Source organism: Pleurodeles waltl, chromosome 3_1, assembly GCF_031143425.1.
Source record: "Pleurodeles waltl isolate 20211129_DDA chromosome 3_1, aPleWal1.hap1.20221129, whole genome shotgun sequence".
Lineage (NCBI taxonomy): Eukaryota > Metazoa > Chordata > Amphibia > Caudata > Salamandridae > Pleurodeles > Pleurodeles waltl.
This window is the reverse complement of record NC_090440.1, coordinates 885,728,961-885,873,139: the sequence shown is the minus strand read 5'-3', so window position 1 is coordinate 885,873,139 and position 144,179 is coordinate 885,728,961.

The following is a 144,179-nucleotide window of genomic DNA, read 5'->3' as shown; positions in this document are numbered from 1 at the left end:
GGTGGTTGTTTCTGTGGTGGCTGTGGTGGGCACAGTAGGCCCACCCTCTGGGAAGGCTCGCCATGCCCCAGAGGCACGTTCATGGCAACATCGCCGGGCCATCCTCCGGAACCCCGACTCCACCAGTAGGATGTGCTGGTATCGCATGGCCCGACGCTGAACTTCACGGACCTAGTCTGGAGTCATGTTAGATGCTGTGAAGACAAATGCAGATATGCCACATTAGTAACTGCATTGTGTGAAACAGCCCAGCAAGTTAATCAGACAATACATCTACTGTACTTCTAACAGCTCATATCATGATACAGAGCATAGAATGTGCCTGAGGAAGTACATGGCAGGCCAGACAACAAAGGTCACATCACACAAAGCACATTCATAACCCACAAGATGGGTAACAACTGGCCTTGACTTGCAATCTGAGTTCTGACAGTTAACATCTGAGAATCATGCTGCATATCCTCCACCAAGAGCTGGGCTACAAATGTCAGTGTACGGAAAGTAAAACTAAAGCCACGTGGTCTGCAAGTTGTAACTGGACTTTCCAGTATGGTACCAAGTGCCAAACCTGAGTGTGTATACTACTATGCAACCAAACCGTCACTTCTTCACAGGTATGTGTAACATACTGGTAGCATCAATACTAGGTACCCCATTCACAAACCCATGGCCGTGTTTGAGGGGGGGCGGTGGATACACAACTATAATTTGCCAACAACATGTTCACCGAGGAGTGTATAGGCTAATCCACACATGTTTGTCTCTACAGACACATCACAGGTAAGGTCTATCTACATTTTGGAGTCAGCAAACCAGAGAGCACTCATAGGGTCAGACATGTCAGGAAAATCAGAACTTAGTACACAACATATACTTCCAGTGAGGCCTGACTTACATCAGACACAGAGTTGCTAGAACACCCATGATCATGAATTGCATGCACACCTAGGCCATTACACTCAGGTTCCACAGACTTGATGCACTACATGTGGAAGTACATGATGCTAGGAGGTTCTACCTACTGTTTCAAAATTACGTAGGTAAATAGTGAAGCAGATGTCTATTGCAAAGCTATTAGCTCCACCAATCTTAGAGAATGTGGGTCTGACAGGCTGACTAAATAGGGGCTGACTTCCATTGCGACTCTTGGTGATACAAGTGTCAGACATGACTATCCCCTGTACTCACAGTGGGGCCTACAGGGATGTACTACAATCCCTACATGATACCACTGGATACGCATTGGCTAACTCGAAACATGTGAAAACTGCATTCCCACTCATGGAACAAGTGAAAAACTTGCCCACAGCATCACACCTTGCTATGTGTCCAACTCACACAAGTCCATAACCAGCAAACACAACACATAACAGACATTTCAACACTTACTGTAGTGGTCGGGGTCCTCAAATGTCGCCACCTCTCCCACAGTATAGGGCGCCGGTCCACCTGTAAGGTATGGAAGGAAGAAATGTGCTCAAAATCTGTGCACAGTGCAACATTTTCAGTATCATTTACAATGTGTAGACTGAATAAGGAAAGGGCAGCCATTCAGACATGATGGTACTGCATCTGATATTTCACGGCCAACTTGTACATAGCATGGGTCTCCTCTGACAGTTACACACATATCTGCACACATACATTGGTCCTAACTATCATGTGATTGAAAACTTGCCCCATAATTGGTGAGCACTAAAAAATATGGAGTGTAATTGTCTTATCATGTGCATCCAAGAGAAACATCCAACGCCTGGTTACTTGAGGACTGCATTACCAGTCAAACATGCCTTGTGGCCATGACACATTTAGTGCACATAGGCCCAATGTACAGAGGGAAGGGCATGGACTCCTGTAAGCCATCCTGTTGTTACAGTATAGTCAATTGATGTGGCCCAGCTATGGTGATTTGCACCAACCATGGAGATGTAAACATGTGCAGACACTTGGACTGCCATCCATATTTGGATTGTGGCTCAAACGATTCCAACAAACATCTTACGATGTTAGCTGAGGGCACCTTGCACCTTTACACGATGTATTCAATTCATGAACTGACATTTATCCTAAAAGATTTAGAAACACAATAATCCCACACATTCATAGTACTTCTGTGAACGCTTTCCTTCCACACTCACCAGACTCACATGAGACCGATGTTTGAGCCACTTTGCTATTATAAATTGTTGTGAAGGCAGCACTCATTTTCAGCATCATGTAGTGATTCTAAAGTCAGTCTAGCAATTGCGTCAACATAGTTGGCCTAAATGTTGGTACATCTGTACTTCTCTGTCAATAATACCCTATATAGACATGATTGGCTCCTATTTTGTTAGCTGTGCTGACAGAAAGGCCGCACCAATTTCCTTCATGGTAAAGTTACCTGTAAGTTTGCTGACCCCTTGCTACCTGACAGCTAGCAATTGTGATCCTTGCCATAGTGCATCAATGATCCCCTTATATGTCCCCAAAATTACACAGTCATCAAGTTAGCTGGCAGACATTGCACTAATCCACTGATGTCACTACAGAGCTTTCATTTGTGCACAATAACAATAGTCGTACTCACCAACAGTGCCACCAATCATGATTCCCAGGTGGTCCAAGAGATCCTGCTCCCTGGTGATGAGGTCAGCCCACTGGTGCTTCAGCTGGTGGTCACTCCTCTGGCTGGCATACACACGCTGCAGGTGCTGCAGCACCTTTCCCCACCGGATTCTGCGAGCCTTTGTCGGGTAGCCCTGTATGACCCTGCCCCCTGCCTAGATCATGAGCGGCAAGAAATGTGTCACCAGCCAGATGAAGCCCCCCAACTCCTCTTCCCCCATCCTGCCAAGACGTGGCCTACCAGACATACTTCTAATTGAAGATAAGGAATTGGGGTAAAAGAAATAGAAAGGGGAAATGGGTGAAAGTAGGGGTAAAAAGACAGAAAAAAAGTAAACCTAAACACTAAAAGAGCCCAACTATCCGCAAACTAACACTACCCACAACAGACTCCCACAAACAAGAAATACACAAGATAAATGGACAAATGGAGACAAAACACAGTACTACAGTATACACAAACAAAATTTATTTCACAAAAGGACTTTACAGATAGCACACAGGACAAAAACAGCACAACATCTCTGGACAACACTCTCTACACAGCCACACAGTCTAGAAGGATCATAGACTGCAAAGTGAAAGTGAAAGTACACCCACTGTACATGATCTGTAAACAGAATATCCTATTACATCACTTCCTGTATGAAAAGTCCCGCCTTTTTCGCGTTATGCGTCATTTTTTGTTGCACAAAACTGCATTTGCGTCATTTTTTTTGACGCACAGACGTGAATATTAACCCACATCCACATAATGATACATGGACTGTACAAATATCTGGATGCTGGCTATATTTCACTCCTGTGCGTCCCAAAAAATGACGCAAATACAGTTTTGGTAAACAAAAAATGACGCACACTGCTACGGACTTCAAAATTACAGTGCATTAACTGGTTTGGGGCATTTTTACTTGTTTTTTGGTTATTTTACATTTGGAACACATCAGAGATTGGCTAATTGAAGACAGTATGGTGTTGATGGTGTATGTTCACACGTGTGACATCATACTGCAGCGGAACATCATCCACTACACCCTTCACAGTATATTTACAGTTGGCTGACGTCATAGATGGTCATAAGTGTGGCCTACATTTATGTGTGGCACAAATTGTGCATGTTTGCCATAAGGAGAGGATAGCAATGTGATGCACAAATGTACAATACCTATTTGCCTTTGGCTCAAAGTGTGTGCTTTGACAACTAATTTGTTGGTTGACCAGGTGTGTGTGTACATCACATGAAGCATTATTGTACATTTAGTTTTATGAATGTGACGTCCATGTGTCCAACCCTAAGATGCAAGTAAAAATTGGAATGAGCAAGGGCATGTGTTAGTCATACATGTGACAAAATCCGCAAAGTATACTTCCAAGTTTTAGAGTCACATAGACACAACATGTGACATAGCATGCACCAGATGGATGGCAGACACATGTTCATGTCAAAGGTCCACAATTTCTACATCCTATGTCCTAGAGTATTGGTAAGAGCTTCCTAGGCACTAGTTGATGAATCCCACAGTGAGTCATACACATGCATTGAGGAAGTGGGTACCATGTTGTTTGCACAGACAGGCAAGGGTCAATCTCATATGTATGATGACACCACAGTTGAGGCCATAGAAGTGAGCCCCAACTATCAAGTGGCTGTGGTGGACCAGCATACAAGACAGCACGTGTCCACATATTTCCAGTGATCAATTGCACATAGGTGTCTTGTTCATGTGTGTGGTCCAATGATGATCCTGTAGATTTTTTGGGATGGAATTTGTCACAGTTCGAACCAGGACTCATCATGAGTCAGTGGAAGTTATTCCTGTAACTACTGAGTATCCTTTGTTGATCAACAGGAGTAAAGTAGATGTGGACATGTGAACCAAAATGTGGATGGTCCCACCCTGTCACTAAAGACGTGTAATGAGACAGTCAACAGGGCAACCTTGGTGTGCTGAGTGAGATAATGTCTTAATAGTCATGTTCCGGCAGGTGTCATTACAACATTTGTACACAGGTTGGCCTCTGCACTTCCCACTGCATCTGGGAACATCATAGCCTCTGTGCTGTTTATTCTTGCAGCTATTCACCACACACGGCCCATCACTATGTTGTGCGCACTGTGATGCTGTGTGTGAACTGTCATGGTTCTGACATTTGTGTATTAGTCATGTACATTATCAGAGGTTGCTGGTTGTGCTGAAAGCCCCGTACCCAATCCCTGCCTATGACCCTGGGACACTGTCACACTTTGTCATTCATGCATAAATGCAACCCAGAAAAGGGATGGGCCATGATTTTTGCATTTCCAAGAGGATTTAACTCAAATGGTACAGTTAAAAGGCAGATGATGCTATACAATGTATTTGTGTATGCATGGTAGAAGCCCATGCCCAATGCCCCCTGATGAAAGGCAGGTTTGCTAACGCAAGTGTGGTACATATGTAGACACAGGGATACTTTAGTGTGACGCACAGACAGATGCCAGTCAGGCTGACAGAATGCAAGATGATTCAGGAGCCAGCTACTGGACAAGTTACATAATCAGTGGTCTGATTGAGACTGTTTGGAGGACAAACTAGACAGTTGACATGTCAATCTGTGTATGTCCTGTGTTTTTGAAGGTGACAAATGAACCCAAGGGCTGTGCTACACGGCTTAATTACTATCAATGGTTGACAATGTATTTGACATAATGGCAACTCCTATGCTGTTCCAGGCATCATCAGGGGCAGTGCTTTTTGTAATGGGTGGTGTGCATGGAGGTGATCACAGGTGTGGGCTGCATCTGTTTCTCACCAGTCCTGTAGGTAAGACTTGCATTCTAAGGGCCAACAGACATTTTCACAAGGGGAAGCAATCTACATGTGCTAACAGGGCTTTGAAACTAGAAGACAGTGTATAAATTGACCTGACGTCCATGCAGTCAGATGTTCTTTGACAATGGCATACCATAGGAAAGGGTGTAGCACACTGGTTTGCTAATGTTGGTCTGTGTTTGTATAGGAGGTATTATCAGGGTACACATCTTATTATTCCAGGGACCTCTTCCGACAGGTGGGTTGTGACCAGGTGCATGGGTGTGTAATGAGTTAGGAAATGGGCTGACATGTACATGGAATGTCATGTGCACAATGCATGTCATATGTGTGGCACTTGTGCAGTCTATGTTCTGCTTCTATGGAACTCTAGTCACAGATATTCCTTGCAAATATTGGATGCAGTTGGACTAACTGCTGTCAAGGGTCTTGTCAGACATTCCTGTTAGTGATGTCAAAGCACATTGACTGCCTCATGTATGAGGCTTGTTTTCCCCTTATTGAGTGATGGTGTCATAGTTGTGTGCCATATGCTGCGTTGGACCTTGCTTTCAACATGTATGTGTGAAATAGTTGTGGTCCTCTGCTATAGGCCTTCAAAGGAGATATGTACATGATATATGTCATTAGGAGTGTGTGTGTATGTGACCATTGTATGTTAGGCATCACATAAGCTCTGGGATGTTCCGTGTCCTACTCAGTATCTCAGCAATGCTCCATGAGGCAACACTCTTATTCTGATAATTAGAGATGAAGGTGTGTAAAAAGGAATAGCCAGACCATGATATGGTGATTATAATAGGTGTTTATTTAAATTCGTTAACTAAAGTGGTGAAGGTGATCATATTCAGAAGAAATTATTTACAATCTGTTGCCGCCTGCGTATACCAGCAGCTGTGTTCTGTAGTTCCCCCTCCTGTTGCAGGCCATCATCCTTCTCTTCCTCCTCTTCAGGCAGGTGTGGCTCTGGTTCCAGGAGGGGAATGTTTCTTCTGATACAAATGTTGTGCAATATTGCACATGTGAGGATGATCCTACAGACCATCTCGGGGGAATATAGGAGGCTACCACCAGTGATGTCGAGGCAGCGGAACCTTGACTTGAGGATGCCGAAGGTCCGCTCGACAATGCTGCGTGTCCTCCTATGGGCCTCGTTGTATGCACCCTCTGCAGCTGTACTCGGGTTGCCAAATGGTGTCATAATCCATGGCTGGATGCCATAACCCTGATCAGCTGCAAGAGAAAATGAATGGGATCATGTTGATGTAGCTGGCACTATTGAAAAGACCTTTAATGGCAGTAGTTGTCTTGTGTTGTCTGTGACTCTTTTGTGTACTAATGTGACATCCTCTGCTTGTAGGCTATACCATCTGCATTGTGTTGTTTCCTTGGCTGAACAAGTGTTTGTCTGCTAACCGTTTGTCCGCAATATGTTTTGGGATTTTCAGTACAGTGTGCCCTCCCTAGCATTGTGACTTGTGATACAGGTGTCTGTGTGTCTTCACTGGGGGTGAGATGATAGTTCCATGCACAGTTAAAATTGAAAGTGTTGTTAACACGTTAATATGAAAGTACCCTGGACATCCCATACCTTGACACTTATGCAATGTATTAATGTAGAGGTCATTGGGACACTTACAATTTGCAAGGTGACATTTAGACAACCACACTCATTGACGTCTTCACATTAGGCTGTACAGTAAATTCTGATGTGTGACATGTTCAATGGTGACTTAAGAAACATAGCTAGCGATGTCAGGACCTCAGTGTGTTCCTGTTGACATGTTGCTGTTGTGGTGTATGTGTTGTGTGTCCTAGAGGGTTGCTGTGCAGTGTGTATATAAGTAGGTTTTTGTACTTACCATCAAGTAGTCCATTGCCATACCGTCCATCCTGGAAGTGTTCATTGATGATGCAGTGACGGAAGATGTATGAGTCATGTACACTCCCAGGATATTTAGCCACGATGTTGGTGATCAATCCTTGGTGATCGACTATGGCCTGCACGTTGATGGAATATGTGTGCTTCCTGTTGCGGTAGAGGTGTTCACTTGCAGCAGGTGGCACAAGCCGTACATGTGTGCAGTCGATTGCACCAAGGACGTGTGGGAAGCCACTGATTGCGTAGAACCCCTGTTTAGTTTCCTGCTGCTTCTGCAGTGTGTTAGGGAAGCAGATGTGGCGGGTGTCAGTCGAATGATGGCATCCAGTACTTTGGGCAAAAAGGCAGAGAATGATGGTTGTGATATTCCGCCAACCAGGGCACCAGTTGTTTGGAAAGAGCCACTTGCCAGCATGTGAAGTACGGCAAGCAGCTTTGTTTCTGTTGGTATGGTGCGGGGTGTCACCAAAGTGGGGGCCAACTGCTGTTCAATGTTTCGCAGCAGCTGCTGAATGGCCTGCCAGTTCAACCGGTACCTCGGTATGATGTCGTGTTCCATGAGGCCCTGAAGGGTTGTTCTTGAGCGGAATATCCTCTCCTGCCTTCTCCGCTGCCTTTGGGGTCCCTGCTGGTGTTGTAGTAGCTGCTGTTGTTGCTGCTGGGCGTACATGCTGGATTAGAATCACCTCCATGGCTCCCTGTTGCTGCTCTGCTGCTCTGCTGTTTGTTCTGTGTGTTCTGATTAAATACAGGTGTGTTTGCCCCATTTTAACGCCTGCCCTGACCCATTTGTGATGCAAATCGGGCTGTGCGTCATTTTCTGGCTCCGCCTCCCGGCCGTGCGTCATTTTTGCCCGAAAGCATAAATACGACGCATGGCCCTTTAAGACATTTTTGGGACGGGAACGCCTACCTTGCATATGATTAACTCAAGGCGGGTTGCCGCATCCAAAAAATTACGCACACAGCTGAATTTTGCCGTCCGAGGGGTCAGACGTCAAAGTTTAAATACGGGGCAACGTTTGCGCTGATTGTGGGGCCAAATATTTTGACGCACAATCGGCGCAGAAGGAGTATAAATATGCCCCTTAATTGCATTTGATGACATACGCCAACTTAACCTTGTAAAAAGACAACCAATTTTGAAAACGTTTCTTTCATACTAAAAGAAGAAATTCCCCAGGAAGAATTTCCAATTTAAACATTTGGTTAAACTTTGAGTACAAAGAATTAGTAAAAAATATGCAGCAGGTGTTTGATATGGAATATGGAGAAATGTTGCAAGACATTAGAGTAGGAGTTCTTACAAAACAGGGGAAATGTGCTTTAGAAAATCACTCAGTCAAGACTCCATGTCCATCTGCCATAACTGCACCAGAACTAATGTTCAATTTCATCAAAGAAGAGAAATCTATAGTTTGCTTATTAACAAGACTTCAAGAGTGCTTAAACTTTAATGGAAAATTACTACAACTAAAGAAACAAGAAATTTTGGAAATTAGAGCAATTGATAAAATGGAACATCAAAGAGTCACAATATTACTGACAGATAAACTACAAGCAAAGATAGATTCTTTGGAAAAATAAGTATAGAAAACAGAAGGACTAGAAAAGCATTTCCATTTTGATAAAAACTGTCAAGTTATTTTACAACACAATTTAAATGTTGAGGAAAACTTAGTAAATTGTGCAATGGGTAAAGTTATTGATTTAATTAACTTTCCAAATAGAGATGAGATAAAATATTTTGCTATAAAATTTGATCAGTTAGGTGATGGTAAGAAGATTGGCTGGTTTGTTGCATACTTTTTGCTTGTAAAAGACTCATACATTCAATGACAACTGCTCCCTGTCTCTTTAGCATATGCAGTAACCATCCATAAATCACAAGGTTTAAGTGTAGATGCAGCTTTGGATAATATTGGAAGTTCTATATTCAGAGAAGGAATGTAAAATGTAGCATTGTTACAGATTAGAATTTTGTCTGGCTTGTTTTTAATTGACTTTGATGAGAGCATAGTTATTGCTGACTTAAACTGTCTACGGGAGTATAATCGGTTAAGAAGTCTTTGTGCTCCTCACTTAAGCCAGTACCATGTTATGAGAAACAGATACTCTGTCCAAAGTGGAAAATCACAGAAACGTCTATAGCCCCTTAAGAAAACAAAGGACAAAATGACAACACAGAAAGTGCTAAAAAGAGAAAACTACAGTACAATAGTAGATTACCAGTTGGAAAACAGTTCAACTGCTATGCAAATGTTATTCTCAATGTCCTGTTCCATTTACCCCATGTAGTGGACCCAATTGAACAGAAATTAGGTAAGAGAATGTGTTCTGCACTATTTCATTTGCTGCAACATAAGTGACAGAATTGTAATACATTCTGCTTCAGGAATCAGAGACCTTTTAGATATGTACATGGTCAATTATGTTTACTCTCAACAATCAGAGGTGCATAGGAAATTATTATGGTCATGTGTGGAGTCTTACAAGAAGAAGAAGCAAATACTGATGATCTATTTGGACTCAATTACAAATGGAACCATTATTGTGAAGACTGCTCTTTTACATCTAGCTCTTAAATTAATTCTGAATGATTCCTTTTTTAATATTACCAGATTCTAAAAAGGTGCCTTTTGAGAAATTGTGCAGAAATACTAACCAAAATAAGGTGTGCCTAAATTGCAGATTTGACCTTATCTCCAGATTGTTTCTACAAAGAACAGGAAAATAGCTGATAGTAATGCTACAACATTGCAGACCAGCTTGTTCTAAAGTGGACACTCAAATTACAAACTTCAAAGCTGGACAAATATGATTCTCAGGAAGAACTTTTACTACTTTGGCTATCATCTTTCACAAAGGAGTTAATTCAACTTCTGGACATTACACTGAATATCTAAAGAGTGAAACTGGATGGCCAGAATGCAATGACATCAACGTAAAACGACCAAAAACAAACTTACATTCAAACTACCAAACTCAATTCTTCTCTTTCTACACCCAAAGTTTTAAGGAGGAATTCTGCTTAAAAAAGTGGTGAATGGTGTTTCCTCTCTGTGATTCATCACTTTTTTAGACATTAATCAGCCTATTAAGAATAATGTTTTTAAAAAAGATCTTCAAGAAGCAATAGTATTTTTGATGTTCCAGAGACGAGTTAATATAAACACTGAATATACTACTCTCTATTTAAAGTGTGAAACTGGGTGGTCATATTACAGCAGCCTTAAGTTGAAACCAAGAAACGCTCAAAAATTGACCCCTTTTGTTTGTCCAAGCAAACTTGTATGTCATAATTGAAAACAATTAGTGCTGTGTGGATTTTGTTTCACATAGATCTTCAGCAGTTTATACATCATTTGGTCTACCAAGGATGATGTTTTCTAAACAGTCTCTAAAATTGAAGAGTAGTTCACATTTATTTCAAAATTTTTACCAGATAATATATGAGAACGTTTTTTAAATATATATGTTTAGGTTACTATAGTATCTCTGAAAAATCCACAAATCATTGAATTGTAGTGAGTGTAATGCATAGTAACGCTTATTTGTAGTGATCTGCATGTTTGGGTCTTTTTTTTTTTTTACTATCCATTGATTGTTTTTCCCTACTGTTGAAAGATGATGCTTTATGCAAACCACTGCTTACAGTTAAGATGTATAAAAGCTGAGAACAATGAAATGGTACTTATATTACAGTGTAATATACTATAGTAGTATAAATAATGACTATTGTGATATTTGTGTACCTACGATGATTAAATAGTGACATATGTTTATGTCTTTATTTTTATACAACAGTGACTGCAGTTGAACGGTTTTAGATATGTCAAAACACTTTTCATAGCAAAGACAAATAAGTCAGAAGTGCACTCACTTAGCCCCCAACACAGGCACTCATACACTCAGTCAACTACTGACATGCTCACTAAGTACTCATTCACTCATACATGTGCTCATACACTCAACCCACTTAAACATGCACTCACGTAGTCAATCACTGAGAGAGCCCTAACATACCTAACATACTCACTCACTTACCCATACACCACTGATGCTCTCAGTTAATCACTTATATATCACTCATACACTCAGTCACACACCCATACACACACTAGTGTACTCAATCACTCATACACCACTCAATCACTCAGTCAGTCACCCATACATGCACTCAGTCAATCACCTATACACCACTCATGCACTCAGGCAATCACCCATACACCAGTCATACACTCACTTACCTATACATGCACTCATGCAGTCAATCACTCAGCCATACATGCAATCATCTAGTCTAACAATAATGTATGTATTATTCTTGCACTTAGTCACCCATACATCCACTCATGTACCCACTCACTTATACAGACATTCATGCAGCTAATCACTCACCCATACATACACTCACACACTCAGATACTCACCTATACATGTAGTCATACACTCAGTCAATCACCTATACACTACTTATGCACTTACATACTCACAAATACACATAGGTATGCACTCATTTGAGCACCCATACAACACTCATGCACTCAGTCAATCACCCATATATCACTCATAGACTCACTCACACACTGATACACTTCTGAACTCACTCACATACCCATACATGCAGTCACATGCTCTGTCAATCACACATACATGCATTTATGCACTCGGTCTATCACCTATACATCACTCATTCACTCACTCATTTGCCCATATATGCACTCACACACTCAGTCACTGAGCTATTTATGTTCTCATGTGCCTACTCTGTCACCTTTAGACACATTCATGGACATACTTAGTCACCCACCCATTTGCTAATGTATAGATTTACTCATACACTCAGTCAGTCACTCATACACTACTCATGCACTTACGTACTCACTCATATACACACTCATGCACTCAGTTAATCACTCATACATCACTCACACAGTTACTCACTCACACACTATGCATGAACTCACTGAATCACTCATACACCACTCATACACTCACTCACACACCCATACACACATTGATACACTCAGTCAATGACCAATACAGCACTTGTTCACTTACTCGCTTCCCATCCATGAACTGATGCACTCAATTACTCACCCATACACTCACTCATACACTGTTTCAGTCAACCATATACCACTTATGCACTCACTCGCTCATCCATACAAGCACTCGTGATCTTACTCACTTATCTATACAGCCATTCATCCACCCACTCATTCACCCATACATACACTCTTGCACCCACTCATTCATACACATACTCATGTAATCAGTTACTCAGCCATACAACACTCATGCACTCACTCACTTACCGATACATCACTCATAAACTTACTCATCCACCCATACACACACTGATACACTCAGGCAATCAACCATGTAACACTCATGCAGTCACTCCACATCCATACATCCCCTCACATGTTCAGTCAATCACTTATATTTGCATTTATGCACTCACTCACTTATCCATACATGTACGTATGCAAAAAGTCAATCACCCATGCACCATGCATGCACTCATGCACCACTCACACATCAATTCATTCACCTCTACACCACTCACACACACATTTACTCACCCATACTGTAATCATGCACTCACTGCCTCATTCATGCACACACTCATGCAAAAAGTCAATCACCCACACACAACTATTTCACTCATTCAGTCACCCATACATTACTCATACACTTAGTTACTCACCTGTACACTACTCATGTACTCAATCACCCATACACTACTGGCAGAACCAATCAGACATCCATACATGCAATTATGCCCTCAGTCAATCACCCATACACCACTCATGCACTCACTCAGTCACCCATACACAAGTCATAAGCTCACTCATTCATACATGCACCTATACACTCAATCTCCCTTACACCACTCACACATTCACTCACTTAACCAAACATACACTCAGTCACTCACCTATACACAATCATGCACTCACTGACTCATGCATACATATACTTAAGCACTCACTCAATCACCCAAACTTGACTCATATATTCATTCAGTCACTGATACAACACTCATGTACTCAATAGCCCATACACCACTCACACATGCATTCACTCAGACATATTTATCCACTCACTCAGTCAAACATACACTCCTCATACATCCATTCACTCACCTATACACCACTCATGCACTCACACAATACATGCCATCATGCACTCAGGCAATCACCCATACAGCACTCATTCACTTGCCCATACATGCACTCATGCTCTGAATCAATCACCCATATAAATGCTCATACACTCTCTCATTTATCTATACACTACTCTTGCACTTACTCACTCCCTCACACACCCATTCACTCATCTACCCACTCACATACCCATTGAGACATTCATGCAGACACTCACTCATCCATACATGTACTTATGCACTCACCTATACATGTACTTATAGACTGAGTCAATCACCAAAACACTACTCATGCACTTCCATACTCACTCATACACACAGCCATGCACCCAGTTAATCACCCATACACCACTCACACACTCACTCACACAGACAGCACACATGCATTCACTCAACTGCTCAAACACCACTCATACACTCCTTAACACACCCATACACACACTGATGCACTCAGTCAATCACCCATACAAGCACTCATGCACTCAGTGATTCAGCCAAACAGCACTCATGCACTCACTCACTTGCTCATACATGAATTCAATCACTCATGCATACATGCACTCATATACTCTTTCAGTCACCAATGCACCACTCATGCACTCACTTAGTCACACGTACATGCACTCATGCAGTCAGTCAATCATCCATACATACAATTATACAATCACACACAGACACACACTTATATATATAGATAGATCTATCTGTTTATCTATCTATCTATCTATCTATCTATCTATCTATCTATCTATCTATCTATCTATCTATCTATCTATCTATCTATCTATCTATCTATCTATCTATCTATCTATCTATCTATCTCTACAGTGACGCACTCAATAGCTGGTGCTCGTGCTAGGAGGGGGGACCAAACCCCTCATGAAATGAACAACCCAAAGAAGGTTTGCACAGCACTCCATGAACTCTTGAGATTTTTTATGTATTCAACAGGTTGCAACTGCACTGACGTGTTTCAACCAAACTGGTCTTTTTCACAGTTAGTGAGTCCTGTCACTATGTTTCCCTTTTATATTGAAAGTCACAATCGCCCATTATGAGGCATTATGGGACCTATAGTATACAATTAAAAAGCATCATAAAACAAATAGAATTTAAAAGAAATTAAATGCAAATTTCTTAATAATCAAATCAATATAAGAACACAGTTTGTTTAAACTTCCCTGGTACATTCATTGAGCCCTATTTATCATTGAAAACCTTTTTTTATAATAGTTTCAAACTCATATCTTAGAAATCACAATTTTCAGGTATAGTGCCACAACTCCAAATTACAATGTCTATTATCACAATGTTATTTGATATGCCCTTGTATGTCCAGTTCATATGATCTCACACTCCTAATTTAAGAATTCTTAATAAGGCTATACTTTGATGCTTCAATCAAGTAATTTACAAATGAACATAAAGCTCCTCATCGTAATTTAATCCAGAAGGAATCTTAGGCCCTCATTTTAACCTCAGCAGTCTTTTGGCAAGACCGCCAAGGTACCGCCATGCTGAAGACCACCAGTGCAGGCGGTTTTCCGCACAACGTATTATGACTGCTGGCAGCCCTCCGCCCTTTTTCGGACAGAGAGCTGCCAGCAGCCATACAGGCGGTCGGCGGAGAAGTGGAGGCTGCTTCACCTCCACCGCCACGTTATCAGAACACTGCCAACCGAATCACTTTCCATGATTCGGTGTTGCAGTGTTCTGGTGACTGGGAGCTGGCGGCGGAGCAGCCCCCATGGATCCCGTTCCCTCCTGGAGGATCACTGGACCAGGTAAAGTGATAGTCCGTTAGGGGAGGAGGATGGGGGGGTTTTCTGGTTTGTGTGCATGCATGGGGGTGTGCGTGTGAGTGTGTAGAGGGGGTGTGTGAGTGCGTGTATGCATGAAGGGGGTGTGTTGTGTGTTTGGAAAATATGTGCGTGTCTGTATGTTTGTATGTCTGTGTGTATGTGCACGTGTATGTCTGTGAGTATGTGTGCGTGTATGTCTGTGTGTATGTCTGTTGGAATGTCTGTATGTGTGCGGGTATGTGTAGTTGTAGTGTATGTGTGCATGTAGGGGGGTGTGTGTCAATGTTGTGGGGGTGGGGAGGGGGTCCTGCCACCTTTGTGGGGTTGTAGGGGGGTAGGAGGTGTGGGGGGAGGACTCGGGTGGGGGATGAGGGTGGGGGAGACCCCTATCAGTGCCAGGGAAGGAATTCCATGGCGGTATGCGGGCCGTGATACCGCCGGCGGTATAGTGACAGCCGCTGGTCTGGAGACCGAAGTCTCCAGCCCAGCGGTCGTTACTACCCTGGCGGTCGGAGTGGAGAAGTGGCGGTTTAGCATGGCAGTCACCGCCATGCTTGTAATGCCATTTTCTTTTCCGCCGGCCTGTTGGCGGTATTACCATCAGTTCTCCACCGACCACCAGGGTTGTAATGAGGGCCATAGTCTGTAATTGAATAATGTATTTTGATTTGAGTTGGCTCAGTTTTTTGTCCTATCCCCACCACCCTCATGATCCAACGAATTGTCTATGGCATAATACCTCAGTGTTATCCAACTATTTGTCTCATGTGTTCATAAGTGCTTAGCCTCTGCATAGGTCATGTGTGATGCTGTAATGTGCTCCAGAATCCTCTTTTTCAGCATACCTATATATCTAACACCACAATGGCATTCAATCACATATATTGTACATTTGGTTTCACATGTTATCCTGTGTTTGATGTAAATTTCTGTATTATTGTTTCCTAAAAATGTTTTGGTAGATCATCCAATTTTGTAGGCTTTACAGTTATTGCATTTTTTATGAAACCTTTTTGTTGTTCAATAAGCCAATTATTCACTGGTTTCTGAGATAAATGGCTTTAAACCAATATATCCTTTAAAGAAGGCGCTTATGATATGTCACTAATGGTTGTTTCCAATTTTAGGCCCATTGTCTGGATCTTTAGAAATCAGATTCCAATCTTTTTATAGAATCTTCTTTATTGTCCCCCTTTCTTTACATATATATAAGTCATCACTACTCTCAAAGAATTCTCTTCCTTTATTTTCTCATTCTTCACTCTTAGAATTAGTGCATCATTGTGGCTTATGGCCTTCATTGTTTCCATGTTTTTGTTGAGAGTAGTCTGTTCATAGCCTCTCAGTCTGAATCTTTGCTTTGTGTCTTTGAATTTGATTTACGCATCCTCATCATTTGAGCAATTTTTACGCATTCTTAATAATTCACCATATGGTATACTGGTGAGCAATGCTTTCAGATGGAAACTTTCTCCATGCAGTATTCTGTTCCTAGATGTTTCTTTACGATAAAGTGTTGTTTCTATTTGGCCATTGTGAACGTAAACTGTAAGATCCAAAAACTGTATTCTCTCCCGGCTTGCTTCACATGTGAATTGTAATCATATGTTATCAGAGTTTAGAATGGAGAAGTATATAATGAACTCATCTTGTGTCCCATGCCATATTATAAATAAATCAACTATGTATCTTACCCACAATGCATTTTTTTCTAAGTAAGATTTATTGTCTTGAGCCCATGCTATTTTCCTCTCCCACCAACCCATTACTAGTTTGGCATAGTTTGGACTTAGAGAAATGCCCATCGTTGTATACCAGACTTGATGAAAGATTTCTTAATTGAAAATAAAAATATTATTTTTCAAATGAAGTTCTATTTTAGAAAGCAGCATTTTGGTATGCTATAGTTCTCCAATGCTCCGTTGTCTTAAAAAATATTCACATGCTGCTAGTCCAACTTCATGATTTATTGATATGTACAAGGATACTACAATAATAGTTACTACAAGATATTCGTTGTTCCAGTTGGTGTTTGTAAAAATCCTTTGGAAGCCTCCAGCGTTTTTGATATATGAACTCAATGTCATTACAATGGGTGCCAAATAATGATCCACATAGTCAGATATTTTTTCAAAAAATGACTCACATGCTGAGACAATTGGCCTCCCCAAAGGATTAATCATTTATTTGTATATTTTAGGAAGAAAGTAGATTATAGGGATTGTCGGTTTTTTAATTTTCAAAAATGTGTATTCATTGTCATTCAGTAGAAGGTTTTGATGCCAATTTTGCAATTTAAAATTTACTAAATAAATCCTTTGGTTGATTGGATTTGTGTCTAATATTTTGTAATTACTTTCATTAATCAATTGTCCATATGCTTCTTTCATGTAATCCTGTGTGTTGAGAACTACTATGTTGCCTCCCTTATCTGCCGTTTTGATCTTCATGTTGTCATTTGCTGCCAAATATTTTAATGCCACACGTTCCTCTAAGGTAATGGTTTCCAACCTTTTGACTCCCAAGGACCCCCAGTGAATCATTACTGGAAGCCAGTTACCCCCAAGCAATTAGTACAATTTGTTGGGCTATGGTTCCCAATCTTTTGACTCCCAAGGACTCCTAGTGAGTCAGGACAGGAAGCCAGTAACCCCCAAGCAAATTGTACAATTGGTAGAGTATTAGCCAAGACACAATATTTTGTTGTGTGCTATAGCCCTGGTAGTTATTGGTAATATTATTCACCTAAGGCCAGTATTCAGGAATCTACACTAATAGAAAGATACTCAACTTCACAAAATAACATTTAGAAAGGATGTTAAGTGCTTGGCAGCAGGTGAGAAGTTACTGAAAGGTCCCATTGCATTTCCGTTTTCAACTCATTAATGTAAGTAGCCTTATTTTCACTCTCCATACCTGCTGGTTTTTTTTGTTTTTTTGCTGTGGTCTTATAGACATGGAAGGCCCAGTGGGTAGTCCTACATTCATAGATGCTAAGATACCCCACGTAACCTGTGACATCTTTGTAACCTGCATCACATTGTATTCTCATACTTGTAGTCATGCACTGATAGGTGCCATATATCACCAAACCGTGTCTGCTGCCTTTTGCTAATCTTGACTGTTTGACAAAGGCCAAAACCTTTTGATTGTTTTATAGCCTTCCATTCAGGTCTAACGGCGCTACACATCTGCCAGATATGTTTCTTTAAGCTTGCACCACTTTGCATTGTGGGACTTAGAGTCCTACTATTCCTGCAAACATGGATTGGCCCTTATCTTGTGTACCATCTCAGCTAACTGTGGCCTTTCAGCCAGCAGCACTTTGTACTCTGACATGCAACCCAACAAATATAATGACTTTTTAAATTGCTAGGGTGGAACATGTCTGCTGTGGGCATTTATGTTCCATGCAGTTGCAGTGTTAACATCATAATAAAAAAGACAAAAGCTAGAAGCAGCAATCTGACCAGCTCATCCAGTCCAGGGTATTCTTTTTCATGGTGTTCAATATACCTTTTTCTTACAAATTCAGACCTCCACACACCCCAATTAAGTCAAGTGGCCTGGATAATCTCCTCACTGCTGACATGGTTTAGTTTTAAATCTGAGCTGTGCCCACCCCTTGTTTGCCAGACGTTCACAAGACCTCCCTGTAAAGACTCTTGGTAAGGCTCAAGAACCATTACTCAAGTGAAATGATAATATTATGTTTGCATGCAAATGATTTTCCCTGCAGCAGAGGAGCATCCTGTATGCTCTTGTCGCACATTTCCACTGAGGTTTTAGCGAGGAACTGGCATTCTTTCTGGAGAAGACAAGTTGTCTCAGAGTCTCTTGTGATTTATTTGCCGTCACACATGTATTTATTCGCTTTGCATTGTGGTACTTGTGGTTTTGAATTGTCCTATTGTAAATGCAAAGTAACGAGTGTCAGAAAATAGCGAACTTGAAAGGCAACTCACACCTGACATGCAACAATGTGAGATCGCTAAAGGAGGCCTCTTGTCTTGATTTTCTACAGAGGGTATGATCTATACCAAAATGTACACACATTTTCTCAGCACCTCAGTCAGGCTCCTGGCATGCAATGTTAATAACTGAAAGTGTATATAACACCTATTATCACAGGGCCACTCTTCCAATTCCCTGTGAACAGGTGGACCCGTATCTGCAGGTACAGAAATAGTGCAGACGTGTATAACATAACATGGGGGGGTTTGTTCCATCGGGACCCTGAGAAAGACAAGCCTTAATTTAATGTGCATTCTGTTTGGCGCTCTCACCTGCAAGGAGGGAAAGGTGGATTTTATACGGGCTGATCTTGTAAATTCTTTCTTTGGCATTGTAAAGGAGGCTTAATGCTCTCTGTCAGGAGAAAATAAAGCCAGAAATACAAAAGTATATAGCAGTTAAACCCTGGGGAAATGTCATCTTATACACTTCTACCAACTTTATGTGGTGTAGTGATACATTTGAAAACACTCACATGTTTCTCTCTCTCCAGATGCCTAACTTTTCAGCGGGAGAAGTGCCTGCCTGTCTGCTTAGGCCTTGAGGTGCATGAACGCTGTTCAGTCTCACAGCAACAAGGGGCACAGCTCTTCTGCACAGGAGCATCAAAATGCTCGGGCTGGGCACAAACACAAGGGGACACCAGCGCTGCCGTCGACCACGATGGAGACAGAAAATAAAATAAGGCCAATCATCGTTCAGCTTTTGCATCTAAGGATAAATGGTGATTGGCCTGATTTTATTTTAGTCCCTTCGCCCCTACGCTGTCATTCACAGCTCTTGCATGCTGTGAGGGTGCATGGGCATTTTCGATGAGAGAAGGCACTTGAGACCTACGGATCCCCTAGGAATGTGTCATGGACCCCTGGGGGTCTGCGGACCACAGGTTGGGAACTGCTGCTCTAATTCACCTTAGTGAGTCTGACATTAAGAACATTGACTCAAATCAATCTGAATCCATGGAACTGTGCATTGACCAAATCACAGATATGAAAACTATGTTTGATTTATATCATAATTTGCAAGATGATGAGCTAATAGAAGCAAACATTTTGGAGAGGTTGGAAACTGATACTAATAAACATAAATTTATTAAATTTAAAGAAAAGTCAATTTTTTGCCCAATATTGTCACCAGGCAACAACTTCAGCTTGTCGATTTGGAGAAAATGAGAACATTGAGACATCAGGTTAAAAGAGGGAACTTAACCTTAGAAGAACGTGTGGCATTAAAAAATTTGGCAGGAAATGACAAGATCATTTTCAAACCAGCAGATAAGGGAGGCAACATAGTAGTTCTCAACACACAGGATTACATGAAAGAAGTCTATAGACAATTGAATAATGAAAGTAATTACAAAAAAAATAGACAAAAATCCAATCAACCAAATGTTTATTTAGTAAATTCTGAATTACAAAATGGGCATCAAAAACCTCTAATAAATGACAATGAATATACATTTTTGAAAACTGAAAAACAAACAATCCCTACAATCTACTTTCTTCCTAAAATACATAAATCAATGATTAATCCTCCAGGGAGGCCAATTGTCTCAGCATGTGAGTGGCTTTTTGACTTTGTGGATCATTAGACGGCACCCATTGTAATCACATTGAGTTCTCATATCAAAGACTCGGGAGACTTTCTAAGGATTTTGAAAAATACCAACTGGAACAACTAATATCTTTCAGTAACTATTGCTGTAGTACTCTTGAACACATCAATACATCCTGAAGTGGGACTAGCAGCACGTGAATATTTTTAAAGACAACAGAATATTGAAGAACTAGATCATACCAAAATGCTGCTTTCTATGATAATACTTTGTTTGAAAAACAATATTTTTATTTTCAATCAAGAAATCTTTCATCAAGTGTGTGGTACAGTGATGGGCATTTCTCTATCTCCAAACTATGCCAATCTAATAATGGGTCGATGGGAGAGGGAAATAGCATGGGGTCAAGGCACTAAGGGGGCCATTCCGACCGCCGCCCGCCAAAGTAACCCCGTCGGAAGACCGCTCCGCGGTCAACAGACCGCAACGGTCATTCCGACTTTCCCGCTGGGCCGGCGGGCGACTGCCAGAAGGCCGCCCGCCGGCCCAGCGGGAAAGCCCCTTCATCAATGAAGCCGGCTCCGAATGGAGCCGGCAGAGTTGAAGGGGTGCGACGGGTGCAGTGGCACCCGTCGCGATTTTCAGTGTCTGCAAGGCAGACACTGAAAATCTTAATGGGGCCCTGTTAGGGGGCCGCTGCACTGCCCATGCCAGTGGCATGGGCAGTGCAGGGGCCCCCAGGGGCCCCACGACACCCGTTCCCGCCATCCTGTTCCTGGCGGTAACAACCGACAGGAACAGGATGGTGGGAAGGGGGTCGGAATCCCCATGGCGGCGCTGCAAGCAGCGCCCCCATGGTGGATTCCCTTGGGCAGGGGTAAACCGGCGGGAAACCGCTGGTTGCCCTTTTCTGACCGCGGCTTTACCGCCGCGGTCAGAATTGCCCATGTAGCACCGCCAGCCTGTTGGCGGTGCTACCTCCGGGCTCCACCCTGGCGGTCTATGACCGCCAGGGTCGGAATGAGGCCCTAAATCGTACTAAGAAAAAATTGCATTGTTGGTAAGATGCATAGATGATTTATTTATAATATGGCATGGGACACTAAATGAGTTCATGACGTACTTCTCCATTTTAAACTCTGTTAACATAGGACTACAATTCACATGTGAACCAAGTCAGGAGGGAATAGATTTTTGGGATCTTACAGTTTACATTCACACTGGCCAAATAGAAACAACACCTTATAGTAAAGAAACATCTATGAACTGCATATTGCATGGAGAAACTTTACATCTGAAAGCATTTGTCACCAGTATACGAAATGGTGAATTAGTAACCCTGCTTCTGCAGGCAGGTCGCTCCCCGCTCCGCGCCACCTCCATTCTGTTTTTTCTCTCCCGCTTTCCCCACTGCTGCATCCCCTGCGGATCCTCCCGCCTCCCCCCTCCTTCTCACCGTTTCCTTTGCCCAGTTTTTCCCGCCGATGCGTCCCCTGCGGCCCCTCCCGCCTCCCCCCTACTTCTCACCATTTCCTTTGCCTGGTTTTTCCCGACGCTGCTGCCCCTGCGGCCCCTCCCACCTCCCCCCTCCTTCTCACCGTTTCCTTTGCCTGGTTTTTCCCGCCGCTGCATCCCCTGCAGCCCCACCCCCCAGCCCTCTCATTCGTCAGGGCCTCCCACCTCCCAGCTGCCACTCCCACCCTCCCCTCCTCTTATGGCAGCCACGGCACTGTGGCAGGGAGCAAACCTTGACCCTGCTTCTGCAGGCAGGTCGCTCCCCGCTCCGCCATCCGCGCCACCTCCATTCCATTTTTTCTCTCCCGTTTTCCCCGCCGCTGCGTCCCCTTCCGCCTCCCGCCTCCTTCTCACTGTTTCCTTTGCCTGGTTTTTCCCGCTGCTGCGTCCGCTGCGGGCCCTCCCGCCTCCCCCCTCCGTCTCACTGTTTCCTTTGCATGGTTTTTCCCGCCGCTGGGTCCCCTGCGGCCCCTCCCACCTCCCACCTCCTTCTCACTGTTTCCTTTGCCTGGTTTTTCCCACCGCTGCGTCCCCTGCGGCCCTTACCGCCTCCCCCTCTTCTCACCATTTCCTTTGCCTGTTTTTTCTGGCGCTGCATCCCCTGTGGCCCCACCCCCAGCCCTCTCATTCGTCAGGCCCTCTCGCCTCCCAGCTGCCACTCCCACCCTCCCCTCCTCTTATGGCGGCCGCGCCCAGCGGGCGCGCCAAAGTCAAGCCCGTCTGCGCCCGTCCGTGCCTGGACCGCGCCCAGCGCCAGAACCCCTGACCCCGGCAACAGCCACCCCGTCAGCATTCACTATAACGCAGACACCCTCCGTGCACTCAACACCAGCCAAGACACCACCTGCTTCCAGGCCTCTCCAAAGAGCACGCATGGACCCTTCTCCTGCCACAACTCCTGCTTCACCTACAACAGAGCCCACAAACCTCCTAGGATCAAAACCAACCACCTCCTTTGCATACTCCTCAACACCCGCTCAGCACGCAAGCACGCCATTGAAGTCTGGGACCTGCTCGACTCCACCTCCCCGGACGTGGCCTTTCTAACCGAAACTTGGTGGAATGACTCCTCAGCACCCGACATCGCCATAGCCATCCCGAACGGATACAAAGTCGCTCGCCGAGACCGCACCAACAGAACCGGAGGAGGCATAGCCATCGTCCACAAAGCACCCTCAAAGTCAAAACCACCATGGACGACTCCTTCAGCGGCGCCGAACTCCTTCACTTCCAAGTCCGCACCGACCCCAACACCACGCTCAGAGGAACACTCATCTATAGACCCCCAGGACCCAGGGCACCTTTCAGCAACGCCATCGCCTACCTGGCCAGCACCCATGCACTCACCTCCATGGACTACATCCTCCTCGGGGACCTGAACTTTCACCTCGAAAACAACAATGACACCAACTCCACCACCCTGACCAAAAACCTCGCCAACCTCAGCTTCACACAGCTCGTCAACACACCCACCCGGTCACACCCTTGACCCCATCTTTTCCACAAGCAACCACGTCACCTTCAACCATACCACCGAACTCTACTGGACCGACCACCACTGCATCCATTCACCTTCAAGAAACAGACAGAACACCACCCCACCGAACAACCACCCCTCCGACGATGGGGCAAAGTCACCGAACTTTAACTAACCAACGCCCTAGCCCAGAAACTACCCGTCAACCCCACCAACCCTGACATCGCCGCACACAACCTCAAGCTATGGATCAACGACTGCGCCGACCGCCTTGCTCCACTCAGAAAACCCTCCAACAACCACATCAACTAAAAAGCCACCTGGTTCACTGACAACCTCCAAGCCTCCAAATGCCACTGCCGAAAACTCAAGCAAATATGGCTACTCCAACGCACTCCAGACAACCACACCGCACTCAAGGATACCACACGCAAACACCACCAACTCATCAAGCTAGCAAAAAGATCCTCCTTCAAAACCTGCCTAGAAAACAACGCCCACGACTGCAAAGAACTTTTCAGCATCGTAAAAGAACTCTCCAACCCAAACGCCACCGTCAATGACATCACCCCCTCCCAAGAACTATGCGACGCCCTAGCAACTGCCTTCCACTGAAAAATGATGGACATCCACGACAGCTTCAACTCCCCTCACACTCCGGACGCTCCTACCCCACCCACCACAAACTCCACCCGCTCCAGCCGACTGACCTACTGGACCAGCATCAGCGACGACAAAACCCGCAAGACCATGAACCCCATCCACTCCGGATCACCATCAGACCCCTGCCCACACCACATCTTTAACAAAGCAGAAAAAAGCCATCGCACCACACCTATGGAAAGCCATCAACATCTCCTTCGAAACTGCAAGATTCCCGGAAAGCTTGAAATACGCCGAAATCAACGCCCTTCTCAAGAAACCAAAGGCGGACCCCAAGGACCTAAAAAGCTTCCCACCTATCTCTCTGCTCCCTTTCCTGGCAAAGGTCATTGAGAAAATCGTCAACACTCAGCTCACTCGGTACCTGGAAGACAACAACATCGTCGACCCCTCCCAGTCTGGCTTCAGACGCAACCACAGCACCGAAACCGCCCTCCTCACCACCACAGATGACATCAGAAGGCACCTCGACAATGGAGAAACATCAGCCCTCATCCTCCTAGACCTATCAGCCGCCTTTGACACCGTCTGTCACCACACCCTAAAATCAAGCCTCCACGCAGCAGGAATCCAGGACCAGGCCTTCGAATGGACCGCATCCTTCCTCTCCGCCAGAACCCAAAGAGTCCGCTTCCCTCGTACCAATCCAAAGCCTTCAACATCATCTGCGGCGTACCCCAGGGCTCATCCCTCAGCCCGACGCTGTTCAACATATACATGGACCCCCTTGCACAAGTGGCCCGTCAGCACAACCTCAACATCATCTCCTACGCCGACGACACCTAACTCATCCTCTCCCTCACCAAGGACCCGCACACCGCCAAAACCAACCTCCACGAGGGACTAAAAGCCAACGCCGACTGAATGAGAGACAGCCGGCTAAAACTGAACTCGGACAAAACAGAGGTCTTCATCCTTGGGTGCACCCCCTCCGCCTGGGACAACTCATGGTGGCCGACCACGCTGGGTCCCCCACCGACACCCACTGACAGCGCACGAAACCTCGGCTTCACCCTCGACTCCTCACTCTCCATGTCAAAGCAGGCCAGCACCATCTCCTCCTCCTGCTACAACACCCTCAGCATGCTTCGCAGAGTTTACAAGTGGATCCCAACAGAAACAAGAAAAACAGTAACCCAGGCCCTCATCAGCAGCAGACTCGACTACAGCAACGCCCTCTACACCGGTATCCCATCCAAACTCCTACAACGCCTCCAACGCATCCAAAACGCCTCCGCCCGACTCATCCTCAACATCCCTCGCACCTGCCACATCACCCCCCACCTAAAAGACCTTCACTGGCTCCCCTTCAACAAGAGGATCACCTTCAAGCTCCTCACCCACGCACACAAGGCACTCCACAACACCGGACCAACATACCTGAACAACAGACTCAGCTTCTACACCCCCACCCTACACCCCCACCCGGCATCTCTGCTCCGCAAACCTCGCCCTCACCTCCATCCCCCCGCATCCAGCGCAAATCTTCCAGCAACAGATCATTCTTGTACCTCGCCACCAAGACCTGGAATACCCTCCCGTCGGATCTACAACAGACCCAGGACCTTCTTTCCTTCAGAAAACTCCTCAAGACATGGCTCTTCGAGCAGTAGCAGCACCCTCCCCCCCAGCGCCTTGAAACCCTCACAGGTATGTAGCACGCTTTACAATTGTTTGATTGAGTGAGTAAGAATGTGTAGAAATTGCTCAAATGATGAGGATGCGCAAATCAAAGTCGAAGACATGATGCAAAGATTCATATATGAGAGGATATTGTTGAGTACTGCCAACAAAAGCATGGAAAAAATAAATACAATAAGCCACTATGATGTACTAATTTCAAGAATGAATTAAAAGAAAATAGAAGGAAGAGAATTCTTTAAGAGTAGTGATGACTTATGGTAAACAAAGTGGGACTGTAAAGAAAATCCTACAACAATGGAATCTGATTTCTAAAGATCCAGACATTGGGCATAAAATAGAAAACAAACCATTAGTGACATATTTTAAAGTGCTTTGTTTAAAGGATATATTGGTGAAAGGCCATTTATCCCATAAACCAGTGAACAACTGGCTTATTGAACAACCAAAAGGTTTCATAAAAATGCAATAACTATAAAGCCTGCAAAATTTGAAGAGCTACCAAAACATTTTTAGCAGACAATAATACTGAAATTTATATCAATATATGTGTGAAACCAAATTTATAATATATGTAATTGACTGCCATTGTGGTCTTAGATATGTAGGTAGCACTACTTTTATGCTTAAAAAGAGGATTCTTGAGCACATTAGAGCAATCACACCTAATGATTGGAACTATGCAGTGGCCAAGCACTTATAAACACATGAGACAAATAGTTGGAAAACACTGAGATATTATGCGTTAGACCATGGTCCTCACTATGATCTCATCTGCGCTGACGGTCGACAGAAGACCACCAGCTAGAAGAATCCCCCACCGGCCACATAATGATCTTCTCACTGGGCCGCCGGTTGTCGTGCTGGCACCCGCCAAAAGACCACCAATGGCGGCGGTAACCATACCGCTGTATTATGAGTGCAAAAACCATACCATACGGTACGGACCACCATGGTGAATGATGGCACCCACCAACAACAACTGCACACATGGGACAATACGAAACCCTCACACCTGAGACACATACACACACTTGACACACCCACACACACCACCATAAAACACACACACACACACACACACATCCCAGCATCCTTTGCAATGCGAAATCAATGCCAGCCAACAACTACCGGACATTCACTACACCCACAGACCAGAAACGCATCACACCAAAGTACACACCATTCACATCACATACATTGGCACCCCCTAAGTACCCCTGCTTCACTGACAGGGTGCTCCTGGACCATGGTGGGCAAAATACTCAGGGTCCAGCCACAGCTGTTTGGAGCACAGGTACAGCAGACATCCATTGCACGGAAAATGGATGTATGTCAGAGGATTGTCAATAAGGTCAACACAGTGGGAAACTATCCACGCACAAGGGACGACATAAGGAATAGGTGGAAAAACCTGCGGGGAAGGTACGTCCCATGGCATGACTACATCAAATTTCAGTACAGAAGACTGGCGGTGGTCACCCCCTCCTCCACCCGAATACAGCGACTGGGAGGAGAAAATCTTAGCTATCCTGCACCCGGAGGCCCTCACTGGAATCACTGCAGGACTGGACTCTGGTAAGTCACATATACTCCCCTAACACTTGCCACGTCTGTAATGCATGCGTCACCCTACCCCTGTCACTACCACTAAACACCCCATTCTATGCACATCCCCCAAACAGCCATACCCATATCCTCTGCATGCCCACACCTCTCCAACAACCCTCAAACCATCCCTGTATGGATAATGGCCATCCCCAGCATGTACTGTAGTCTACACTACATTACCCACAATGCACCACCACTACCTCAACTAACAATGCAGGACACCCACTCCTAAGGGCCCCTTCATGCAGATTACTGGGGAAGTATGCAAATTAAACAGGTGGCAAGTTCTTGAAGGGATATGGCAATGACAGGATAGGGTGCAGAAGACAGGAGAATCACAAGCCAATGGTAACTACTATTACATTAGATACATATACCACGTCTATTGTGCAAAGGGACAGTATTGTCAATGCCATAACCCCTATAGCACTTCAACCACACCATCATCCACATGCCACAATGCCCATACATTGCAGGAGTCACAAAACAATATTTGTACTACCATACAGATACCACTGCCCATGCCACCTGGCCGGAGGTGCGAAGAAGTGCCAGTCCACCGGCAGAAGAAGGCCCCAGTGACGACAGTCCAGCTGGATGTCTGGACCCAGATGAATACCCTAGCCCATCCCACAGCCCTGGACACTTACCCCCAGAAGCCCCACCCAGGACACCATTGACTCTCCCACCACTCAGCTACCACCATCAGCTGTAGCCCAACGCCTCCACACCAGTGTCACCAGGCCACTGACTGTCTGCCCACCTGTACAGAGACCGGAGTCACCACCGAACGTCAGGCAGGACAATGAAGGTCCCAGTGCAAGTGGGAGTGGGTGGCCTGTGTTGGGGACACAGGCACAGTGGGCCAGGGCCACTGGGAGGGTATCAGTGGCCAAGGGGGTGGTGGGTCAAGGAGGGACTCTGTTGCCCATGAGGCCATCCCAGAGGTCCTGGGGGCATACCACCACTCCCAGGACAGGAAGGCAGGATGGGCCAGATCCTGGCCACGTTGCAGGAGAACCAGAGGCTGCAGGTGGCACACCAGAAGGAGGCCATGGAGCAATGGAAACAACAGCCCTCAACCTCAGCAGCAGTCAGTGGAATGGGGGCCCTGCCAGATCACACATAGGCCACCAGGACCCCTTCCCCTGTAGCCCACGAGCCCCCTTGCAACCATGGTCGGAGACACAAACATCCCAGTGACACTGTAGCCAAGACCAAGACCACTGCCAGGAAGTGACTCTGCCCTAAACTGTCTCCCTGGTGTGCCACTGAGCCACTTTGTTTACTGTCCACTGACATAATGAATTTACCTCTGGCCGCATGAACACTGCCCCTGTGCTACCATCAGCTGTGGACATTGCACTGAGTGTATTGTTTACCATCTGCCCTCTCCCTTGCACTATACGATCCCTATTGTCTCACTCCTCCAATAAACACTGTTTGAGCACGCTAATATATGTTGTTTTTTTATACAAAATGCATGCTATTGAAAACCATCATTCATAATCAGATATGTGCATGTAAATGTAGAATGTACTGAGAGGAGTAGGCCAAGTTCATGTCACAGCTTTAGCCAGGAGTGTCCACAAACATCACCTCTTCCACCACGATATAGCAATAGCAAAGGGGCAGGCAGCACACCAACACAGCAACTGAAATCCTACCCAGGGTAATCAGATTTACAATGCAACATTTACATGAAACTCATTGGAAGTAGAGCTGAATCAGCTGATTCCTGGAGTCCACATCTTCCCCCTCTCCTTCTCTATCACTATTCTCGATTCCCTGGGATCCCACGGATGGCAGTGCTCCATCCTCCACTTCAAGTAGTGGAACATGTCTCCTGAGGGCCAAATTGTGCAGCATTCAGCAGGCTACTATAATCTGACACACTTTGTTTTGGGAGTAGCTCCAGACATATGCAGGCACCTGAATCTGGCTTTCAGGAGCCCAAAGGTCCTCTCAATCACACTTCTGCTATGACCATGGACATCATTGTACGTGTTTTCCCCTCCTGTCCTGTGATTCCTCACAGGAGTCAGCAGCCACTGCGTGTTAGGATAGCCAGAATCACCTGGGAAGAGGTGAGAAAGATAGCACATGACACATAGTTGTACAATGCCAAACATGTGTTTAGTCAGGTAGGACTGCAAAACTATCACATGCACACTCACCAACTAGCCAGGCTCTGTCTCCCTGTAGTTGTGCCATGATTTATGGGACACTGCTGTTCCTCAAAATGTAGGCATCATGGACTGATCCAGGGAATCTTGCTGCCACCTGTGAGATGTATTGATCTGCAAGACACACCACCTGCACATTTATGGAATGGAAGTTTTTGCGGTTCTGAAACACTTGCTCAGTGGCTCTGGGGGGTATAAGGGAAATATATGTGCCATCAATGTCACCAATCACATGAGGGATGTTGCTAATTGTATAAAATCAGACAACTGTGGTAAAATATGACCTCTGAAGAAATTGTATGTAACTCTGGAGGTGTTGCAACAAGACAGTTAGGACATTTGCCAAGATGTTGCTGAACATTGGTTGTGACACATCGGATGCCAAGCTGACAGTCGCCTTAAAGGAACCAGTAGACAAAAAATGTAGGACAGATAGTAACTGTACTTTTGGATGGCTACCATAGGGGTTTCGTTTGGCAGGCAGTACAGCAGACTCCAATTGGCAACACAGCTCATGAATTGTGGCATGGTTCAGACGATAGCTGATGATAATGTGGTGCTCTTCCATGGTAGCCATGTCAACAAGGGGTCTGAATACTGGTGTAGCCTTCCCTCTCCACATGGGTCGATGCTTATGGTGGAGAAAAGCACAATGATGTGTAGAGGTCAACTGTATACAGGTATCACATACATTCATAAACAACTCTGCACACACATTACTGTAGAATGTTGTGGTCAGCCATTGTACACATTAATGACATGTGGTGAGATTGGTGTGCCACGGACATATACACCTGTAGGCTTGGATGCTACCATGATATTGGACATTGCATGTGTAACTTCACCATTTTGACTCTCGTAGGTATTACTATTCCGCCATAAACACTGTCCCTGCACAGTGAATACACAAGTTCACCTTGTAAAATGTCACCCGCCTCTCCCACATGTGGTGGACAAGTGGAAATTACATCATTCCGCTGGTGTTAGTCGTCATGGCGTTAGGCAGTCAGAACCGCCGTGCAACTCCTCATTGGTTAGCATTGGTGTCTATGGGGAACATGGGCCAATCATGATCAGCGCCGGAGGTGACGATGCACACCACGGCTGTACTCACCGCCATTTTGTGTAGCCCTTGCCACATGACTCCTGTGCCACGAGACGGCCAGTACTCCAAGGCGTGTTCTGCTGTGTCCTAACTTTGGTTGTGGAAATAGCACGTGCTATAGGGGAACGGGCCACAGCCTTCACCCAGAGGAGTTGGGGAAGCTTGCGGACGGGGTCCTACCCCTGTATGCCAAGCTTTATGGATGATCAGGGGACCAGATGAGTGGCACTATAGCATCCTAGGAGTGTGTGCCAATGCAGCGGATGCATGTGTGTGTGACTGTTGGATGTCCCAATGGATAGATGACGTGTGACAGGACGTATGTGTGTAGGGGGATTATTGGGGGTCATTGTTTGAGGTACAGGTAGATGTGGTGTTGTATCCCAAGTATGAATGTGGAAGCTAGATCTACAGTATTTTGTTCTATGTGTCTCCCATGCAGGTTAGCGCCCATCAGAAAAAGGGGATATGGAAAGCCATCCCTAAGGAAGTGCAGACCCTGGGGGTCTACAGCTGGCAGAGCACCCACTATAGGAAGCGGTGGGAGTACCTGAGGCACTGGGCCCGGAAGACCGTAGAGGCCCAGCTGGGGACGGCCTCCCAACGAGGAAGGGGTGCACATCGGACCCTGACCCTCCCTAATGGCCCACATTCTGGCAGTGGCCAATCTGGATTTGAATGGGCGCTTGAAGGCAGCACAGCAGCCACTAGGAAGTGAGGGCCATCACTGTTCTGTTTTTACTTTGTACTGTGTGGCTGGGTGCAATAGGGTGGGTAGCAGGTAGTATCAGAGTCATGGACAGCTGTGGGCATGCAACTGGCCACCTGAGTCACTGGGATTGGGCAGTTATCTGGGTATCAGTGGAAATGTGTCCATTGTACGGGTCCTATGGGTTAGCCTGAGGATCTGATGTACCACCTCATCAATTTGTCACATTGTAGTGGAACTGGATCACTCCCAGAATGCCATGGTCTGCCTGGAAAGTAATGTAGGAACTGGATGGTTATGTGGTTGGCCAATATAGTTTCAGTATGTCAGTGTAGAGTGGGAGCTGGATTTCCTTTCATAAGTATTTACCTGCATAGAGTTGGTAATGGTGAGGGATAGTTTTTGGGATGTGCATGACTGCATTTGTGTCTACATCACATGTGTGCTGTAATTGACAGCCTGCATCCCTTTCTTTTTCCACCCTACCCTCTCTGTCAACTTGTATCCTTGTGTGCATAAGCATCATCAGGCGAAGGAGAAGGGCACCGGTGAGTGGGGATGCTGCAGCCCATGGAACCCAGGAGGCAGAGACCACCGACGCCGAGGGGACCAGTGGGTTGGAGGGCGAGGGGAACACCACTGGGGAGGCGAGTACCACTGCTGGTAGTGACTCTGATACCTCCTCTAATGGCAGCTCCCTGGTGGTGGCGGACCCTTCTGGGACCGCCCAATCTTTGCCATCTTCCACCACCTGAGTTGCCCGTGCCCGCTCATCCAGGAGGGTGGGCTTCTCCTTTGCCCCAGGCACCTCAGCCCCTGCCCCAGTAAGCCCTGCTGCCCTCACTGACAAGGCTATTGACCTCCTGAAATCCATCTCTGTAGGGTAGACAACCATCGTAAATGCCATAGGGGGCTGGCATCCCAGATTCAGCAATACAATGCCTACCTGGAAGGCATTCACGGTGGCATGTCTGGCCTACGAAGATCTTTTCAGGCTCTGGCCTCCTCTTTGCCGGCAGCCAGTGTCCCTGGTCTTTCCGTCCCCCCCTCCCACCAGCTCTTCCCCTTCCAGCACCCCTCTCCCTTCACCCATCCCACGCACACATGCAGACAAGCATACACCCAAGACAACACACAAGAAACTCCATGTGACACAGAAGCAATACACCTCCCATGACAAGCATGCACACACTCCACATACAACTGAAAACATGACAACATCCACTTCCCCCACTGTATCCCCCACCCCCTCCTCCTCCCTGTCTGTCACCTCACCACGCACAGCCACATGCACTGCACCCTCAGGCACTGCTCCGGCCTCATTAGCACAGTCACCACAACAGCAGTCATCCACACATGCACCCCAGACACCACACCTGCACTCACCATGTCAACCTCCACAGACACTTGCAGCACACTCACCACATCAACAGAGACCACCACAACATCTGTCTACATTAGCTGCCTGCCTCTTCCCACTCTTTCTACACCCCCTCCTCCCAATACACACAGACGTTCACACTCATCCAGACAACATTCATCCACCAAACATGAGCTGACTCAGCATGCACATGCATCCACTCGTAGCAAACCTGCACCACCTATAACCACTCACTCAACCTCCACAAACCAAACCTGTCTCCAAAGCCCTTCCACCTGCACCTAAAAAGCTTTACCTTTCCTGTGTTGACCTATTTGAACCCACTGGCCCACTCCGTCTTGTCCCCAAACATTCCTGTGGCCTCCCCAGATCCAGTCCTTCCCCTTCAAGCTCCTCCACAGTCCTCTCTTCCCAGTCCCTTGCCCCTTCCCCAGTCAGTAAGAAAATTTGTTGGAGACCTGATCCCTCTCCCACCTCCGGTCCAAGCCCACTCCCACTCCTTTCAAGGGGAAGCCAAAACACCCACCTACTCTGACTCCTAAGCCTGAGTCCCGCCCTTCCAAACCTGAGGCCCCCATCCCCACCACCCATTCCCCCTACCCCCGAGGTGCCTGCCTGCCCCATTGATGCCCCTGTCCTGTGGAGGCCAAGGTTGTAATAGGAGTGAAGTATGTGCCTTGTTGGCACACTTGAACATTTTCTATGGACTGGCCCATGGCCTTGTTTGTACATAGTTAGTTTATCTTTGCCAAACTCATTTAATATATCTGGCGAACAAGCATGTTGGTGCAATGATATTCCATTGTCCTGCATTTTAATATGGGAGGGTTGTGTACACATGTACGTGCATCCACTTATTTATTTCTCTGCATGTGTCAGGTATGTATAGATCTTTGCTGAATGAATACCTTGTTTGGCCTGTGTTTGTGTGTATGTATGTGTGCGTTTGGGTGTTGCTGGGGAGGGTGTGTGCATGTATGCGTGCTGGTGTGCGTGTATATGGGGGTGATAGTCGTGTATGGGATGTGTGTGGCGTGTGGGTGTGTAATTGTCCCTTTCCCTCCCTTGTGTGCTAGGCGCCTGTACTCACCGTTGCTGTCTTCATCAGCGGTCAAGGTCCTGGAGTTGAATGACGAAGATTAGCGCCTGTAAGATCTCGAGTTCATGCTCCATGTCATCGTCGGCCTCGTCTGTGTCCCTGCGGTGAGTACTTCCTTTTATACTACTCTGTGCCGCCAGGCTTTGTGTGGCAGTGGTTCCTCCCCGGAAATCGTGGCAGTGTGGTGAATCGTAACATGGGGGGCGGGATAGGCTTTTCCACAGGCCTGAAGATGGCCACCTCCGTCGGCGGTGGTCGTACCGCACTGGGGGCACAGGCGGTGAGGTGGCTGTATTGCTCACAGTTCACAGCTGCACTCATAATACGGCAGTCTGCACCGCCACCCTGTCGGCGGTACTCACTGCCGCTGCTGACAGGGCGGTCCAACTCCGCCATACTCATAATGACCACCTAAAATTCCTTCTGGATTAAATTACTATGAGGAGCTTTATGTTCATTTGTAAATTAATTGATTGAAGCATCAAAGTATAGCCTTATTGAGAATTCTTATATTGGGATTGTGAGATCACATGAACTGGACCTTCAAGGGCATAATATATAACATTGTGATAATTGATATTGTAATTTGTAGTTGTGGCACTATACCTGAAAAGTGTGGATTCTAGGATATGAGTTGGAAACTATTATAAAAAAAAGTTTTCAATGATACATATGGATCTATAAATGTACCGGAAAGTTTATACAAACTATGTTTTCATAATGGTTTGACTATGAAGAAATTGGCATTTCATTTCTTTTAAATTCTATTTGTTCTATAATGTGGTTTTAATTGTATACTATAAGTCCCATAATGCCTCATAATGGGCGATTGTGACTTTCAGTATAAAAGGGAAACATAGTGACAGGACTCACTAACTGTGAACAAGACCTATTTGGTTGAAACGCGTTGGTGCAGTTGCAACGTGTTGAATAAATAAATAAAAATCTCAAGAGTTCATCGAGTGCGGGGCAAACATTCTTTGGATTATATATATATATATATATACATATATATATATATATATATATATATATATATATATATATATATATATATATATATATATACATATGTATATTGATATAATATTTTTTTAAGAAAGAAAGGTGGTTTTAAAGAGTACCTTTTTTTATTTTTTTGGAACTTTTTAAAATTCTTTTGTAATTTTCAGAAACATTTGTAAAATCTTTAGGTATTTGTTTTAATAAAATATCAACTTGACCATAACAAGGTCCTTAAACTTTCAGGAAATTGAAGTCAAAATGAAGAAATTTAGGAAAGAAAAGTTAGCATTTGTGGTTTTTTGAAGCATTCTTCATCAGAGTGACTGACTGCTTGCCTGCATTTACTATTTTTTTACAACAAAGGCAGCAGCTCCCCACTCTATCAAATTCTAAAGCAATGCCAGCAAGTTCAGTATCTAACTCTGGTGACACAGCTTCTCCTACAGATGGTCTTGGTTCACTGGAAGGTGACATTTCTCCAACTCTTTCCCCCATTATAGCTCTTACATGCTACCTGTTGCGATACACCTTCAGATGGTAAAGCATGCTTGTTTTTGAGCATGAGTACTTCTTGCTTGATCCCTTTGAAAGTATCTTCTTACATAATATTCATTTCACCAGTTTGGGCACTGTCTTCTTCTTTTCTGAAGAGATTACAAAAACTTTCCAAGCTATTGACTGCTTTTTCTAGAGAGCTTCTTCATCTCAAGGAGATTCTTCATATGGATGTTCCTCAAACAGCTGAGAGGTACTAGATGCAATTTTATAAACCAAAAAAACAAAATAATGAACAATACTTACTAAAAACTCCAGCAGCTTTTGAAGCGCCAAAAACAAGTTCCTCTCTCACTACAGGTCGAAACCAAATGGGAAGATTGGATGTAGGCTTCCCCAAAATATAAGTGAATTGTTTCTTGTCAAACTCCTTTCTTTCAATATCATGTGATGCTCGCAAACAATAACGTGATTGCGACGAGAAACAACATCACGATTAAACTAAAAGAAATACAAATAAAATATTTACAATTAAATCAATCTAAGAATGAATAGTTTCTATACCACTCTAAGTCATTCTAATGTGAAAGGATAGGTAGGAAATGTGTAAGTTATGTTATGTTATGTGTAAGTTGAAAAGTTATTTCAAGTACTATGACTTGCTCCCTAAAGGAACTATAAATCGCGCCAGCAATACAAATTTTTTCTTCAAATATTTGACTGCTAATATTTCATTGATATTTTTCTTGATGTTATAAAAATTGTCATGAGTGCTGTAATATTAGGGGTAATTATCAGCGCATGGCGAAGGCACGAGTTGTAGTTACCTTAGGGCACAAGTTAAAGTTTCTTGAAATAGCTCCAACAATAATTGCTGAATTTCTCTGGTTCTGTGCGTGTACATTCAGAATCTATCTATAACATCCCTGTAACCTTTGTTTTTTTTACATGCATTTCTGGTTTTTTTTAAATATATTTCCTAACTAGTCCCTGTAACTTATGTTTTTTTCAGTGAATTTCTATGTTTTTTAATGCAAAGTAATTTTCATTACTATATGTTAATCCAACCACAACTGTGTCCAGGCCCTGCAGGCAACCCCCTATAACCACCCAACCCTGCACCACACACGGCCTTTAGCCATGTGCAGCGGGGTTGGCTGCAGGGTCTGGCCACTGGCCAGTTCCTGTGGCCAATCGCCCTAACCACCCAACCCTGAACTGTGCACAGCCGTTGGTCGTGTGTGGCAGGAGTTGGCCACAAGGACTGTCTCTCTGGGTGTGATAATAGGTATGAAATGGTGTCTTTGGGTGTGAGTGTGGGTGTGATAGTGTCTGGGTGTGAAAGTGAGCGTGAGAGGGTCTAAGTGTCTGAAAGAGTCGGTATGTGAGCCTGTCTGGGTGTCAGAGTTGGTGTAAGAGGGTGTCCGGGTGTGACAGTAGGGGGTGGGTGTGTAAGTGTCTGTGTGGGACTTTGAGTGTATGCTTGAGTGTCTGAGTCGGTCTGTGAGTGGGTGCCTGAGTCTCTGAGTGGGCTGTGAGTGTGTAAGTGGGTCTGTGAGTGGGTGTGTGAGTGTCTGAGTCGGTCTCTGAGTGGGTGCATGAGTCTCTGAGTGAGTATGTGAGTAAGTGCATGAGTGTCTAAGTGCATCTGTGAGTGGATATTTGAGTGTCTGTGTGGGTGTGTCAGTAGCTGTGTGAGTGACTCTGCCACAAAGGAACCTCACCTGCCCTTTTATCCAACAACAGTCCACAGCTTTGCATGAAATAACTACCGAAATGGAGTTCTTTTGGCCTTTTTGGGTAAATGTCCAGTATGTATTCCCAATTACAGCTGTGTAATGGAGCACAAGGTGTGCTTTTCTGTAACATGATTGTTCCTGTTGCCTGTTTCTCTAGAATTCTGTGATAAGATGAATTTTCCTATATAGAGGCCAATGAGACTACAAAGATGTAAACCACTACCAAACCTGAGTCCTTCCTCTTGTCTATAAGAAGAAAGTTTTTGTTTTGTTTTGTTGAGTAGTCCTCATATTCCTCTACATCAAGAACGCGGGATCAAAATTGTCAGAAAACGCCCAGGGGGCCAATTAGCTGTCCATCATCCTGGGAAAAGGGGGGATGACATGCATATTACTATGATGGACGGAGTGGGGCCAAGCGGGCATAGCTTCCAGGTGATTTGCACATTTGCATACTCTTAGCAAATTAATCTATTTATGTGGGTGTCCCAGCCCCCCATCCCTGCATCCAGCCCCCGCACTGCATCTAGCCCCCTCCACCCCAATGAGCAGCCAAGCCTGCAGCACATGGCTAAAGTATGGTTTGAGCTGCAGGTCCAGGCCCTGCACCCAACCCCCTATAGGCAGCCAACTCCAGGTTATTTGCACATTTGCATTCTCTTAGCAAATTAATCTATTTATGTGGGTGTCCCAGCCCCCCATCCCTGTATCCAGCCGCCCGCCCTGCATCTAGCCCCCTCCACCCCAATGAGCAGCCAAGCCTGCAGCACATGGCTAAAATATGGTTTGCGCTGCAGGTCCAGGCCCTGCACCCAACCCCCTACAGGCAGCCAATTCCCTGTGGTGCTAAGACTTTGACCGTGGCAATCACCACTGTGCAGTTTTGTTTCACACCTGGCTACAATAGGAAGAACATTTTTAGTTTGCTTATAACTATTGTGCCATTTGACAAATCTTCACAAAACTTTCAGATAAAAAGTTCATCCACCTCAGCTTTTTCCTTTAAAGTTTTGGGGTAATCCAACAAGTGGAAGCTGGAAAAAAAGGGGGTCCCAAAACTCAATTTCCCTGTGCAAATCTTATTTTAGGATGCTGTGATCCCACTGGAATCTTATGTGAGCCAGCTATACTCTCCAGCTTCGTGAAAGCCCCACAGGAGTGCATGGGCTATACTGGCTTCCAAGGGATCAGAAAACCAATTTAAAAAGAGAGGGCTGTGGCAAGTTGACCACATATGGGTGGTTGGCTCTTAGATTAGCTCACACGGTGCACAGCAGGGGAATCAAAGGCCATGTGTGGCAAGCAGTTGGCAGAGTTACATATGGTAATAAAATATTACTTTATGGTAAAAAAAATGCCCTACGAAAACCTCAGAAATTCACTGAAAAAGTTAAAGGTGAAAGTGATATTATACTGAGGCAAAGAAATGACGGTTAAAACATAATGGGGGTCATTCTGACTCCCGCGTGCGGCGGAAGCCGCCCGCCTGGCGGGAACTGCCAGAAGACCGTACCGCGGTCAAATGACCGCGGCGGTCATTCTGACTTTCCCGCTGGGCCGGCGGGCGACCGCCAGAAGGCCGCCCGCCGGCCCAGCGGGAAAGCCCCTTCAACAATGAAGCCGGCTCCGAATGGAGCCGGCGGAGTTGAAGGGGTGCGACGGGTGCAGTGGCACCCGTCGCGATTTTCAGTGTCTGCAAAGCAGACACTGAAAATCTTTATGGGGCCCTGTTAGGGGGCCCCTGCACTGCCCATGCCAGTGGAATGGGCAGTGCAGGGGCCCCCAGGGGCCCCACGACACCCGTTCCCGCCATCCTGTTCCTGGCGGTAAGGACCACCAGGAACAGGATGGCGGGAAGGGGGTCGGAATCCCCATGGCGGCGCTGCTTGCAGCGCCGCCATGGAGGATTCCTATGGCCAGGGAAAAACCGGCGGGAAACCGCCGGTTTCCCTTTTCTGACCGGGGCTTTACCGCCGCGATCAGAATTGGCCAGGAAGCACCGCCAGCCTGTTGGTGGTGCTTCCGCGGTCGTTGGCCCTGGCGGTCCATGACCGCCAGGGTCAGAATGACCCCCAATATTTTTAACAAAAAAAACACTATAGCTCATTGCCTCACCATGCACTGTTTATGAACTCACACATTACATCACCCATACATGTTTTATGCCATCTCTTATAACATAAATGGCTTACCTATATATACATGCCTTCACATTATTTTTGTAGTTGATACTCTAGTTAAGAAAATTGAACAGATTGGTTTCAGGCAGTTTGGACAGATGGAGTATGATTTGATACTTCAAATGTTTTTAACTCTTTGTGATATGGCTGTGTGTATACAACAGGCATTATTTAGAATGTATTAGTCATCCAATGAAAAGTCAAATGCTAACCCTGCTTATTAAATATTATACATTTAACGTAACTGTGTAGTTTGGTACCATATTCAATAATTCTGTGACAACTGTACAATATTTGAAACAAGTATACTGTTACAGCACAATAACGCTTAAAGACCAGAATAAATATCCCAGCAACCAGCAGAGAGACATGGGGTCAGTAGTGAACATGGCTCTCCCCTGAGCTCCTCCAGGTATTTTAGCTCTCCTACGGCTTGCCATCTGTCTCTAGCTCCTTCGCAGTTTTCCCCAACAGTGTTTCTAAATGACATCCCTGGCACTGCCCCGCTGTGTACATTAATGCAGCTCTTCAGGCGCAGACAGGATGCTGACACCCCTATGCCACCCGCCATGCCTGAAGCAAAACCCTCCTCTTTTGTTGGCAGCCATAAAATGGGCTCTTATTACTTTTGAACATAATTATTTAGCTTTTATTAACAAGCATGCTGGTTATTTTTATTGATCTGTTGTGTTCGATGTAACACAATTTGTTTTTTCAATCACTGCGAATGGATTCTACCCCTCCTCAAAAACAAGAGAGCGATCTATTTTTTGGTTGACTATGATGTTTGCTTTGCTAATGGTAACACGATGTTAGGAATGTCCAATGCCCTGATTTATTGAACGAATTAAAATTACGCTACACATAATACCGTAGAATAAAACCCGGAGCAGAACATTTGAAGTTGCACAGTCAGTCAGAATGTTTCCTTTTGTGGTCTACAACTACAGCTTTACAGTGGTCTAACGCAAAATCGTGCTCCCTCCCCCTCTTGCAAAATTTAATGCGAGCCCTTGGTTCTCCCATATCTCAACGATATTCATTGCCAATGGGCTGAAATGGGGGCCCACTGAAAGGCTGGGGACCCCTTAAGGGACGCCCCTTCCCCGCAGGACCTGCAGGGGCATGCATTGTACCCATGCCACTATAGGTCCATTTCAGGGAGATTTCCTATGCTTCCAGCTCTCGGTCTCTCCGGTGTGCTCTGAGCCCTTCAGCTCAGATACCACAACACTCCGCCCCTATACTAGGTATGGTTGTGTTCGATTGCTTTTGCCTTTTTAGCTATGGGACCAAGGGAGCTCTGCTCTTTCAGAAGGCAAAATCATCTGCTCTGGGGTTAACATTACAAAATAAACAAACGGACCAGTGTAATTTTTTTTTTTACTTTACAGGAGTTATTTAAAATTACATTTTCCTACAGCAAAGCAGAGGGTGGAGCAGAGAAACTGTACCTGTGACAGTGGTTTATGTGGAGAGAGACAGAGGTGTAATGCAGGTTTAAAGTTGCATTTGTGCCCAGGAGCGTATTTTGATCTTCACTTTTTCCAACATCTATGTTGGCATATCTTGTTAAAATAATGAAATAATCAACATGAAAACTATAGCTCGTGCCCTTGCAAAGCACTGTTTATGACCTCACATATTACATCACCCATACATGATTTATGACATCTTTTATAACATAAATGACTTGCCTATACAGGTGCGGCTCCTCCGCTAGGGCGGAAGAGCGTTGCCCCCCCCTCCAGCAGCAGCAGCTGCAAACCTTTTACCAAAAAACCTCCAGGAGACCTCCAACGCCTACAAGGGAAGCAATATGAGCAGGGTGAGAAAAACGTCCGATTGCTGGCAGCTCATCTCCGTCAGAGAACGGCCGCTCTTGCCATACCAGCCATTTGCGCTTGCAAAGGAGATGTGCTTATGCACCCACAAGAGATAGTCAACAAATTTGCCTCCTTCTACCGGCATCTCTACACGCCAGAGGCAACGTCTAGCCCTGCCCAAATCGAGGCCTCCCTTACCAACATTGACTTACCCTCTCTTTCCGACGAAGGTCGCAACCTTCTGGATGGAGAAATCAGCAGGCTGGAAATTGAGAGAGTCATCTCCAACCTCCCCTATCACAAATCACCCAGGGAGGATGGATTCCCTGTGGAATTCTACAAATAGGCAGGGGGAGAGGTGACTGATGTCCTGCATGGGGCTCTGAGCGAAGCTTGTCGGACGAAGACTCTGGGTGCCATCTCCAATAACACCACAATAGCGATTATACCGAAAACAGGGAGGGACCCCCTACTCTGTTGCAGCTACCGGCCTATATCTCTTTAGAATGGTGATATCAAAATATTAGCTAGTGTTCTAGCAAACCGCTTACGCAAAGTCATACCATCCTTAATACACCACACCCAAGTGGGGTTTGTACTGGGCTGCACCTCCAGAAACCACTTACGCACTCTATGTCACGCTCTGTGGGCGTCCAGGAACATACCAGAAGCCGCACTGGCTCTGTCTCTGGATGCCGAGATGGCGTTCGATCGCATAGAGTGGCCCTATCTATTCGCGACACTGGCGAAGTTTGGTCTGGGTGATCGGTTTATTTCTATGATACATCTGCTCTGTGATCACCCCACGGCACAGGTTAATTGCGGAGGTTTCCTTTCGGGTCCTTTTCTCATTCGCAGAGGGACATGGCAGGGATATCCCCTCTCACCCCTTTTGTTTCTGTTGGCAATGGAACCTCTGGCTGCTGCCATCCGTTCTTCCCCCTTGATAAAGGGCCTCCCTCTACCAAGTGTCACCTCCAAAATATACTTATACGCCGATGATGTCCTTCTAACAGTAACGGACTTGGAGCATTTTCTACCAGCCCTGCTGGAGCTCATCAATGGGTTTTTGCCCCTCTCTGGTTACCGCATAAATTGGGACAAGAGCGACGCTCTCCCCCTTTCGGATGTGTCTACGAAAGCTGTGCTCCTTGGCTTTCCATTTCGATGGACGCCAAGGCCCCTCAAATATTTGGGAGTTTTAGTCAACCAAGGCCTGGTCCATATGGTGGTGGACAATCTGGATCCCCTCACTGCGCGACTGGAACTTAATTTCGAGAAATGGAACCACCTGGGCCTCTCCATGTGTGGCAGGGAACAGGTGGTGCAGATTGTCAGAGTACCTCGCTTCACTTACGTTTTAGGAGTCCTACCCTTGCAAGTGCCTTTATCCACTCTGCGGTCAATTGCCGCACACATTAGAACCTTTGTGTGGGATTCTGCGTGATCACACCTGGCATCAGCGAAGCTAATGGCGCGCCGCTCCCATGGGGGTATGGGGCTTCCTTCGGTGGAACACAACGCACTAGCGCTACACCTGTCACAACTGGCTCATACACTGCCTGGATCGCCGCAGCCACCGCAGTGGGTCGCTGTAGAGAAGATGCTGCTCTCCCATACCGGGGGTCTTGGAGGACTTTACCGTAACGACCTTTTGTCCTCCGGTACAGCAAACCTGATCCTAAAGGCAAAACAAGTGGCCTGGCACAGGCTCACCGCCTGTTTGGGGTACATCCTCTCCTGCACGCCCAGGCCCCTTTATGGAATAACACTGGTTTACGGATAGGCAGGGAGGTGCAGTGGAGCAGAGCTGGTATTCTTGACCTTGCTCAGGTATTGGAGGATGGAGCGCCCAAATCCTTCTCTAAGCTGCAGGAGGAATTTAATCTTCACCCACGGCAGGAGTGGTGATATTTCCAACTCAAGCACTGTTTACAACACTGCGCCAATACGATTCGCTGAGGACTCCAGACCTCACCCGTGGTAAATTATTTAACAACTTGGGGAAGGCACAAAGGGTTTATAGCAGGCCTCTACGAGGTCATTACATGACACCTATACTCACAACCTCTCTTGGACAAGTTACACCTACAAGACCGCCTACATCAGACGTTTGACACTGAAGATTGGTCGAACATTCTGGAGGCCCTTGACAAGGGTTCTCAAGAAGCTCGGTTAAAATTCTGTCTCTGTAAGGTAATCCATGAATGGTATTGGACCCCAGAAAAATTACATAGGACTGGCCTCCTCCTGCTTGCAAAGAGTTGGTGCTGCACAGAGTCACAGTACGATCTGCTCCATATCCTCATTGCCTGTCCGATGGTTCAGCCTTTATGGACAGCTGTGTGTCTCACTCTGGCTGAGTCCATACCGCTTCAGGTACCGCTCTCCCCCTCTCCTATCATATTGCATGACATGGTCTCCCTCCCGGCCTTGCCCAGGCCGCATAGACTTGTGTTACATACAGCACTAGCAACCGCAAAAATCTGTATTCTCCGCCACTGGCTATCTACAACCTCCCCAACACCGAAGGAATGGATTGTGGCAATGACCCGCATAGCCACACATGAAAGAGTCATCTATAACCTGCAGAATCAGGCTGTTGCATTCAACCAGGTGTGGACCCCCCTCCTTGCAGTAAGACCGTTGTGATCTGCCGCCGCCTGTGCCCCCGCTTCTGTTATTGTCGGCCCCCAATCAAAATCAAAGTCCTAGCTGCTATCCCCCTTCCCTCCCCGTACCTCTCACTTTTGCATACAAGCCCCTCATTGTATTGTATTGCACATGCTCCCCTCCCCCCAGTATATCAGTCTTTTCCCTTCTCCCCTCCCCATTACGGCGAAACCCAATCTGACTCTCATCCTGGGAGCTTGATAATACCCACAATACACTCTCACTCTGTCTCTACCTTTCCTCCTCCCTTATCCCCCCTCCTTCCCTCCCCTCTTCTCCCCCCTTTTTTCCTTCCTCCCCTTTCTTTGTATAAGCACCCCCTGCTGTCCTTCCGATATCAGCCCCCCTCCCTTTCTCTCACTCTCCTCCTTTCTCTTCTACCCCTTCTTTTCTCTCTCCCTTCTTTTATATCATCTTTCTCTCTGTTTGTTGGGCTGCTCTGCACTATGCCCAATATAGGCCTTAGTGGACCTTGCACACATCCTTCATTTTGGAAATTTGACCCTGGTCCTGTACTTCCTCTTCTACCGGGCCTCCACATTGCTATATCTTAATGAGCCACAGATGTCACACAGGGTACTAATCTTTACCAGCGAATAGAACACAGCATTGGGTATACAACCCCAGATAGCCTGATCTGTCATGTGAGGGAGGGTGACCCATAAAGGCGTTCAAGAAGGGATGGGCGGTACGAACCCCTTTTGAACTGCGCCTCATTGTAGTGAGGCATGTCCTTACGGCCGCAACGCCATCAGGCCGCCTATGTTTTAATCTCGCCCTTCTTTTTACCTTCCCTCTCCCCCCCACCCTTTTTTCCACCACAGGCCCTTTTTTCCTCCCTCATCTCTATCTCCTTACCCTTTACAACTAGTGTCCTTTTCCAATGCGTAGACGTGTTGTTGACTGTGCCTCGCCTGATTTGCTTTCTATGTGATACATTTTATGTCATCTCCTAAAAGTACAGGGACCCTGATCCCCGTCTGTTTTGTATCACCTTGCAATGTTAATAAAGAATTTCAACACTGAGACACGGGGGTTTCAAAGTATGTTCCCACCATCTGATCTGACCATACTTCAAAATCCACTGAAAAGGCTTCTAGCACTAGGGGTTCGGGCTATCCACAATATTAAGACACATCTTATACAACAACCAGAAATATGGCAATACGTAAATTAGAAAGATTGCAACAAGCTACAGCCTGAAACAGGCATTGAGATTTGCTTCCCGTTACAGAAGAAACACATAGGTGATCTTGAATGCTCTCGACCTGAGCTAGGTGTGCAAACCGGATCCCTCTTACAGATGGGAGGGCATACTACCAAATTCGAAATGCTATCAACCGCTGACATTTTCTTTGTGGCTGGTAACTTTTTGCACTGGTATCCAAAATTAAAAATCCGCAGGTAATTTTATGTACTGTAAAGCTTTTTGCAACTCCATATATTTGAAAAGTTTAACTTTTAATCATCTTTGCACAATGTTACCTGCAGTTGATGTTTTTTCTTTGAGGGAGAATTCTGCAGCCAAAAATAGGTGTTGTTTTTTTCTCTCCTGAAAACATGCTTTCTTTAGGTTGTTCAATTTTTAATTTGTAAATAACTTTGACATTTCTGTGATTTCCCTGATTCAGGTGAGCTTTTAAAACGTCCAAAGTTGGAGAGGAGGAACTCCTGATTTATAATGTATTGTCCCACAATAAAGTGGCTGTAAGATGGCATGGTTGCGCTAGAGACCCAGCAAATAAATTAAAGATCTGCTAGCCAATGGAACATATGAACACCAACAGCTCCTTGGGTAAAAGCAGGGAGCTATAAAACTATAGCCAGTTATAGAATGTCTTTGGGTTGTGATGCATAGACACAAAATAGTTGAAATCGAATCTGTCTCTTGTTAAGTAATACTTAACCTCTTAGCTGCTGGGCCTCCCCCCCCCCCCCCCAGTGCTGAGCCCTTTTTGGCTATTTGGGGTGGTTCGCGCTTAGGCCTTCATAACTTTTTGTCCAATTAAGCTATCCACGCCAAATCTGCGTCCTTTTTTTCCAACATCCTAGGGATTCTAATTGTACCCAGAGTTTGTGGTTTCCCCTGGAGGAGACCAAGAAATTAGCCAAAATACAGTGAAAATTTCGTTTTTTTTAAAAAAAATGGGAAAAAACGGCTGCGGAAGAAGGCTTGTGTTTTTTTCCCTGAAAATGGCTTCAACAAAGGCTTTCTGGTGCTAAAATCACCATCTTTCCACCTTTCAGGAACAGGCAGACTTGAAACAGAAAACCACATTTTTCAACATAAATTTGGCATTTTACTGTGACATACCCCATTTTTAAAATTTTTGATGCTTTCAGCCTCCTTCCAGTTAGTGACAGGAATGGGTGTGAAACCAATGCTGGATCCCAGAAAGCTAAACATTTCTAAAAAGTAGACAACATTCTGAATTCAGCAAGGGGTCATTTGTGTAGATGCTACAAGGTTTTCCTACAGAAAATAACAGCTGAAATAAAAAAAAAATGAAATTGAGCTGAAAACAACAGCCATTTTTCTTTATGTTTTACTCTGTAACTTTTTTCTGCGATGTCAAATTTTTTAAAGCAATATACCGTTACGTCTGCTGGACTCTTCTGGTTGCGGGGATATAGGGCTTGTAGGTTCATCAAGAACCCTAGGTACCCAGAGCCAATAAATGAGCTGCACCCTGCAGTTGGTTTTCATTCTATCCTGGGTATGCAGCAATTCATTTGCTGAAATATGAAGAGTGAAAAATAGGTATCAAGAAAACCTTTGGATTTCCAAAATGGGCTCAAGATAAGGTTTTGAGGAGCAGTGGTTATTTGCACATCTCTGAATTCCGGCGTGCCCATACTAGCATGTGAATTGCAGGGCATTTATCAAATAGACGTCTTTTTTACACACTCTCTTATATTTGGAAGGAAAAAATGTAGAGAAAGATAAGGGGCAATAACACTTGTTTTACTATTCTAGGTTCCCCCAAGACTCCCGATAAAAATGATACCTCACTTGTGTGGGTAGGCCTAGCGCCCGCGACAGGAAATGCCCCAAAACACAACGTGGACACATCCCATTTTTTGACAGAAAACAGAGCTGTTTTTTGCAAAGTGCCTACCTGTAGATTTTGGCCTCTAGCTCAGGGAAACCTACCAAACCGGTGCATTTTTGAAAACTAGAGACCTAGGGGAATCCAGGATGGGGTGACTTGTGGGGCTCTGACCAGGTTCTGTTACCCAGAATCCTTTGCAAACCTCAAAATGTGGCTATAAAAACACGTTTTCCTCACATTTCGGTGACAGAAAGTTCTGGAATCTGAGAGGAGCCACAAATTTACTTCCACCCAGCATTCTCCCGAAGTCTCCCGATAAAAATGATACCTCACTTGTGTGGGTAGGCCTAGCGCCCGCAACCGGAAATGCCCCAAAACACAACGTGACCCATCACATTTTTTCATAGAAAACAGTGCCTACCTGTGGATTTTGGCCTCTAGCTCAGCCGGCACCTGGGGAAACCTAGCAAACCAGTGCATTTTTTAAAACTAGAAATCCAGGGGAATCCAAGATGGGGTGACTTGTGGGGCTCTGACCAGGTTCTGTTACCCAGAATCCTTTGCAAACATCAAAATGTGGCCCAAAAAACTATTTTTCCTCTCATTCCGGTGACAGAAATTTCTGGAATCTGCGAGGAGCCACAAATTTCCTTCCACCAAGCGTTCCCACAAGTCTCCCGATAAAAATGGTACCTCACTTGCGTGGGTAGGCCTGGTGCCCGCTACAGGAATAGATCACACAACGGTCAATGTTGGTCCTTACATGAGGCAGCTGTTGACCCTGGGGTGATCAATTCCTGACGCAGGCACTAGGTGTAGGCATTCAAGTAGGGTAGTGTTTTTATCAGGACAGGTGAGGAATCACTGGGTGGTAGGAATTTTGTGGATCCCAGCATATTCCTGTAGTTTGTGTGACAGAAATGCTAGAAAAATAGAGTTTTTATTCAACATTTCACATTTGCAGGGTATTCTGGGTAAGAAAACTTTAGGGAATCCACACAAGTCACACCTCTGTGGTTTCCCCCGAATGTCTAGTTTCCAGAAATGTTTGGGTTTAGTGTGTTTCTCTATATGGCCGCCGAACCCAGGACCAAAAACACAGGTGCCTGCCTTACAAAAACAGTTTGTTTTGCGATAGATAATTTTGATGTCTCCACAATACGATTTGGGAGGTGGAATTTGGGGCTGAACTAAATTGGGGAGCTCCCAAGAGAGCACTTTCTCTCTCTCTGCTTGCCGCTGCATTCACCTGCTCTCTGGGTTGGGCTAACCCACTATTACCCAGTTGCACAGACTGCTTGCGAAGGGACAGCAGGACTGTCCTCATCACCTCCCTCATAATGTACTGGAAAAGGAGTTATCGAATGGGACTCCTTCGACTGAAAAATCACTCCCAGAGTCTGCGCCATTGTCCTATCCCTCAGATGCTGTCTCAGTATCTAATGTCTCAGTCTCTGATCCTATGTCAGAGCTCTCCTCTATAACCCGAGTGACGGCAGCAGCCATCCATCAAGATGCCATCTCTGCTATTGGCTAAACTGTTGCTCTAAAATACTAGCCTACGTAGACAGTCACAAAATCGATGGTGTGTGTGAGAAACGTGCAACAGTAGAGGCCACCTTACCTGCGCTTCTTCCCTCAATCAGCACGTTCTTTCAAGACACTCAAAAAACACCTTGTCACATACCATTCGTCACAGTCTTTAGCACCTCCTGCGCCCAGTCCAACAATCATTATTGGTGCTCCCACTCCCTCCTCCTCGGATTCCCTCATTACCACCCAGCAAAAGTGCCCTTCATCTCTCCATAGCCGCCCTCCACCCCACACATACATTTCATTTGTATTATAGTGCAGGTAATGGCTGACTTTACTAATGTACTCAGCTATTTACATGAAATACAGATTTGCTCTTTGCAGTAGGCATATAAACCTTCTGCGCTTCTTTATGGCACTAAAACTGCCACTAGACAAGTCTGACCCTTTTGTAGCAGAAACATAATCACAATACTTACTTGACTTTTTTATTGCTGCCTACAAGCTACATTTGAAAAGCGTCAGTTGAAGTATGTGCATTGCTTTGAAGACGCAAGCTGCAACTGCAAGACAACTGGTGGCAAATCTATATATATATATATATATATATATATATATATCACTTTTATATGTGGGTCTGGCTTTCCTGGGGGCCATCGGGGGCCAGTAAACACTTTCAGAAGGCCTCTTAAGAAAGGGGAGACTCTCCCCTTTCTTACGAGGCCTTCCCGAACGTGGGGAAGGCCGTTTCCTGCTCCGATGGGGGAATCCACATACTAACGTCAGCGCACCTCACGGTGCGCTGACGTCACAAAGGGGCGGGTGGGGGGCAGGGGAGACACGGAAGAGCTTCTGTGTCTCCCAGGGATTAAAAAAAAATAATAATAAATCCTCGGGTGCGACGCACCCGAGGATTTATTAACCCCCTCCCTGGTGTCGGCCACTGGTCGTGACCCACACCAGGGAGGTAGTGCGGGAGTCGGCCAGTGGCCGACGCCCGCATTGAAAGGGTTAAGTTCAAAACTAGTGACCGTATCAACAATAATTAAAAAGGTCATATGGGGGAAGAGAGTGAGCACATACTTAGGGCCCAAGCTCTCGTGCTGGTCTTTTGTAATTTTTGACCAAGTAACTAGTAGGATATTTGACTTGAAAAAGAAATGCTCATCAGTGGTCTGTCCAATTGAAGAGAGAGGGATTGCTACTCAGTAGGCTTTTACTAAAAAGGATGTCTATCCAAATTAATATAAGAGAGCCTACTAGGGCTCTGAATCCATGGCATTTCATAATTTCCTGCTTTTGACTCATCCTTACATTTATCTAGTGGATAACAAGATGGAAAGAATTTATGCATCTTATCTCCCTAGGTTGAAGGAACAGACTAGTAATAAATCACTTGTTTATCTGGAATTCTTATCTGTGGAATAGATATACAACCGTTTGGGTCAACATTAAAGTAAAACATCGAATGCATTGCAACACTAAAATCATTGATGCATGTGTGGTAGGCTAAAGGCCTGTGATTAGAATTCAGCTGCTTTTCCTAAGCTTCTCACTGCTGTTTAGCTCAGATAGGTGAAGAAAGGTGTATATGTGTTTATTAATCTAGGATGTTTAGTTTTGTTTTGAAATACAGAGGATGTAAAATATTCAAAATAGAATCTCAGCTCAAATACAACCCATAACTATTCGCTGAATGCACTGGCAATTGATACTTTAGGACCTACTAGCTCATTACAGATGCAGAATATCCTTATTTCATGCTAATGGATCAAGGAGCACTGGCATCCTTGAGGCCTAAAAGTTGATCACAGATCGAGGTTGGGGGGTGCTTATTCCTTCTTGGTGGACCACAACCCGTGAGGCCTTATGCTCTGCTAGTGGACCAGAGTTTATGAGCCTTATATCCTACTAGATTATCACAAATTCCTGTTACTCTGATGGCCTTCTAGCTGATCAAATTTCTTCTGGTGCCATTATGCCTTATGAGAACTATGAAGCGATAAATATCCCATATGTCTTGTAAGCTTGTGCCAAATCCCTTAACTTCAATGCATATTGAATGCTTGTCCTATTCCCAGTGTACAATATGTCGTAGTAACAGGTGCAAGTTTCATGGTGTCTTTGCATTTCAATAACTGGCTCCAGTGCTCTACTGTCTTTTTTCTCATGAACCTGTATAAAAAGGACCTGGCAGCTGAATGTTATACTTTGTGGTTCCATATTGCCAGGCATGGCTGGGCAATAGTAGCTGGTATCAGATACCCTGATACATGAATATTTGAATAAATTATTCCCAGATACTCTGGCACATCTATATCACATTAGCATCTACTACATCCTCCTACCAGCCCAATGTAGTAGTACCTGGTTCAAGATGCCACATTACTAATGGTAGTTTCACTGACAAACATCTCTTGATTTGTCTATTTTGTTCTGTCTTCGGTTCCTTTTGGTGCCTAGATTGGGCACCCATATTTTAGCTATTCGGCCCATGGTCTGTCCCTTTAAGAAGAAAACACATTTTATTTGCTTTTATTAATTTTAGTACATGTTAGCACAACTCACTTTTAGCTTGTGTTTTTTATTTTATCAGCTCTAGGCAGCCATTTTATGCAGTGCCCTACTTTGTCAACAGCTTTGCTGATTTTGACCTTCCTTTTCCAGCCAAGCAGGAGGACTGCCAGCAGAACAACAGGCAGACCATTGCCTTTTTCCAGGTATGGAGTCTGGAGTGCTCATTCCAAAGACTAGTAGGGACAGAAGGGCTAACAGTGCTATGATCTCATATTTGATGCTAGAGTGTAGGTAAGAATTCTCAGACTCATGATTATGTCAGGATGTTGGGATTTTTTATATGTTTTACTCTAATAGTCACAATCATCACTGTTTTATGTTTCATTTTCCTAATAATTGCAGCTAATGCCTTTTATCATAGATTGCAGTTTCTTCAATAAATGTATTGAAACTTATCCTGCATTTCTTTGTCTGCCTTCACATGTGTGTGACTTGTGCAAATGATAGAAAGGGGTAAGATATGCTCCACCACGACTTCCCTGAAGAGTCTGCATATTATGTTTTTAGGCTGCCACAAATCACCTTTACATTTCTAGGTTTTGGTGGGGTGCTGCTAGCTAGCCGAGAAGGTCAGGCAGACAGCTTTCAGTTAGTATGGGACTGAGTGAGTCACCCACACGCAGTGGTGCTGCCACCCTAAACCAAGCAGTCTTGCCCCCAAGGTAAGATAACTACAACCTGGCTCCCAATGTAATGTCTTGAACATGTGCTTAAAATCATGTGTGACCTATGATGTGATCTCCAAAAAGCAATTTGTTCAGAATACCATTGATGCTTTATCGTCCGCAACCTGCATAACTCCAAAAGCCTCTTCAATACTGAGAAAGAAATTGTATATCAATCAATACATTGAATTGTGGCTTACATGTACCCCCTTCCACTGTAGGGGACATCAATATACATTTCAAATGATTATTTAAAAAAATATTGTAGGAGGAGGCTAGCTATAATATATATTTGCTCCTATTGTCATTATGAAATTTCCAGCAATTTCTAAGCTCACTATCTTCCTTTCCTTTTGGGACTCTCTGTAGAGTGCCCAATGCTGGTTCTGCATCATTTCAGATCTTGGGACCTTAAATATTAGAATTTGCTTCACATAGATGTCAAGAAGAGAATCTTCCTGCCTCTGTAAAGCAAGCAGCCATAACATTTTGTAACTTAAAAATAAACTACAGTAGGCAACTGTAGCCCTGTCAAACATGTATTGGCACTCCAGCAGCATATGACACTGTGATGTCAACACCCTCAGTAATGGATGTATCACAGCATGCAGATAGTATAACCATGGGCAACAAAGTGGCATAGCCCATTCTGCCCCCTAAATCAGAAATCTGTCCCAACCTAGGAAAACCTTTTCACACAGAGAAAGCAAGCAACAGCGACCACTGACAGGAGCCCATGTCAAAAGCCAGACCCCTGGCAATCCACTGCCAGGTTAAGGTTCCAATCTGGGACCTTTGGCAGGTCTCATTACCAGCTGTCGGTCTGACAAGGATCCCCTCCCTTGTGTCTGAGGTCTCTCTGGCCTTTTAGGATTTTTAGACTGTGAGGCTACACTTTGAAGTAGTCAATAACCTTCTTCCACTCTCACTCTTGCCATTTCAGGTGTGGTAATCTGAATGTTGCGTCTTAACCAGTGTCTGTAGATTGATAATGAATAGTTTTTCTACAGTTCAGCACTTCCAGGGGGAACCCCCACCAGTTTGCCACACTCAGTTCTTCTCTTGAGGGTAGAAGTTCATTGCCAAGGATGCAGTCAGTAGGCATCTGGGGATTGACAATAACCCCCCTTTGGGCCATCACCCCCCTGCCCCCCAATTCCAGAGATACCAGTGTCATAGAGCAGAAGAAGTTCAGCTCATGGGCCTTAGTTACTGTACATACATGTCCTGGCAGATAGCTTTTCCGCCACCATGATCTGGCTGACACAGGTATCCATCAGAGGAGTGACAGGGACCCCATTCACTGTGATCTGGTGAAATTGGTGACTTCCACTCACAGGGACCACCAGCTTACATTCTGGATCCTCTTACCAAATAAGGGCTACTAGGGCATACTCTGCCGTCTTCTCCTGGGGACAACCTCCCACCAAGGCCGCATTGGCCAGACCTATGAAGTGATCACCTGTGAGTGGTTTCCTGGGACAGCTAAAGTCCCCCTTCCTGTGCGCTGACTGCTGACTCATAATATATGAGCAGGTAAAAGGGCACCCTGTCCTGCCTCTCAGAACACCACACCTTGATGAGCCAAAGGGTTATTGGAAGCCTTTTCTTCAAAACTCTTTTGAGGACCTTTGGGAAACTTCTCTGCTTTATCCTGGACCTCCCATATTTCTGCTGAGAGGAACATGAATCACCCTTCTTGAGATTGCTCCAATGCACCTTTTTAGACACTGTGGTGCCGTTCCAGAGGTCTGCTCCTTTCCCACGCTCTCTGGATACACTGAGCTTAGAATAAATAAGGGGTTGGTGCATCTCTGTGAAACAATTACATTTGTAGCAGTTTCCTAGGTGGAAACACCATTTATTAGACTTAAAAAAATATATCCCAGTGCTTTTCTGTGGAACAGCCAACACCGCTACAGTAAAAATAGCTTAGAGGACATTTTCACTCTAAGGACATGTTTATTATTAAACGTATGCATGTCCTACGTTTAAATACCATACACCCTGCCTTGGTTGGCAAATAAGACATACATAGGACTTTACTATTAATATTTAAAAGGAGGGTTTAGGCATGTCAAAATGGGATATTGTATAAGGTGTAATTCACAGTCAAGCTAAAGGTGATAGGCTTACAGTCATGTATGCATTATCACTTCAGTGGGTGGCACAATGAATGCTACAGCCCACTGATGACTTTTAACTTACTGGCCTGGGTACACTTTGGGGCAGTGTGATAGGAACTTATACATACGTTAAATATGCCAAATAGGGTTATGCCAATGTCATGGTGAAAGAAGGAGCACAAGCACATTGCCACTGGTGACTAGAAGTAAAATAAATTCTAAAGCCAGCACAAATAGGGTTGAGCATAAATAATGCAAAACAAAATCCAGGGTAACCCTTCAGAAAGGGCACATTTTCAACACAGCTGTGTGGAGGATAGATGGACATGAAAATGTTTATGTAACAATGAATGGTTGTGTGATTAGGTTTTCTATGTGTATAGACATTTCATTTATGCCATTTAATAAAATACCCAAAATATAATTCATTTGTATTATTAAATGAAGATTTAATTACTAAAGTTATCACAAAGTAAACAAATTCTTTTGGGGTAAATTTCCTATCACATGTTCACGGGAAAAGGGCAATGAAATCAAATACAAGCAGCAGTTGGTTCATCAGGGTACCTATAAAATCAAGCAAAAAATGTACTCTGAGTTGAATTTTTACCCAAGTGTGCCGTTACAATTAATTATTTAATGTGAAATATATTTTTTTACTTGCAGAAGTGTCATAGAACTTAGAGGGCACTGTATATACATTGAACACTATTTCCTATTCTTAAGAGGCTTTTCAGTTCTTTGTTAATCCCCTAGCATTTTGCGGTACTGTATATACATTGTATGCAATTTTCCTATTCTTAAGTATCTCCTCAGTTTTTTGTTCAGCCCTTAGCATTTTGGATCTAGAAGGCAATCAACATTCATCCATTGACTATGGTGGTCATTCTGACCTCGGCGGTAAAAGGCACCTACCGCCGGTCAGAAATCCTCCATAATCCCGCCGCGGTCGCGGAAACCCGCCACGGTCATTCTGACCCGCAGAAGGCAAACCTCCGAAAATCCGACAGCCACAACAGACCGCCAGACCAGCGGTCGGCGGAAAAGTGGAGGTGACAAAACCTCCACCGTCACGCCAACAGAAATACGCCCATGCCATTACGACCCACGAATCCACGCGGCGGTCTTTCAAACGCGGTATTCCATTGGCGGGACACACCGCCGCGGTCAGAATACACACAAACGAACAAAACTCAGCCACATTGGCCGATTTGAATACCACACACCTGATACACATACACACACCACTCCCACACACACAATACAATATAAAACACACACCCACATCACCCACAAACCCCTACGACAGAAAATTCTGAAAGAAGGCCAGAGCGAGACACCACCATCCACAAACTAGCAGCCACAGCCACTCAACACCATCACCCACACACTATCCACACACAAAACAACACACACCACCACACTCAACACACTTAACTACACATACTCCACCCCACACATCATACACACCACCCCATGGCACCCCAAAGACACCCCCGCTTCACAGACGAAGAACTCAGGGTCATGGTGGAGGAAATAGTTCGAGTAGAGCCCCAGCTGTTCGGCACACAGGTCCAATACACCAGCATTGCCCGGAGGACGGAGCTATGGCAGAGGATTGTCGACAGGGTCAACGCTGTGGGACAGCACCCCAGAAATCGGGAAGACATCAGGAAGCGATGGAACGACCTACGGGGGAAGGTGCGTTCCATGGTATCCAGGCACAACATCGCCGTGCAGAAGACTGGCGGAGGACCCCCACCTCAACCCCCACAATTTACAACATGGGAGGAGGAAGTCTTGAACATCCTGCATCCTGACGGCCTCGCAGGAGTCGGCGGAGGAATGGATACTGGTAAGTTGAAGCTTCAATACTGCTTCCCCCCCACCTGCATGCCAAATCATACCCCAACCCTCACCCCCATCCTCGAACCCCACCCTCACCCCCACCACCATCCTCACCCCCACCCTCACCCCCACCACCATCCTCACCCCCACCACCATCCTCACCCCCACCCCCAGCACACCTATTCCCTGCCAATGTCTCACCATCACAACCCACACATCCCAAAACCTAGGCCTTCATGCGTCCACTAAGCATGGACACCCATCACCAAAGCATGCCCAATGCATATACACATCCCCCCCACAAGCCACCCTCACCAAAGCCCCCACACACAAATGCCAGCACTTGGGGACACGGGAACCCACAGATACACCCATATGCCACACATTGAAACTATAACCATACCTCTATACCCCTGCAGGACCCGACCGTCAACACACCGCCGCGGAGGGCCCAGAATTCTCCACACCCCCCACCCAAGAGGCCGTCAGCGATGACAGCAGCTCTGTCGACCTGGACACCGATGACCAGCCCGGACCATCGGGGACCTCTGGACAGTCGGTTCCCCTCACACAGGCCCAGGCCACTACAGACCCAAACCCCTCTGGGAACACCAGCACAGCTCCCACCCAGCGGGCCCATGCCTCTGTCTCCAGGGCGCGTCAATCTGCGGTGTGTCTACCACTACAGGGCACCCAGGATAACCCACCACCCCAACAACAACAGGGACCTGGGGGCAGTGGTAGTGGGCACACCGGCCAGGGGGCAGAGGCCCAGGGAAACAGGGCAACTCGGAGGGCAGCTGTGCGACAGGGGGGGGACGGGCCCAGGGAACCCACTCTCCACGAGGCCCTCACCACCATCATGGGAGCATACAACCGCTCCCAGGAGACGATGGCGACGGTACTGGCCCGGTTCCAGGAGATCCAGGTACTGCAGGAGGAACACTATCGGGGGTACAGGGAGGACATCAGAGCCCTCACCTCCACCCTGGTTACCATGGTAGGGCTGCTGCAGGAACTCATCAACACCAGGACGGACACTCAACAACACCCAAGGGCCCCTGCCACTAGCCTGGACCAAGAACAGCCAACCACCTCCGCCGGCGCTAGTGGACAGGAGGCCCCCGCACAGCAGCAGCCCACCAGACCCCCACCTCCTGCAGGAGAAGAACCACCCCGCAAGAGGGCCCTGAGATCTCGCAAGAAGACAGAGTAGGATGTCAAGACCCCCGCCAGCGAAGGATACCACCTGATGTCATCCCACTGTCCCACATTGTCACCCTGTCCATCCTTGAACTGCCCATGCTCCATCTCTCCACAGGCCTCTGGACAATGCACCTGTGTGACTGTTACTCTGGACTCTGCCATGGACATTCCTTCACCATAGCCCCCACCCACTTGAAACCACCCATCCCATTTTGAGCACTGAAATAAACACCTATTTTGCACAAAACTATCTGGAGTCTGGCTGTGATTTCAAAATATTGTAATTGACATGACAGTGCAAATATGTCCTTGTACATAGTGAAGTCAACAAACAGCTGCCACAAAGCTGTAGTCCATGGGGAAACGAAGCACAGGACTCGTAGTGGGGACCCAAGATCTGAAATAGGGAGGGAAAAGCCACAACTCAGTCATCATACACTGGGGCAAATAGACAGGCAGCAGAGATGCAGGAGAGTAGTTCACATTTACTAAATTATCTTTGAATTGTTACCTGTGTCCTATTGGAAGTACTGTTCAATGATTCTGTCCCTGTTGTCTGTTTCAGCCCCGTCGTCTTCCTCCTCGTCACTCTCCTCAGGTTCCACCGCAGCCACAACACCACCGTCTCGACCATCCTCCTGCAGGAAAGGCACCTGGCGGCGCAAAGCCAGGTTGTGAAGCATGCAGCAGGCCACGATGATGTGACACACCTTCTTAGGTGAGTACATTAGGGATCCACCTGTCATATGCAGGCACCGAAACCTGGCCTTTAGGAGGCCAAAGGTGCGTTCGATCACCCTCCTAGTACGCCCATGGGCCTCATTGTACCATTCCTCTGCCCTGGTCCGGGGATTCCTTACTGGGGTCAGTAGCCACGACAGGTTGGGGTACCCAGAGTCCCCCAATAGCCATACACGGTGTCTCTCTAGCTGTTCCATCACGTAAGGGATGCTGCTATTCCTCAGGATGTAGGCGTCATGCACTGACCCTGGGAATTTGGCATTTATATGCGAGATGTACTGGTCAGCCAAACACACCACCTGGATGTTCATTGAATGGTAACTTTTTCTGTTCCTGTACACCTGCTCCCTGTCTCTTGGGGGAACCAAAGCCACATGGGTCCCATCAATGGCACCAATGACGTTGGGAATATGTCCAAGGGTGTAGAAATCACCCTTCACTGCAGCCAATTCGCCCACCTCAGGGAAAATGATGTAGCTCCTCACGTATTTCATCAGGGCAGACAACACTCTGGATAACACCTTCGAAAACATGGGCTGAGACATCCCAGAAGCAATTCCCACTGTTGTCTGAAATGAACCACTTGCCAAGAAATGGAGTACTGACATGACCTGCACCAGAGGGGGAATCCCTGTGGGTTGGCGGATGGGGGACATCAGGTCGGGCTCCAGCTGGGCACACAGTTCATGTATAGTGGCACGGTTAAGACGGTAGGTCAGGATAATGTGGCGTTCTTCCATTGTCGACAGGTCCACCAGCGGTCGGTACACGGGAGGATTCATCCGTCTCCTCGCCAAACCCAGCGGACGGTGCCTAGGAAGGACAACATGGAGCACACAGTCAAGCAACCCACAGGTACGTACTCACAGCTAGCACAGTAAACGATTCTCTATGCAGTGAATGGCGTGTCTGAGTGGCTATGCAAGGCCTAGGCCTGTGTGACGCAGTTGAAATTGAGCCATGTGGACCCTCGAAATGGCGGCTGCCTGACCTGTGAAGTGTGACAATGGGATGTGAGGTCAATGCGCTGGCGTGGCACACCGCGGCGGTCGGCGGTCGAAGACCGCGGCGCGAAGCCGCATTGGTTAACATTGAAGCCTATGGGTTTCAGGAGCCAATGGCGAAGGGCGCCGGCGGTGGCGGTACGCACCGCCGCGGTACGCACCGCCGCGGACGTGACCGCCATTTTCTATCTACTTATCCACTTGCGACTTGAACTTTCACAGGAGAGGACCTATACTGCAAGTGTTGCTGTGACCTCGGTCTGGAAGGGACAGTGGCTGCTGCGCCTGGGGAAAGGGCCCCTGCCTTCACTGGAGAGGAGTTGGAGAAACTTGTGGATGGGGTCCTCCCCCAGTATGCGCTACTCTACGGTCCTCCAGACCAACAAGTGAGTTTAATTCAATCTGGATTTGGGGCCACTGTCTGGCTTGGGGGCCTGGCGGGGGGCCTGGCGGGGATGGGGGGCGTTGGGCCTGGCTTGGGGGCCTGGCGGGGGGCCTGGCGGGGATGGGGGGGCATGTTGGGGCTGGCGGGGGGCCTGGCGGGGATGGGGGGGCATGTTGGGGCTGGTGGGGGGCCTGGCGGGGATGGGGGGCATGTTGGGCCTGGTGGGGGGCATGGCGGGGGGCATGGCGGGGATGGGGGGGCATGTTGGGGCTGGCGGGGGGCCTGGCGGGGATGGGGGGGCATGTTGGCGCTGGCGGGGGGCCTGGCGGGGATGGGGGGGCATGTTGGGGCTGGCGGGGGGCCTGGCGGGGATGGGGGGCATGTTGGGCCTGGTGGGGGGCATGGCGGGGGGCCTGGCGGGGATGGGGGGGCATGTTGGGGCTGGCAGGGGGCCTGGCGGGGATGGGGGGCATGTTGGGCCTGGTGGGGGGCATGGCGGGGGGCCTGGCGGGGATGGGGGGCGTTGGGCCACTGGCAACGAAAATGCAGACAAACTTGAACGTGGTATTTCTCCCTCCCTGTACGTGTCACATAGGTCCGCGCCCATGAGAAGATCGGGATTTGGCGTGCCATCGCCAAGGAAGTCCGGACCCTGGGGGTCCACCATCGACGGGGCACCCACTGCCGCAAGAGGTGGGAGGACATCCGCCGCGGGACCAAGAAGACCGCCGAGTCTCTGCTGGGGATGGCCTCCCAACGTAGGCGGGGTGCCTGCCGTCAACTGACCCCCCTGATGTTCCGGATCCTGGCGGTGGCCTACCCTGATTTGGATGGGCGCGTGAGGGCAGCACAGCAGACACAAGGGGGTGAGTACAAGCATTATCTACTCTGTTGTCGCGCAGTGGAGGTGTCTGGGTGGGGGAGGAGGGCTGTGGGTCCCCCTAGGCCAGGGCGATATCTGTAGGCTGGGCACCCCCGTAAGCCCCTGTGTCCCCAGCCACCACCCTCAGTAGTTTGTCAGTACAGCCATCCCTGGGCCGTGTCATCCATGGGTGCAGTTGTCAACTCTAGGCGTGTAGGGCATGTTCCACGGAATGCGTAGCGGACCCCAAGTGCGCAACTTAGTGCAGGGGGCATCTGTGTCTGTCATGTCCGCTAACTGTACCGGAGATCCATGTACTCAATATCCCTTTATTTCTCTCTCCCCCCCCCTTTTTGTTTGTCTTTCTGTGCTTGTGTGCATCAGCATCATCAGGCGGAGGAGAAGTGGCATCGGGGCAGGAGGGAGCTGCATCTCACATGGCCCAGGAGGGCCATGCCACAGAGTCAGACTGGACCAGTGAGACGGAGGGCGAGGGGAGCTCCACAACGGGGACGACTGGACCCTGCAGCGACACGGACACGTCCTCGGAAGGGAGCTCCCTTGCGGGGGTGGCACCATCCGTGCCCCCCGCCATTACAGGTACAGCCGCCACCCAGCGCACCATCTCCGCCCTCCCAGCAGCCCCTCAGCGTTCGCCCCGTGCCCGCTCTGCCAGGAAGCCGGGCATCTCCTTCGCCCCAGGCACCTCAGGCCCTGCCCCTGTTACCCCCGCTGCCCTCAGTGAGGAGGTCATTGACCTCCTCCGAACGCTCATTGTTGGGCAGACTACCCTTTTGAATGCCATCCAGGGGGTGGAGAGGGAGGTTCATCGCAGCAATGCGTACCTGGAGGGCATTCATTCGGGTCAGGCTGCCCATCAGCGATCGTTCCAGGCTCTGGCCTCAGCACTGACGGCAGCCATTGTCCCTGTCTCCTGCCTCCCTCTACTAACTCCCTCCTCCCAGTCTCCTGTTCCTCTGCCTGTCCCACCCACACCATCAGACCAGCCTGCACACACCTCAACACCCAAGAGAAGCTCATCCAAACATAAGCACCACAGATCACGCAGACATTCACACACGCAACATTCCGATGCAGACATGCCAACAGTCACTACCACCTCTGTGACCCCCACCTCCTCGTCTCCCTCCTCCCTCCCTGTGACGTCTACACTCACACCTCCATTCACCTCACCATCAGCCACTGTTTCCATCACCAGCACACCCTCCACTCCAGTCCGCACACGTGCAGTCACCACCCCCACTGCCATTTACACGTCCCCTGTGTCCTCTCCCACTGTGTCTGTCACCCCCTCTTCCACACCACACAAACGCAGCCACCCACCCACCCAACAGCCATCCACCTCACGACAGCCTATCCCTCCTGCACCTGCACCCAAAGACAGCAAACGTGACTCACCTACAACCACATCCTCTCCCTCCACTCCCATTCCCACTGTACCTACCACTCTCCATTGTCCCAAGAAACTCTTCCTCGCCACTGCTAACTTCTTTCCTGACCCTGAGCCCCCCCCTCCGTCTCGTCGGGGTAAGAAGTGCACCTCAGCCACCACCAGCCCTGCAGCCCCCTTGACAAGGGTGCAGGGGTATTGGAGCCCACCAGCCCGCATGTCTGGATCTTCGCCCAGCAGCAAGGGGACAGCCAGCCCACCCCCTGGGAAGAGGAGCAGAAGGCGGAAGGGGCGCCGCAGGAGCCCGGCTTCTACATCCCCCCCGGACACCACCCAGAGACAGTCACCAGCCACAGCTCCAAAGGGAGGAAAGGGCCACAGACTCCTGACTAAGGAGGGCAAGGGCAGCAAGTCGGAGAGGTCAGGCTGCAGGCCTGCTGCCCAGGAGGAGCCCACCACCCCCATAACCGCTGCCCAGGGAGGACCCAGCCCAGCTGGCCAGGAGGGCCCCACCACCCACAGCCCAGGTGGGCATTGAAGGAGCACCATCCCCGCTGCCCAGGAGGGCACCACCAGGCAATGAGCAGTTGGCCATAGACCGGCCGCCGTCTCAAGAACCGCTGAACTGGGCCCCGCCGTCTCAAGCACCGCTGAACTGGGCCCCGCCGTCTCAAGCACCGCTGAACTGGGCCCCGCCGTCTCAAGCACCGCTGAACTGGGCCCCGCCGTCTCAAGCACCGCTGAACTGGGCCCCGCCGTCTCAAGCACCGCTGAACTGGGCCCCGCCGTCTCAAGCACCGCTGAACTGGGCCCCGCCGTCTCAAGAACCGCTGAACTGGGCCCCGCCGTCTCAAGAACCGCTGAACTGGGCCCCGCCGTCTCAAGAACCGCTGAACTGGGCCCCGCCGTCTCAAGCACCGCTCCGCTGGGCCCCGCCGTCTCAAGAACCGCTGAACTGGGCCCCGCCGTCTCAAGCACCGCTGAACTGGGCCCCGCCGTCTCAAGAACCGCTCCGCTGGGCCCCGCCGTCTCAAGCACCGCTGAACTGGGCCCCGCCGTCTCAAGCACCGCTGAACTGGGCCCCGCCGTCTCAAGCACCGCTGAACTGGGCCCTTCAAGGCAAGACCCGCTGAACTGGGCCCTTCAAGGCAAGACCCGCTGAACTGGGCCCTTCAAGGCAAGAAGCGCAGAACTGGGCCCTTCAAGGCAAGAAGCGCTGGCCCTTTGGCAGACGTGGCAGGGCAGGATCTGTCTCGGGCAGGGCTGCAGGATGTCCTCTGGCCAACATGCTCCTCCAGTGGCAGTGGGGTCTGTTATGGACTGTTTGGACTGTGGCTTTGCTCTCCCCAGGATGGCCCAGTGGGCAGGCCACCCACTGTATGGACTGTATGGACTGTGGCTTTGCACTCCCCAGGATGGGCCAGTGGGCAGGCCACCCACTGTATGGACTGTATGGACTGTGGCTTTGCACTCCCCAGGATGGCCCAGTGGGCAGGCCACCCACTGTATGGACTGTATGGACTGTGGCTTTGCACTCCCCAGGATGGCCCAGTGGGCAGGCCACCCACTGTATGGACTGTATGGACTGTGGCTTTGCACTCCCCAGGATGGCCCAGTGGGCAGGCCACCCACTGTATGGACTGTATGGACTGTGGCTTTGCACTCCCCAGGATGGCCCAGTGGGCAGGCCACCCACTGTATGGACTGTATGGACTGTGGCTTTGCACTCCCCAGGATGGCCCAGTGGGCAGGCCACCCACTGTATGGACTGTATGGACTGTGGCTTTGCACTCCCCAGGATGGGCCAGTGGGCAGGCCACCCACTGTATGGACTGTATGGACTGTGGCTTTGCACTCCCCAGGATAGCCCAGTGGGCAGGCCACCCACTGTATGGACTGTATGGACTGTGGCTTTGCACTCCCCAGGATGGGCCAGTGGTCATGGAGTCCCCTCGTGGATCTGGCGTCGTGTACTCAAGTGGCTGAGGTGCCCCCCCTTCCCTTCCCCCTGAGGTGCCTGTCCTATTTTCTTTCTGATGCCCCTGCAGTGTTCTCTCCGTGGAGTTCTTGTCGTGGGACTGGGCCTTGCCCCTTTGCACAGGACCCCTGTGGTCCACGGACAGTGGTTGGACTACATTTAGGAGCTGTATATATTTTGTACATAGTTTATTTATTTATTGGGATTACTGGTGTCCATATTTCAATATATCTGCCCGTTTATGATCTCTTCTTTTGGTCTTTGCATCATTTCGGAGGGGGGGTTTGTGGGTTGTGACAGTGATCTGTGGGAATGCATTGATGTGTGTGTTGTAGTGGGTATGGGTGGGTGGGTGTGTGCCGGTAATCTTTTCCCTCCCCTGTGTCGTAGGTGCAGTACTCACCGATGTCTTCCGCGCCGCCGGGCGTGCTCCTGGTACAGGAGCAGGTATAGGAGTGCGGGGATGACCTGCAACTCGGGTTCCATACTGCCGGAATCTCGCGTGGAGTGCGTAGAGGTGAGCGTTTTCCCGTTCGTAGTCTGTTTCCGCCGTGTTTTTATCGGCGGTGCTCCCGCCCCGGAAAAGGTGGCGGATTGGTGGGTCGTAATAGGGTGGGCGGTACATTGTCTGCCGCCTGGCTGTTGGCGGGGACCGCCGCGCTGTTTGTTTGTTCCGCCGTGGCGGTCGGAGTGTTAATGCGGCGGGCTGTGTTGGCGGTTCCCGCCAGGGTCAGAATTGCATATTTTGGACCGCCGGCCTGTTGGCGGCTTGGCCGCCGCATTATCACCGACCGCCAGGGTCAGAATGAGGGCCTATATTCTTTGATGCACCTCACTGCCCTAAAAGTTGTCCATTTTATGTTGAAAATCAACTAAATTCAGTGCTGTGCTTTGCAAAACAGCTGTAGTTTGAGGGAGGGCAGGCACAGCTATTTATTGTTCTTGTTTTCTGGGATCCAGAGGTTTGCATGTGAGGTCAATGAATATTCTTGAATGAAGGACACCTTGTTTTTATATGTGTGTGTGTAGGTTTGTGTATATAAACTTTTTTTTTCATTTTGCCTCAAATTTGCAGAGGATCCATGAACTCATGGTAAAATAAAGAAAATATTCAGGCTCCTGCACTGTTAAAAAAAACAGACCTTTGGGGTGGGCCAGGGCCCTGGGGAACAGCTAATTACATTATATTGCTGTGTGAGGCATGTGATTTCCCTCCTTGGGTCTCTAAGAGGCCCCAGGGATTTCATCACCGGGGTTACATAAAAAATAAAGGGGAGGGGGCATCTGGCCCAGCTCCCTAAACCTTTAGAGCCCCAGGGACCCCAATCCCCAGGGCCAACACTTTGCAAATGGGGTGGGGGCATACAGCCTCCAATCCAGGGCTATTTGATGGCCCAGGAGACTCCCACATCCCAGGGCTGGCTTAGGGATTGTGACATGTAGTCCCTAACTCCCAGAACACCATCTAGTTCCATGCCCAAGAGCACAGGAGGGGAGAGTGCAATGTGCTCCTATCTTGCAGGAGCACAAAGCACCACCTGCAAGGTGGGAACATAAAACCTTTCCCTTGTCTTGTCTCTTTGGCAGAGAAATACACTGAATTGCTCTCACCCAGTGGGAACAAAACAAAAAACTGCTCCCACAAAGTGGTAGCAATGCCAGTTCCTACTGCACCCGGGATCAGTGCAGGCTGGGGAGCCAGCAGGGTTGCACAGCCCCTGGGCTTTCCCCCACAGCCCCAACAAGGGACCTGGTATGGGGTGCCCCAGGTGTGTACCGAGGCACCCTACTTAAAACAATTAAAAAAATATGATGCTGGCTTCTGCAGGGAGTCAGCAGGGCAATGGGAGCCCTGAGGCCCCCCCTTCAGCCTCCAAAAACATTATGATCTGGGATGCCTTGGATGGGCCCTGAAACACCTATAATATAAACAGCCTGGCATCTCCTGCACAGCTCTATGAAATGGGGCCCCTTACAGGGATCCATTGAGGCCAGGGGGCCTGGGCTCGACCACGTGGCCCCAAGGAAAAAAAAACAGTGGGTGTCCCTTGTAGGACCGGAACACCTGGAAAAATAAAAGGAACTTAAAAAAAGGTGAGTACAAAATGAGTGGCTAGAGCCACTTATTAAAATTCACTGTTCCTACAGAGCCCCATAATGCCCTGCAAGTGTTATCTACAGATTTTTTGTTTTTTAGCTTGGTGATGTCCCTTGAAGGAGTAGGGGCACCACCAGACATTTATTAATGTTATAGGGGGTTGCAGTGAGTACCCGTGGGGTGTTGGTTGTCAGCAAGGGGTTGGAATCAGGGCCCTTCTCCCTCTTTAGCAATTGGCCAGGCCCCAGGGGTATGAGGTCCCTAGGGCTGATATTGGACCATGGAGGAGAGTTGCATGCCCCCTCTCTATTTAAAAGGGTGCTGTGTCCCGGGGGAAGGGGTCCCCAATGCCAATATCAGTCTGGGAATTGGGCTGCATGCCCGCTCACCTTTTACAATATGGCTGGGCAATGGAAGATCAGGTCCCCAGAGCTGAAATCAGCCCATTGTGGGGGGCTGCATGCCACCCTACCCTATAACTACAGTAGTAGGCCCTGAGAGATGGGGTCCCCAAGGCCAAAATAGGGAGGAGGACCACCTGCCTCTACCCTAATCAAATATGCTGGGCCCCAGAGATGGGGTCACAGGGGCTAAAATCAGCCCAGAGAAGGAGACATGTGCCCCTCCTTCACAAAATGTGCAGTGCCATGGGGCAGGAGTCGTTGGGGTCAATATCACCCAGGAAGGCAGGGTTTACATGCTCCTTTCCCATTACATAGTGCTGGGCCCAGGGAGATGTGGTTCAAGAGGCCAAAATTGGCTTGGGGAGGGGCATCCCATGCCCTCTTCCCCTTAAAAGATGCCCCTGGGAATTGGGTCTCCCAGGCCAAAAGCAGCCAAGGAAGGTGGCCCACAGGAAGGCTGATTTTGGGGGAGAGGCAGTGCATGGGGTTGGCTGCAGGCAGAGGGTCGATCGAGGGCCTGACCGCACACCTGATCCTGCAGTCACTCCCCCACTATGTGCTAAAGCAGTTGGATTAATGTATTGTAAATAAATACTACTTTACATTTTAAAAAAATCCTAGAAATTCAGTGGAAAAAACAATGGTCACAGGGACATTATAGTTAGGAAATAGAATAAGAAACCTTAGAAATTCACTAAAAAAACAAAGTTTACTGGTACGTTATAGTTAGGTTCAGATTTTACACACACAAAACCTTAGAATTTCACTAAAACACCCAAGGTTACATGGAAGTTATAGTTTTGTTTAGTGTTACACACACAATACCTTATAAATTCAACAGTGAGTTATAGTTACCTTACTGCATGAGTTTTAGTTTCTTGAGGCTGCTGAATTTCTGTGATGTGTGTGTAAAAATAAAATCTGAACCTTACTATAAAGTCCCTGTAATCGTTGGTTTTCAAGATATTTATATATATATATATATATATATATATATATATATATATATATATATACATATATATATGTTCATGCAGCCCCTGATACATTCACTCACCCACTCACTCACCCATGCAGCAAGTCATGCACCCACTCTCCCTCTAATGCACACACTGACCCACCCATTGATTAATCAATATAGCTACTTACAGACTTACAGATCCATTCACAGTTTCAAAAAGACACTGAAACATCCACACACTTATGCAAAATCCTAGTGATACATCCATCACTCACCTGTACAGCCACTGACTCACTGATAAAGTCACAAACACATGATGACTCTCACCCATACAAGCAAACGCACTCAGTCACCTGTACATCCACTCGCACTCACAGATCTATACAACCACTTAAACTCACTGGATCATGTCATCAGTGATGTCATTTGACATATGATCAGTGATGTCACTGACCATGTCATGAGTGATGTAATATGTGAGGCTATAAGCAGTGTATTACGAATTTCACTGGTTTTGTACGTTTAAAATGTGACTCTAACTATAACGTCCCTGTAACCTATGGCATTTTCAGTTTAAATATATATATATATATATATATATATATATATATATATATATATATATATATATATATATATATATATTCAAAACAAAAATGGTCTAATATATTCCACAAAGCAGTCCACATTGCCGGTATTCCTGGGAGGTTGAACCAACTCCAATTATTTTTAGCTAAAAAAAGAATGGGAAACACTCTGTAGTGGACTATCTGTTTATGAGTGAATAAACAGGTAGTCCGCTACGCAGTGATTCCCATTTCTTTTTTTAGCTAAATGTATATATAGATATCTATCTCTCTCTCTCTCTGTATATATATATCTATATATCTCTATATATATATATATATATATATATATATATATATATATATATATACAAGAAAAACACGAAGGTTACAGGGATGTTTCACTTAAAAAACAGAATATTTTAAAAAACATAGAAATTCACTTAAAAAATCAAAGTTTACAGGGACTTTATAGTTAGGCTCACATTTTAAACGTATGAAACCATAGAAATTCACCACTATTGTTAGAGATCCCTAGGTCTGTGAGTGGATGTGTAAGTGTCTGAGTGAGTATGTGAGTGGGAGAAATTGATTGAAAGAGAGACGGAGAGATAGAGAGAGAGAGAGGGAGAGAGAGAGAGAGGTAGAGAGAGAAAGAAAGTGAGAGAGCTAGAGAGTTTTTTAGGCTTTGATGTATGATATACTTAGAATGAGATACAATAAAATTTAAAACAACAACAAAAAAAATATTTGTAATTTCAATAAAGAAAAAGAGGGGAGGAGTCTGGCTGGATTCTGAATGCTCCTTCACACTGAGACATTGCTTTTTTTTACTTCAATTGTTTTAGCCATTAATTAGTTATTCGGGACTGTGAGGGAGCCCTCATGGGCTTCCCCATGGCTTCTACATGTTTATTTATTTAATATGTATCAAAATGCCCTTTACGGTCTATCTAACACCATGGGGTAAGCCTCAAGGCTTACCTCAAGGAGCCATTGCTTCATCACACAAGGAGCTAGTTTTAACAAGAACTCCCTGCTTGCTGAAGCATTTCATCTCTGCTCCCTGCATGCGAGCAGGGGACAGAGATGAAAGCTCCATTTTTTGAGAGTGGGACCTGCTTTACTGATCCCGCGGTCAAAACATAGAGTGTTTGCTCTGGTTTGGCTGCAGCTTCAAACAGCTTTGTCTCAGCTCAGACCCCCCTTCAATGTAGGCATAGCCCCAGGGAGGTGATGGTCCCCGGGGTTAATGGGGGTCTGAAACAAACCCCCCTTTGTATGGTTTACACTTTGCCCTGGGGAGCTGGTGGACTCCAGAGCAGTGGGGGACCATGTAGTCTGCCCCACACAGAAGATAACAAATGCCCCAGGGAGGTGGTGTTGCCAGGGCTGCAAGGCCTCCCCTGCACAGAAGATAACAAATGTCCTAGGGAGGCCATGATCCTCGGGCTGCAGGGGGGGCACACGGCCCGCACCAAAGATAACAAATGCCCCGTGGAGGTGGTGATCCTCGGGACGGCAGGGGGGCCGCAAGGCCACCTCACACAGAAGATAACAAATGCTCGGGAAAGGTGGTGGTCCCCGGAGCTGTAGTGGAGGCCATCGGTCCTCCCTCACATATGAAAAGCACTTTTGCCCTGGGTGATGGTGTTACCCAGGGTGCGAGGATGCACGCCTCCTGCTCATAATTCATTATACCCTCGGGAACATGATGTCCATGAGGCCTCCCCCACATGATAAAAGATATAGGCAAGAAAATAAATGCCTTTTTATATAAAAGCTAGGTCCTAACTATAACTACTTAGTGGCGACCACTACAAGGTAAGATCTTTCTATATAGGTAAGATGTATATATATATATATATATATATATATATATATATATATATATATATATATATATTTATATATCTTGGTGGTGTCGCCACTAGGTAGTTATATATTAAAAAATCAAAGTGCCCCAGTGATTCTTGTTGCACACTAAATGTTTTGGGGTGACCCATCAGGTGGGGGCCGAGAAAAAGGGGGGGGGGCAAAAAAAGTTGTGTTTCCCATCTTAATTTCCATAGGACCTTCGGAGGCGACCACAGCCTGAACCACTAGACGGAATTACACCAAATTTTGAAGAATGCTAGCTTTTGGTACGCAGATTGTGCTTTCGCCTACTTGGTGTAAATCCATCCTGCAATTTTAGACATATTAAAGGGAAAATACATTTGTGTATCTTGGGCCTCAGATTCTTCATAATGGCTTGTGAAAAGGCAGGGAAAAGCACACTTCTGATTGAGGAAGTGTTGACAGCCATCTTGGGGTTCGACTTCAGCTGAGTCCCACTAAAAAAAAATAAAGTTGGAAAAGGGACAACCTGACCCCTTAGCTCTTAGTTTTTTTCATTGTTTGCCACAAATTCACAAAGTTTACAGGAAAAAAACAAGCGTGCACTTGTTTCTGTGAGGCCCTCAGGTGGGCCAGGTCCTGGGGACATTTACATTTTTGATGCAGGGGGCCCTCGGATCCCCCGGCACCCTGAGGACTGCCACCTCCCCAGGGCTATAAAAAAAGAAACATAGGGGGTCGCCCCCCCCCCAACAGCCCTGGGGACCACCACCTCCCCAGGGCTTTATATCAATGTAATACAGGGGGCGCTTGGCCCCACTGCAGGCCTGGGGACCGCCACCTCCCTGTGATACTGCTGAATTTGTGTGCGGGGTCTGTGTGATCCCGCTGCAGTCCCAGAGGTTGCCACCTCCCTGGGGCACAGGCTCAGATTGTGTGCAGGGAGTGCTCGCCCCCCACAGTCTCACTGACCCCCACCTCCCTCGAGCATTTCTCATAATATATGTGGGGGGGCACATGCCCCCCAGTCCTAGGGACCACCAAGTCCCTAGGGTATTTTTCTAATCATGTGTGGGGCAGCGCTCAGACCCCCAAAGACCCGGAGCTATTTTAGTTGAAGTTGGGAGGCGTGACCCTTCTTGAGACACCAGTAATGGCCCTTGGGATGGCTCCTGTTATTTCTCAGGTTGCCCACCCCTGGGACAAAGCTGCTTGCTGTGCTTTGGTGGCAGCTTTGACTGCAACTTTCTCTCTGTGACAGCAATGCCGGCTCCCAGAGGGGCATTCAGGCTTCCCCCATGGCCATCAACATGGTCACTGGGTGTCCGGGGGCAAATAGGTCACATGGCTGTGCCCCAGGGGATGGGGTCCCTGGGCCGAGATAGGCCCCAGGGGCAAGGTTGGCCTGGGGATGGAGGTCACAGATCCTCCTTCTCTCCCCAAAATTATGGTGATTATTATGACATTGGCGGTCTATTCCGAAGACCGCTGTGGTGACGGCCGCCAACAGACCATCGCAGAGGCAGTAATCCGGTTATGACACACAGTTGACAGAAACCGGCCACAACTACCAGTCTGCCAGACCCAACAAAGGTGAAAAACTGTCAGGCCCACCAGCCACACCGCTATGCCAGCAATACACCGCCCTCCAAATTCTGACCCACGAATCTCCACAGTGGACATTCAACAGCGGTCAGCCATTGGCGATGCATACCGTCGCAGCAGAATTGGGCATCCAACATCACTTCAAGCCAACATTAGCCAGAACAAAAAACCCACACCTCACACATATACACACACCCTACACACCCACCAACAGCACTATAAAACACCCCCACATAACCCACGATCCTTTGCAAACACAAAAAGACTGCTACACCTTGCCAGGCCAATCCCTAAAAGAACTGCTCATGTGGTGTACATCTACCTATACATCCATCACATATTACACACTACACACCCTACCACAACACTAAACACCCTCTGCACCACACACACAACACACAATAGGCATGCCCCCATAAAAGCACCCGTTTCACAGATGAGGAGTTGCAGGTGATGGTGAAGGAAATTGTCAGGGTAGAACTACACCTGTTTGGTGCACAGGTCCCACAGATCTCCATTGCCAGGAAGATGGAGCTATGGTGGAGGATCGTGGACAGGGTGAACTCTGTGGGACAATATCCACACATAAGGAATTACATCTAAAAGAGGTGGAACAACCTACAAGAGAAGGTGTGTTCCATTACATCAAGGCACCAGATCACCATCATAAGAACTAGCGGTGTAACCCCACCTCCTCCCCCACAGTTCACAGCATGGGAGGAGCAAGTCTTGGCAAATCCAGCATCCTGAGGGCCTCACTGGAGGCACTGGATGGCTGGACACTGGTGAGTCACCATTACTAACCTACCTCCACCAATACCTGCATGGCATGCCACCTTCTCACTCTGACTCCCTACACCCCACTCCTTCCCACACTGTGCACCACCCCAATGACCACACTTAAGTGCGTACGCCTGCATGCCCTACCGACTGCAAGCACACCCCTCCCTGCTTCGCATGCACACCCACCAGCAATGCATGGACAGCATGTAGGACTACCAATCCCACAATGCATCACCACACACTACTAAAGGTAGGAGTACAACACCAAACCCATAGGGAAAGGTAGAAATGCAGAAAATGTGATAGACAATGACCCTAATAAATCACCTACATCCCCACAGGTGCCCCAGCCAATGTCAGCAGTGAGGAGGTGCCATAGCATAAGAGTGCTCCACTAGAAGATGCCCTCAGTGATGACACCAACTCTGGATGTCCCGAGATGGATTAACTCCCTGGCTCATCTGAGACCACAGGTCAGTCGGCATCCACATCCCACAGTCAGTCCCTACAGGGCCCCCCTCTGTCTCCAACACCACAGCAGTCACTCAACGTCCCCAGACCCCTGTCCCCAGGACACATCGATCAATAGTGTGCCCACCTGTACAGGGACCTGAGTCGACACCACACAGGCAAGACGATGAAGGTCCTGGTGTAAGTGGGAGTGGGCACACTGTTCAGAGGACACAGACACAGGGGGCGGGGACAGTGGGAGGCCAGCTGTGCACCGGGGGAGGTCAGGACCAGGGAACCGACTGACTAGGAGGCCCTCACACATGTCCTGGGGGCATACCAAAAATCCCAGGACAGGGTGGGTCTGGTGATCAGCATCATGCAGAAAAGTAGAGGCTGCAGGGGGTATACCACGAGGAGGTCATGCAGCAGTTGCAGAGCCTAAATGCCATAATGGCCTCCATTGTAGGGGTGCTGAGTGACATGGCCAACACCATGCAGGAGAACAGAGCACACCAGTGTCCCACTTCCACTAGCCAGTCCACTCACCAGCCATCAACATCTGCTGCAGCTAGTGGACAGGAGTGCCTGCCATAAGACCCACAGGCCACCAGCACCCCTCCCTCTGCAGCAGAAGAACCACCCCGCAAACGTTCCCTGTGACCCAGACAGACACCAGAGACTGTTGCCAAGACCAGGACCACCACCAGGAAATGAGCCCCTCCAGAATGCCCCCCTTGTGTGCCACTGAGTCACCTTGTTCACTTTGGACTGCCATTGCTTCTCTTCCTATGGCCCCATAGACACTGGACCTGTGCTACAAACCAACCGGGCCACTATACTGAAGTTATCCTAAACCACCACCCCACTCCCTTGCACTAATCCCTTCATTATTGTCACTTCAATAAACAACCTTGAACACAATGGGAGTAATAGTGCTTTATCATACAGAAATGTGCAATGTATTGAACAGTGTTATCCTGGACAAATGTCCTGTAATGTGTGAATCCGTCAAACAAATGTGTTTAAACAGTCTGTAGTCATCACATCAGTACACAGTTGTGACCACACCAACATCTGCAAAAGGGAAGGTATAAGTGACAGTCAATTGAAATGTGAAGGCAGCAATTGGCACAACACAGCTGGCACACAGCACTTAACTAAAATGGAGATATGATCAGATCTACAGTCTTACCTGAGTGTCATTGGAAGTACTGCTGTATAATATGTGTCCTGTTGTCCACATCCTCCTCCTCACTTTCTTCAGTGTCCACTGCTGCCACAGGTGCAGTGTCTCCCCCCTCCACCTACTGGTAGGGCACATTGCATCTGAGGGCCAAAATGTGCAGCATGTAGCAGGTCACCACAATCTGGTAGACCTTCCTAGGGGCGTAGCATAGGGACCCACCTTTTAAATGGAGGCACCTGAACCTGGTTTTCAGTGGACCAAATGTCTGTTCTACTACCCTCTTGGTATGGCCATGTCCCTCATTGTACCGATTTTCAGCCCCTGTTCTCGGATTCCCAACAGAGGTCAACAGCCAGGACAGGTTTGGGTAGCCGAAGTCACCTGGAAGAAGTGAGGAACACATATTACCCATGTACAATGGCATGGAGTACAACTCCAGTTGGCATACACTGACATACATTGTGTGAAGACTCAAGTTCACCTATGAGACACACTGTGTGCCTCTGTAGTCATGCCATCACCTTTTGCAGGCTGCTGTTTCTCAATACATAGGCATCATGCACAGATCCAGTAAACTTGGGGCCACATGTACTAAGCATTTTGCACGTCGCAACAGCAAAAAGCACATGGCGATGCACAAACCCAGTTTTGCGATTCAGTAACCTGGTTACCGAATCGCAAAACGGGTTTGTGACTCGCAATTAGGAAGGGGTGTTCCCTTCCTAATTGCGACTCGCAGTGCCTTATAGGATTGTTTTGTGACCGCGAATGCGTCGCAAAACAATCGCAGTTTGCACCCATTTCAAATGGGTGCTAAAACATTTGCAAAAGGGAAGGGGTCCCCATGGACCCCCTTCCCTGTTGTGAATGTGACTGTAAACATTTTTTCAGAGCAGACAGTGGTCATACGGACCACTGCCTGCTCTGTAAAAATGAAACAAAAACGTTTCATTTTTGTTTTTGTAATGCATCTTGTTTTCTTTTAAGAAAAACGGGCTGCATTACAAAAAAAAAGCTGCTTTATTGAGAGGCAGTCACAGACATGGTGGTCTGCTGTCTCCAGCAGGCCACCATCCCTGTGAGGGCCAGCATTCCGACGGGGTCACAAATTGCGACCTACCCCATGAATATTCATGTGGTGGGCATTTGCAACCCCCTTGAGATTCACAAATGGTGTCAAGGACACCATCCTACATTCAGATTTGCGACTCGCAATTTGCGAGTCGCAAATCTGAACCTACGTACATGTGGACCTTGGCATTGACGTGGTAGATGTATTGATCAGCAAGGCACACCATCTGGACATTTATTGAGTGGAAACTCTTCCTATTCCTGTAGACCTGCTCATTTGCCCTGGGAGGGACCAAAACAATATGGGTCCCATCAATGGCCCCAATCACATAGTGTAGAATCCAGTCTTCACATTGGGCAAATCTTCACTCTGGGGGAATGAGATGTAGCTGCTCATGTGTTTGAGCAAGGCAGCCAAAGCCCTTCCAAGCACAATCGAAAACATTGGCTGTGACATTCCTGGAGCCAAGCCCACTGTCCCTTGGAATGTACTACTTGCCACGAAGTGGAACACTGAGAGTACCTGGACTACAGGGTGAATTACTGCAGTGCTAGGGATAGCAGGAATTAGATCTGGCTCCAATTGACCAATTGTGATTGTGGCCCTGTCCAGACGATAGGTCAGTATGATGTGCCTGTCCTCCAGTGTGGCCAAGTCCACTAGGGGTTTGTACACGGGTGTTTGCCTCCTCCTCCTCATCCTCCACAGTGGTTGGTATCTAAGTGGTACAAAATTAAAACGTGCGTGACTACAGTAAGTATTGACACACAATATCACATTACACAGAGCATGTATGTATGTAGAAGACTGGAATTGTCTAGGTGTGTACAATCGAGACCAATGATGCACATAAATGTGTCCAACATGAGTACTAGCATTAGGAAATGGCAACTGTATGCAGTGACAAGTGGAAGTGATCTCACTCTGCTGACGCTTGGCATTGTGGCGGAAGGCGGTCTGCACCACCGTGCAATTCTTCACTGGAGCTCTATGGAGTACAGGAACCAATGATGATCAACGCCGGTGGTGACGGTGTTCACAACCGCAAACATGACCGCTATTTTCTCTGCACCACTTCACTTGATTCCTGACTCTCTACGGTTCATAATCTCCACTGCGTGTGCTGCTGTGATCTGTGTCTGGAGCCTGCAATGGCCAGTGCTACAGAGGAAACGGCCCCAGTCTTCACATCCGAGGAGTTGTAGAAACTTATAGATGGGGTCCTACCCCTGTATGGGCAGTTCTATGGGCCTCCAGACCAACAGGTGAGTACCTCATGGGTACATTGGATGCGACATGGCTACATGAAGATGTATGTGTGTGCTGGCAGTGTGTCTTTTTTTGGGGGGTTGGCTGCATGCAATGTGTATGTAGAGGTACAGGTCATGTGTGTGCTGAATGTGGGTCATATGCAGTATATAAGCCATTTGTGTGACAGAATGGATTGTTGATTTCATGGTGTCCTTCTGTATGTGTCTCCTCTGCAGGTCAGCGCCCATCAAAAGAAAGGGTTGTGGCGTGCCATTGCCACAGACGTGCGGACCCTGGGGGTCCATAGCTGGCAGAGCACCCACTGCAGGAAACAGTGGGAGGACCTGAGATGCTGGGCCCGGAAGACCGTGGAGGCCCAGCTGAGCACGGCCTCCCAACGAGGGAGGGGTGCCTTTCGGAGCCTTACCCCCAATGGCCCGCATACTGGTGGTGGCCAATCCTGAGTTGGATAGGTGCTTGAGGGAGCACAGCAGCCACAAGGGGGTAAGTGCAGACTGTGTGGTATTTTATTTTTTGTTGCCTGGCATGGGGTTTGGGTGCAGGGTTGTAGTCAGTGGATGCTCTAATATGCCGTTTAGCTTTTCCTGTGTGGTCCTGCTTAGCTATTTAGGATGGTATGTATATTTGGTACTGGTAAGTAGCTAGCATACCATGGCAGACAGGGCTTTGTTAGTCCCATTAGGTGTGCAGATGGTAGTGTTTGGGTTATTTACTGCTGTTGTACCCAGGAAATGGTTTGTAGTTGTGATCCATACTGTACAGTGTTAGTCCCAGTGAGTGATTGTGATGTGCATGCCATGTGTGCTGTTGTTGCTGTGATTGACCCTGTGCTCCCTTTCTTTCTCCCCCACCATCTCTCCTTTTCTCATCCTGTCTTTGTGTGCATTAGTATCATCTGGCAAAGGAGCAGGGGCACCGGATAGTGGGGGATCTGCAGCCCACGGGACCCAGGAGGTGGAGTGCAGAGACGCCAAGGGGACCAGTGGGTTGGAGGGCAAGGGGAGCACCACAGGGGAGACAGGAGCGACGACTACAGACCAAGATTCCTCCTCCGGTGGAAGCTTCCTGGTGGAGGTGGACCCCTCTGGCACAACCCCAGCTACAAGATCTTCTTCCACCCCCGTACCAGCACCACCCTCCCAGTAGGCCCCACCCAGTTGCCTGTACCAGCTCAACCAGGAGGGTGGGCTTTGCCCCAGGTATCTCAGGCTCTGCCCCAGTCAGCCCTGCTGTCCTCAGTGAGGAGGCTATTGACCCCCTGAGATCAATCTTTGTAGGGCAGTCAACCATAGTGAATGCCATCCGAGGTCTGGCATCCCAGATGCAGCAATGCAATGCCTACCTGGAGGGCATTCATGGGGTCTTGGCTGCCCTACAGAGATTGTTTCAGGCTCTGGCCTCCTTTCTGATTGCAGCCAGTGTCACTGGTTCTTTCGTCCACCCTCCAACTACCGGTTCCCAGTCCCATAGCCGTCTCCCCCAACCTATCCCAAGCACACAATCTGACAAGCATGCACCCAAAAAAACAGACAGGACTCGCACAGACAAACACAGGCACCACACTTCACTCCACAAGCACACACACAGCCAACTCACAGATGCACATATGACAACAGTCACTGGGGGTGATTCTGATTCTGGCGGGCGGCGGAGGCCGCCCGCCAGAATTCCACCCTCCATTATACCGCTCCGCGGTCAGAAGACCGCAGAGGGTATTATGAGTTTTTCCCTGGGCTGGCGGGCGGTCTCCAAAAGACCGCCCGCCAGCCCAGGGAAAAACTCCCTTCCCACGAGGATGCCGGCTCGTAATCGAGCCGGCGGAGTGGGAAGGTGCGACGGGTGCAGTGGCACCCGTCGCGTATTTCAGTGTCTGCAAGGCAGACACTGAAATACTTTGCGGGGCCCTCTTACGGGGGCCCCTGCCGTGCCCATGCCATTGGCATGGGCACGGCAGGGGCCCCCAGGGGCCCCGCGACCCCCCCTACCGCCATCCTGTTCATGGCGGCTTTCCCGCCATGAACAGGATGGCGGTAGGGGGGGTCAGAATCCCCTCGGCGGCGCAGCGAGCTGCGCCGCCTTGGAGGATTCTTAGGGGCAGCGGAAAACCGGCGGGAGACCGCCGGTTTTCCTGCACTGACCGCGGCCAAAGCGCCGCGGTCAGAATGCCCTGCGGGGCACCGCCGGCCTGTCGGCGGTGCTCCCGCCGACCCTGGCCCCGGCGGTCTAAGACCGCCGGGGTCAGAATCACCCCCACTGCCTCCACTTTCTCCCCCTCCTCCTCCTCCTCCTTCACAGTTACATCAACACTCACACCTGCATGCACTGCATCATTAGTCCTAGATCCTGCCACCTATACAGCCTTGCCCACAGTCACCACAAAAGAAGACACGCAGATATGCACTCCACGCATCACATGCGCAGTCACCACCACCATCACAACCTAATGCAGCACACCCATCTCACTTGCAGACCCCACAACAACATACATACATTCGTCCTGTTTGTCCTCTCCCACCCTGTTTTCCCCCTCCAATAACACATAAACGCTCACAGTCAGACACCCAACAGCCATCCACCTCACACACGCACATCATCCATGCATCTACACCCAAGTCCAGCACACCTACTCCTCCTTTAACCACTCCCTCTACCTCCACTCCCAATCCTCCTCCCACAACCGGCCCCATTGGTCCTAAGAAGCTTTTCCTTTCCTGCCTTGAGCTCTTCCCTCGACCCCCGTCCTGCCCATAAGAGAAAGATCCCTCCCCCATCCCAGTACCTCCAGCTCCCAGTCGACTCCTTTTTCCTCCCTCTAAAACTACACCTGCCACTAAGGGGCACAAGAGTGGCACTCCAGCCCCCAACCCCAAGCCCACTCCTCAGCCCCGTAAACAGAAAGGTAAAGACCCGATCCCTTCAAACCCAGGCCCAAGGACCCACCTCCCAAGAAGAAACCCCCATCACCCCCCATTCCCTGCCCCCTGAGGTGCCTGCCTAACATCATCATAATGCCCCTGCCCCGTGGAGAGACTGGAATGTCAAAGGTGAAGCTGGGCCTTGGATTCTGCCATGTGGCCATTTGTTGACTATGGACTGCCCAATGGCCCTTGCTGTATATTTGTAAATATATATATATATATATATATATATATATATATATATATATTATCAACACAAAAGGATGATGGACGGAGTGCTGAACAATGCAAACACTCACCCTCAGTCACAGATCTGGGTTTAATCCATCGTTCTTTTGCTCACCGTGCCACCCCAGCTTGGACCCAGCCATATGCAAATCAGTCTTGACCCTGTTCCTCATGGGAACAGTCCAGCCCGAACTGCCAAGCCAGGTCCTCACTGGACCGGAAACAAGCATCCTGGGACCAGGTTCATGGGGAACAGGGTCAAGACTGATTTGCATATGGCTGGGTCCAAACTGGAACGGCATGGGCAGCAAATAAACAATGGATTTAGGCCCAGATCTCTGTACGGGGGGTGAATGTTTGACATTGTTCAGCATTCCGTCCATCACTTCTTCTTTTTGCATTTGTCGCCCTTAGTAGGAAGGGTATGCTCAGATGTGGGTCCCGTGCTTCCCATGCCACTGGATTCAAACTAGCCTGGCTGATGAGGGGTGAAACCCCGAAACCGGTCCCAGGATGCTTGTTTCCAGTCCAGGGAAGACCTGGCCTGACAGTTCGGGCTGGACTGTTCCCATGGGGAACAGGGTCAAGACTGATTTGCATATTACTGGATCCAAACTGGAACGGCATGGGCAGCAATTAAATGATGGATTAAGGCCCAGGTCTCTGTACTGGGGTGAATGTTTGACATTATTCAGCATTCCGTCCATCACTTCTTTTTTTACATTTGTTGCCCTTAGTAGGAAGGGTATGCCCAGACGTGGGTTCGTGCTTCCCATGCCACTGGATTCAAGCTAGCCTGGCTGATGAGGGGTGAAACCCCAAACCCGTCCCAGGATGCTTGTTTCCAGTCCAGGGAAGACCTGGCCTGGCAGTTCGGGCTGGACTGTTCCCATGGGGAACAGGGTCAAGACTGATTTGCTTATGGCTGGGTCCAAACTGGAACGCAAAGGCAGCAAAAAAACAATGGATTTAGGCCCAGATTGCTGTACTGGGGGTGAATGTTTGACATTGTTCAGCATTCCGTCCATCACTTCTTCTTTTTGCATTTGTCACCCTTAGTAGGAAGGGTATGCCCAGACGTGGGTCCTGTGCTTCCCATGCCACTGGATTCAAGCTAGCCTGGCTGATAAGGGGTGAAACCCCGAAAGTGGTCCTAGGATGCTTGTTTCCAGTCCAGGGAGACCTGGCCTGGCAGTTCGGGCTGGACTGTTCCCATGGGGAACAGGGTCAAGACTGATTTGCATATGGCTGGGTCCAAACTAAAACAATATGGGCAGCAAAAAAATGATGGATTTAGGCCCAGATCTCTGTACTGGGGGTGAATGTTTGACATTGTTCAGCATTCCGTCCATCACTTCTTCTTTATATATATATATATATATTTTTTTTTTATTTTGTATTTTTCTTCAATTTAGGTTGCTGTTCCCACATGATTACAGTGGATGGACCAGAGGTATGTGTCCTAGCTTTCTTTGCTCCTGGGTTATGTTGCTGTTGATTTACTCTGCAGATTGTTCTTGGTGTGTGGTATGTGTGTTTGGTGTGTGTTGTGCGTGTGGGTGTGCCACTCTCCCTTCCCTCCATTGTGTGCTAGGCGGCTGTACTCACCGTCGTCAGCGGGATTGGTGCTCCTGGACAGTCATTGCGTGGTACAGCATCTGCATGACTTTCAGTTGAGGGTTCCATGGCGCCCGCAGATTCTTATCCCTAGACTGTCTCCTTTTATGTGATGTGTTTCCGCCAAACTTTTGGTAATGGTAGTCCCACCCCAGAAACCTTGGCGGTCTGTTGTGGCATAACATGGCGGGTGGGACATTGTCTTCCGCATGCCTGAAGATGGCTGCCATCGTGGTCAGTGGACAGACCACACTGGCGGTTTGTGTGGTACATTGTCTGTCTATGGGAGGGATCACCGCCATGATCATAATTTGGTGGTCTTCACCGCCAGCCTGGAGACGGTACTACTGCCATCATCAGCGAGATGGTCAGCTGACTGCCAATGTCATAATGAGGGCCTAAATGTTTAGACTGGGCTTTGGGGAATGGGGTCCCTGGGGCCAAGATCGGCTTGGGGGGGAGAGCTGTGCGGCTTCCCAAAGCAAATTAAATGGTTAGGCTGGGGAATGGGATTCCCAGGACCGATATCAGCCTGGGGGGGGGGACCCTTGCCCCCAAAAAAATATATATATTTAGGCTGGGCCCTGTGGATGGTTCCCAAGGGTCAAGATCGACATGGTGAAGGGGGGCCATGCTGGGTTGCGTTGTTATAGGGTTGGGTGCAGGGACTAGCCGCAGGCCAGACCCTGGTGCCAACCCTTGTGGCCGTGCACATCACAGGATTGGGTTATTGTAGGGCCTGTCCACACAGCAGCCTCTGCAGTTAACCGCCACTGTACACAGCCAAAGGATGTGCGCAGTGGTGGTTGGATTAACGTATAGTAATGAAAATCACTTTATGCTAAAAAAAAAAGTGGAAATTCACTGAAAAAATCAAATGTTACAGGGACGTTATAGTTAAAAAATAGAATAAAAAAGACCATAAAAGTTAACTTAAAAAAAACAAAGGTTACAGGGCTGTTATAGTTAGGCTCACATTTTAAACGTACAAAACCAGAGAAATTCACCTGTTATAGTTTTCTCAATTAACTATAAAGTGTACTCTCAGCTAACTTTAACTCGCACCCTCGCCATGCACTAATTACCCCAAAAGTTACAGCAATCATGACACCTTTGATAACATCATTGATAATATCAATGTAATATTTGTATTAAAAAATATTATGAAAAACCTGTGTATAGCTGGGGTGTGAGCTACTGTGTGTCTGATCACTAATCCTTGTATGCTACTTTTGCTGGAAGCTTTGAATGTTATTGCCTGTAGAAGTCCATGTTATTTTTGTTCATTCTTCATGCCACTGGATCGTACCCTCTAGATCATAGCAGTGGTTGTTTTGCCTTGATATTTTCAATTTTGCAAGACTTTCCAAGTCTCCCTTTGGCATTCTGTTAGCCCTGAAGGGAAACCCAGTACTCCTGCTTAATTTCATTGATCTTTGCCTTTCTCCTACTGGGTCCATAGGCTCTAGAGGGACACATAGTACTTTATTTATTTATTTATTTATTTAATCAATTTGGCCAGCCTCCCCCCACTACAATTGGTGTCCATTGGGTCCTGCAGACACACCAGGTGGTATTGTGTAGTTTCCTGAATTTAAGTAATGCCATTTCCAACAAAATAATTATTTAACATGGGTATTTTATTGCTATCGTAGGAAAAGGGGATATTAGTAGGTGGGGGTAATCACCCTCATTTAGTAATACTGACTCAATCAATAATGGATCGAGCTGAGCCTCAGTAAATTAAGCCTTGCTCAACTCTTGGTAGTTTAGCAAACCAACAGTCAGGTTTAACTCAGGAGACAGATATGTGTAAAGCATTTAATACCACCAAAATAGAAAATAAGTAAAAGACACACCATAATACAAATCCAACACAATTTATACAAATAGAGAAAATGATAAACCTCCAATGTAAGGAAACAGAGATATGAAGTTTAAAAAATTAAACCAACCATTGCGCATTGCATAGCCAAAAAGCTTTCATAGGCTCTGCCTACTACTCTCTACTGATGTTTGTTGTTGTATTTCCAAACACAGGTCCAAAACAATATCCATTTTCACAATAAAGTATGGTGTTTCTAATTGGTATTTTCTTCTAGTTACATCATATCCATATGTGTGTGCAAGATGCAAATATGTATTTATTTCCAATGTAGTCATTGAAAGTGATATGTGTCACTTACTTTTCAAACAAATATTGTCTGTGGTGTCAACAGATGACTACAAATACCATGATGCTCTGTTTTTGGATATGAAAAACAACAGTGAAATGTAATGTTGTTCCACTGTCCTTTAATCCATATGTACACGCATTTAAAAAACTAGTGCATTTGACAGTCACCATGTCATGATATAGATTAAAATATCACTTCTTGTGTATCTCAACCATGTTGACACCTGCTCATAGCTACATTGAATTGATGAAAATGCTTACATTATTCGTTGTCTTTTGAGTCCAAGAGATCCTCCAAAAATGTGTTGTGGCATGCTGAATAGAATTAGCAGCCACATACAAGTCAACTTTCACTGCCTATATGATGACCAATTGCAGTTCTATATGCATTATGAATCACTTTGTATCAAATGTATTGCAACCTAATGGGCCTTGGAATTGTCCGGGACTCCAAGTTGCTCACCACTGTGTTGGGTTCAATGTCTGTCGCATGTCACCTACAAATCTGAAATAACACTTTGGCATTTCAGGACATCTCTACAAGGTCAGCACTGTAGTTGTTATCTGTGTAAATCAGTCTGTATGGTAAAATAATGAAAATAACACAAAGGCCTAATCAGTCTATCACTCTCTTTCTAGTTTATAGTTTGGTCCTTTTGCAAACAAAGACACACAACATGCATAAACTATATTTTAATTACATATCCAATGTAACCTTCACAGGTCCAAACACCCGGCCCAGTGCACCACTGTCAGAACTCTGATGCTGCAAGTCAAGATCACCGTGAGCCAGCTGGTCCATCTGGTGTGTCTGGCCAGACAGCTCCAGTGATTCAAACTCAGTCCACACCTACACCTCCCACAATAGCTGCAACAACATCTCAGCGTGAGGACACAACCAATTCTTGGGCACCAAGGACCCACACAACAATCCTGTGCCCCACCAGTCCTGGCTTCTGTTGAGACACCAACAACACAGCCTCATGTTATGCCATGACCCAGTGAGTTGGGCCACACTTCCTCAAGGGCACAGGCTAGGGGGGTAGGGCTCATGCGAGGGAATTTATGGGCCAGCCAAGGGAGGCCACTGAGGTTTCTCTTAGCCAGACCACCATTGACCAAGTCGTGGGATCAGTCCAACATTCCAAAGACATGATGGGCCACGTTATAACTGAGCTCCGGGAAATCAAGGAGGTGCAAAGGAAGCACATCTTAGAACTACAGAACCACAATGAAAAAATGAGCTCCCTGACTGTGGTGCTATTTGACATTTACCGCCATATGTGAAGGGCTTTTCTTGTACCATTTGCCCCTGTCTGTGATCCCTCCACATCTGGGCAAAGTACACCATAGTCAGTCACTAGCAGGGAGGCCCTGCCACGTGAGGAGCCTGCTCCTACCACTCCAGTCCCAGCACCTGTGCCCCCTCCTCCTAGCCAGAGGGGACAGACATCTGGACCTGCAGGAGAAGATGGCAAGACTAACACCACCACCTCCAAGAGACACAGAACCAAATTTCCTCCTTTGTAGTCTGCCATTCAGTCTGTGGACTATTTCATGGACACCTTTACATTTTCTGAGGACAGTTGTATTTTCGACATTTGACTTCAAACTGTTGGTGGCTCTACTACAATGTTTCCATCCACCAGGATACTCTGTTTTTCTGTTTATTTCATCTTTTTATAATGCACATCACTCTTGTTTTTGTGTTATGATAATATGTTTAATTCGCACAGAGTACAAGACTCTTGTTGGATTATTTCTGGCAATTCCTTTGTCATGTCTGTCTTCCACCATCATCTTGCCAAATCTTTGGAACATTCAGTTGGGAAAAAGTTTTGCAACTACAAATAGGTAAAGTGTTAACCAATGTATTCAAAGAAAACAAACTCAACTCAGAATGTATTTGGAACCTACAAATGTTGACAACAGATCCTTGTAGAAGTGGAATCTGAATTGCAAAAAACAGTCCTATATCCAATAGTCAGTGCCATTTAGGGTTATATGCTCCACAACCTCAAACCCACAGAGGAAGGGGAATATGCTATGGGAACAAATTTAATAGGTAAACTAACCCTGATACATTACCTCATTTGGAGCCATACATCCCGCCCTCACGATAGGAATCCTAGATCAATGACACCAATAGTTGACATCATGGCAGTGACAACATTTGAGGCCACATGACCAGTACTGGACAGTGTGGCAGTATTTGGTGCAATGACACATTTACTATTTAGTAGCATGCTGAAAAAAGGTTTAATCACCACAATGAAACACATTACCAGCTACCTCCACTGCCCACAAATTGAAGATTTAACCAATGTGAAGGAAGAACAGTATGCTAGGGCTTTACATATACATGTGGATTGAGCAACGCAAGTGGCAAATATTGCCCGAATGGCAGCATCACATAGAAATTGGGTCAGATACAATCTTCTGAACTTCCATACTATCAGAGTGCAAGTTGTCTCTGAAAAAGATGTGTCCATCCCAAGTGGGTGTCTGTCCCAGGATCAACACAAGTTAACTTTGTACTTCCAAACAGCAACATATCACAGCAAATGTCACAGCTTTGAAAGGTCCAAATGAAGATGACATGGTAAAGGACCCTGAAACAGAATAACAAGGGAAAAATAATTTTACCACATATTAAATTGAACTCAATTGACAAGTGAGGACACACATACTTAGCACAAGCACATTTCATTTATGTCAATTACCACATTGACTCTGATCCACTAACATCTTTGCCTTGGACTTTCCTGCACCGACTATTTTCTAACAAATTACAATAGCAGCTAGATATGTTTCCTAGATCAAAAGTTGGACTGACATTGGAGGTTAAAATTTGTAAAGGTAGCACATGTTGTGGTGTTGGCTCCTTAATTTTTACCACTGTCATCTTCATTGGCCATTTCAACATCCTCACCTGAGGGCTGAGCATGGTTTCCCTCCTCTGAAATTATAGGGATGTCTCTCTTCTCAGGGCAATCTTAAGGAGAATATAGCAGGCAACGTGATTCGACACACCTCATCGGGTGAATGGAGGAAAGCTCCAACAGTCTTGTATAGGCACTTAAGGAGCCCAAAAGCCTACTCCCCTGGCCTCTGTGTTCTTCCATGGGCCTCGTTGAAGCAGACTTCCCCCGTTATTGTAATTCCTCAGTAGTGGCAATAAACATGGTGTGTTAAGATACGCTGAGTCTCAAACACAGAAGCAACACATCAGCAGGTTACTCACATATGTAGCCATTGTCCCTTCCTAAAATAGGATTCAGTCAAAATATCAACAACTCATATTGTACTTACCAACAAGCCAGGCACTCTCTGTTCCAAGTTGTGACATCTGCATGGGTATATTGCTGTTCCATAGTATGAATTAATCATGTGGTGACCCAGGGAACAGGGCACACACACACACTTGAGATGTATAAGTCTGGTAAGCAGCCAACTTACACATTCATGGAATGGAAGTTCCTCCAATTGTGGTAAACCTATTCACTTCTGTATTGTGCCACTAGGCAATATCAATGCCATCTATTGCTCAACCACATGTGGGAGTCCACCCAAAGCATAAAATTATACCTTCATGATGGCCAAATCATGTGGCCATGGGAATTGGGTGTAGCTGTTGATGTTTTTGATCAAGGAAACAAAGATGTCTTGTAACACACCACTGAGTTTTTTCTGGGACATGCCCCAGATACTGGCACAGTGTATTAAAAGTTGCCATTGGCTACAAAATGCAGTACTGCTGTGAGTTTTACTATTGGTGTTATGGCTGTTGGATTCATATTGTGTGGCAGGAGATTAGGCTCCAACTCCTGATACAAATCCAGGATAGTTTGCCTATTTAGATGGTACTGCTTCATGATGTCCCTTTCCTCCATTGTGGCAAGGTCTGGAAAGGGCCAGAACACCTGAGGCCGTCGCTTCTTACCAATGGCTGGGTACAGATGTCTGTATGTATGGAAAAGAAAACATCAGATGAAATAGTCTCACCATGCTTTTAATGTCAAAACACATCTGACTTCCTGGTAACAGAAGAAATGTTGTTGGGTAATACATGTACACGCATTGACATTAAAAAATTTGGAATCAAAATTTTGAATAAAAGCTTTTTTAAATGCTTTTTGTCATTATGCACAAATAATACATTTGAACTGTATTATTTGCACATTTTTTTAATTTAAGTTTTTTTTTAATACTGTCAACAAAGGTACTACTTCCCCCCGCTGCACTTTCATTGTCGAACACAGTCAAGGTTCACATTTTAATGTGTCATATCTTTCAGAGATAAGTGTTTTATCTGACATTTTGAAATGCACTAGCCTCCATTTAGAGTGCTGGTGATGCACTAACAATTGAAAAATGTGTAGCTTCACACCCTAAAATAGCGGCTGTCGCACCTTGCCTTCAGGACATTGGCTACCTGACAGTCATCAGGGGAATTTGACTGTGTAGTAGGTGGTAACCTCTATGACGTGGCCTGCAATAGGCTGTGTGTGATGGCTACACATGAAAACCAATGGCTGTGTCCATGTCCGTCACGGATCGCGTCCGTGTACTTGTATGCCACGTTGTAAAATAGCACTCACTTGCCTTCTAACAATGTAACCATCAAGACCTCATAATTGTTTGCTGCTGTTACTGACCTCTGAGAGCCAGGATGCCAGGCAAAGCAGGTGGCAAGGCCGCTGCCTTCTCCCGTGGGGAGTTGGAGCTCCTTGTCAGGGTGGTTCTGTACCTGTACATCTAACTCTATGGGACACCAGAGAAACAGGTACATGTTTGATTAGGGAATGTCTGACTGAATAACCTCTTCCTTTCTGATTCACAGGTTATTTGGTTCAATTATGGTAATGTGGGTAGGGTTGTGATTGGAGTTGACAGAATTATTTTGACCAATGTCTAAAATGTCTGTGCATGGCAACGTAAAGTCACCTCAAAGTAGAAGCTGGAATGTGTGTCCATGACCACAGGTACAACACCCACCACTACAGCAACACCCCCACACACAACAAGCACACCCCCAGTCAGTGAACCCACCACGACATAATCATAAACCCCCACCACTATCACAGAAACAGCACTCACCCCTACAGCAACACCCACCACCACACATGCATGCACCAGTACACCCACAGACATAACACCAACACATACCACATCCACTACACACACAAACATACTCAACACAAACATCCACACTCATACACCCCACAGACAAGCAGTAAAAGACACAAATCTAAACTTACAGCATGTACACCAGATCCTCAAGCACCCACACATTCAACATTCACATGCACAACAGCCACAGCCACTCCCTCTACCTTCCAAATAAATCCCTCACGTACATCCTACCCATTTTCCTAAGGAGAGCCTACCTTTTTCCCTGGCCTTGACACTTTCCACATCCCACTCCACCCCCTACCAAACATAAACCAACTCCTTCCAAATCCCAAATCACCCCTATCAAAGCCACACCTCCCAAACACAAACCCTCATCTTCCAAACCCTCCCCTTCAAAATCCAAACCCTCCCTCCCAAACCCAAGGACCCACCTACCACTAAGATTATTGAGGTGCCTGCTCTCTGCCCCATAGATGCTTCTTCCAGAGAAGGTTTATCCTGGCAGTGAATTTAGGAGGCAGCTGATGATATTGACAGTCATTATGGCCCACAACGGCAAACACCTTTGTAATTATAATTTTCCCTCCGTCTGGATGGACTTTTCTGATTTTTTCTTGAGAGATTTATCTCCTCCTTATGTAAAGCAATTTTATTTTGAGATTACCTTTGTCCTGGCCTTAATTTCTAATTGTTACTAATGGTTTGCTGATGATGGTAATTCTGCTACTGTGTGTGCCATGCACTTACTCTCATTTGTGACAGTGACAAACACAGGTAGCATATTTTAGTTGCTTTTTTAAATGCATACATTAGTATTGAACATTAGTGATGGACATATTACTTTTGGTGCAAGCATTCATGTTGTTATTGGACACTTAGACCAAAATTACATGTGTTTAATTTCTTATGAGTGGAGAATTCATGTGTGTTTATTTTGACATTATGTTTCAATAATATGCACATATGCGTTACACAGATAACCTGGCACTTTACAGTTGAAAAGGATCTTATATTTGTGATATATTGCACACACCAAGGAGATATGTGACCTTCAAACACCTATGCCATGTTTGCAGTTCACCAGTAAAAATTTTATTACATTCTGTGTACACCCACCTGTAGTATATTGTAGTGACATTGCTACATTATCATGGGATTGTTTGGTTCAAATTGGGGATACTGTTTAAGTTCATACTTATGATATTTTGGGGACATTATGCACACACGTTTATGTACACATTTCTATTTGTCATTGTTGAGACAATTTGTGTAGGTGTCCATTGCCATAAAGGCAGTCTGTCCCAGATTGGTGGGTGCTACTTATATCTGGAGGTCTTTTCTGTGTATTTTCAGACTTCAACATTACATACTTCATCATTGCGCAACATTATGGTGATGTTTACGTAAAGTAAAGAGCCATGCACAAGTCTAATGTTACTGTGAAGCTACAACTCTGAGGGTAAGGGGAATGCTTGTGACTTACCTTCTGTTCTGAAGATTACAGGGTTGATTTCAATCTTGATCCTGGCCCAGGAGCAATGGAAGGGCTGATTGCAGTGGGTTCATAGCGGCAGGATATGTGAAAAGCATTAAAAAGGGGAATTTCATGTTTATATAGCTCCCAAACTGCCAACTCAGCTGTGGAAGTTTAGCCGCCACAGTTGTGTCAGTGGGACTGCACTTCATGATTGGCTCATTGGTAATGTCATCCCACCGATGTTGCCTATGATGCCATCGACAGGGGTGAAGACTCTTGGTGGCTATGGTGGACAGTTGTGGTCTTTCGCCTATGTTCCCGCTGACATCTAAATATGGTGGTCTGAGTGTCTCAGGGGCGGGTAGGTTTGCTGTCGAAAAGTCGAAGGAGGCGTCATTACTGCCAACATCTAAATCAGCCCCTTAGTCTTTTTCTCTGAATTTTTCTCTCAATGATGGGCTTGTCTGGGGGTTCTCAGGTTTCTCATATTTACCACTGGAGTCAACAATTGCAGTCAACTGCAGCTCAGTATAAAGATGGGCGTTGAATCCATGGCATCAGTGGTGAAAAGGGTCTTGAAGCAGTTGTCAATGGCTTCCCACTCGAGGTTGAGTTGGGTTCTGCCTGGAGCTTTTCAGTGGGACGAACAAGCAAAATCAATCAGGTCAGTGAGTTGATGTTGGTGGCTTAAATCTTGATGTAAAGCCAGTCTCCTCATGCCGCTTTTCTGACAGACTTTGCAGAAAGTTTTCAAATTTTGAGTTTTTGCTGATTTTTTTGGGCAGGGTGTTTCATTTCTCCAAAAAGCAATTACCTAATTGTGATTATCTGAGAATCACAATTACATAATTACTATTTGAATTTATGAAACTCCAGGAGTCCCATTTAGCAATTCCCAATGGCTCGCAAATTGGCCTACCTCATTAATGAGTTAGGGCACAATTTGTGACCCTTTGTGAATGGCTGAGTATTACAGGGATGGTTGCTTGCTGGGTTCAGCAGACCACCATGTCTGTGATTGCTTTTAAATAAAGCAACATTATTTTTTTAAATGCAGCCCATTAAAAAAAAAAAAATGAAAAGTTTTCTTTTCAGTTTTTTGGAGTAGGCAGTGGTCTATGGGACCACTGCCTGCTCTTAAAGTTTTTTTTTGCATGCATTCACAAAGGGAAAGGGATCCCTTAGGGAACCCTTCCATTTGTGAATGGATTACCACCTACCTGAAGTAGGAGGTAAAATGCGAATGTTTTGCAAACGCATTTCGGTCACAAAACATTTCTGCATACCAATGCGATTTGGTGTTAGGAAGGGACCCCCTTGACACGCCCCTTCCTAATACTGAATCGGTATGTAGTCACAATTCCAATTTGCGATTTGATAACGAGTTACTGACTCATAAATTGGAATTCATACATACCAAAATGATTTTTTCAATTGCAAACAGCCTGATGCATGGGACATCTGGCCCATGGTTTGTTTGGGGAAAACAGGCGTCCGTGCAGCAACAGGCCAGCCAAGGGTTCAGAGACTCTGGATTGCCTCCTGGGGGTTTGGACTCAATTTCCCACAATGCACCTGTACAGTCCAGGAAAACAATCCAGTTGCAACTGGCCAGCTGGGGTGATCCTTTCCTTGGCTGGGCAGATAACTTATTCCAGCTCTGTTTTACCTGTTGCTGATCAGGGAGTTATTGAAGTCAGACAAAGTCCTATCTTTTTGGAGCCTTGTGAACTCAGTAGGTGCAGTCCTTCTAAGTGCAAGCCTTCTTTGGTGCAATCCAAGGGTTTAGCAGGACAGACCTTCTTCCAAAGGCTCTGGGGATGGCACTGGAACACCCGGATCCTGCACAGCTAAAACTAATTGTCTGTGATTTGTATTACTGCGTCCAGTTCTTCAATGAATACCTGCATTACTGGCACCAGAATGGGTTCAGAGATTCTAAAGGCAACACCATCAAACACAGATTTCTGTGGGGGAAAGTAGCGGATCTGAAGGAAACGCTACCAAACGACCATGTTGTACATACACTTGGACACCAACATGTTGGAATACACGCTGCTGGAAATACAGTCGTTCACGAAGCAGCCAAATCAGCAGTAGCTACGGCTGCCGTAGCTGCAGTAACTCGTTCACGAATGAAACTGGACGATGACATATGGGCTGCTGTGAAAGCTACGGCTGAAGGCACTCCCTATCCAAAAGCATTTCCCCCTAAATATTCCTACTGAATGGGAGGCTTCCTTGACGCCAGAGTAAAAATACCAGGCGCGGGAGTTCGAGTAATTCCCAACAAAGACAAGAGACCAGAGTTGATTAAAGCAGCTGATGAGAGGGGTTGCATCTGCCCATGCTGGTGTGGCAGCTACAATATCATTATTGCAAGCATGGATTCCAAAAGTTGGGGATCTAGTATGTGAAAAAGTTGCTGTGAAAAAGGAGTTCGGTCTTTCTTATTTTGCAACTGTCCCAGTCTTGGGAATACACTGTACCAGATATGTCATTCTACCAACGTTGGCTGGTGCTAAATAAAACCGCTTTCTATTTATTGATAATGTCAAGTTATGCCATGTGGCAGATCCTGCACAGCAGACCAAGAGAAGCAGCCAGTAGTTCCCGAATCCCTTTCACTACTGGTCAAAATGTCCCTCTACAAGTTTTGAGCAGCAACGCTGACACCTCTCTGAGCTTGGGGAGGGTGGAAAATGATCTTGCATTAGTTTGACACAACTTCAACAAGGACGGATAGCGTCATTTATTGTGAACCGCCGCGGAAAAACCATACCATGTTGTTTCGGTCTCTAAGATTGTTACATGCTGCGGATACGTACTTTTTCCTCCCACTAGACTAAAAGAGGTAGCTGACATTTGGCCCCATATCGCTACTTCAAATGTGAATTTTTACAAGCTGAGCAGACTCAAGACTTTATTATTTCAAAAACATGTGGCGCTCACATCTGCACGCAAGACCTATACACTTCAGGTGGCAAGTTCATCGGCAGAGATACAGTCCCTTTTAAGTACTAACTTTCCGATACCCTTTGGTAAGGTCGTGGGACAAATATTTAATGCATCCAGTACTACTGGAATCGCAAATTCTTTAAGGCTGTTGGTTCTCGTTTAATTCACACCTTCTCTTCTATATTCAGTTTAATACCATCAGCCATCCATTCAATATTCTCTAGTATTTTCAGCGGATTTTCGATAACTTTGTCTATGGATAGGTGGCATCTTGCTATTGCTACTTTTTCTGAGCAATGGCTGTCCCGCCGCAACAAGGAGGACTGAAAGCACCCCCACCAGTGCAGTTGTGTCGTGAATGCATGATGCAGTACTTCGGAGCAATGCTCTTGGAGCAATTGGAGTGTGACTGGTCTCTGTCATTCAGACTGGTTTTGCATTGTGTGCAGTCCGTGTTTTGGTGCCTCTGGTGCTCGTTCGAACATGCACTGAAAGTTTGTCTTTCTAATCAGCATTTGCTTTCATTGGACACTGATCTGTTGATGTTCTCGCTGAGGGCTCATTACCAGACATGCACGGTGACTGTGCTTTTGCTACAGGAAGCTACTTATGAGTTGCCCTTCATGGAGGATGCAGCTCTAAACTCATTGTTGGGCACACCACGGAATGCTGCTGACTTGGCTGGAGCTCAGGCTTTGGAACACGAATGCTCCTTGGTTTTCCTTGGCAATGAACTTCCTACTTTACCACCGGCCGAAGTGGAAGATGTCCTGTCTTCAATTATCCCGGATTCAATTGGCAACTTCCAAAATGGCTCTGACTCTTGAAATTTGTTTTTTTTAAGCCACAGTTAACATTTTAAATTGTCCTTTTTACACATGCTCAAGTGTCTTTTAACTAGTCATAATTGACATTTTTATATATATGCCCTAGGTTGACTTTAAGAAGCATTTATATACAAGTGGCTTTGAACCACCCTTAGACCCGCAAGGGGAGGGTGTTGTGTAGCCATTTTAGTTATAGCTTCATACAAGTTATTTTAGAAAACTAGTCCTGCTGCTGTGCACTCTAACCTAAATATATTTTATTCAGCTTTGTTTATTATTTTGACAATAGCCACATTTGCGGTCTTGTTTTTTTTCTCTCTATCTAGCTGTTCTTTGCCTAGGTCAGCACTGCGTTCTTCAACAAGACATTTCTTTCACTCTGTGCTTTTCTCAATGCTGTTTTATTATAAAAACACTTCTCTGTCCCATACATGTCAGAGGGAGATTCCAGCCAGATGACCACGACAGTATGCTGATTGCTGAGTACTTCGCTACAGCTGCTTATGTAGACTACAGGCCTCTCGCTCAGGTATGAGGGATGATGTCTTCCCAGGGGAGCCTGAGGGGCAGAATTAGTGCTTAACAGGCTGTGCTCTAACATAGCCTAGGTAGGAAATAGTGTAATAATTCTAGTGACAATATGAAGCATTATTTTTATGCTTTACTCTCCTTGTCACAATTCTAATCGTGTCATGCTTCATTGTGCTGGTAATTGCAGTACATGCTTTATTATCTATGTTGCCTCATTAAAACCTTATTGAAATATATACTACCTCTGATTGTCCTTGTATATGTGAGACTAATGTAAATGAGAGAAACAGAAGAGATCTGAGTGACCACGATTTCCCTGAGGAATCAATTGTGTCATGCGCTCGGCTGCCCAATCATCCCTGCTCTTGGGAAGAGATGAGGCACAGCTAGTTAGCCGGAGCAAAACCTGGATTAGGCCGACAGGTGTCGCCTGTAGTGGGTTCAGACTTGGTCCCCCACAATGCAAGTGATTCTGACGCCCAAATCCCGTAGTCTCATTAGAATAATGAGAGCCTATGCGACAGTGTCTAATGGGTTGGTTGAAGTTTAGTTGATGGTTAAGGTAGGTAGGTTTTAAGTCATGAAGGGCTTTGTAGGCATGCATGAGGATCTTGAACTGGCATCTTTCCTGGATGGGGAGCCAGTGAAGGTCTCTCAGGTGGGGGGGATGTGGGTTAATTTGGGGAGGCCCAGGAGGAGTCTGGATGCAGTGTTCTGTATGGTCTGGAGTCTTCTGAGGAGCTGGGTGGAGATGCTGGCATGGAGAACATTGCCATAATCTAGGCTGCTGGTGATGAGGGACTTGGTGATGGTCTTTCTGGAGTTGGATGGGACCCATCTGAAGATTCTGTGGAGCATGTGAAGTGTGTGGAATCAGGAGAAGGCAACTTTGTTAATTTGTAATTTCATGGTCACTTGGCTGTTGAGGATGATGCTGAAGTTGCAAACATTGTCAGTCGGTGTGGGTCCAAGTTCTGCAGGCCACCAGCTGCGGTCCTATGCGGAGATACTCTTCCTGAACATCAGTACTTCAGTTTTGTCGTAGTTGAGTTGGAGGCAGATGTCTCTCATTCATCCAGCTACATTGGTCATGGCATTGCAGAAGTTGGTTTTGGTGTGGAGGGGTCCTCCTCGAGGGAGAGGATCATTCATCCGCACAGGAGATTATATTGAGGCCATGGGATCTGATGACGTCTGTGAGGGTGGTTATGTAGATGTTGAATGGGGTGGGGCTGAGGGATGATTCTTGTGGTATGCAGCATATGATGTTTTTGGGTGCGGATGTGAAGGGAGACAGTCAGATGATCTGTATGCATCCTGTAAGGAAGGTGGTGATCCACTTGAGGGCGTTTTGCTGTATGTCTTTGTTGTGGAGTCTGATGAGGGTGTTGTGTGAGACTAAGGTCGAGGAGGATCAGGGCCATGGTTCCTCCACAGTCTAGGAGTGTTCTGATGTCGTCATTTGTGGCAATCAGTGCAGTCCCAGTGCTGTGGTTTGCAAGGAATCCTGACTAAGAGGTGTCTAGTAGGTCGTTTTTTTCCAGGAATTCGGTGAGTGCTGTGGCACCATACTGGATCCACAGTACAAAAAAGGGCTCCCCACTTTAATTTCTCTTTCGGCACAAGATGTCACCACTTATAAGAATTGGAGCATCCCGGAAGTGAGTGAACCAGAAGATGAAAGATTGCAACTTCAAGTGCATAGTGAAACTGAAGCAGGTCTGGTCAGAAGTCAGAAAGTTTTACTCCATTGAATTCCATAGAATTCCACAAAAAAGAGGAAAAAAGCTTGTCCACCCATTCAGGCTGCTTTTTGCATTCTTCTCTGTGGTTTTTTGTAGCACATATTCACAGTTTATCGGATATGCAGTACACAGAGGGGGGCCGACGAAGCATCATAAGGGGACGGAGAAGCAAAGATCAACCTCTGAAATGTGTACATAGGTCAAAATGTTATTGTTTAAAGTTTCAGATTATGAAACAACTGACGTTTTTTAAAAGTACTGGGCTGTGTATGTAAATTGTTTTTGTACAGAGCATCACCAGTCATTGCTTCTTATCTTCTTTATTAAGCACCCAAGGGCAAGAGGGCCACGGTGGGTGTGACCAGAATTACCACCAATGAGGGGCTGTGACAGATGGTTCTGCTTTCCCCAATAAGTCATTTTTATTCCCACTACTACAATTATGCCCTTGTGTGTTTTATGCTTACTAGTTTTTCCATTTTGTATATTGTTTACTATCCCTGCATTTCCCTATGTTTTTCCTTTATTTCTTATTTCCTATTTATGCAGCTCACTTTCTCCTGTCTATACCTTTCTTCTGCTCCCTTTTTGGTAAGCTTACCCGTGCCCCTCTTTTACATGTCCTGTTGTGTAGTACTAAGAGAGAATTGCACAGCCAGAACCAAGTAGTACTCTAGTCACCAAACATTTTGATGGTTTTCTTGATCAAACAGTCAAAAAGTACAGTGGCAGAGATAGAGTGGTCATCAGGGTCATGGACCCTAATTTTGTCTCATACTAGCAGTTTCGATGACAGTGCAGCATGGTAAGGCTACGATACCACAACTAATACCACATGCCCTTTGCATTCCCATCTAGCCTTTATCCATTTGTAGCCTTAACTTATGCCCTTCTCTTACTCCTGAATCCAAAACCTATCCCTCCATTAGAGAAAAAAGTATTTGATTGACTCAATGACTACCTCGTTTTAAAGATGTTGTCATGCAGTAACACAAATCTCCTAAAGTGATTACTTTCGTCAGAAGAAGATACTGATAGATATATAACCGAACTGTAGAGAGGTATTGCTGTTGTACCTTGTGCAAAATAAATACTTAAGTGTTTATCTGGGTGCATTATATTTTTCACTAGGTGAACAGACAACCAGCAGTGCCATTGCAGGGCAGTCAGTGCAGGTGCAGGCATTCCAGGGAGAGGGAGAAGTCCCAGTGGTGGCAGAGACAAGTGGTAAGTCACCTTGTTTTCTTATTGACAATAGTGTATTGGTTAAGTGAGGCAGCTATCCCATCCATCTCCCCCAGAGTCCAGTCCCTTCCCTCTTCATCTCATCACCTGTAACTGCAGCGTGGTGTTATCTGGTGCTGCAATGAGTAAAGGTGGTAAAATCATGCGCATCTACTGCAGCACAGTGGCACAATGGAATAAAGGTGGTCATTACAACCCTGGTGGACGGTGTTAAAGCGGCGGTAAGACCGCCAAGAGGCCGGTGGTAAAAATATTGCAATTACAACCGTGGCGGAAACCGCCAACAAAGACAGCCACTTTAACACACAGACCGCCACGGCGGTACAGACAAACAGCGCGGCGGTCACCGCCAACAGACAGGCGGGAGACAATGTACCGCCCACACTATTATGACAGGCCAATCCGCCACCTTTTCCGGGGCGGATTCACTGCGGATAAAAACACGGCGGAAACAGGCATTTCGAATGAAAAACGCTCATCTCTACACACTCCACGAGGAAGGAGGACAGCTTGGAGCCGGAACTTCATATTCTCCCAGCGCTAGTCTTCCTGCTCTTCTACGAGGAGCACCAACGCCAGCGGCAAAGACAACAGTGAGTACTGCACCTACGACATAGGGGAGGGGGTGGCAAAAAACAGGGACACACACACTCAACACCCTAACCCCCACCCGACCCTCACCCACTACAACACACACACAATACATATCTATACATTTCAGTAACACCCCCAACCCCCTGGAAGAATGCAAAGACAAAAGGAAATGAGTGTAACTATTGTAATATATCAAAATTCAATAAGCAAAAATATACATATATACATACACTATAAACAAAATATACACCACGATTAGTACCCCAGGTTTTGCACCATTCATAGTCCGTGGACCCCTGGGCCCAAAATGCATGGGCGAGGCCCAAACAAGATACCCGAACATGACGGAGAGAACACTGCAGGGGCATCAGATAGAAATACAACAGGCACCTCAGGGGGAAGGGAAGGGGGGGGGCACCTCAGCCCGATGAGTGCACGACGCCAGATCCACGAGGGGGCACCATGCCCATTGATGTATCCTGGGGAGTGCAAAGCCACAGTCTCTCAAGTCTCTACAGTGGGTGGGTTGCCCACTGATCAATCCTGGGGAGTGCAAAGCCACAGTCTCTCAAGTCTCTACAGTGGGTGGGTTGCCCACTGTACCATCCTGGGGAGTGCAAAGCCACAGTCTCTCAAGTCTCTACAGTGGGTGGGTTGCCCACTGATCAATCCTGGGGAGTGCAAAGCCACAGTCTCTCAAGTCTCTACAGTGGGCGGGTTGCCCACTGTACCATCCTGGGGAGTGCAAAGCCACAGTCTCTCAAGTCTCTACATTGGGTGGGTTGCCCACTGTACCATCCTGGGGAGTGCAAAGCCACAGCCTCTCAAGTCTCTACAGTGGGTGGGTTGCCCACTGTACCATCCTGGGGAGTGCAAAGCCACAGTCTCTCAAGTCTCTACAGTGGGTGGGTTGCCCACTGATCAATCCTAGGAAGTGCAAAGCTACAGTCTCTCAAGTCTCTACAGTGGGTGGGTTGCCCACTGTACCATCCTGGGGAGTGCAAAGCCACAGTCTCTCAGGTCTCTACAGTGGGTGGGTTGCCCACTGATCAATCCTGGGGAGTGCAAAGCCACAGTCTCTCAAGGGGATGCATGTCTCCACTGGTTCTGGAGGGGGACTGGTGCCCAGAGTGCTTCATCCTGTGCAGGACAGACGGAGTGGAAGCATGTCTCCACTGGTTCTGGAGGGGGACTGGTGCCCAGAGTGCTTCATCCTGTTCAGGACAGACGGAGTGGATGCTGTTCTCCACTGGTTCTGGAGGGGAGCTGGTGCCCAGAGTGCTTCATCCTGTGCAGGACAGACAGAGTGGATGCTGTTCTCCACTGGTTCTGGAGGGGGACTGGTGCCCAGAGTGCTTCCTCCTGTGCAGGACAGAGGTAGTGGATGCTGTTCTCCACTGGTTCTGGAGGGGGACTGGTGCCCAGAGTGCTTCAATCTGCCAAGGACTGAGGTAGTGGATGCTGTCCTCCACTGGTTGTATAGGGGGACTGGTGCCCAGAGTGCTTCATCCTGTGCAGGACAGACGGAGTGGATCCTGTTCTCCAATGGTTCTGGAGGGGGACTGGTGCCCAGAGTGCTTCATCCTGTGCAGGACAGACGGAGTGGATGCTGTTCTCCACTGGTTCTGGAGGGGGACTGGTGCCCAGAGTGCTTCCTTCTGCCAAGGACTGAGGTAGTGGATGCGTCCTCCACTGGTTCTGGAGGGGGACTGGTGCCCAGAGTGCTTCATCCTGTGCAGGACAGACGGAGTGGATGCATGTCTCCACTGGTTCTGGAGGGGGACTGGTGCCCAGAGTGCAGCACTCACCCCGTGACGGTCCCAGTTGTGTCACTGCCCCTGCCGCTAATGGGCTAGTGGTGCTTGCCTTGGCGGTCTTTGCCCTGTTCGGCGGTCCTTACCCTGTACAGCGGTGCTTGCCATGGCGGTATTTGCCCTGTTCAGCGGTGCTTGCCATGGCGGTCTTTGCCCTGTTCAGCGGTGCTTGAGTTGGCAGTTTCTCACCTGTTCAGCGGTGCTTGCCCTGTTCAGCGGTGCTGGCCATGGCGGTCTTTGCCCTGTTCAGCGGTGCTTGCCATGGCGGTCTTTGCCCTGTTCAGCGGTGCTTGAGTTGGCAGTTTCTCACCTGTTCAGCGGTGCTTGCCCTGTTCAGCGGTGCTTGCCATGGCGGTCTTTGCCCTGTTCGGCGGTCCTTGCCCTGTTCAGTGGTGCTTGCCATGGCGGTCTTTGCCCTGTTCAGCTGTGCTTGCCCTGTTCAGCTGTGCATGCCATAGCGGTCCTTGCCCTGTTCAGCGGTGCTTGCCATGGCGGTCTTTGCCCTGTTCAGCGGTGCTTGCCCTGTTCAGCGGTGCTTGCCATAGCGGTCCTTACCCTGTTCAGCAGTGCTTGCCATGGCGGTCTTTGCCCTGTTCAGCGGTGCTTGCCGTGTTCAGCGGTGCTTGCCATAGCGGTCCTTGCCCTGTTCAGCGGTGCTTGAGTTGGCAGTTTCTGACCTGTTCAGCGGTGCTTGCCCTGTTCAGCAGTGCTTGCCATGGCGGTCATTGCCCTGTTCAGCGGTGCTTCCCCCGTTCAGCGGTCGTTGCCCTGGCGGTCCATCATTGCCCAGCTGGGCTGTGGCTGGCAGTCCTTCATGGGTCAGCTGGGCTGTGGCTTGCGGGACCCTCCTGGGCAGCTGGGCTGTGGCTTGCGGGGCCCTCCTGGGCAGCTGAGCTGTGGCTTGCGGGGCCCTGCTGGGCAGCGACGATGGGGCTGGCGGAGACCTCCTGGGCAGCGACTATGGGGCTGACAGTGGCCTCCTGGGCAGCGACTATGGGGCTGGTGGTGGCCTCCTCGACAGCGACGATAGGGCTGGCGGTGGCTTCCTGGGCAGCGACTATGGGGCTGGCGGTGGCCTCCTGGCCAGCGGGGATGATGGCGGTCTTCTCCGCCATGCTGCTCCTCCCAGACTTTGCAGGTTTCTTCTGCCCCTTCCCTACCTTGGGAGGAGTCACAGCTGAGTCCACACTCCCCCCAGGACCCCTGTGAGTTGCTTGGCTGGCTGGAGTCTTCCCCCTCTCCCGCCGGGCACTGTCCAACTTCTGGTGCTTCACAGGGGGGGGGACTGGCTGTGCTGTGGCTCCGTGACAGACTGGCTGGCCTGGTGGCCGGTGCACTCCACATATCTGTAACAACAGGCACCACTGGTCCCGGAGATTTTTTGGCTGAGTTGCTAGTGCGGGACCTATGAGTTGGGGGGGTGGGAAATAAGTTAAGGGGGGACAGGAAAAGTTGTTTGGACACACTGGGACGGGTAGCTGGAGGGGGTTTGGGAGTGGAGGAAGAGGTGGTGGTTGTAGGAGGTGTAACTTTTGTGGATTTGGGTGCAGGTGCATGCGCTGGAGGCTGTCGTGAGGTGGATGGCTGTTGGGTGGGTGTGTGCCTGCGTTTCTGTATCTTTGGAGGGAGTGTCACAGACACACTGAGAGAGGACACGGGGGACGTGTAAATGGTAGTGGGAGTGGTGAGTGCACGTGAGCGGGGTGTGGTGGTGGGTGTGCTGGTGCGGGACGCAGTGGCTGTAGTGGTAGTGCATGCAGGTGTGAGTGTAGACGAGACAGGGAGGGAGGAGGGAGACGAGGAGGAGGGGGACACAGTGGAGGCAGTGGATGTTGGTGTGTCTGTATGTGTGTGATGCTTGCGTGAGTGCCTGTGGGATGTGTGGTGCTTATGTTTGCCTGAGCTTCCCTTGTGTGGTGAGGTGTGTGCAGGCTGGTCTGATGGTGTGCTTGGGATAGGCAGAGGTACAGGGGATTGGGTCTGGGTGGAGGAAGTTGGAGGGGGGAGGCTAGACACAGGGACAATGGCTGCCATCAGTGCTGAGGCCAGAGTTTGAAGGGTTCGATGAAGGGCAGCCTGACCAGAATGAATGCCTTCCAGGAATGCATTTGTGTGTTGCAACTCCCTTTCTACACCCTAGATGGCATTCAAAATGGTAGACTGCCCAACAGTGAGTAACCTGAGGAGGTCAATGGCCTCCTCACTGAGGGCAGCAGAGGTGACAGGGGCAGGGGCTGAGGTGCCTGGGGCGAAGGTGATGCCCACCCTCCTGGGTGAGCGGGCACGGGGCAAAGGCTGAGGGGCTGCTGGGAGGGCGGTGCTGGTATGGGGGTGGCGGATGTACCTGTTGAAGTGGGGGGCACAGATGTTGCCGCCACCACAAGGGAGCTCCCATCGGAGGACGAGTCTGTGTCGCTTGTTGCAGATCCTGTGACCGCCGTAGTGCTCCCCTCGCCCTCCGTCCCACTGGTGTATTCAGAGTCCGTAGTGTGGGCCTCCATGCCCATGTGTGATGCAGCTCCCTCATGCTCCGGTGCCACTGCACCTCCGCCTGATGATGCTAATGCACACAAGAACAGGTAGACCGCAAAAAAAGGGGGGAACAGAAGAAAGACAGGTTGAGTGCATGGCTTACCGCTACCGTTGGTGGACAATACAGACACAGCAGCCCCCTGCACTATGTTGCGCTGTTGGGCCCTACAGTGCAATTCCTGGGAAATGGCCTGCAAGGCTATGGACGACATCTGCACACATAGATGACACAGGGGCATGAATAGCTGTACTTTGCACTCTACAGAGGTGGGGTGGGGGGACACAGGGCCATGCCTTACGAATGGGCCTAGCCTATGGAACTCACCCTGGCCTAGAAGAACCCACAGCCCTCCTACCCCACCCAGAAACCTTCACTGCGCGCAAAGTCAGCTGAATGATAGTGTACTTACCTCCTTGTGTCTGCTGTGATGCCCTCAAGCGCCCATCCAACTCAGGGTAGGACACCACCAGGATCCGGAACATCAGGGGGGTCATGATTCGACGGGCACCCCTCCCACGTTGGGAGGCCATCCCCAGCTGAGCCTCCGCCATCTTCTTGCTCCAGCGGCGAATGTCCTTCCATCTCTTCCCGCAGTGGGTGCTCCGTCTGTGGTGGACCCCCAGGGTCCGGACGTCCTTGGCGATGGCACGCCAAATATCTTTCTTCTGGTGGGCGCTGACCTACATGAAATGTACAGGGGAAGAAGAGAAGTCATTACCAACTGAACACCGTCAAAGCGAGTGGCCCACATCCCTACCCTTGCCATGTGGCACATGCATTCACCGTCTTTCATGCACGCAGAACTCTTCCCCCTTCCTTCTTACAACCACCCCTCTCCACACAGGCATAGCCCATACAACATGCTCCCTGTGTACTTACCTGTTGGTCTGGAGGACCGTAGAGTAGAGTGTACTGGGGGAGGACCCCATCGACGAGCTTCTCCAACTCCTCTGCAGTGAAGGCAGGGGCCCTTTCCCCAGACGCATGAGCCATTGTCTCTTCCAGACCGAGGTCACAGCAGCACTTGCAGTGTAGGTCCTCTCCTGTCGAAGATCAGGTATCGAGTGATTAAACAGTTAGAAAATGGCGGTCACGTACGTAGCGGTCACGTCCACGGCTGTGCGTACCATCACCGCCGGCGTACATCGTCATTGGCTCCTGGGACCCATAGGGTCCAATGTTAACCAATGCAGCATTGCGCCGCGGTCTTCGACCGCCTACCGCAACGGTGTACAACGCCAGCGCAGTTACCTCACATCCCATTGTCCCGCTTTAGAGGTCAGGCAGCCGCCATTTCAGGGGCCCACATGGCCTAATTACCAACTGCGTCACGCATACCTAGGCCTACTCCCAACACACATACAGGCCAGATTTTGTTTATGATTGTTGTTCTGTGTAGACTGTGGGTACATACCTCTGAGTTGTTTGACTCTGTGCTCGCTGTTGTCCTTCATAGGCACCGTCCGCTGGGACATGTGAGGAGATGGCGGAATCCTCCGGTGTACCGACCGCTGGTGGACTTGTCGACAATGGAGGAAAGAAATTTGATCATCACCTACAGGTTTAACCGTGCCACAATCCAGGAACTGTGTAGCCAGTTGGAGCCAGACCTGATGTCAGCAATCCTCCATCCCACTGTAATCCCCCCTCAAGTGCAGGTGCTATCAGTGCTCCATTTCCTTGCAAGTGGGTCTTTTCAAACAACTGTGGCCATGGCATCAGGGATGTCCCAGCCAATGTTTTCCAACGTGTTGTCCAGAGTGTTGTCTGCCCTGCTGAAACACATGTGGAGCTACATCGTTTTCCCTCAGGTGGAAGACTTGCCTACACTGAAAGGTGACTTCTATGCCCTTGGACATATCCCCAACATCATAGGTGCCATTGATGGGACCCATGTGGTTTTGGTTCCCCCCTCACAGGAGTGAACAGGTGTACAGGAACCGGAAGAGTTATCATTCCATGAATGTACAAATGGTATGTTTGGCAGACCAGTACATCTCCCATGTGAATGTCATGTTCCCTGGCTCAGTGCATGATGCCTACATCATGCAGAATAGCAGCATCCCTTATGTGATGGGTCAACTACAGAGGCACCGGGTCTGGCTATTAGGGGACTCTGGTTACCCCAACCTGTCATGGCTACTGACCCCAGTGAGGAATCCCAGGACCAGGGCCGAGGAACGCTACAAGGAGGCCCACGGGCAGACTAGGAGGGTGATTGAATGCACCTTCGGCCTCCTGAAGGCCAGGTTTAGGTGCCTCCACATGACAGGTGGATCCCTATTCTACTCACCAAAGAAGGTGTATCAGATCATCGTGGCCTGCTGTATGCTTCATAATTTGGCTTTGCGACGACAGGTGCCTTTTCTGCAGGAGGATGGTCCAGATGGCGGTGTTGTGGCAGCTGTGGAGCCTGTGGACAGTGATGAGGAGGAAGCAGATGAAGAAGACATTGACAACAGGGACTCAGTCATCCAGCAATATTTCCAGTGAAACACAGGTGAGAATACATTCCTGCCTACTACAAGTACTTTTACACTTCTACCTCTATCCTGTCTGTTGATTTCACCCAGTGTATGGTCACTGAGTTGTCACTTTCCCTTACGGTTTCACAGGTGTGGGTTCCAGCGTGTGTCATCTGCTTAGATTCCTTATGGACTAGAGCTGTGTGACGTAGCTATGTTGACAGTACTATTTCCTCGAAATGTTGTCACTATAATTGCAAATACACTATTTCAAAATCACAGACAGACTCCAGATCTTTTGGTGCTTTAGGTGTGTTTATTTACATACACAATATTGGAGGGGGAAGTTAAATGGTGAGGGGTGATGGCTGAGGAGTGTCCATGGCAGAGTCCAGTCTATTTGTCTCATTGGTGCATTGCCTATATGGGCATAGGAAGTGGAGCTGGGGCAGTTCCAATATGGACAGGGTGACAAAGTGGGACAGTGGGTTGACAATCAGGGTGGTCTCATTTCTTGGCGGGGGTCTTGGCATCGTGCTCTGTCTTGTTCCTGGATCTCAGGGACCGCTTTCGGGTGGTTCTCCATCTGCAGGGGGTGGGGTGCTGGTGTGGTGGTCCTGTGGCGGTGCCTCCTGTCCATTAGCGCCGGCGGAGGTGATGGGCAGTTCATTGTCCATGCTAGTGTCAGGGGCCCCTTGGAGTGCCACAGTGTCCCTCCTGGTGTTGAGTATGTCCTTCAGCACCCCTACGATGGTGCCCAGGGCAGAGCTGATGGTTCTGAGTTTCTCCCTGAACCCCAAATACTGTTCCTCCTGCAGCCACTGGGTCTCCTGAAACTTGGCCAGGACCGTTGCCATCGTCTCCTGGGAGTGGTGGTATGCTCCCATGATGGAGGAGAGGGCCTCGTGGAGAGTGGGTTCCCTTGGCCTGTCCGCCCCCTGTCGCACAGCAGCCCTCCCAGTTCCCCTGTGTTCCTGTGCCTCCGTCCCCTGGACCGTGTGCCCACTGCCACTGCCCCCAGGTCCAAGTTGTTGTTGGGGTGGTGGGTCTTCCTGGGTTCCCTGTAGTGGTGGACCCACAGCTGATTGACGTGTTCTGGGGGTGGAGGTATGGGCCCGCTGGGTGGGTGCTGTGCTGGTGTTACCAGAGGGTGGAAGGTCTGTGGAGGCCTGTGCCTGTGTGAGGGGAACTGACTGTCCCGAGGCCCCGATGGTCCGGGCTGGTCATCTGGATCCAGTTGGACAGAGCTGCTGTCATCACTGTGGGCCTCTTCTGTGGGTGGGGTGGAGATGTCTGGACCCTCCTGTGTGGTGACGTTGGGTAGTGGTCCTGCAGGGGTGTAAAAGCTTAATTATTGCATCTGTGTGTGTCATGGTGGGCAATGGGTGGGTAACAGTGTACCCCAGTGCTTGCATTCCTATGTGGGGACTTGTGTGATGATGGTTTAGGGGGGTGTATGGGTATGTGCAGTGGGCATGCTTTAGTGATGGGTGTCCATGCGTTGGTGTTGCATGCAGGGCTTGGTGTTGGGATGGGTGGTTTGTGATAGTGGGGTATATGTGAGGTGGTGGAGTGATGAGGGTGAGGGTACGGGTAGGAGTTTGTGATGGCATGCAGGAAGGGTGGGGGATATAGTAGTAAAGATTTGCCTTACCGGAGTCCATTCCTCCACCGACTCCTGCGAGGCCCTCAGGATGCACAATCGCCAAGACCTGCTCCTCCCATGTTGTTAGTTGTGGGTGAGGAGGTGGGGGTCCGCCGCCAGTCCGCTGAACTGCCAGGTGGTGTCTGGAGACCACGGAACGCACCTTCCCCCGTAGGTCGTTCCACCTCTTCCTGATGTCGCCCTGATTTCTTGGGTGTTGTCCCACTGCGTTGACCCTGTCCACTATTGTTCGCCATATCTCCATCTTCCTTGCAATTGAGGTGTGCTGCACCTGGGATCCAAATAGCTGTGGCTCTACCCGGACGATTTCGTCCACCATGACCCTGAGCTCCTCCTCCGAGAACCTGGGGTGTCTTTGCCGTGCCATGGGGTGGTGTAGGTGATGTGTGGGGTGGTGTGTGTGGTGATAAGTGTGGTGATATGTAGTGGTGTGTGGTGCTTTGTGCGTGGAAGTTGTGTGGGTGATGGTGTTGAGTGCCTGTGGATGCTAGTTTGTGGATGGTGGTGTCTCTTTCTGGCCTTCTCTCTGTATTGGTCGTAGGGGTTTGTGGGTGATGTGGGTGTGTGTTTTATATTGTAATGGGTGTGTGGGAGTGGTGTGTGCATGTGTATCAGGTGTGTGTATTTTGAATTGTCCAATGTGGCTGTGTTTTGTAAATGTGTGTGTATTTTGAGTGCTGCGGTGTGTACCGCCAATGGAATACCGCGGTTGAAAGACCGCCGCGTGGATTCGTGGGTCGTGATAGCGTGGGCGTATTTCTGTTGGCGTGGCGGTGGAGGTTTTGTTTTCGCTAGTTTATCACTCACATTTGGTGTGGCAGACTTGTGTGTGTGTCTGAATTTTGTCAGATTTCGAGATGTGGGTCATAACAGCTGTGGCGGAATTCCGCGGCCGCGGCGTTGTGTTGGTGGTCTTCTGCACGGAGGTAAGCGGCTTTTACCACCAATGTTGTAATGACCCCCAAAGTCTGCAATGCACAAACCAAAAACCTGGCCAGAGTCCACTCATTCGCCTACTAGTGCTTCATTCATCATTCAGTCTTTATGCCCCAGCCTACCAAAAAGTTACATTCTCTCTCGGCATGTGATGTCCGTATCACATTTCTTTGCCCAAGTGAAGTGATATTTCATGTCTTTCATTATGGATTGACGGTTCCAATATTTTTCCTCCCATCAATTTGCTGTTGTGACTAAGAAGCAAAATAGTAGAACATGGTCAGTGATATCCAACTATTCCATAGCTAAATCTCTACCTAATCCATTCCCTATAACTTACCTCCCTATGGACTAGTTTTCCCCACTTTCAAATTAAAGTATTTCTTGAAAATAAACTGTGTTGGATGGCTGGGTGTAATGTAGGACCAAGGGCCTGATTTACACTTTGGCATATGGGATACTTTGTGACAAATAAAATATCCAGTTTGCTGCACTGCAGTTAATCATTTATATTCTTCTATGCATTGTCTGCTGTAGCTTGGTGGATGGGATGTGTCCCATCTACAAAACTAGCAGCCTAAGCTTTTAGCCTAAGCTTGGACCCAGAGTAGTCGAATTGAAGAGGGAGTTGGAGAAGAGCAGGGCCATTGGAATGATAAGTTAATAACATAACATGCTATTGCTGTACTTCCCAAAAACATGCTGGAAAGCAAGCAGACCCAACAGCATGGATCCATTAATGTTGCATAGTCAAGTATTAATTGATAATGTTGGTGTTCTGACTTAATTATCTCCAGCAGTTAGCGCTATTGATTACCTAGCTATGATGTGATGCATAGGTGGAAAAGTGTGACCCAGATGGTGTGACTTATCAATATCAACAATCATCACATCCAAAATAAATCCCAAAAGCCCTAGGGGAACAGCAATATTCTCCTACTGTACTTTGCCACTATATACAGCATAACCAAGTGCTTGAACCGAGCATCATAATTTGTGTTTTTGCATTTTGCTCTTCTTACTTTCTTGATATAGCTACTCCTGCTACTGGAGCTGACAACAGGCAGCAACAGGCACAGGCCCCATCATGACAGAGGATAGCCACCCAGCAGCAGTAGAGACAGTGGCCTCAGAGTATCAGAGGCTGGTGGTTCTGGAGGAAGAAAAGGGGGAGGCACATGCCTCAGGTTTTTGGGCCACCAGCCAGGTCTGTCTTCAACTCACCCATGCTACCTCTGCCTCCAGCTGCAGCTGGGGTCCACTGCTGCTATACCACCACTAGCCTTCCCTCTTCAGGCTCAACAGCATGCCTTCTCCAACGTGTCCTATGCAACTTATCCCACCTGAGGCACAAGACGGCATTGCTCCGGCATGGGCAGCAGACCTTTGCCAGGGATATAGATGCCCTCAAATTCCTTTTATAATATTTTTTTTGTTTTGGTGGGAGGGCATGTTGTGGGTAGAGAGGTAGGAAGGGCGAAAAGTTGGAGAAAGGGTTTGGGGTTTTTGGACTTTGTTTGGGACACTTTTTTGCTTGCACGTTGAGAGTGGGGAGGGTGTCTAAGTAAAAATAAATGGGTTTTACTTATTTTTTTGCAATTTTTATCTGTCTCTCCATTGCTTGTTGGTATAGTATGGCATTGTTGAGTGTACTGTTGATGCAAGAGTGAGACATGGAACTACCCTCTAAAATTGTCACACATTATACATCAACTTTTCCCCCTAGACTTTTCCTACCTGAAATCCCTTGCCATGTATATATTCTCCAGTAGGTTAATTACCTCATCCTGCAGTCCATTAATTAATTATACCCCACCACCAGAAATGCATTGTCCGGGAGCAGAAGACTGATTAACTTAATTCTGTTTTACTTGATGAGGTTTTGCAGCACCCATCCACCAATAATTCTACAATATAGTAGATAGTGTAATAACCATCCTTGTCCTATCCTGTGTAACTATTTGTCCAGTAAGTAGTCTGCCAGCATACACAAACCTGCAATATTATCCCTCCTTCCAAAGGACAACTTCATCATCACGTTATCAACTAGTTCTTCAAGTTCTTAAGCTGAACTGATTAAGCAAAGTATCTCTGACAATCTTCCCAGGGCCTTCGTATTAAAGGTGGTGATATTAGTGTTCTTGTGATAACAGGGAAGACCTCACAAAGCTCATTTCTACCTATTCCAAATGAGGTGAACTTGAACTGTCAGTGTATTCAGAAAGATTATTCATCCCAGGATGCTAAACTGAAAGCAAAGTCAGAGTTAATGGGTTGTCAAAGACAGAGACCAAACTACCATGACATAAATCTCTTACTACAAAAACTAGCAGTAGTAACTTCTAAGCAATATTGGGTCTAATTTATAAAAATACAAAAATAATAAATAAATAAATAAAATTAAACTAAACTTACATAACCCTTGAGTCAGGACTCAGGAAGAGAAGGTTTGATTTCTCTATGTTGCATAGATTTTATAAGTAACACAGGGAGGATTTGATTCAGAAAGGTAAAGTTAGACTTGTAGTGTTAGTTTACTGACTCTTCCAGTGTACATTTACGACTAGTAACGTTTCTATCTGTAACTTTACAAGTAATAACTTTGTGAGTAGTAAGTTATCCCAAATATTTTAAAAAGGAATTACTACTACTAGTTAGTTGCTACTTGTAAGGTTACTACTTATAATGGTAAAACGTCTGGTAGTTCAGTTAAACTGCAAGAGTGAACTTATATCAAAAGTACCAATTTTACATTTGTGAATCAGGCCAAACATTGCAAAATAGTACTACCTATCATGGAACACTGGAACAGGCATTGTTCTCTTCTAGCTCTGCACTATGATTATATTATCCCTTTTATGCCTAGGTGGATAAATGGGGCTGTCATGGGTTATTGTTCAGGTAATGAGATCAAGTGAGTTGGTGTCTCTTAAAGCACATCTGCCCCACCAAGTGTGTGATCCATTTAGGGTGTAAATTTGTAGATCACACCTGGGGGAAGAGGGTTATGGGTTTGATGAATGGATGGGAATGGGGAGTTGGGGAAAGGTCTGACAAAGACACACATTAAACCACAACAATATTCATCATACTAATGAGCAGCACATCATTATCATCAAATCTGTTGTAGAAGGAAATGAAGGAACGACACTGTTCAGTTAAATATATTGCAAACAGTTCTTCAGCCCCAGGGGGGACCCAAGTTAAATTTCTTAACAAACATTTCTGATATTTAGATTTGAAAAATACAAATTAGGGACTAGTGAACCCACACAGTTCTAAAAATTATGATTGTTAAAATAAAAATGATATTGTATATTAATGTCAAATTGGGCAGTGCATCTACAATCTTCTTAGAATATCTGTCTTGGGTGCATGGCTGAACTGGTCAGGTAAGGTAATCAGGAGTCTTATATTATGGAGCTTCCATGCTGAAGAATAGAAAACCTGTGGATTGTAAAACAATAAATGCTCTTATTGTAGAGTCAAGGTGAAGATAAGCATCATGGGGAGTGGACGAAGAGGCAGAGCAAGAGCATAGACTGCTACATTGCAATCATGATGACTTGTTTGTGATTAACAGAGAAATTCGAATAATTTTATAACCAATCCCACACAAGTAACTGCATGTACCTGGCTGGCCAATCTGACCATTGCCATAACATTTACCCAAGTACATCCGTCACATGACATGTCTGTCTACAGTTACTGTCCCCTCCCTTATCACAACCACCTAATTAGAGTAGTTTGACATTTGAGACAACACACTTCTCAGTATTTCCCAAATCAACACACCTCTCTCCTGTCCACAGAGACGAATAGGCCTCTTTGAGTTGTGCTAAGGTTTACCTTTGAAGTACATAGGTATTGTTCATAACTTCCTTCTTCTGGTTGTTGAGGTTGTCCTCCCCTGAGTCCTGACACCAAGTCCTGATTCCATCAGACTCCTGACCCAAATGACACTGAGAGAGATAGACCTGTAGTTCACTGCTGTTGATGAACAAGAAACACAAAAAATGTGAGCATTTTGTATAGATTTGTTAGTTAAACTCCCTGGTCTGATCTCTGAAGAAACCCTAAAAAAAGTGCAGCAAGTAGTAGACCATTCAAGTAAATCTAGCTAAGTGTGAAAGGGGCAATCACATTCAGGCAGAATCACCCATTGTAAGAAAACACGTTTTTTTGCAGATGTTCTCCCACTTCTACCCTGATTTGGACTCCTAGATGCTGGTCATCTGACTCTGATTGTGCCCTGGGCTCTGCTAACGAAGCCCAGGGTCAGTTGTCTGTGTAAAAGATAAATGGCCAGTGCTCTGTAAAAGGTTAATGGTAATAAGGTATAATTACAATCGTTTTTGGCAACCTCCCTGTAAGCCCCTATTATATGGTAGGGCATGTAGATTTGGATACCCCAGTGGAATTAATGCACTTAATTATGCACTGATGTGGTGTCTGCTGTCGCGTTAAAGCCAACCGTGCTTTGCAGGCTGCTTTTTCAAATAAAACTGTGTGAAAAAAGAAGGATAGGGATGGCACAGAGGTAAGCATTGTAACAGTCTTTAAGTGAATGGGAAGTTTGTTCTGGGTACACCGGTCCAACTCCAATCCATCCATATATGTGACAAAGTGGCGGGGTTGCATAAGTCAGACACCAGTTATATAAATGTTCCTTTAGCTATGTCCATTTTTTCCAAAGCAATTGGTGATATTGTGTAAGATTGGTTTTATTGTTGCCTAGTCAGTCAGGAAAGTAGAGGTCAACCTGAAACTCAGCGGATTCACCCAGAAGTTGGTCAGCTTACACACTTAAGTCTGACCAGTTGCCCTCATCCTCCTCCTGTGTGTTTCAGGAACAGTGTAATGTTGTGATATGAAGTGTTGCCTACTTTTAATCATGGTCTATCTCTTTATCTTTTTAAGTGAGAGACTGTCCTTCTGACTGTGACAACTGTGCCAGCTGCAGTGAACACATGCTAAGAAGACATATGGCTATCAGACAAGCCAGATATTTTATTGCCAGCCTGCTGAGCTCTGATCATTGGTGTATCTTCCCAATCCAATGGACCAATGGGTTTTGATCCAGGTAGACATCTTTGGGTCATCCAGAAAGTCTTGGACCATACTCTGAATGTCATTGGTGCTGCCACTTGCTCAACCTCTGTTGCCTTTGCTTCTGCACTCGATCAAAGCACTGCCTCTTGAGAACAAGCCATTGCAGAGGCTGAGTCTGATTTTTCCGTTGATGTTTTTTTGTCAATGTTGTTGCTGATGTTGGCTGCTATGAGATAACAGCACTGCCCTCTCTGGAGGTTGAAGGCTGCACACCAGAACATCTGCCTGAGACTCTAAATTCCAGCTATTCGTCTCCCAGGTCTCTCACTTGCTCATGAATCCATGTCTGTTTTTGTACTGTGGATCAAGTATTATGGCACCAATGTGCTCTTTGGAGGACAGATCTCTCTTTGTATCCTTGGATTAACAGCCAAGCAAAGGAGTAAGATATGCTTCTTCATTCATACTGGTGAATCTTTGCAACACCTCTTTACCTGGTCCTGTAGCAGATTACTTGGCTTATCATACTGTCCTCCTTGCTGACATTCCTGTGTGCAAACCTCAAAAGGAAGCAACTCTGAAAAATAGGTCTGGGAGGAACCTTCCATTTTGGGCAAATGCCTGCCACAAATTCTAAAAATTCCACTCCTTCCACAAAAGAAAATGGAAGAAGGTCCCGATTTAACATACTAGCCAGTTTCAAATTGTACAAATGTGCCATTAAGTGGTTGCATTTGTAGGGTCCCTCCTGCATAAACATGTCCATAATAGTAGCTTGGATTATTTCCTTTTGTGGTATTATCAACACAGGCAACCTCCGAAGAGAACCAGAAGATGGAAGACTCAATGCTGTTCCTGGGGAAATCATCACTCTATGTGGTGGTATCTGCACCTGAGTCTTGTACCCTTTGGAGGTGATGTGAGTGATGTGAGTGATGCTGGTACACTGCAGGGCACAGGGTTGCCTTGTGTATAGCTATCATCCTCTTCTTCCTCATCACCTCCTATCACCGTGATCGGAGCTGATTCCCCACTCTCATCACCACCACCAGCTACCTTTTTAATGTGCTCTGCCCACCAGATTGCATGATGTTTTTTCATATGGGTCATTTGGCCTCCAGTACCATAGTGTGAACCAGGTTTACCTCAACAAATACGAGGATAGCAAATGGAGCGTATTGCAATGTTATCCTCCTGCCTGCCAATTGTAAAGCAGTCCCAAACTAGGGAGGAGAACTTTTTAGTGTGGCACTGCCAATGCCTGAAGACTAGAGGTAGGTGGGTGTGCCGATTGCCTCTCTGCAGTGCGTAGATCTACTGAGATACTAGTGGAGGCGGGCCCTCAGTGCTGACCTTAGGAATCTGGAAGCTGGTGGCAATGGTAGTAGAACCAGTGCCATATCCCTCTGGACAGGTTGAACAGGAAGGGTAATTTCGGTGTCCTCTGAGCCCATACTGACAATCCCTAGCTCGTCCTCACCACTGTCACTTTCCATAATTCTAATGTTTTCAGGAACTTTCCTTTTTTTCTTGTCTCTCGTGGTGGGTCTCAGGCATGGCCAGGTTACAGTCCATGTCAGGATCAACAGAAGGGGGCTTGAAGATGATGGTGGAGTACCTTTTTTTTCTTGCTGGTGATTGAGAAGCAAATGGTTCAAGAGCTACATCTTGCTCAGCAGGAAGCTCAATATCCTGTTCCACTCCTACTTCAGGAAAAACTGTTGCTGGCTGCGACTTCTGTTGTCCACTTATGTCAGTTTCCTGTGATGACTGAGTACATTGTGGCTGAGACAAATACATGCCAAATACAAATACAGACAAATACAATTTTAAGAATCACTGCTCCTCACCATTAATTCAGTGACTGCCTTGCTGAGAGACATGGCCTTGGGATTAGGTTGCTGTTGATCTGGGAGTGCTGCTCCCAGCTTGCTGCCTGGAAGAAGGTGTGGCAGACATGCCATGTTTCCTGAAATAGGGGAAGGGGAGTATGACAATAGTGGGAAGTTTCTTCTTCTTCTCCTCTTCACTGGCCACTTTCTTGGCATGAACACCTTTCTTTAGGGCCATCTTCAAGCACTGTCAGTTGGCACCTAGCTGCACAAGCGAAAGCAGGCAGAGGTGGACTCAGTTCGTGTGGCGTCACTTTGTGCCGACATTCTGTCTGGCAGCACTGTAAGTGCTGTCTCTTGTGCACCTAAGCAAATAAACAAGAAACACATTCAGTGAAATATGGCATTATAGAGTTTGAATTATTCATTCAAACAACAGTGAGGTAATCCCAAATAATCAACAACAATAGTGTATCTATTCCAATCCAAACCATTTAATAATATTTCAATTAGGATAAAAACAACACAAAGTATTAAAAATTTACAATATGTGCCTCTACAGTGAGACATCGGTGGTAGGCAGGTGGGTGCAGCTAAAAATTGAGTAATCTTTAAAAAACGTAATGCTGGTGTGCTCTGATGGCCTCCAGGCTGTGCAGGGAAAAATAGAATAATCATTAAAAAAGTGAATGCTGGTGTGAAGCTATGGCCTAAAAGAGCTATGACAGATAGGGGAGCAAGGACAAATTGAATAATGTTTTAAAAAAGTGAATACTGGTGTGTGCCTATTGATTAAGAAACATATATTAGGCAGGGGGTGCAGGGAAAAATTGAATAATCCTGAAAAAAGTGAATGCTGGTGTGGGCCTATGGCCTAGGAGAGCTATGACAGGTATGGGGGGCAGGAGAAAATGGAACAATAATCCTGAAAAAAGTGAATGCTGGTGTGTGTCTGTGGCCTAAGAGACCTATGGCAACCAGAGGGTGTAGGGAAAAATTGAATAATTCTTAAAAAGGTGAATCCTGGTGTACACAATGGCCTAAGACACCTATGGCAGGCAGGGATGCAGGAAGAAATGGAATAATCCTTCAAAAAAGTGAATGCTGGTGTACCCCTATGGCCTAAGTCTCAGACGTATGGCAGGCTGGGGGTACAGGGAAAAATTGAATTATCCTTAAGAAAGTCAATGCTAGTGTGTGCCTGTTGCCTGAGAGACCTATGGCAAGAAGAAGGTGCAGGACAAATCAAATAATATTAATAAAGTAATTGCTGGTGACTCACTAGGGACTATGCACCCTCGGGAGGCAAGAAGGTGCAAGAATGGAAAAATGTATATAATATTATATAAACACTGGTCATACATTCTACAATGATCCTCAACCACATTAGACTTATATTGTGGAAAAACATGAAAAATGATCTAAAAACAGCATAGCCCTCCACTATTAATGTCTGTAGAAAATGGCTTTGAAAACTGAAAAAAAGGGTTTAACACACCGGCTCACTGCACAAAATGGCCACTGGCCACATTTTCAAACAACAACAAGCAAGGAGGCATGGGCAACAAAGAAAACATGCAGGCTTATGGCAAAAGCACACTGGCTGGCTACACAGCATGGCTGCTGGCCACATAGTCAAACAACAAGAAACATGGAGGCATGGACAAAAAATAACACAGGCAGGCCTATGACTACACACAATGACTGCAAGCTGCATGGCATGAAGAACAAAAGAAAAATGGTGTCCTGTGGACACACACACACACACTGGCCAGACAAAAGGGGCATAACAAGCAATAAAGAAAACACTACAAGCAACTCAGCAATGCAATAATTAAAAAATTGAGTCACCTATAAAAAATGTACAATAACACAGATCCTCCCAAGGCACAGGTATATATTGTACTAACAAAATACACCTTTGTTAGACAACATGAAATACAAAAAAACATTTTGCATTTAATCCAATGATGTCCCTTGCCTAAATCTTAGATGTTTTAAAACATCATATTCCACAGAAACAGTTGTTTCATGAATCCTATGGCTAGTACTAGCTAGATGACTCGAAGGCAGACTAGGCCACATGGTAAAATAAATAAAGAGTGCAAATTTAACAAATATGGGAAAATATACTTAAATGTGCAAACTGTTTCCCGTATAAATGCTAAAAAAGTAAATGGAAAAATACTAAGCCCCTACTGCAACTCCAGGCCACCCACCACAATCACATTAAAATAAAAAATTGGATATAAATACAAATATATACTGGTGAATGTCCTCTATCAGACAACCCCCTTTTCCAAAAGATTTTTAACTTACTTGTGATGTCACCAAAACAAAGTCCTGAACCTCTTCGCTGCCAGGCCTTTTCCCCATCAGGTGCCAGGCCTTTTTTTGGCTATTTGTGGCAGTTTGCACTTAGGCCCTCACAACGTTTTGTCCACATAAGCTACCCCCACCAAATTTGCAATCTTTTTTTTGCAAAATCCTACGGATTCTAGAGGTACCCAGAGTTTGTGGGTTCACCTGAAGGAGACCAAGAAATTAGAAACAAAAAACAGCAAAAATTCAATTTCTTAAAAAAAAGGGATCAAATGGCTGCAGAAGAAGACTATGGTTTTCTCCCTGAAAATGGCTTCAACAAAGGTTTTGTGGTGCTAAAATCACCATCTTCCCAACTTTCAAGAACAGGCAGACTTGAATCAGAAAACCCAATTTTTCAACACAATTTTGGCATTTTACTGGGACATACCTCATTTTTATTATTTTTTTGCTTTCAGCCTCCTTCCAGTTAGTGACAGAAATGGGTATAAAACCAATGCTGGATCCTGGAAAGCTAAACATTTCTGCAAGGTAGACAAAACTATCAATTTAGCAAGAGGAAATTTGAGTAGATCCTACAAGGGTTTCCTACAGAAAATAACAGCTGAAATGAAAAAATATTGAAATTGGGGTGAAAAAAAAACAGCAATTGTTCTCAATGTTTTACTCTGTAACTTTTTCCCGCGATGTCAGATTTTTGAAAGCAATATACCGTTAGGTCTGTTGGACTCTTCTGGTTGCGGGCATATATAGGGCTTGTAGGTTCATCAAGAACACTAGGTACCCAGAGCCAATAAATGAGCTGCACTGTGCAATGGGTTTTCATTCCATACCGGGTATACAGCAATTTATTTGCTGAAAAATAAAGAGTGAAAAACAGGTATAAAAAAACCTTTGCATTTCCAAAATGGGCACAAGATAAGGAGTTGAGAATCAGTGGCTATTTGCACATCTCTGAATTCCGGGACACCCATACTAGCATGTGAATTACAGGGCATTTCTCAAATAGACGTCTTTTACACGCTGACTTACATTTGAAAGGACAAAATGTAGGGAAAGACAAGGGGCAATAACACTTGTTTTGCTATTCTGTGTTCCCCCATGTCTCCCTATAAAAATGGTACCTCACTTGCGTGGGTGGGCCTAATGTTCGCGACAGGAAACGCAACATGGACACATCACCTTTTTACATTGAAATCTGCTGTGTTTTTTGCAAAGTGCCTAGCTGTAGATTTTGGCCTCTAGCTCAGCCGGCACCAAGGGAAACCTACCAAACCTGCACATTTTTTGCCATGTTAAAAAACTAGACACCTAGGGGAATCCAAGATGGGGTGACTTGTGGGGCTCTCACCAGGTTCTGTTACCCAGAATCCTTTGCAAACCTCATTAATTGGCCCAAAAAACACTTTTTCCTCTCATTTCGGTGACAGAAAGTTCTGGAATCTCAGAGGAGCCAGAAATTTCCTTCTATCCAGCGTACCCCCAAGTCTCCTGATAAAAATGGTACCTCACTTGTGTGGGTAGGCCTAGCACCTGCGACAGGAAATGCCCCAAAACACAACATGGACTCATCACATTTTCTCAAAGAAAACAGCTGTTTTTTGCAAAGAGCCTAGCTGTGGATTTTGGCCTCTAGCTCAGCCGGCACCAAGAGAAACCTAGCAAACCTTTGCATTTTTTAAAACTAGACACCAAGGGGAATCGAAGATGGGGTGACTTGTGGGGCTCTCACCGGGTTCTGTTACCCAGAATCCTTTGCAAACCTCATTATATGGCCAAACAAAACCTTTTTCCTCTCATTTCGGTGACAGAAAATTCTGGAATCTGAGAGGAACCACAAATTTCCTTCCACCCAGTGTTCCCCCAAGTCTCCCGATAAAAATGATACCTCACTTATGTGGGAAGGCCTAGCATCCGCGATAGGACATGCCCCAAAACACAACATGGACACATGTTTTTTGCAAAGTGCCTAGCTGTGGATTTTGGCCTCTAGCTCAGCCGGCACTTAGGGAAACCTAGCAAAGCTGTGCATTTTTGAAAACTAGACACCTAGGGGAATCCAAGATGAGGTGACTTGTGGGGCTCCCACCAGGTTCTGTTACCCAGAATCCTTTGCAAACCTCAAAATTTGGCCAAAAAATCACTTTTTCCACAGATTTCGGTGACAGAAAGTTCCAGGATCTGAGACGAGCCACACATTTCCTTCCATCCAGTGCTCCCCCAAGACTCCCAATAAAAATGGTACCTCACTTGTGTGGGTAGGCCTAGTGCTTGTGACAGAAAATTCCCCACAACACCATCTGGGCACATCAAAATTCAAATACAAAACTTCCTGTTTTTGCGGGGGGCACCTACGTTTTTGCCCTGGGCTCAGCATCCATTTAGGGAAACCTGCCAAACCCAGACATTTCTGAAAACTAGACACCTGAGGCAGTCCAGGGAGGTGTGACTTGTGTGGATCCCCCAATGATTTCTCACCCAGAATCCTCAGCAAACCTCAAATTTAGCTAAAAAATCACATTTTCCCACATTTTTTTGTGGGATCACTGTACCGGGCCAAATTCCCTACCACCCAACGTTCCCCTCAGTCTCCCGGTAAAAATGATACCTCACTAGTGTAGGTGGGCCAAGTGCCTGTGATAGGGAAGAGCCAATAACATGTTGAAATTGAGGGGGAACCAAAGCAGGTCCAAAAGGGCAGTTTCTAAAAAAAAGATTTAGGCTGACAAGTGCAGCAGAATTTTTATCGGTATAGATGAGACAATGTTGGTTGGTATGAATTTTGTGGATTCCTGCAGATTCCGGAAGGATCCATCACAAAAATGTGGGAAAAAGTGTGATTTCCAGCAAAGTTGGCGGTTTGTAGGGTAATGTGGGTAAGAAAATGGTGCGGGTGCATGTGAAGCACACCACCCTGGAATCAACCAGATATTTTGTTTTCAGATGTGTCTAGGTCTTGTGGATTTTTCTACATGGCAGCATCCCAAAGTCCAAAAAGTGCAGCCCTCACCATTCCAAGTGGGATGATTTTGAGAGTTACCAAGCTCTCATGGCCCAAATGTAAAACCAAAACCTAAAATAATCAAATGTCCTCTTGCTTGCTGTGGGATAAAATGTTTTAGTGTGCGGGGGAGAGCTGAAAGACTGTTACCCCCTTCAGTTGGGGTGGGGGCATAACCAGGCCCATACTGGTTGATAGCCCCCACCCTACTATTTTTTTTATTCCCTTGCATCTAGTACACTTTCTGCCCTGTGGTGTGGATCAGGGGTAATTGTCCCATCTGCCCACTGGTGGGTAGAACAACTTTGGCACATTTATTTGGGGTGGGGGTATGGCCATACCCCCACCCTCTTATTTTGAAAAACAAATCTTCCCATGTCTCTGGTGGGCTTTCTGCCCCCCTTGGGGGCAGATGGGTCTTTTAAAAATAGGCAGATCTGTCCCCCTTGGGGGCAGATATGGCCAACAGTATTATGCCCCCCCAAGCAAAACACACACATACACACACACCAATCCCTGGTGTCTAGTATTGGCCTAACAAAAATAGGCCGATCTGCCCCAAGGGGGGGGGGCAGAAATGGCCTAAATATAATTTGCCCCCCAGGGGAGCGACCCTTGCCTAAGGGGTCACTCTCCATACATGAAAACATAAAGTAAATAAAACAAATATTTACATATCCCTGGTGTCCAGAGGTTTCTGCCCCCCCAGGGGGAAGATCGGCCTAATTATATTAGCCAGATCTGCCACCAGGGGGTCAGAAAAGGCCTAAAAATATTTCCCCCTCTCGGGAGCAGCCCTTGCCCAATGGGCCGCTACCCTTATGCGTAAGTATAAAAACAATACAAATTCACTGGTGTCTAATGGTTTCTGCCCCCCAGGGGGCAGAAATGGCCTAAAAATAATTTGGCTCTTATGGAGCAACCCTTGTCTAAGGGGTCGCTCCCCACACATAAAAGTAAAATATAAACAAACAAAAAAAATTACCCCTGGTGTCTAGGGGTTTTCTGCCCACCCTGTGGGCAGATCGGCCTAATTATATTAGGCCAATCTGCTCCCGGGGGAGCAAAAACGGCTTAAAAATAAAATGGCCCCCTAGGGAGCGACCCTTGCCCAAGGGGACGCATCCTTTATTGACAATACTTAAAAAAACAATTCCCTGGAGTCTAGTGGGCATTTCTGCTTCCTGATCACATCGCGATCGGGCAGCAGAAATGCTTCAAGAGACATGAAAGGAAAGGTCTTTTCCTTTCCTTTCATGTCCCTCCCGCCCTACCTCCTGGTCGGAAGAGAAATGCTTTTGCATTTCTCTTCTGGGATCGTGCTGGATCCGAGGTGACTTCTGATGAGGTCAGCACGCGATTTGCGTGCTGACGTCATCAGATGTCACTGGGGGACAGGGGTGTCAGGGTGGAAGGGGAAGTGATTCCCCTTCCATCCCTCACTGGGGGGTGTAGGAGGGAGGCCCACGGGGAGCGCTAGCGCTCCCCCGTAGGCCTGTTGCAGGACGAGCTGGTCTCATCCCATGCACACTGCAACCGTGTGCCCGGACTAGACCAGCTCACCCGGGGCATGGGAGGGGTTAAAGTCCAATAGTATATATGCAGCAGGAATTGCAGACAAAGAAAGTGATCCTTTCACCTCAAAATCCAAATGGAAATTATCCAGAAAAATGGACAAAGCGCTGTGAGGAGCTGGACAAGAAGAGGAAGTGGGAGTGTCTTTGGCATTACTTTCCTGCTGAAAAAGGAGTCAAATAAAAGAAATGCTTTTCGCACTAAAAAACAACTGTAACCATCTGTTTGAGTAGAATATTTTCTCAAAAATATATTTCTGTTGATTAAACAGCTTCTCAAGTAGAAAATCTACTAGCGAGCAGTCGCGACTGCTTGCAATCACCACCATCACAAAATGATGACGGAAGGCTCCGTGCTGATGGGAAATCACACTAGTAGCTGCCAAGTCTCTCTCTCGCTCACAAGCACATGTTACAGAGCCTCGCATTGTTCCTGTGAACAACATGAGGCTCGAACAGCAGAATAATTCCTCCACATGCTTTTTGGCAGAATTTGGCAGGATCTCTACGTTACACATGTAACATGGAGATACCTAATTCTGCCACCTTTGTGAGTGGAATTATAATTCTGCCCAGTCCCAAACTGAAGTAATATTTTCAACTTTTGGAGGAGGTAGAGATGGCTCCAAGTAAGAGGCATACCACTGTCAATTGTAAAATATTTGCTAATCCAAGTCGCGCCTGCTATCAAATCAACAACACCACCAGCACTTCCAACCTATGCAGTAGGGTGGTTTATAAATAGTGAAGGTCCTAAATCAAGTAAACAGGCACAGAAACATTGCAAACAGCAAATGTCAACAACTGTGACAATATAGAACATGGCACAAGACTACTTGGTTGGCTAAATGGAAGCCACTTGGATACAGGGACATTGATCTTCTCACGTTCGTGGTGCCACTGTGCAAGTACACACTCTTTGTCTGTATCAATTATATACCTCAATGTGTTTGCATTCCTTAATGGTGTCACCCCTACACAGCCCTGCTGGCAGTGGTAGGCACTATGTATGTTTCATGGGGTAAATATACGTACATATATCTATCCTGGTGGCAGTGGTATGCACCATTCATGTATAGTCTTGGCCATCCTACTGACAACCATGTGCAGAATAAAACAGCCATTTGTGTGTGCACTTGTGCAAGCCAACTTCATTAGCATAATTAGTAGAGCGACCGTTTTCACGTGAAATCACGTAAGCATTCTCAGTTTAAATTATGCATTACCATAATGAGGCCGTTAGCAACGTGAGCCACATTATCATAATTGTAACCATTAGCAACATGTGGAACAGCAGACATGTACCCAAACGATCTTCAGGTGTACTGCGTGTACTCTTGTAGGAAACAGTGGTTATTTATGCCTGCTCATTGATGAGAATAACATAACTCCCAAAATAAGAGTTGCCATGTGTCAATGCTGAATATCATAAGTAGGTTAAACTAGTCTGATCTGCATATATGTTGGTTTGGGTTTTGGTCATTTACCATATCTAATTAGTGATTTTCTTGCAGGACATAAAGCATAGATCACAACAAACAGCCTCAGAGCACAGTAATACTGTATTAAATTTCAAGAACCTGTACCCTCCTGAGCCAAGCAGAATCTGACGCAAGGATCAGAACCCTAGAAGAACTGATATTTCTCTTTCTCTCTTATCCCAAACCCCTTCCTCTTGGGAACTTGTTTCATCTTCATTGCTATTGTGTTAGGTCCCATTGAGATTTGGGGAATAACATCACCCCATCGGAACCACCTGAAATTCAGGTGAGTGGCTCACAACATGAACTCCATATTCTAGAAATGTCTGCTGTTACAAAAATGAAAACAATTATTATTTTGATATTTGGTGTAGTAATATAATAAACATAAATGTATCAGTGTGTAAAGCACAGACTGATAATCATGGTTAGATTGGCTCTTAGTAAAAACAGGCTAACAGCCTTTAGCAGTACACCTAGTTTTGTTCCGCTTGACAGAAGTGTTCATGAGATTAGGCCACATCAAACACATTATTTGACAGAGTCAGGGCACCCAACTAGAGGCCTGGACTACTCTTCCCAACAGACCCAGATGCATTTTAATGTCAGCTCTCTGGTAGTATGTGGACTACTCTTCCCAACAGACCCGGATGCATTCTGATGTCAGCTCTCAGGTAGTATGTGACGTTGCACGGGGAAGCAGTGGTCCACTTGAACACAGAAAAAGCTCTTAGTCCTCCTTAAATAGATTGTGCCCTCCCTAACAGATAATTTTCAGAGGACATATATGTTGAATAGGTATACAGGCAGAGACTAGCCTTGGCTGAAGGAAGTGCTGGAATGCGACCAGTGTCCCTGGGTCATTTTTAACCTGATTTTTGCTTCTATCCAGGACCCCTCAAGAATAACTTTATTGTGTCTCTCCCTCCAGTGTGTGACTACAAGGGGTTCTCTCACCAAAAGAATGTGGTATTGATAACCTAAACGTATGATAAGATGGTTGAATAGTTGGATGAGTGAATGAGATTGTACACCACACGCACTATTTTGCTTTGTCATTTCTATGTTCTCTGCTGCTACATGTGCAGCGATATGCAAACACATGCATGAAGTAAATTTCCTCCTGGTGCTCTTTTATATTTTAAATTTAAGTTCCTGTTTTCTGTATGTGTTCATGTTTCTATCTTTATTCTACTATGTAGGCCCCCAACCTTTAAAGCAAGTGATTACTGTCATGGATACTATGAAATATGGACATGTTCCTGAATAGTGAGTAGGATTTGTTGTCTAATTTTTGAGGGATCGTATTTCTGATGAAAGACAGGGACAGTGTTTGGAACCAATAATTGGCAGAAACATGTTTACCTCTTCATGCAGGGGAAAGTCTATTCCTAGACATCGTAGCTTTGAGTTTAACCAACTCCAGGGTTCTCTGTAATTAAAGTAGTCCCTCTGATAAACTCTGGGAGATTTGTTTTCCAAGGTTTGGAATAAATGCATTATTACCTCCCTCAATAAAAGTACTCCCTGTATCATAGTGAGCCCATTTGCTATTATAATTATTTTTGAATAATAAGGGAGCCCAGTAATGAAGCATGACACTTAGGCTGGTGTGTGAGGCTGGACATGAAGTGAAAATTATGTGGCCAATGTACCATGAATTATTTCCTTGGGCAGTAAACCTTTATCAGTCAAGATTACTTATTTTCGAGAAGTAAAGGTGGTACACCCATTCCAGTCAACTCCTTCTACTCTGATGATAAAAGAGACTCATTGGAGTGCAAGAGGGCAGGTGAGTGTTAAAGATTGTCTGTACTTCAGGTTAACAAAAAGTAAACTAAATATTCCTTGTGCTAGATGGTGTGAAGGTAGAGGTTTTTAAAACACCTTTTAGTAATGTGTTTTAACTGTTTATAGAGGGTGGCGTGATATTCCTTGTGTGCTTAATTAGTGTGAAATAGGACTGTCAGTTCTCATTTCTCTTTGGGTTGACCTATATCCAACTGAGCTGGAATGTTGCTATCTTATACAGTGTATCTGAGCTGAAACTAGTTCAACAGCCCTTACATCTGAAGAGACATCCAAATCTAGTAGTCACGAAAAACAAAGTATTTGATAGCAGGTTATTCGTTTTAAAACGTTTTTTGCAGAATTACCATATTAAGTCCTCATCAAAGTACAATAAAAATGTCTCCAGACTGTGAGGATCAGAGCAAATGCCACAATCGGATAACAGGAAGAGAGACATGGATTTGTGCATGTTGGCAGAAAAGGTGGTTTATGAGCGCCGAGGCTGCCCACAAACATAGAACAAGATCTGGGGGCCCTGGAATGAACAGAGGGAACATATATTATGCCCCCACTTCGGTGGCCAGCTGTGACATATAAGGGGGGGATATCTCCTATGCAGTGAAGGGACTGGGAGGGAGGGTTGAAACATAAACAACATGTGATGCCTTTTTTCCACATTGTGTTCTATTTTGCAAGGTTACGGTTTCTTTGTTGCTTTGAAACTAGTAAAAAGATTTGTTTTTCAAAATGACTTACACCTTATTGGTGTATTTAATTTACTTATAAGTCCCTAGTAAGAAGGCATACCATATACCCAGGGCTGGTAAACTAAATGCTACCACTGGGCCTGCAGCACATACTTTACCTCCCACTTACGTAGTACCTTAAAATATGTCTAAAGCCTGTTAGTGCAACTTGCATGCAGTTATTACTGCTAATTCAGCTTGGAAAAATAGCTCCTTTGCCAAGCCTAAAACTCTAATTTGAATACATATATCACCCCTAGGGTAGGACATGAGCAGCCCACAAGGCAGGGTGCAATGTATTTAAAAAGGTGTACATGTATTTGTAAAGGTATGCATTTTTTGGTAGTAAAAAACCCTTTAATTTCTTTTTCATTAGTTAAAGACCAACTTCTCCCAAAGGACAACATCAGATTAACTTATTACATTTATTAAGTGTGAACTTTTGTTTGGGAGCAGGTAGAGCTATCACATTTCTAAGGAATTGTAATTTAAAATCCTCTGTAATTGTAAAGTTGCATTTTAAGTCACATTTGTGAAAATGCCACATTTAGAAAGTTGGCATTTTCCTGTCCTAACCATGTGTGCCTGCAGCCTGTTTTATAGGTCACATGACTAGGTGCAGTTAGAAGGTGGCCTTTGTTCATTCTTCCCAGACAGCCACACAATGGAGAACCTGGGTGATGGAAAGATGGGCCATCCAAGGCAGGATGAGGGAGGTGTGGAGCTGTCCACAATCCCAATTGCACTTCAAAAGGCTCTACTTCAGCTCACACACAAAGAACTTCACACTATCCTATTATGCTTGCAGATCGACTGTGTCCGGAGCAGGGTGGCAGAAGATTTCAAACACTTCTGTCAGGCGAAAGCTCCAGAGGTTTCTCCCACTTTGAAGGGGCACCAGGTATTAAAATATTACCCTCACACCCAGTTTTCAGTTCACATCTGAATCTGCAGAAGTACTCTGAGGACAGCCCTGCTGCCTGTGGCCTGCTGTGTACCTCAGAAGACTGCCCTGATGCTCCAAGAGGACAGTTCTTCTGCCTGAAGTCCACCCTGTGCCCCCAGTGGGCTGCCCTGCAGCTTGAGACCTGCACAACATATTGAACCTAAGACTTCCACAGTGACTCCAAGGGCTAGTTGGCTGGCCACCTTAATAAAGTCTCAGGACAGAAAAGGCTCCAACCATCTTACCCCCACAACTGGAACCAGCCTGAATGAATCCTGTGTCTCCAAGTGGTGCCTCTCTAATCGTAGACACTTAGAACTGGTCCTGAAGGTGTCTAGATAGCCCAAATCAAAATGTGGGACTTAGGAAATTTTTGCGAAAAAAGTCCTCTGAGAACTGAGAGGAGACCGAGATATACCTGTTGGTCGATCCACCCAAGGGGCATCACTGGTCTGCCCCATGCCACAGCAGATCCTGCTTCATTCTTCTGTGCAGCACCAAACCCTGTTCAGCTACTCCTTGCAGAAGGGATGCCCGGACTTGTGGAGTCCTCGTCAGCTATAACCTGCATCTTCTTCCCACTGGAGATTTTCTAGTTCCATAAAGAGACTAAAGGCCTGATTTAGATTTCGGCTGACCTGTTACTCCATCACAATGGTGATTGTTATCTCATCTGCCGAAATATAAATCCCATTATTTCCTATGGGATTTATATTTCGCTAGATGGGATATCCGTCACTGTTGTGAAAGAGTAACCCATCCGCCGAAATCTAAATCAGGTCCTAAGTCCAAATGTAGAAATCTTCGCTGCGTCTTCATTCAGTGGCTCCCCAAATATGACACCTCCTTCTCAGCCACTACTGCCTTGCTTGCCCTGTTGAAATTTACCTTCTCTGACATTTTTGTTTAAATTTCTTTTAAGTCTTAAGGTAGCCAGAGACACGGCCCAGTGCATTTCATATGTCCAAACCACAATATATCAGTCAAAACTTCCAACTTTGCTCCAGTCTTGCTCTACTTGATGTTCGCGGTTGATGCTTTGATATTTTAGGCACTATTTTTCACTTTAAACTTTAGAACTCCAGTCCTACTGATTGGATTTTTGTTGTTTTGATGTCAAATAATTTATCAAACTCTCCTCTATTCTTCTAAATTAGTGTAGGAGTTTTCTTGTGTTGTGTATTGTTTGAATGCTGCATAAATATTTTACACATTTCCACTAATTTTAGCCTGACTGATTTTGTGCCAAGCTACCAGAGGATTAAGCAGGGTTTAATTTAGTTTATTTTTGTGGTTGACCGTGACATGGACTATGATTGTTGCATGAATAGGGTTTCACCCCACTAAACCAAAACCCAATTTCTCACATTTATTCACAGGAATTTACAAGCCTGGGTGGAGATGAAGTGTGATGAAAATAGGAGAAATTCATATACACTCACTTCTCCTTCTAGGCATTCAAATAAATTGTAACTATCAACATTGTCTCAAAAGAAATAGTTTGCTTAGTTATTCCCAGGACTCCATGCCTTATATTACCAATATACCAGATCATTTCAGCATACTTTTCAAGTAATTCCTCTTTAATAACTTGTGTAAACCTCAAGTTCTACTATTAGAATACCACCAATTTGGGCCCCTTGACCCAGATAACCAATCACCATTCCCCTTAATTTCTCTTCAAACATTGTACATTTTCTTCCAAACATATATGATTGTTTTTCAAATGTCTGTGTGATCAAAAGGGGTTTCTTGATGGGCCATGCTGACACCCAGTCCAGAATCCCAGCTCCATGAGTCACCTCTTTCATTCCTGCATCTCCATTTTTAGTAGCATAATGGGTGCAAACCTCTTTATGTTCTGCTGGGCATCAGGTGCAATGTCACATCCTCTTTTCAGCTGTTATGTTGTAGTCACACTAAACCACTGCCGTGGGCTTTATTGACCTCTCTTTCCAACTGTGTTTCTCCTACTGGAAATGGCAGTCGTCAATGAGATCTTGACAGTTAAGTCCTGTCCACCGATCACTCCTTGCCTTCCTGGCTTACCTCTTTCCTTTTCACTGCCTCCACATCCTAGCATCACATATGTAGTCATTCAACTACTGCAATCTCTTATTCATCTCCTGTGCTTCAATACAATGGCTGTTCTTCACTCATGTCTGATCCTCCATCCAACCCCACCCCATAACTTTTTCAAGCTTGATGAAGTTCTCCATCTCTCTAAAGTGGCTGCAAAGGAGAAAGAAAAAAACTCTGCATGGAGTACCATGGAGAAACATTCTAGAGAACAGACAGTTTGGCTCAGGATCAAAAAAAGGCGGTTCCAAAACCTCTCAAATAACCAATTGTTGATTATTATATAAATGACTGCTTTATTAGTCAATAGGTACTACTTTTACCCATATGCTATGGCTTGGGTTTCTAACAATTCTCTTACTTGTAAATGATATTGTTTTAAAGGCATATGTGTCTGTGTTTTTGCATAATCAAAACATTTAATGTGGGGTCTTGGGGCCAGATGTATAAAGGGCTTTTGCATTTCTTAACTGGACGAATTGCAATTTTGGTCTGTTAACAAATGGAAAACAACCTTTCCCTATGTACAAAGGCTTGTAGGGAATCGCAAATATGGATTTCCTATTTGCAATTTCTTTGCACATGTACTAAACATATCCTAAATGCAAAATAAGCATCTAGGAAATGCAATTAGCATTGACTTCAAGTTGATGGCAACCATGTGCAGAGTAACAAAAGCACCTAAAAATGCTTTTTTTAAAGTGCAACAAAGCCCACACATGATAATAGGGCATGTGTGCGCTTTACATGTGCACCACTTTTTTTCAGGGTGCAGCAAGAGGTGTGCCTTAGGCTGAACATTACCCTTGCTTTAGCATTTCCTATTAGGAAATTGCAAATTAGGAAATGCTAAACCACCCGCACCTATGGGCCCATAGGAACAAATAGCTTAGTATTACCTAATTAGCAATTTCCTAATAGGGATTCCTACACTGTAGGAATCACTATTAGGGAATCTCTATTTTTTTACATACCATTTTGCATTTCCTAAATAGTGATTTCTAAGGAGTCGCTATTTAGGAAATGCAAAATAAGTGTTTCATACATCTGGCCCTTGATGTCATGAACAACAGTGGTAACAACTTAAAATATATCTCCTTTGACATTCAACACACAAACGTATTCAGAAAAACTAATAGACGTATTTGAAGGATTAAATAAATGCTTCTTTAGTCTTCATACTATACTGATTACTGAAAAACTTCACATGGTAATATTTTTATATTGCTCTTAATCAGAGTTATCATTGTAATGAATTTCTAATTTAAAAATATATTAATTTGTTCAATGGATGGTGCACATCAGAACGTTTAAAGGAATTGTTATCTTATGAGTGATCCTAAAGACATCCCATTTTGGAAATGTCTTTGTTTGTTTTCTTTATTTGTTTAGTATAACAGAACAAAAATTGACTGGCTATTCCACTTGTTGGTTATGAAATATGTCATAAAATAAAAAATGAAGGGCCTCATTTACTAGTGAATGGTGCAGCTCGGTGCTGCAAGCAATTTTGCTGCGCTAAGCTGCATCATTTACAGGATGCAGGGATGCACTGTAATTACAAGATAATGGCGCATCCCTATGTTCTCCCCTGATCCGGTGCTAAATTAGCTGCCTAGCGCCAACTAAGACACCCTTGCACCATAGTGGAGACATAAATAATCAATAATGGTGATTTGTCACTTCTATGTGTGCTGCAGAATGCAGCAAGGATAGAATTAGCAATTCGTCATTATTTAATGATTGTATATGTGAAAGAAGGGACACCTTCCTGCACATAAACATTCATTAGTGGCGTTTTACTCTTTCTATGTGTGCTGCAGAGTGCAGTGCACATAGAAAAAGCAAAAACAAGGAGAAATAAAAGTATTTCCCCAGGTTGCTCCCCTGGGGTGGCAATAGTTTTTGGCGCTGCCTCAGGTTTATGATTTCTCATAAATCTGGAGCAGTGCTGAAAGCAATGGGTGTTGCGTGGAAATGCCCAAAGCAACACCCATCGCTCGCCCCTTTGCTGCAGAAAACTGCATTGGGGGCCCATATTTACAAGGCTGCATGAAGCAACATAAAGTGGCTTAACGTCACCTTGTAAATCTAGACAAGGGCACAGTGCCACCAGAACGTCGCTAAAAGTGATGCTCCGGTGAAGCAAGGGGCTTGTAAATAAATCCCAAAGTGCTTCAATTGTCATCATGCGGAGTGCAGGGATAACAAAAATGAAACTGTTTCAGAAAATAAAAATAAGGCAATCGTTGAACTTCCCTCCCTAATCTCAAAATGAACACAAGGAAGGCTACATTTGTTAAAAACATTTGTTGAAATACATATGTTAGTGAGCATAACTATTTGGCACAATTCACAACAAGAACTTTGATCCAGATGTACAAACCATTTTACTGGTTGCCAACGGGCCATCGAGCCGTTTGAAACCAGTAATTTTCATTTTGTCATATATAAAAGAAAAAATGCAACTCAGTAACTTGTTACCGAATCGCATTTTGCTTTTGCGATTCAGTATTAGGAAAGGGCGTGTTTAGGGCATCCCTTCCTAAAACGGCAGATGTTTCCCAAGTAGTTTATTCACAAAGCATGAAGTTGCTGACAAAAAAGTAAAGCTAACAAAGGCACATTTACACTTTACGTCTTGGACATTCGCCACACTAAGGACAATCTGCAACAGTAGATTTCCAAAGCATTTTTGTGTTTTGAAACTTTCAAGAACAATGAAATCTACAAATGTAATAGCCTTTGAACAACTGAATGTAAGTTTCCTAACTTTTTGCAATTTCCTCATCAACAGCCCAAAAGTCTGAATTGTATTTGGTGAACTGTTTTATTAGTTGCTCATAAAATTGCAAATTATGATCATAAAGGCAACTTGTGTATGTTTTTGATCTGGCCTTTGCTTTCTCTACATTATGCTTAATTGAAACAAACGTATGCGTGCTGTAGTTTGCAAACTACAATATGTATTCCATTCTCAATTCTCTTGAGAACAATAATCTGGTTATTCCCGTGACAATTTCTGCCTTGCTTTCTGCTGTGCAGTTCTGATTTATCCACTTTGTGCTTGATCATTAGTCTCATCCATTTAGTTGCTTGAACAGCTGTGCTATTTAATGGAGCTGAAAGACGGAGAAATGCTGCATAGGCATTTTTACGTTCTTATGTTCTTGAAATGTGTACCAGCTTTTACAAGACAATGATGGGAGGTCAAAAGAGAATCTGCAAACGTGTTTGTCCTCTTTTCTCTGGGTTCGGATTTAGTCAGTAGTTACTAAGCACCGTTCTTGGGATGTACTTTTGTTTAAAACTTGTGTCACATTACATTAAACCTCAGCACTTCCCAACACAGGAGAACACCTCACAGATGTAACACTAAAGTATGATTTCAAATCAAGGGGCAATTAACTGTTATCAACAAATTACATTACAGCTATATATTGCTATTCTCTCGGCAAGGCAATGGAGTGGAGTGAACCTGAGGTCAACCAAAATCCGTCATTAATCCACTCTGTGACCAAATTCAGCATTATTTCCTAATTCAATCAAGTTATTCCCTATTGTGCCGTTAGGTCAGAAAGCTGATTTAGAGATATAAACGTACATACTTGTATGTGACTTGCCCAATCTTGCTCAAAAGCTTATGGTCAGATTTGTTAACTGTTAAACATAATACTGGTATCCCTTTCACCGTGATGTAGCCCAAGCTTTGCCTTAAAGTGGAACATACGAACGCGCCTGTGTGTAGCATCCATCCCAAAAATCAAACAATATGTGAAGAGGGGAGGTCTATGGCTTCAAGGACTTTTGGAATGAGCAGTAGGTGTGCCATACATTGGTAGAGCTCCAGCCCCACCAAACTTGTGGGGCCCTTGCAAACACTTAGATTCATAACTATTGCCAGATTTCCATCGGAGGATCCTCAGCTGTCTCTGCCATTGGACCTGACGATTCCCCTGCTATAGGGCTATCACATTATGGTGATAGTAGACATCCCCTAAAATCGGTGGGGCCCCTGCTACTGATTTCACTTGTTTTAATCCGTCTTTCAGTGCCTGGTAGACTGAAGCAGGGAAAACAATCAGTGACCCTGACCTTGCAAGGAGAAACCTCCCTGCTCGCCAAGACAATTGCTTTCTACCTTTCCCTGAAATCATCTATATATTTTTGAGAGTTTGTTTCAGGAAAACCAAACAAAATAGCTGAGGAAACGAAGTAAACATTGAGCCCACTTGGCAATCTGTGGCTTCATTGAATCTGCCACACAGGATGCACTCTAGACACCGAGATCCCCACCAAGCAGATGGAAACTGCTAAATATAGAAGGCCGTCCTTCTATATCTAAATGGACTAAATTATACCCATTGTCTTTTAATCTGACTGATCGTTGGATGCTGGGCTCCAAGTCAAACACAGTTGACTGCCCCATATAACTCAGGCCTTGGCTGGAACTGCAACGTGGAAGAGCGTGCAAAAGGTACATTAAAATCTGTCATTGAAGTTACTGACTCGCAGTCCATGCAGCTGAGATAACTCCATTGCTAATAATCTGGAGTCATATAAGCACAGTGAGAGAGATTTGCACTGTGACACGATGAATGTATTTGCAACACTCGATCTTGAGTTATTATCACCAGCCTTAGTTCCTGGAATTCTATGGAAGATGATTTGCATCAGATGGGCAGGACATGCCTTTGATGAGGTTTACCATTCAGTCTATTACCTGAAATTTGTAACATCATGTAAAATGAAGATTCATGATTGGAATGCTTCTTTTCTGGAACATTTATCACAAAAGTCCATTCTGATTATCTTGGCCACCCTCTTGCTGCTTATGTGGTCATCTCTTATCTTACCTTTCTGCTGAATTAGGACAGGTACTCTATTGTTTGGAAACCAGGAGACATGTGTTGCAGTGGTTAATGGGTGGGGCTACAAAGAAAACATTATGATGAGGATGTTTATGGTTGTGGTGTTGGTGGTGGATGTGTAATGTCACAAAAACCGATACACAACCCTCTCTTGATTATTTTATCTTTTTAAAAATATTTTCAAGACCTGGTAAATGTCTTGACTTGAACATTGACTTGGGCATTTGTCCTTTTCAGTGGCAAGTCTATTTCCTGGACATAGTCAAGAAATCTCTTGATACTGAACAGCGGTATGTTAGCCTACACCTTTGTATGTAATCATTCCTGACATTACCTTTATGATCCAGGTATAAGGCTTTAATTGTGCTTTATCCTACAAACCTCAGCTCCTGACACCAAGGGAATGTTTCTATCACTACAAGAATTTACTGTACAATTGTTAACCAACAGATGTCTGTACTGTTCATCTTCCATAGCCGTGTCACTTTGTAGGGACTATGAATGTGACTGTTTATTTTTACTGGCATCTACAGCATGACAAACGTTGCTAGAGGCTACCAAAGATTCTACTAATGAGTTCATTTCTGAAAATAATATTTGTCTGAATCTGATCTGTAAGATGTGTGAGATAATTGTACTATCCACCCTGGTAAGAGGATGGGATATAACTGTACAATTCCATTTCTGTTACAGGTATTCATCCAAATACAAGAATTCTATGGATACTTAATCAAATGCTATCAGGTGAGGATTTCTCCATTAGTTTGGTTCTTATTTTCACCCTTAAGGGACTTCCAAGATTCAGTTTATGTCCCTTTAGCTGCTAAATGCATTCATCTCCATTGGTGTCTGCTGCCAGCACCATCTCTGATATTTGTACTGCTGTGGAAAATGTGAGCTCTACCATAAGTTGCACATTAATAACCATGGGCCAGATGTACAAAATTATGGATGGTGTCCCTAACACCATCTGCGAATCGCAAGGGGGTTGCAAAGACCCACCTCATTAATATTAATGAGGTGGGTCGCAATTTGCGACCCCCTTGAGATTCGCAGCACTCACAGGGATGGTGGCCTGCTGGAGACAGCAGACCACCATGTCTGTGACTGCTTTTGAAGAAAGCAGGTTTTTTTGTATTGCAGCCCATTTTCCTTAGAGGAAAATGAGTTGCAATACAAATGAAAAAATGTTTTCAGGGCCGTTAACAAAGGGGAAGGGGTCCCATGGGGACCCCTTCCCTTTTGCGAATGGGTTACCACCGGTGTGACACTGGTGGTAACTGCAAATTGCTTTGCGACCGCGTTCGCGGTCACAAAGCAATTCTACATCGCAATGCGAATCGCAAATAGGAAGGGGAACACCCCTTCCTATTTGCGAGTTGCATACCCATTTTTCGAGTCGGTAACCAGGTTACCGACTCTCAAAATGGGAATGTGCATCGCGATGTGCTTTTTGCATGGCGCAAACAGCGAAATTTGCTGTTTGCGCCATGCAAAAAGCTTGCTACATCTGGCCCCATGTTACCAAATCTTCAATCTAATGTGGCGTCACTTTGGAACAGGCCCTGTGAAGGGTAAGATCTAGTGGCTTGAGGTCTCTAACAATGGTATAAATGTAAACAGGAAATGTCAGTCTTCCCTCAAAATGACAATTGACCATTTCCCTTTCATTCTAGGAAAACCCATGTACTACTATTGCCCCTAGCTTTTTTCTTGGAAGGGTTGGTGAAGATTCATCAAACGGCACCAAGTTTTTTAGGAAAACATAAAATGCTTTTCCTATGAAAACATTGTCCTAAACGCTGGCTTCCATCAGCGGGTAATATAGATCGATATTTTGGTCAGAGTTCCCAAAGGAGGAATGCATTTTTGATTTGCTAATAACTTTGGTGCCGTTTGATGAAAGTTTTATTAAAAAGATTGTGAAAAAGCCATCAACCAAAGTGCTTATCAGTCTCTTAATCGTTGTCCTTAAATCCAACCATTTTACCTTTAATGATAAACATTATCTGCTGCTATAAGGAACTTCCATTGGCATTCGGATGGATCCATTCTACGCGAATATGTTTATGGGCAAACTAGAAGAACATATTCTTGCTCCATCTCACATCAAAGCACTGGTATGGCCAAGATACCTCAAAGACATAGTGATAGTATGCAATGCATGAAGTAGAAAATTGGAAGAATGTGCAGCTTATATAAACAGTATCTAGCCTCCCACCAAATTAACCAGCACCAGTAGTAGAGAGAAGCACAAGCTCCCTTTTCTGGATGTGCGATTGTTAAACCAGTCAGACTTAGGGTAGTCTACGCTCAAACCTTTTTGCCTTCCTCCTCAATTTTTTCTGATCTTGTTTGCCGGTCTTAGGACTCTACACACTTAGGGGCATATTTATACTCCGTCTGCGCTGAATGTTCGTCAAACATTTTGACGCACAATTGGGGCATACCGTGCCCCATATTTAAACTTTACCGCCCAAGCCCGCGGATGTGAAAATCCCTCTGTGTGCATCATTTTCTGGATGCGGGAAACCGCCTTGAGTTAATCATATGCAAGGTAGGCGTTCCCGTCCAAAAAATGACTTAAACGCCCGTGCGTCGTATTTATGCTTCTGGGCAAAAATCCTGCACGGCCGGGAGGCGGAGTCTGAAAATGACGCACAGCCCAATTTATGTAAAAAATTAACGCCTTGGTCAGGGCAGGCGTTAAAATGGGGCAAACACACCTGTATTTAATCAGAACACACAGAAGCAACAGCAGAGCAGCAAAAGGGAGACATGGAGGTGCTTCTCATCCAGCGTGCACGCAGAGCCAAGCAACAACAACAGCAGCTACCACAACACCAGCAGGGACCCCAAAGGCAACGCAGAAGGCAGGAGAGGATATTCCGCACCAGGACAACCCTTCATGGCCTCAGGGAACATGACATCATCCAGAGGTACAGGTTGAATTGGCAAGCCATTCAGCAGCTGCTGCGCAACATAGAGCCACAGTTGGCATCCACCTTGCTGACACCACGCACCATCCCAACAGAAACCAAGCTGCTAGCTGTACTTCACATGTTGGCAAGTGGCTCCTTTCAATCCACTGGCGCCCTGGTTGCTGGGATATCACAGCCCTCATTCTCTGCCTTCTTGCCCAAAGTACTGGATGCCATCGAAGGACTCACACCCCGCCTCATCTGCCCAGACACACAGCAGAAGCAGCAGGAGACAAAACAGGGGTTTTACCTCATAAATGGATTCCCAGACATCCTAGGTGCCATTGACTGCACACATGTATGCCTTGTGCCACCTGCAGCAACTGAACACCTATACCACAACAGGAAGCACACACACTCCATCAATGTTCAGGCCATTGTGGATCACCAAGGATTGATCACCAATATTGTGGCAAAGTATCCTGGGATTGTCCATGACTCATTCATCTTCCGTCACTCTACCATCAATCAACACTTCCAGGATGGACGATATGGCAATGGACTACTTGTTGGTAAGTACAGAAACCTACTTATATACACACTGCACAGCAACCCTCTAGGGCACACAACACATACACCACGACAGCAACATGTGGACGGGAACACACTGAGGTTGTGACACTGCTAGCCATGTTTGATAGGTCTGCATTGAACCTGACACACAACTGAAATTAGTGTACAGTCTAATGTCAATACGTCAATGATCACAACGTATGGAGAGGTTTGGCTAATTGTCACCTTGCAAAATGTAAGCGTCTCACTGATGTTTAAATGAATCCATTGCATATGTCTAAAGGTATGGGATGTCCAGGGTACATAGATGCTAACGTGTTACCACCACTGTCAAATTGAATCCGTGTATGGAACTATCATCTCACCCCCAGTGAAGACACAGAGACACCTGTATCACAAGTCACAATGCTAGGGAGTGCACACTGTACTGCAAATCCCAAAACATACTGCTGACAACCGGTCAGCAGGCAAACACTCGTTCAGCCAAGGTAACAACCCAATGCAGATGGTACATCCAAGGAGCCTAGGAATCAACACAATAACACAAAAGAGCCACGGACAACACAAGACAACTACTGCAATGCAAGGTGATATGAATGGGGCAAGATACGTCAACATGATCCCAGTCATTTTCTCTTTCAGCTGATCAGGGGTATGGGATCCAGCCATGGATTATGACACCATTTGGCAACCCAAGCACTGCAGCAGAGCGTGACTACAATGAGGCACATAGGAGGGCACGCACCATAGTGGAGAGGACCTTCAGCATCCTCAAGTCAAGATTCTGGTGCCTCGACATCACTGGTGGAAGCCTCCTATATTCACCAGAAATGGTCTGCAAGATCATTTTAACATGTGCCATCCTGCACAACATTTGTATACGAAGGGACATTCCCCTATTAGAACCAGAGCCACAAATGCCTGAAGAGGAGGAAGAGGAGGATGCTGGCCTGCAACATGAGGGGGAACAACAAAACACAGCTGCTGGATTGCGTAGGCGCCAACATATTGTGAACAATTTCTTTTGAAACAACTCACCATCACCACTGTAGCAACAGATGTAACTAAACACCAATAATAATCACCATATCATGGTCTGGGTAATAATTTTTGCTCACCTTTATCTCTAACTATCAGAATAAGAGTGTAGCCTCATGGAGCATTGCTGATATACTGATCAGGACACAGAACATTCCAAATCAATTGTGATGTGTATTACACAACAGTCACATACACACACACTGTAAATGACATAGATCCTGTACATTTTACCTTTGAAGGGCAATAGCAGAGGACCACACCTATTTCACACATACATGTTGGCCACATGGATCATCGCAGCATATGGCACACAAGTAAGACACCATCAGTCTATAAGGGAAAAAAATGCCTCATACATGAGGCAGTGGATATGTTATTGCATTGGTAACAGGAATGTATGACCAGACCCTTGACAACAGTAAGTCGTACAGCACCTATCTTTGCAAGGACTATCTATGACTAGAGTTCCATATAAGCAGAACATAGATAGCACAAGTGCCACACCTATGACAAGCACTGCGCACATGACATTCCATGTACATGTCAGCCTATGTCCTAACTCCTGACACACCCATGCTCCTGGTCTCACCCCACCTGTCTGAAGAGGTCCCTGGAATAGTAATATGTGTACCCAGATATTCCATCCTCTCCTCACACAGACTAACAATAGTTATCCAGTAATCCAGTGTGCGTCACCCTTTCGTATGGTATGCCATTGTCATAGTACATCTGACTGCATGGACGTCAGGTCAATTAATACACTGGCTTGTAGTTTCTAAGCCCTGTTATCACCTGTAGATTACTTCCCATGTGAAAGGTACTGTTGGCCATTTGAACTCAAATCTATCTCACCTACAGGACTTGTGAAAAACTGATGCAGCACACACCTGTGAGCACCTCCATGCAGACCACCCATTTGAACATGTACTGCCCTTACAGATGCTTGGAACAGCATAGATGCTGCCATTTTGTCAATTACACTGTTATGCATTTCTAGAAAAATAAGCCGTGTAACACAGTCCTTGGGTTTATGTGTCACCTTCCAATACACAGGACAAACACAGTCTTCCATGTCAACTGTCTTGTTCTTCCTCCGACCAGTGTAATTCAGACCACTGAGTATGTACCTTGTGAAATTGCTGGATCCTGATTGACCCTGCATCTTGTCAGCCTGACTGGCACCTGTCTGTGCGTTACCCTAAAGATTCCTTGTGTCTACATATGTACCAGACTTGCTTTCCCAAACCTCACATTTCTCAGGGGTATTTTGTCAGGTGCTTCCTCAATGCATACTCAAATACATTGTATAGCATCATCTGCTTTTTTATTGTACCATAATTGTAAATTTGTCTCCAAATACCAAAATCATGGCCTATCCCTTGTCTGGGTCTCATGTATGTATGAACAACAAAGTGTGACAGTGTACCAGGACCGTATGCAGGGATTGGGTATGGTGCCTCCAGCAGAACCAGCAACCTCTGATAATGTGCATGAAAATTCCACACATGTTAGGACCCTGACAGTTCACACGCTGAATCAGATTGCTCACAACATATTGATGGCCTGTGCGTGCTGAATAGGTGCAAGATTAATCAACACAGATGCTATGATGTTCCCAGATGCAGTGGGAACTTTACAGGCCAACCTGTGCACAAATGTTGTAATGACACCTGCCGGAACATGACTCCTGAGATATGATCTCACTCAGCACACCAAGGTTGCCCTGTTGACAGTCTCATAACACGTCTGCAGTGACAGGGTGGGATCACCCCTATGTAGGTTCTCATGTCCTCATCGACTTTACTTCCATTGATCTTCGAAGGATACTCAGTAGATACAGGAATAGCCGCCACTGACTCATGATGAGACCTGGACGTACATAGACCCCTAAAAATATACAGGATCAACCTTGGACCACACACATGAACCAGACACCTCTGTGCAATTGATCACTGGAAATATGTGGCCACGTGCTGCCTCGTCTGCTGGTCCACCACTGCTACAGGAGAGTTGTAGCCCAGTCATATAACCACAACTGTGGGGTGATATTACAGTTGTGGGTCACCTTTGGCTTTCTGTGTCAATAACATGGTACCCACCTAGTCTGTACATGTGCCTGACTCACGGTGGGTTCACCAACAAGTGCCTAGGAAGCAGTTTCCAAATTTCTAGGACATGTGATGGGCAACTTTTGGACCATTGACATGAACAAGCATCTGCCATCTATCCGGTGCATGCTTTGTCATTTGTGGTGTCTACGTTACCCAAAATTTTGGAAGTGCACACAACAGATGTTGCTGCATGTATGACTAACACATGTCCTCTCTCATTTCCACACTGACTTGCATCTAAGGTTTGGACACATTGACTTCACATTCATACAAGCATATTTGCAATAATGCATCTTGTGAGGCACACACACTGGGTCAACAACTACATTAGTAGCCAATGCACACACATTGAGCCACAGGCATTGAGGTATTGTACTTATGTGTGTCACCTTGCTATCCTCTCCTGACGCCAAACATTCCCAATTTGTGCAATACATATATGTAGGCCCATCTAGTGCGTCAGCCAAGAGTTAAAATCCTGTTAAGGAAGTACCGGATCATGGTCCGCAGCAGTATGATGTCTCACATGTACACATATACCGTCAAGACCAAAGTGGGTGCAATCAGCCTATCTCAGTTGTGTCACAAATGTTACTTAACATTAAAATGGTAAAATTCCCCAAACCCAGTTAATGCCCTGAAATTTTGATGCTCATTCGTCAAAAAAGTATGCTTATGCCCGAAAAACGACGCATAATGCCCTGAAAACACCATTGACTCTTCCACACTGTACCTCAGAAAATTGGTTAAGTGTTAGACTATTTCCAAATATATGGATGCGGGCTCATTTTTACTCCTGTGCGTCGAAAAAAATGACGCCCAGACTGTATGCGTCAATTTTCTTTTACACATAACGATAAAAACGGCCGCCATTTTAGGAAGGAAGTGATGTAATAGGATATCCTGTTTGCAGATTATGTACAGTGGGTGTACTTTCACTTTCACTTTGCAGTCTGTGATTCTTCTAGACTGTGTGGCTGTGTTGAGAGTTTTGTCTGGTCAAATTTTGCTTTTGTCTCCTGTGTGGTCCATTCCTTGTCATTTTGTGAATAGAATATTGTTGTTGTATCCTGTCTGAGTGTTCATTGTGTACAATTGTCTAGTATTGTATCTTCTTTGTTGTTTTTGGGAGTCTGTTGTGGGTAGTGATAGTCTGGGGATAGTTGGGCTGTTTTAGTTGTTTAGTTTACTTTTTTCATATTCTACTTTCCCCCTATTCTCCTTTGTTCCCCGTTATCCCCTATTTCCTTTTTTTCTCCTAAGATGTTGGGTAGGCCTTGTCTTGACAAGATGGGTGAGGAGGAGCTTGGGGGTTTCATATTGCTGGTGTGCCCTTTCCTCCCCCTTATGATTGAGGCAGGTGGGCGGGTGATACATGGGTATCACACCGAGGCACGGAGGCTCCAGAGGGAAAGGTATTGCATCACCTGCAACGCATCTATCGGACCCCAAGGAATGACCACCAGCTGAAGCACCTCTGGGCTGACCTCATCTCCAGGGAGCAAGATCTGCTGGACCACCTGGGAATTGTGATTGGTGGCCCTGTGGGTGAGTACAACTCATGTAAATGTGCACGATTAAATGCTCTGTAGTGACATCAGATGATTTGTACAATATCTGCCGGCAATGTTGATGAGTGCGTGGAATGCTTTGGAAACATACAGGGTCATTCATGGACTATGTTAAGGACCACAATTGCTAGCTGTTAGGAAGCAAGTGCTCTGCAAACTTACTGAATACTTTTGCTTAATGTAAGTTGGTGCTGCCTTTGTGTCAAACAGCAAAACAAATCAGGAGCCAATTATGTTTAGATATAGGTCACATTTGCCTGTGAGGTATAGATTTTCAAAATCATTACCAACATTTGTTGACGCAACAGCTAGACTGACTTTCGAATCACTACATGAGGCTGAAAATGAGTGCAGGCTTCACGTCAATTGATCATAGCAATGTGGCCCAAACATAGGTCTCATGTGTGTCTGGTGAGTGTGTAAGGAAAGCAAACACAGAAGTTCTATAAATCTTAGGGATTATTGTGGACCTTCGTCATTTCGGATACATGTCAGATCTGGATTTGGAGACATAGGGAAAAAGTTCAAGGTGCCCTCAGCTAACATCTTAGAGTGGTATTTGGTGTTTGCTGTTCAACCTTTTGTTTAGGGATGGCTGGCCAAAGGTATGCATAGGGGTTCATATCTCTAAGGTTGGTGCAACTCATCATAGCTGGGCCACATCAAATGAAGAAAATGTAACAACAAGTGGGCTTACAACTGTCCCTGCCCCTCTGTACATTGTACCTGTGTGTCATAAATTTGTCATGGCCACAATGGCTGGTTGAATGGTAATGCACTCCTCAATGAAAGTGGCTTTGGATGTCTCTCTTGAGTACACATGATGAGACGAATACACTCCATTATTATGTCTGCTCACTAATGAAGGAGCATGTTTGCCACCACATAATAGTTAGGGCCACTGCATGTGTGCAGATATGTGTGTAAAATTCACAGGAGACCCATGGTATGTACATGTTAGCCGTGCTATATCGGATGCAGTATCATCAAGTCTGAGTGGCTTTACTTACTTATGTAATCTTACACATAGTATTTGTCTTTGGAATTGCTGGACAGTGCACAGAATTTGAGCACATTTCTCCCTTCCATGCCTTACAGGTGGACCCGCACCCTACACTGTGGGCGAGGTGGCCTCATTCGAGGACCCAGACAACTCCAGTAAGTGGTGATGTGTCTGTTATGTGTTGTGCTTGCTGGTGATGTGTGATGGACTCCTGTGTATTGAACACATAGCAAGGTGTGATGCGCTGGCCCATCATTTGTCTTGTTCCATGAGTGGGATTTCATTTTTTCACCATTTTAGAGTTGGCCAATGCTTATCCTATTGTCTGATATAGGGATTCTAGGTCAGTCCTGTAGGCCCCGCAATGTGAATGGGGATGAGTCATGTGGATAACACTTGTATCAGCAAGAGTCGCACTGGACCTAATCTGTGATTTAGTCAACCTGTCAGACCCACATTCTCCCAGAATGGGGCTGCTAAATGCTTACCCACACACTTTGGCTTCCCTATTCACTAATGTACTTATTAAGCTGTAGGTGGAACTTCCTAGCAGCATGTAGCTCCACATGTAGTGCTATGAGTATGTGGCACTTGAGTGCAATGGCCTAGGTGTGCATGCAAATCATGGCCAGGGGTGTTCTTGCATCTCTGTGTTAGTTGTTAGTCATGGCTCACTGGAAGTATATGATGTGGACAAAGGTCTGCATTTCCAGACATGTGTGGCGCTGGGATTGGTCAAGGGTTTGCTGACTCCTATTTGTAGATACACCTTACCTGTGGTGTGTGTGTAGAGCCAAACACATGTCCAGCTTTCATAAGCTTCCTGGTTGTCCATGTTGTTTGAAATTGTTAGTTGTTACTCCACCCCCCCACCCTCAAACACAGGCATGGGTTTGTGAATAGTGTACCTAGGACTGATGATTCAAGTTTGGTACACAGACATGAAAATCAGTGAATCTTTTGTCTGAGCCTAGTATACACAACCATTTTGCCCACATGAGTACTATACTAGCAAGTCCATTTACATCTTGCAGATCATGTGCCCCTAGATTTCCATCCCGTACAGTGACATTAGTAGCCCTGGCATTGGCGGAGGATGTGCTGCATGATTGTTAGCTGACAACTGGCAGAACTCTGATGCCAAAACATGCCAGTTGTGACCCCTCTTGTAGGGTTTGGATGTGCTATGTGTGATAAAACCTTTGTAGGCTGGCCTGCCATGTGCTTCCTCAGGGACATTCAATGATCTGTATGATGATCTGAGCTGTTACAAGTACAGTAGATGTATTGTCTGATTTACTTCTTGTGCCATTTCACACAATGCAGTTCCTAATGTTATTTTTTCGATTTGTCTTTACAGCTGCAAAAACTGTAAACTTTGCACTTGTATAGCGCACTACTCACCCATTAGGGTCTCAAGGCGCTGTACTCATACCGCTATGGAACCCCTCCTGGCTTTTCCCTGTGAGGTGCCCACTCCTGGGCACCCCCAGGGTGAAGCCAGGCATCCAAGCGCTGGTGGGGCCGTTGTGGAGATTAAGCAAGCTATTGCCCAGAGTTGCAGAGTGGGACCCATTAATTAGATTAGGCACCGAGGCGAGAATTATCTGGTCCAAGGGAATTGAGCCCAAGCTCTGCCGAAGCGGGACTTGAACCCTGGTCTTGAGCCAGATCTCTGCTTCAGGGTCTGCTGCTCTAACCATTATGCCACGCTTCTCCAAATATGTCACCCATCCAGGTGCAGGAATTCCAAAGGCGGGCAATGAGGTATTAGCATATACTTCAGGTAGAGTCTGGGAACCGAAGCATGGCCCGCAGATACCGGAACGAACGGGACTCCGGAGCCTGGAGGGCATTTCCACAGGGCGGCCCCACTTTGCCCTCCACAGCCACCACCAGCACCACCACCACTACCACCCAGGTGGCACCACCAATAGCTATGACCGTTGTGGCAACCACATCAGCAAGTGCTCCAGGCCCTAGCATAGTACCACCTGCAGGGCAGCCCACAGACATGGACACTACATGGCCCCACACTTCATCAGCTGGCACCCAGACCACCCCAGCTGCAGCTATTGACCCTGCTGCTTTTGTTGAGATGCAGCGTAAATTGGACCGTTTCCTGCGAAAAATGAGTCGCCTGAGGCAGGATGTGCGACATGTAAACCGGCGGGTGCAGTCCATTAAGCGGACCCTCCAGAGGGCCAACCTACAGACATTTTGATGGACATGATTCCCTCCCTCCTCTTTCCTTATTCTTATACTTTGTGGGTTTAGGGGGCTTAGTGTTAGGTTAGTATAGGCTGTTAGTTTAGTTAGTGTTAGTGGGTGGGGGGTCCTGATTATTTCTACTGTTTCTTTTTGAGTGTGTGGGTGGGTGGGTGGGGGACAATGTTGGGGTTCTTGTGTGTTTAAAAACAAAAAAATATATATATATATATATATAAAAGACAAATATTACAAAAAAATATATATTTGTTTAGTATAGGATAGTATGTGTTTAGGTTAGTATCTGTTGTCCTGCATGTGTCCCGTCTCATAAGAGGGGTGGGGGGTAGATGTTTAGAACATTTTGTCACATGTGATAAATAAGTTTAGCTTAGGTTAGTTAGGGACA